General features: G+C 38.5%; 3 protein-coding genes across 7 annotated transcripts; 2 read left to right on the top strand and 1 right to left on the bottom strand.

Moving 5' to 3' along the window:
• The first annotated feature begins 854 nt into the window (after positions 1–854).
• Positions 855–64,486, top strand: efna3a (ephrin-A3a). Of its 3 annotated transcripts, none has more exons than XM_079485540.1 (5): positions 855–1,586; positions 57,039–57,340; positions 58,910–58,975; positions 60,220–60,279; positions 62,730–64,486. In XM_079485540.1, exons 1-5 carry the CDS (start codon positions 1,477–1,479, stop codon positions 62,846–62,848), a joined length of 657 nt encoding a protein of 218 aa, XP_079341666.1. In that variant the 5' UTR covers positions 855–1,476; the 3' UTR covers positions 62,849–64,486. The 3 variants fall into 3 exon arrangements, with proteins under 3 accessions (XP_079341666.1, XP_079341667.1, XP_079341665.1); XM_079485539.1 differs by having other exon boundaries at positions 880–1,586; positions 60,208–60,279; positions 62,730–64,478; XM_079485541.1 differs by lacking the exon at positions 58,910–58,975 and having other exon boundaries at positions 875–1,586; positions 62,730–64,477.
• A 39,511-nt stretch (positions 64,487–103,997) lies between these two features.
• efna1a (ephrin-A1a) lies at positions 103,998–118,361 on the top strand. 2 transcript variants are annotated; one of them, XM_079484880.1, is made up of 5 exons: positions 103,998–104,293; positions 115,149–115,444; positions 116,050–116,115; positions 116,209–116,319; positions 116,408–118,361. In XM_079484880.1, the coding sequence occupies exons 1-5, from the start codon at positions 104,196–104,198 to the stop codon at positions 116,530–116,532; spliced, it is 696 nt and encodes a 231-aa protein (XP_079341006.1). In that variant the 5' UTR covers positions 103,998–104,195; the 3' UTR covers positions 116,533–118,361. The 2 variants fall into 2 exon arrangements, with proteins under 2 accessions (XP_079341006.1, XP_079341007.1); XM_079484881.1 differs by having other exon boundaries at positions 116,209–116,298.
• A 7,184-nt stretch (positions 118,362–125,545) lies between these two features.
• dpm3 (dolichyl-phosphate mannosyltransferase subunit 3, regulatory) lies at positions 125,546–128,050 on the bottom strand. Of its 2 annotated transcripts, none has more exons than XM_079484463.1 (2): positions 127,959–128,050; positions 125,546–127,404 (listed from the first exon to the last, which is right to left on the bottom strand). In XM_079484463.1, exons 1-2 carry the CDS (start codon positions 128,039–128,041, stop codon positions 127,080–127,082), a joined length of 408 nt encoding a protein of 135 aa, XP_079340589.1. In that variant the 5' UTR covers positions 128,042–128,050; the 3' UTR covers positions 125,546–127,079. The 2 variants fall into 2 exon arrangements, with proteins under 2 accessions (XP_079340589.1, XP_079340590.1); XM_079484464.1 differs by lacking the exon at positions 127,959–128,050 and adding an exon at positions 127,822–127,954 and having other exon boundaries at positions 126,097–127,404.
• Positions 128,051–137,085: the final 9,035 nt, after the last annotated feature.

Consider the following 137,085-nt stretch of genomic DNA (forward strand, 5'->3'; position numbering starts at 1 on the left):
AGTTCGATACTACTGTAGATGAGAAATGGAGGCTAGAGAGAGAAAGAGAGGAAAAAAGGAGTGTGATTGACAACAGAGGCAATTGACGTGACATTCTATGCACAGGGATGGCAGATGCAGGGAGTTAAAGAAGTAATAGTTCTCTATCTCTCTCATACCCTTTACCGCTGTCACCACAGCAACATGCCTGGAGGGGACACGAGAGAGGCAGCATCCCTGACAAAAACAACAGAGAGGAGCAAGAACTGAAAGAGGCAAAAGAAAAAAGCCAGTGATGAAGGGAATGACAATAGGCCACTATATAAGCAAGAGACAGAGGATAGATCAATTAGTCATACATCACTGGTTTGTTTTCAAATGTATAAACTTAGAAGTCTAGAGACCCCATAGAGTGCAGTGAAATTACATTTGCGTGCATTACTAATATAATGATAACTTTCTGTCCAAGTCCAAATTGAAGTATGCTCAGCCTATATGCAAAATATGCACCTAAACATTTATGCTAAACCAAAAGCAGCTAAAACACAACCAAATCAAGATGTTTGGCTACTGCTTAAGTAAACTGGTTTCAGACCAGCTTCCATTGCTTTTGTAAACTTGGACGTGCTTTTTATGTCTCCTGGCCCTTGTTCTGTCGTTTTAAATGTTTCACGCCGCTATCTATCAATGTTAAAGGCCCCTTGATGCATATCGAATTCAAATTCGGACTAAAAACGCACTGAGAGACAACCAAAATCGATCAACACACCAACATTTCCGTAAAACATTTTCCTCAATAAAGAGGGAATAAAGCGCAATTAATCGAGTTTACCAAACAGTTAAGGTGAGAGGCGGGGGCGTGGCCGTTAACACAACAACCTGTCAATCACACAGCGCGGCGGCAGACTGAGGAGAAAGCGTGTGAGGACGCCAGAGTCGCTTTATTTCAATATTACTGATTTGCATTGTGACAGCGTGTAGTCAAGATTAAATGCGGGATTTTATAGAATCTCAAAGAAGTTCCGTTACCGGTTTTGTGAGATGTCCGACTTAAAGAGTCATTTAGTTTTTACCTCAGTCAGTCAGTCGATGGTAACGCTAGTCATCTAGGCAAACAGACACCTGCCACTGCTGTCGGGACTTCTTTGTTTCTCGATATATCACAGGGTCACTTTTATTTCATTTAGACGTTTTTGATCAAGGAGGAATTGATTTGTAACTTGTTTCAGTGAATTCCGACGGAGCTGCTCAGGATGCCTTGGACGAGCGTTTCTCTTCCTCGGAGTTGTATTGGGGGAAACGCAAAGCTCTGATTTGCGAACAGCCACACTGCGGCAAGGCTTTGAGATAGAAACGCTTTGAGACTGACCGCGCGCTTGCCGAGTCGCAAGAATGTTATAAAAACGTTAGCTTTGCGCGGGACTTGGTGGACTGAGAGTCGAAGAAGGCGAAGATAGACAGCGGGTGACGGGCGCAGGGTAACGGAGGGATATAATAATGGCTCTCGCGGCGATTTGCCTTTACCTCCTCGCGCTCGCGTGGATGATCTCGTGTCAGGTCCACGGGAACGATCGCCACGCCGTATACTGGAACAGCTCAAACATACAGTAAGTGTGTCCGTAAGTTTTGTTTGTAGGCAGCTGATGTATAGTGACTGATTCCCGTACGTCGGATGATACGGATTGAGAAAACAGGCACAGGTGTATCTCACGGCACCTGTCAAAAATACGTCCAGGTGATGTTGATGTTTTTTTTGTTACCATTTAACAGTAAACAAATCGTAGTTTAGTGACGATTGGATTCTTTACAGTGTTACGTTGTATTGACATTCACTTGATGATGTTCACCCCAAAATATCACTTCTTGGTTTCGTTCACACACGCTTCGTATTCTCCTCGTAAGTTTTGATTTAAGAGACGTTTTATCTCCTCACGTGCCACGCATTTTGGCTGGTGCGCTGAACAAGTTGATGAAGTGTCCACGATTGAGTCACGTTTGGTTCTACCTCCAGACCGATTTATTTCTCTCGCTGTCATACAACTGGATTCTTTGGTTTGTGTGCTGACAGGTGATAATTCACATTATCTGACAGCCGACATTAGATGATATATGCATGTTGCTTATGGCTACATTTCTCATCTTTTTATATTGAAACGTAGATGTTTTGTCTCTGTACCAATGCTGCCCATGTTGTCCCTTCCCCTTGTCTATATTTCTTCTGTACCGTAGCCTTTCATCCTTTTCTTACCCCCCCCCCCATAATTACAAGAAGTGTTAGGGTGATACGTGAGAAGTCTTGTGCTTTTAGTGTTATTATTTTAAGATTAATCACATTTTTCTCTCCTCTTATAAAAGGGAGGGCGAGCCCCATCCTTCGCTCTCTACCATGTCTATTTGTATTCATCTCATCCACTTTTCTCCTGACGATATTCTGATCTACTTTCATTGTTTGTTTGTTTTTGCTATATTATTCCCACTGTTGTCTTGAAATTCTGATACGCATCACGTTGTCTTTGATATAAGTAATATATAGAAATCGTCATATTTAAATAGAGCACCAAAATACATTGCGTGGATGCAAGGGAGCATTGCTCTCCCAACCTGGGTTTGGCATTACGCAAAAACCCCTGGCACAAACAACCAGCCCAACAAGCACCAGCTGCAGTGGCAATTAAGTGTGTCAGAGTTAGTGTATGAGTGTTTGTGTGTAGAGATGAGATGAGAAGAGAGGCTTATTAATACCCAAGGTCTCATTATCTTAACCGTAGCATCTTCAAAGTGCACAGCAGTCACACATTTTCCTGTGTGTCACATTCTGTTTATGCTGTTATCTTTTACCTTTAATTGTCCTTTGTCTTTGAACACAAGTTTTGGTTAGATGTCTACAGATGTCTATTTATCTGTATTCATACAGCGAGATACAAATGGGCTACAAGCATATTTGTATCCATCGTGTTTCATTGGTTGAATAAACACCAGGTGGTTGGTTTACTTTATTCAGTAGACAAAATAAAAGGCGTGTGTGTCTATGCGAGATTACAAACCACACAGTACTAAAGTGTGTGTGGCTAGTATTTGCCTTGGCAGGTGTAAGACTGGTGAGACTGAATGTGGTAGTGAGGAAAAACACCATTTGTGAGGACTGGTGATGTGTTTTTGTTTTCCTGTAGTGTCTCTAGAGTTGATGAATACTTCTATTAGTTGTGTGCATGTTCAGAGCTCTGCAAGAACATCGCTACCTGCATATTTCTGTTAGTATTGAGCCTATTTCTACTCCCACACTGGGAAAAGATCTGTAAAATAATGCGTAAACTGACCCAGATTGCAGGTAGCTGAGGAACCCGCCGAGGCCTTACGGCATGAATACTGATCCCGGATCAGTCCTGAGAGGCTTAAAGCTCCGGGCCACGCGCTGCTCAGAAGCGCATGCAGGCATGGTACAAACTGGAGCAACAATCTCCTTACCAACCGGTTCCCATGAGCCCCTCAAGGGTATGTGAGTGTTTGTGGCCAGGGAAGTGGCCCAGTGGGTCGTCGCAGCTCTAGCTGAGACCCTACTTTTGCTACATCTGTAAGCTTAACACACTGTCCAGATGGAAACATCAGGACATCCAGTGAGAAGTTACGTGGGTAACGCCCGCAGAAAGTGTAAAAAAAAGCCCACGGCTCCGGTCTCCCAGCTCTCGCAATGCTGAGGCAGATAAAAGTGTTGACTGATAAAAGCGATTTCATGGATGCAGCGAGAAACCACGCTCACAAAATCTGTTTGAAATTTCTCTGGAAAGTCAAGCGAATGGAAGATAATCAATCACGTGAGATGATGTGTCTGGGGAAAATGCCAAATCGGGATAAAGTCAGAAAGAACACGGATTCTGGTGTAATGGAACAGGAATTTGCAGGGAGTCGTCTGAGTAGCTCAGATAGGTGTAAACAAACAAATAGAATAAGCGTGGAGTGCAGGGATGCGGATGGTGGAGATGACTCAGTAACACACGGCTGGGCTTTGATTGCATCTGCACGGCCCCATTAGCAGTCAACGCTCTCAGCTTTTGCAGCGGCAGTGCCAGCAACCCAAGCTCATTACAGCTGTCCCGGCTAATGGAACACACACTCGCACACAAAGTCATTTAGATACGTAATATCCACACGCACATGCATGCAAAGTCTGTAGCACACAAGTGTGCATGCTAATGTACAAAATGCGTATCAAACTGACAAGCCAGCAGATGAGAAGTACACATGTACACGTGAAGTGACATGAAAAAAACGCACAGTTACACATACACATAGAGTAAATCAATGCTGCTCCCAGGTTCTCTGCTAATTAGAGAAGTTTGATGCGCTACATGTGCAGCGGCGCATGGTAGCCGTAGGGTACGTTTCCTCTGGCGATGTGGCCTCTTGCACCCAGAACCAGGTTGGTGTCACTGGCAGGTATCAGAGCAGGGCCCTTTAATTGGTCAACCTCTGTCAACATGATGATAACAAACGAGAGTCCTGCTCTTAGATCACACATCTAAAAACACTTGGCACTCTAGGCAGCGGTGAAAGGCACGGGTACTGCTTACATCATGGGTCTCAAACTCGGTTCCTGGAGGGCCACAGCTCTGCACAGTTTAGCTCTAAACCACACCTGCTTGGAAGTTTCTTGTAATCCCGAAGATGTTGATTAGCTGAATCAGGTGTGTTTGATTAGGGTTGGAGCTAAACTGTGCAGAGCTGTGGCCCTCCAGGAACTGAGTTTGAGACCCATGGCTTACATGTATGTTATGTTAGGAAAGAGTCTAAAAGAAACATACAAGCTGCTACACACCTTCAAGAACTGGGTCAGATGATTTTATAACTCGTGAAGTAGTTCATTTGTTCAGTCATCTGCATTTTAATTAATTGAAGCATTTAAAATTTTCATGATTTAGCATCTGTTTGGAAAAAAATCAATTGATATGCTATCTCGCCTCAATGAGCAGGTTCAAATAATTGGATAAATTGTGACCCTGAATGCGGTGGTAAAAAAAAAATAAGTCCTTCCTTTTAGTTAAGAATAAATCACCTCATTGGTAAAAGCCATTTCCTTCTGTTTACATGCTGCTCCAGCACCAACCTAAAACTGAATGACAGCATTGTTTTTAGATTGCATTAGTGATATGTTATTGAAATGTAAGCTTGGACAGCAGCTAACAATTGTTTATTCCCAATTAGGGTCGGGTATCGTTTGAATAGGGCTGTAGCTAATGAGTATTCTACCAATTATTCCATCGATTAATCGAGTGTTCGGATAAGTACTTTTTCTTTATTTAAGAGCAATATTAAATATACAAGAGAAAATAAGACATGTGTCTTAAAATGAACAACTAATTTGTTTCCTTTTTAGAAAAATGTACATATAGATTGCTGAAATTGCATAAAAAAATAAACCCATTTAGTACATTCCATTGCCATGTTATATTCAAAATGCAATATAATACAAATATATAAATAAGAAACATTATAAAAAAAAGAATTTTATGCATGCTTATGCATGTTATGTTTACCATAATTAGATTTAGTTTTTAATTTTTTACAATAAAATTGTAATATATTTGTTCACATAAAACTACTGTAGCTAACCAGACTTTTATTTTCTCAGGTCATCGGAAGATGCTTATTTTTTTGTGTAATACAATTTGTATTACCATAGCTTAACTACATCGTGGTTTAACTGTAGTTAATATAATGAAACTAATTTTCATCACAAGTTAACACATGCACATTTCTGAAAATATGCACACAGGAATTGATCAGAGGAATTTAATTTTTTGTTTCAAGTATCCGATTCCTATTCCTATCGATTATGATCCGATTCACAATTCAAGTAAATAGGATCTCTAATAGCATGTCGGTTGTGTTTGTAGATGGCTCTCTGGGGATGGTGCCAAGATAACTGCAATGTACACCAAGTGGCATTAAAGTGATTTTTAGCAGACCTAACTTTTAGTCTAGAATTGGTCCAGTTTTAAGGTCTTAGTAGTCTTGGAGCATTTTGTTGTAGCAGTGCTGCTGTATGTTCTTTGATGTAAAGCTTTGATTTAAAGCAGAACATTTAATTACAGAGGTGGCAGGGCAATGTTGTTACCTTTATGGATCGTTTCTTTATTATAAGACCATTCAGATTGCATTTTGCTCTACTATTAGATGAAACGAGACAAACAGGAAAAACAGGGGCAAGGAGTAGGAAACTTTCTTATATTTAGTGCACAATCTCCTTTGCTACAGAGCATATTATCATCTTGACAAATGGCTTCCCTGGGAAATGGAGGCATTGGGTGGAGTGATCAATGACCAGCCGAGCGGGGGGGCTTCCTTCTGCAGCTCATTACAGTCACATATATCCTATTAATGAAAAAAATCAGACAAAACTCACACAGAAAAACAAGGTCGCACACTGAGCACAGTTGCTGACAAAAAAAATGTCTGCTTCGGTAAGCAATGCATAGGGACACTTGTTCTTACTTCTGCTTTGCTTTGGAAGGGTTATGAGTAGTTTAAGCGTGCTATTTTTTTTTAAATCGTTGATCTATATATGTTTGTGTTAGATAGTGGTTGCATTTGGTCGATGCCATAGTAGTCAAACCTTTAAAATCAACTTAAGACCTATGTGTTTTGTTTTATTCTGTCATTTGCCATCCAGTTTCTTCTCCAGATGTATTGGAAAGCAAGAAAACATCTTATGTCGAGGTATCACCCAGGCTTAGGCCCAATTAAAATATCCGTTTTAATAGTGAAATAATGTGTTTCATAATTGAGCCTTACTCCTTAATCTTTAATAAAAAAACATTAAGCTCCTCTCCCCCTCTCAACATTAACTCTCCACCACATGACGTAAGCAACAAAAAAAATTGGCCAATGGCCAGACATTTTTAGCCCTCCCCTCCTAGTCCAAATTACAGCAAACCTATCTAAAAGGGAAGGCCAAAAGAAAGACCCGCCCTTTTTTTCTAAGTTCAGAAGCCGTTTCACTCGGCTATCCGCCACGATACGGAAAAGAAGTCAATCGCAACTTTCGTTTCATGGTGACTTTGTATATGAGCTCACCACGACTTGGGTAGAGTAACAAAACCCGGTGCTATATCTATATATCCAGTATGTAACTGGACTGAATAAAAACGCAGAATTTGCTGCCTCATTTCAGTGGCAATTGAAGGCTGACTGAGCCGTCGATTGAGACATTTGCTCTAATTCACGCGAACAAGTCTAAAAGCTCATTTTATAAAACAGATGATCTGTGATCCACATGGATAGAGCCAAAACCTTATAGCACCTGTCAATCTCTAGAAATCAGTCTGTCAAGCTTTTACTCTGACTGCATGTTTATGCATATTATTAATATTATAAATTATACATACCGTCTGTTTTTAAAATAATGCACATATAATGTAACCTGTGTGGGCATTTTCTGCCCATATTTAATACAAACATGGTGAGCATTTAGTTATAGCCGGAGGGTAAACAAGGTAAACAGTTAACACTATAACATCTTTCAATGTTAGTGTCCATGCTCATTTCACATTCACTTAACATCAATTGTGATTTTAGTTTTTTGTGAAATGTTTTTTAATTATTTAATAAAGTTGTTTTAATTCTTTAATGTCATCCACCAGTGTTTTGTATCAATTAAGGCACCGTTTAAGCCACAGATTTGGCAGCGGAACCAAACGATACCCAACCCTAACCACGACCAAAACTATTATTATTTTTGTGGTTACCACAGATTTGCTTTAGCATTAATTGAATGTTAAAAAAGCATTTGTCTGAATCTAGGCCCTGCATTCTTACTTGGATATAAAATTGTAATGAATTCAGGTTCTCCAAGTTAGTCCTCATGCCAAGGGACTTAATTTGCGCAGGTAGATAAAATCTATTTCAGTCTTTGAGCATGTTTTTTAGGCAGCGAACAAGAGGAAAGTCAGGTATTGATGAAATGGAACACAGAATAAAATTATTAGCAGCGCAAGGAATTACTCAAGTTGTTAAAAGAATTGGGAACTGGCAAATTAATTAAAGTAGAGAAATGAGGAGCAACAATGTAGATTAGAAAGTTAATTGGAAATGGAGGATATAGAATGAAGGGGAATTAGATAGGTTTAGAAATGATTTTTGCCTGGGAAAGGTTAATGTAGGAAAATAATATAGCTATGTGCGACGGTAATCATTGTGCTGCGAGACAAAAAAAAGTGCAATGCTGATCTGTACTCCAGTATGCCATAGCTACGCTCTCAAGGAACGAAAAAAGACAAGTGGATTTGACAGCTGATTACATGCGAGGCAGTCCATCTGGCTTGGCCTGATGGAAAAGCCTTGGTGATTCTGCATACCAAATGTACCTTATTTACCAACATGCTGTATTAAGCAATTCGTCGCCAATTGTCTGCTTCTGAGTAAATAGGAAACGGCTACTTTTGAAATGATTTGCACAGGCTTTGCCACACAAATAGTGTTCTCTCTTTCGCTATCAGATCTTCCAAAAACCTAATCAATCAGAACCCTAATAGACGTGTGATCTACTTGAGTTCATCTTTAATGAGGTGAATGCACAACAACCTTTTTTTCTGTTGCTCACAACAAGTCTGGATCACTCCTGTAGAACTGACACATCTGTACTTAGCATCCCTCTAGTCTTCTGCCTTCTGCATGCAAAAAGGAAAAGCCTGTCTCTGCCGTATGGAAGAACGTACATAGAGCGGCTGCATAGAGGTATGTGTCCGTCTTGTTCCTCTTTATTTTCGGCATGGAGGATGACAGTCCGTAAGGACCTTGTGAATTCCCTGCCACTCGGTGACTCATGCCTCCATCCTCTGCAAGGTAAAACCAATGGCTCATCGTGTAATTCTTTTCGTTCCCACGGGAAAATCAGATTGACGAAAGAGAGGGTGATCGATTCAAGCTGAATGCAGGAAGGGCTTCAAGCCTCCAAATAAATATATAACCATTCAAAACGAGGCCTTTGGTGCCCGAAGTGCGGTCGATTTCAGGCCTCTCGATAATCAATGAGCAAATTCATTTTGGGTTGAAAGTGTCGGTGTGTGAGAAATAATAATTAGAATTGAGGGCAGAGTGGGCAAAGAGAGGAGAAATTGATTTGAATTTTAGAGAAGTGAGGGTAAAGATGAGCTTTCTCTAGCCTCTGGTCACAGTCTTTAGACACCCAAGGAACATGTAGAGAGAAGGAAAGCGATGTGAAATGGAAGAGGTAGATATGGATCGTTTAATGTAAAAGGCTTTATAAAGGTAAAGCATTTCCATTATTTTGCGATGCTATCCAAGGCAAGCAACCATGTAACCTAAGGCTAGAGATTTGCCTTAACATGCATTGAAGAGGGATCTGGATCATGGAACCTGCGTATTATATAGGTCTGCTTATGACAGTGAACAGTAACCATTATAGACACCCCCCCTAACAACCCTGAGCGGCACAGCAACCGCATAGAGACACGCTAACAACCCCTCTGGACATTTTAGAAACACGCTGGCAGCCACCCAGAAAAGCATCATGGTTTCACACAGGCAAGAACCACTCAGCTTTTCCCCCCGTAATGTTAAATCTAGTTTAAAATAGTGTTTTGTAAATGCTGATCTCACTGCTGTTCTCACCTTGGTTTCAGCTGCTGTACCAAAATAAATAAATCATAAACTGTGGATGTTAAAGTTGAATTATACTTGTGCACCATAAGTGCAAAAGAAAAGTCTTTACTGTCATTTGTAGATCTTCTGATAGTGCCTGTGGATTTATGTAATACTTAAATGCACTGTTTGTGGCCTTTTCTCACTTCACAAAACTGCTTCTGTCAGACCTGCAGAGGTACAAGTGCTTTTAAAATAATCTCTAAAGCTATCCATGTTGCTATAAACACAAAGAAAGGCAAGTGGAGTTCAGTTTGTTGTATTAGCTTTAAAACCTGCATTTATCCGGTTTAGTCTTCCTCACTGTTTGTCTACTGTAATTCTTTGTAGCTAAAGCTTGCGGCCCAGGTCTGTATACCTCCTTTAAACTGTGCTCTAGTCCAGGGGTTCCCAAACCTTTCAGCCCGTGACACCCAAAATAACAGTGCCAGGGATTCGAGACCCCCACTGTCCTCGGAGGTGGGTAAAGTTAATAATCACTGCGCACATGCAATCGTTAGGTCTATCCAAACACGTGCATAATGACAACACAAAACACAGTCTAATATGCTATTATTTTATAGTTAGGTTATTTACTCATTATTTTATGTTATTTAAAATCATGAACTATTACTACAAATGGTCAACTTTTATCAAACTGATTTGAGTACGCCGGCCTCTTTTCAAACCTGAGGACGATAGCCTTTCTGACTGCAGCGCTTCTCTTCCCTTCTCCTCTGGCCTCCCTGCATTGTCTTTGTTTGATATTAAGAAATGTTTCATTTCGACAAATAAAAACATACTAAACTTAAAGCCTGAAAAATAATCTGCGTACACATATGGGGGTAATGTTTAACTTGGTGCTGTAAATTGACTTACCTAATGCAGTTGTTTATGTGACGTAATCACAGGGGAGGACATTCCAAAGGCTTTTTGCATCGTTTTTTTTTAACTGAACTATTAAACATATTTGCTACACTTGATTTAATACGCTATTCCTAATAATAGAAAATAATAAAGAAATGATTTCTGGAAATCATCTTGCGATCCCCTGGGGGCTCCCAACCCATGCTCTAGTCAGACAAGACATGAAAAAAGGCTCTGAGGGATATAAGTTTGTTCAATATGTTGTACTGTTACATACCAGGTAGGGTTGGGCGATGTGTTTAAAAAAATTAACAATAAACGACTTAATATCGGGTGTGTTTGGCTTCATGCATCGTTGCGCAGACGATCAATCTGCAAGTGCCAAACAAACAGGCACGTGTGCACACACAGGAGCACAAACCAGTAGTTTAGCCACAATTAATCCGGCTATCAATCTCGACCTAGGCCCCTTAATTTACATGTACTGCCTCCTCAGATTTTTCATTGCTTAATATAAAAAAAGAGAAATTATTGATTTGTTGCTTTGTTTGAATGACCAATCAGTGCTCCCCGCTGTTTTTCCATTATTATCAATTATCGTCTGGTATCTGCCTTTTGTAATCAACATCGGGATATTTGCTAGACATCGGCGATATACGATAAAATCGTCACATCGCCCAGCCCTAGCACCTGATTGGATGCTAATATGTGAAAAGCCCAAGGTATAATGTGATTTGCCCAAGGTATAATGCGACCCAGTCAGTCAATATTAAAGATATCAAGATTAAATTTTCAGAGTAAGGTGATGTAAAAACATTGAATCAATGTTAAATGAATGGTGGACATCAAACAGCAAGGATCCTTTCTTTGCTTGTAGTATAAATCCACAGCGAACCCTTGTCTTTACAGTGATTTAGCAGTGCTATTTCTTTACATTTATTTTTCAGTTAAATTCAGAGTTTAAAAGCAAAGTTGTTTTATTTTCCATGTTGTTTTAAAGGTTAATGAGTAATCATGTTTAATAATCAGGATCTCAATGTTGGCCAAAGAAATCGCCAAATTATTACAAATAAATATTTTTTGTCATAATCAAGCAGCCCTAGTTTACATGAAAGGTAAATAAAGTGATCTGACTGAAATTTCAATTGTTATGGGCATTTTTAATCTGATTGACATGTTTATATGGAGCATTTTAATTCGGATGGACTTTTAATCAAATCACATTGGTCCATGTAATGGTACCTACTGCAAAATTTTGGTAACGTTCAAATAATATATTGTCCACCCCTTACAACCCGGATGCTTTATGTTCACTGTTTCATGTGACAGATAAAACCGTGTTCCAGTGAGCTGTTTGTTTTAGGAAAGGTAGTCGTGTGTGACATCACTTTCTCCAGTCCCCCTGATAGCCTCCCTGAAGAAGAACTGTCATCACCGTAACCTAAGGTTTTGTACTTCTCAAAAGGTCAGATGGTCAGTTGTTCTGTATGTGGTTGCCATGACAATCGAAAGAACCATAACACACGTTGTACACTTGTCAGCTCCTGATATCCAGTTGCAACTGTACTGTACATGCAGTAGGCATCATGGGAGGATAGTGGTGGAAGAAGACAAGAGGAAAATTCAGATTTACTTCACTTGCATTCACACAGGTAAACCCAATTCCAGACTCAATGAATGCAAATGGTGAAGTGCCACCCTGAATTCAAATCCCTTCTCATTGCAATGATGTACAGTATGTTTGACACGTTAAAGACACGCTATTATTTTCACTAGCTTGAAAAATTGCTTTTGTTGTTAAGATGCAAATTTTAACACATTGGTAAGCAATGAAAATCACCGATCCATGAAGCCTAATGAGTTGGGTTGACATGAGGAAAACATGATGATGTTTTCCATACAGTGCTGTGTTTATTGTGCGAGCATAAAAATAGCAGGTGTGATGTTAAGACTTGGCCATATACTGGAGCTTGAAAAAACTCAGACCTCATTTATAATTTACAACCTGTCTGTAATATTTAGAGATGTTTAGAAATTTGCTGTGAAAGGTTATTTTTGACTAAATAACTTTTGTTGCAAATTAGATAAAAAGGTTTATTGTTAAAAGTAAACCGCCGAAAACCGATTGCGAATATTCAGTTTATGGCCTAGTCCTACGTGAGGCATCAACTTTAATGGCATGTCCATATAAGCACTGACAGCACATTTAGATTTGGAGTTTTCATTTCCTCAAATCTCTCTGTGCATTGTCTGCGCTTGACTTTTATGACTGTACCGCCGGGTATTATATCTGAGATTTCTTTTCTGCTAAAGTTTTAAGCCTTTGATTTTAATATAGAGACAACCACCTCTGACTCTCCCTTGAGCACTGTTAAAACGGGACACTTCAGACAACTTATCAAGAAAGGCTATTTTGAATCTGGACATAATAATTAGTTATTCTGTTATAATTGAGAATTTGCCTATTGATGCAGTAATTATACGATCTCAGACCCTTTGGCTGCCATCAGCACAGTAATGAGAACATCAGAGAGAAATTGAAATCTCGCTCCACTTTTGTGCACATTCACAAAAATGTAATTTAACCTCGCCTCAGTAGCAGTCAGGGGCGACCAGAAGATAAATCCGACTACTTCAAAACGTCCAGGAAAGTTTAAATCTGTGGGAAAACTTCCAAGCGAAGCAAATCCATTTAATTATGGCATCATCGCCGATGGAGTTCGATTCAGATTAAATGGTAAAGACAGGGCGTCATTGCGGAGGAAATTGCATGCAGCGTTTCTGCTGAAGGGTGACAGAGTATGAAGCCTTAAACACCAACTCCTCCAAATACAAGTTAGTGGAACTAATGCCTACTACATTGCTTAGGTGAAAGCGCTTGCTCCATAGTTCTCATCATCCAGCATTTGTTCGCTGATTGAAAAACAAGACGGCAATTATCCTCAATGTGTCATCCTTGAGCGAGTGAAAATGGGAAACAAAACCTTCATCTCCATTGATTAAGCTCATGTTGCCTTGAGTCTGTCAGCGCCGCCCCATTTCACGGCTAAACTTGGACCAGAAAGCACAAACAGAGATCGATACAACCCCCCCCTCCCAACATTGACACAAGCGGCTCGAGATTGTTGCGCCCGGCGCTCCTGCACGTTTCGGCCTCATCATTTACTCACGTCTCGTGTAGGCCTGCTTCAGAAATCCATTCGGCTGCCTTGATGTGTAAATTTCTTTATGGTTAATACATGAGGTTAGGCATCATCTGCCAACCCTTTACAAACATTCACAAGGTTTAATCTGTGCTGGTTTTATTGACTCTTTTTCTCGTCACTCATTTCATGAGCACACGTAATTAGGTCACGATTATGAAATTTGGCTGACGATTAATTTTTTGTTTTAGGGCTTTGGCATTTAATTATTGTACATGTTTTATTCCATTTTAAGCTTTGAAATGACCAGATTGTTCTGAATGTAAGACAGTTTTTTCTAAGAAATACATCGGAAAGAATGGGGTCATCATATATTTGAGGGTGTAGGCTTTTAAGTGTCAATAAAACAACAGCCAAATACCTAAGTAAATTCACCAGGGGTGAATTGAAGTCACCAGTAAAATGCTGTCAGTCATAGAAAAGCAATTTTCTCTCACTTGCAAGACTACAATAAAATGTTACTTCTATGTTAATGAAATGTTGGTATCCTGGTTTTCATGGTGAGAATAATTTAAATTACATTACTTTTCTGTTATTTAGGTTATTTTTATGGTGTATATGCCTTTTATTTAAGTGGTGGTGGTGTTGTGGTGGTACATTTTACCAGTATTGCCATACTTTAGTTACAATATATACACTATAAAGCACAAGGGGGAGCTGTAGTGCCGGCATATTGCATATTTTAGAGATGTGCAAAATTGCGATGAACTGAAACCGTGATGATGAGGTCAAACAATCGCGACAAGGTCAAAAAACCACGACAAGGTCAAACAACCGTGACAAGACGGTTATTTAATTATCGTGACACCCCTAGATGTAATCATGCTGCATGTATTGTAAGTCATGCACTTTGTCCGTCTGGCACAAAGCAAAGAAAATCCGAGTTCGTTTATGCGTATTGAGTAACGTTTTTTGCTGTATTTTTATTGGGCAGCACAAAACTGTTGTGTTTACAATACATAGAGCCATTTGGTCTGGAATAATACCGCGTGAATGCGAGTAAATTTGTGTACATTGCAAGCGAGCCTGCCTAATGATGATACTGCGGAGGACTGCGGTGTGCGTTAACTAGGAAACTCTCGGAGAGTCCAGATCTCAGATCCTAACCACACTGTGTGTGGGTGTGCTGAATATCAATGTCCTGCTGTGCTCTCTTCTCGTCCGCCCCTGAGAGAATGTGTGCAAAGCTGTTAGTGTTTGTGTGTTCTCACACAAAGGTAGCATATGCAATTTTATTGTTTATTAAAACGTAGAAGCTTTTATTGTTTATTTAATCGCTCATTGTGGGCATTACAAGTGTGTAGATCCACAGGGCCTGCAGGAGCCCAGGGCAGGATGTGTGTTGGTGTGCGAGTAGGTGGATGCGTCGAGTGTGTAGCCTGCGTGGGTGAGTTTGTACGCAATGTCAGGGAGTCATTTAGCTCTTGGTCTTTGTAGTCCTCCTCTTCCCACACACAAATATGTGTTTCCCGTTAAAATACACACTTGATATTGAATGTGGGGGCACCAAATAAGGAAGTCTACTCTGTGCGAGTACGAGAGCGACAGGAAGCAGTTCATACAGCCCGATAGAAGGGTACTGCTCAACCTATGCATCAATGGAAAGTCCCAGAGGAAGGGCATGGATGTTGAAGGTTGGGGTTTTATTAGGATGTGTGTATTGGGAAAAAAGCTTCTGCAACGTTTAAGTTCAGAATGGAAAATGAACAAGTATAGTATTTAAACGACATCTCGTTCACACTCGCGCTAACAGTTATAGGTGCCTTATGACACATAATGTAAATAAAGGTAAAATGTGTGATGTGTAAAAAGCGCAAGTTACTGTGAAAGCTAAATGAAAATAGCCTTTGCCAACAAAGTTAGCTATTTGGACATAATGTGAATAGACATTGGTATTCTAAACATGATGTTAGATTTCTAATATGAGTACACCACATTACCTTACTGCATGTTATATTTGGCAAAAAACATCAGTAATGAATTGATTTAATATCCTTTTTGTAAAAAGTCACAGGGATTGTAGTTGATATCGCTTGTCATTCACAAATAAAGTCAGGTGGAGCCCATTGCATTGTGGGATACAGTATCCCAGACAGTTTAGTATGCAATGCAGTGTGCTCATGTTGCACACTGAAAATTCTAGCAAATGTTGTAATTCATCCGGGTTTTCCATGCATGCAGAAAATTTACATATCGAGCTCACCATACATATTGCATAGTGCCTGCTGACAAAAATGAAATGCCATTGTAAATATCTAGAAACTGTAGAAACCGGGCAGCAATGTAATGATACATATGTTTGCTTTTACAGCAACTTAAATATTCAAAACAACTTAAAAGAGAGAGAGAGAGAGAGTTCTGATGAATAAAAGAAGAGAAGACAAGAGAAAGAATACAGAAGGAATATATAAACCGTTTTGTTTTAAAACAAAGGTGTGTGGAGGTAGTAGTGTTCTGATAAGACCGATAGAGGGGAGTTACAAAGATTGATGGAGAGACAGATACAGGGAGGGAGAGAGAGAGAGGAGGAAAAGAGAAAACGCAGGCAGTGAGAATATTAATGTTGTGTCAGACAGTTGAGATTCTTCATAGACCACAAGCTTTTCTCCCTCAAGACTTGCACAACACACACACAGAGCAGTGCTTAGAAAACAAGGGCCACCTATTCGCATGTGTAGAGAGAGAGACCTGCCAGATTCACATTTGGAAAAAATGTACACACGTTGGACAAAATAAAGTATTGGGTTCAGATGAATTCATGACTTGGAATGTGAATTTGATTTGGCCACACACACAGAATGTTGAATTAGAATGACAAGGTCAATCATCATGGTTTTATTTTTGCCATACCTCTCTACAACATGTCCACCACACAACATTATACGATATATTTATACAGCCATTTCTATTTATTCATTGGATTTTTTTTAATTTCCATAATTCGTATATCCTGTTTGCTATCTCAATTCAAATTAAATTCTAATCCGGTGACAGCCTAGGCACACGCACACATTAAACCCTACGTTATAGTTTGGGTAATGAAGAATTACAGCATATTTTAGTAGCATCTCTTCTGCACTAGTCTTCAATCTGAACTCATCAGCATCTGAAGCCGCGCTGCCCTCCACTGATTGTGGATCATTGTAATCAAGCCGTGATGGCTGTCTGTAGCCTGTTACACTTCCATAACACAAAACTTGCTCGAACACAATTTTGTTATGACATCCATTTTTACAGGTGCTTTGCGAGTTAACGCTATGTCAGGATTGTGAAATCTCTGACAAGACCTGTCACAGGGCAGATTTGGTTTACAGACAGAATAAAGGATACAAGCTGCAGAAATCGGAGGAGAGAGGGGGTAAGAAAAAGGAGGTTTTTAGATGTTCGCGATTGTAGGTAGAGAGAATGTGTCCCATGGTCCGCACATACCTGTGTGATGTCTTTTAGTGAATTGACAATGACAGGTAAGGTTATATCCATAGAGGAGAGTGGGAATAAAGTAAATATAGAATAATTGAAAAGGATGGCGAACGTGGATATCGCATCATGGGGAGAACTGAACTAAAAAAAGATGTTCGTAGAAAAGAATACTGAATAGAACAATGAAACGTCAATATTATCACACGCTATGAATCATCGGTGGGTCTGCTAGGAAACTGCACATCATCAGAATACAAATGCTCATCATTCACAACGTGCACACCAGTTATTTTATTAATACATCGGCTACATTTTTTATGCTTTCATCCAAGGATAGGAAATTTAGAAGATGTCTGTAAAATGTTTATGATTTAGAATTAGGGTTGTGACGTTGGCAGTTTTTTACCATTGTGGTGGTAATGGACAAAATTGGTGTGGTGGTTGGGAAATATATCTTATTTATATAAATAATATAATATGATTATATTTGCGCGTAGCAACCACATGAAGAGTGGAAGAAAAATATAGACCTTATTCAAATAATCTGAAATAAATGAGGTTGAAACATCCGTCCATCAGTGATCTGGCACACTACAGCATATAAAACATTTAAATTAACATCAGTAAATAATGAAAACTTAAATTATATAAGAAAGTTAAATATTAAAAAAAAAAGCTCATGTTGCAGTGACAACTTCAGTCAGTCGCGTATTAACCCTTACAGTCCTTAACAATTCCATTTGAAACAAACTGTTTAAACCAACCTTGGCTTTCCTACTAAGATTGCCAAAAAAAAGTTTACTTTTTCCAACCCGTTGATGAAAAAACCAACATGTTGAAATTGTCCAGATTAAGATGTGTACAGCTGCACTAAATGGGGGTTCAGAAGAGCGCAAATTAATAGATGTCTCTCCGCAACCATGGCAAAACATGCACGGGTTCCAAGACCAAGCAAGCGGGTCATAGCCGGTTTTGATTTTATATTGCTGTTCATTTCACAACAAGATGCATTGCACAACCCACTGAATAACCTTGGTTTTGCCGTGCAGGCCTGCGCGGGCTCGAACGTACCAAAGGAAACGCATGCCAACATTATGAAGTGGCCAGCCCAATCTCCAGACCTTAATCCAATAGAAAACCTGAAGAAATCCAGGGGAATTTTGGTCTGTAGGGCAATCGTTCTGGGCTGGAATACCTGTTCACAGGTGTAAGAAGTTGGTCTACTCCATGCAACACAGATGTGAAGCAGTTCTTAGAAACCTTGGCTATGCAACTAAATATTAGTTCAGTGACTCACAAGAATGCTAAATCATCAAACATTTTTCATTGTATATAGTAAATGATTGACTTTGTAAAGAAAAATGCAGAAACATTATTTAACAGCCTAACATTCCTTTTTCTTCACTTTCTGAAGGGTAATATCAAATTTGATACTTTTTTAAAACATTTACGTTTTGATTTAGAATAGAATGTGCAGTGTTCCCAACGCATTTGTGTGTGTGGAAATAAAAGTTATTCTAAGGATTTTGACCTTTACACACTTTTTTAAACACAATGCTTAAATGCTATGAACTGTATGTAAAACTGCTCTTTCTAAGATGTTTTCCAGATCTTAAGCAGACGTACCTGTGTTATCTTTATTTTTTATGCATGTGGCAGACGCTTTCATCCAAAGTGACTTATATTGCATTGCACTATACATTTGCTTCTGACTATGCGCAATCCCCTGGGATCGAACTCATGACCTTTGCGTTGGTAGCGCCATGCTCTAACCACTGAGCCACAGTTTTTAGTGTTTTGATTGGCAGAAAGGTGTAGCCATTATCCAATTTAAAACTTGCTTACCTCAGGCATAATAGGTTGGTTTTATTAACTAACAGCCTCCCGTTGGCTTTAGTTTGTGTAGGTAAATTTGAAATACTACTGCATGACTGGAGTTTGCCAAATCCCAGTTAAGGATGTCAGACACTCACTCTTTTTGACTGATGTTTTGCATGTGGGTAATGACAGTGCAGTATGAGCAATGGAGAGATATTAGCATTCCCATTGCGCAGATTGCCTGCGTAGTCTCACTTTTAAAACCCAACACGAAAGGAACTTGTCAGCAGCCCCACCCTCTCCTCTCATTAGACATCTCATCAGCAGTCAGTCACCTCATGAATAATTCACAAATATGCCGTTTTGGTTAATTTTGCAGGCAGAGCAGGTTTGCTCTTTAGCTTTCGCACCACACGGGGGAGGTTAGCAATAGCTCATTGTCTTCTATGATTCTGCAGCCCAAAGCAACAGTGCCATTTACAAAATAAAGTCAATCCCATCAGATATCGGCAGGGATCGGTCTCAGGTGCTTGATGACTCACAGATGCCAGGTTTCTAAATAACCTTTAGCTGGATGTGGTAGGGTTGCTAAATGATTTATCTAGCTTTTCACTAACCCACAGGGTAACTGTGTTAACAATCCCATCTTTAATCACGGCCATCCTGTTGAGAGAATGTGGATGGACTGATGAGTGGATCAGTGTCTGGAGAGAGGGCGCTAACAAACCACAAGACACTGCTCACCTGCACCGTATCATTACCAGTGATGGTCCTTCGGGACAACTTTGTAAACTATGTCAGAATAGCTTCCGGATTTACCAAATTAACTGACTAGATTTTCATTTGAAGTGATAGGTCGCATGAAAGTACTCGTTCTGTTTTATAACGTGCAAGGTAAAATTTACTTTTGAGTTTTAAGATAGCTAATTCAATTTAATTTAATTAGGTAAAAATAAATGAAATTACAGCTTTTTGCAAAGAGGGCAAGAAAGGAGGATTGTGAAGAGTGACAGGTTATATTCGTGTCAGATCATTTCATAGCCAATATATAACTTGAAAGAAGTTCATTTTGGTAAGGTCAGGGTCATTGTGAGTACAAAAAAAACGGTTGCGATGCCAAATTATAAGTTGGTGCGACCAGTGTGACCAGTGGGAAAAATTAGTCAAAATTTAAGCCCTGCACTTGTGCAACACAAAAGACAGAATGTTTATTCTGCTCTTTCTAAAAAGTGAATATAGACAGAAGCTGTGAGCTCTAGACTAAGTATTAAATCCATGTAATAGATTTGTAAAATATTTTATCCTGATTGTGGAACTCTTGCATTTGCCGTCTTGTTGTTCAGTCGTTGTATATAAGGACATTCAGCCAAACATCTTTAAAGGGATAGGTCACCCAAAAAACTGAAAATTCTTTCATTTTTATTCAAGCTTATGTCTTTCCGGACATGTATGACGTTCTTCTGCAGAAAACGAAAGAAGATATTTTCATGAACATTGGAATCCAAACAACTTTGGCCCTCATTGACTTGCATTTTAAAAACTCCATATTATGTTCCATATAAGAATAAATCTTAATTGAAATGTATTTTAACAACATAACAGCGAAAAAACGATGACATATTCTTCTCTGACATGACATGAAAACGACAATAGAAAACAATGCATCAACCATTTGTGCACCACAGCACATGGACCGCATCATTGAAATCTACACCCACATTTTGTGGTTTACACAATTCTTCTGCACCTGGAGTACAGCACAGGGGTTGAAGAATTACAACCCATAGTTCAAGCATTTTATCAACCTGCAAGTGCATTCATCTCCCTGAGTGTAAGGGGTATGTGCACCTACTAATATACTAATTCATGAGTAGGTCTATGTGGTTCGTGTTCCTTGCAACTCTGCTCATACCTGTATCTACCACGTGTGGTCCTGACCTCTTGAGTGAGATGATTAGCATTACTTATCATTGGTATTCATTACCAGCTCTTAATTCCCTAGTCTTTCTCAACCTCCCACTCCCAACTTGACAGAGGGCCGCAGGTTAAACGTGAGGAGGAACGCTCCATCACGACTTCATTTGATCCAATTAAGCACAGATTTAATCAGGCCTTGTGTTTCGGGATGTAAATGTGCAATGCGATCTGCACAGTACCCATAGATTCCTCGGCCTGGGTTTCCTGGCCCAGTTTCCGTCCTGGCAGAGATTAAAGGTTGGGCTATGATTCAATCCAACATGTCAGTTAGTGAACTTTTCTTTTAATGGTCTGATTTTCAGCTCACTAGAATTGAAGATTTGCAAATGCTGTAACACAAAACGATCATATTGCTTCAGACTTTGACTATTAAACAAGCCATATGGACGACGTGTTTTGTTCTTTTAAAGCTTAAAAGGCATGGTCATTGTGTGGCAAAGACTGAAATTTCTGCCGATGTATTTGGAGCACCATGAAGGTGTGTAAATATGAGTGAACTGTTCCTTTAATTTTGTAGAGCAGAGGAGCATGGGAATGATAAACTGTGTTTTTGCCCGACTCTCTCCGCCTGAGTTAGCACATCTAAACACAGCGGGTGATTATGCAAAAAGAGAGAGCCGAGCATGATTTCTGTGTTGACACAAACACTCGATTATTTAAATAATGAAACGATTGAATTATCGGCCCAACTGGCAGTGAGAAGACTAAGGAGCGGCTCATCTTTCATTACAGGCGGCAATGCAAGCCTGTGTAATTGAGTAGAGAAAGAGGAGACATTTCTGCGTGTGAGGTATTGCTAACGGTTGTGGCAAGTTTCAGAGGATGTGTGAGGTTCTTTTAAAAAAAAACTGCAGCGCCATATGAAATATGGCTCCCCTGTGCCACATCTTCCCCTGGCTGTCTGAATCTAATAAAAGTGCGGCGTCACAATCTCAGTTTCTGAAAGGGTCTCATTAACGTTGCTTGAGTGATTTCAATGTGCAGTGGTTGAGATCAGCGACAAACGGTGTGACCAAACTCTTATATCGTGGTGTGATTAAGCAGTATCACATGAGCAAGAGTGCCGTTTCAATGAATCAGACTGTATTTCATGAATTATTGCTGGGCGAAATACCGCTTCATACCGAATACCGGGGTGTATTTTTTTATGATATGAATTTTTAACATACCGCATTACCGGTGTATGTCGCTTAAACAACGTGCGGAACACGGGCAGCGTGACACTTTTTCAGTGGTGTCCCTTTTCACTGTTGCACTGTGACCGGTAATTCACACAGAATGCGTCTTTCACATAGAATGAGTCTTTCTACTGTATCATCATATTTCTGTATAAACATGCCCTAAACGGAGGTGTTTAGAAGTTTGCGTCTCGCGCATGAGCGGTAACATCACATATTTCTTTCACGTCGCAATGGTAGTGTGCACCTCGTGGCTGAACAGCAGAACAAGTGCAGCAATTGCAAGTTCGCATTACGTTATATTAAATATACTCACCAACAAACATTTTCAAAAAACGATTGTGTTCCCCGCATATCTGCTCAATATAAGCATATATGATATGTTTTTAGTTTGAACTGTTTCTCTATATGCCATTATGAGAAATAAGGTTCAGGAAGGAGGATTGACAGTGTGATGCGATCGCTTTCCTCTCACAATTTAAGTCTTTGTTTTATGATTAAAAAATATGATTTCAGTCAATCCACCCCACTATTTCCTCTTTCAATCATTAGAATATGTGGTTAAAAATACCGCCATGTACCGGGAAACCGGTATAAATCTGGAAAACACAGTTATATAAATTTTTGGTCATACCACCCTCCCTATCATGAATGTTTAATTGTGTTTATGGAACAGGTTTACTAAGTAGAAAGTGTTGAGTGAATGAAACACAGTTTGGCCACATTTTTCTAAAATTAGAGAAAATCTGTAATTGTGTAAAGAAAGTGTTTAAAAAGTTATATATGTCGGAGCTTGTGGCTGTGTGGACAGCACTCCAGACATATGGCACAACTGTTCCCTGTGAGACCTGAGTTGGAGGCCCAGCTCTGCGTCCTTTCCCGATCCTACTCCCCTCTTTCCTCCCAATAACATCCTGTCTTTCTCCACTATACTGTAATTAATACAAATTAAAGAGGCAAAAAAATCTAAATATATCAAAAAAAGTAATGTATAGTAATTGCTCATTTTTGCCTTCTTGAGCAAATTAAGTATTTTAGAAATGAATGGTGCTTTAACATAAAATTTTCTTTATTAATTTGCCACATTGATGGCCACAGATCAAATGAAATGATTCATATTCATAACAAATATATAAGTCTAGCATCAATGTAAAACCATCTTCCTGTCTTGTAATGTTATGAAATGAAAAGAGTTCTAACTCTGAAATCTCTTCTGATTTCTACCGTTCGACTCGTTTCTTCCACCGTGCGTTGTGTTGCATCATACAGTATCGCCCAGTCCTATTTCACATCATCCTTAATTCTTTGTGAGGCCATCAATCATGACAGGGCAATGTAACCACACTGGACTTAATTAAAGTATCTAAGATACGGGTGTAAGCAGTTTAGAGTTCTTCTAGTGCCATCTGTATTTATGGATGTCGTATATAGTCTTGCTATTGTTTTCAGTATGTGTTTAATCATAGCAGGTGGACATGATTTGTGGCTAGATATGCAGTGATTTTGTAGACTACATTGGGTTTCTACTGTATCCTTAATGGGGTGTATGTCCTAGCAAAACATTTTTTGTTTAAAATTCCAAACCTTTAGTTTCTTCTTAAGTTAAGGGTTCAATCTTTTGAAAGTGCTCGGTCATAATGGTCCCTCAGGTCCGTTCTCTTGAAGAAAATGATACGAAACACAGTCTGTTCAAAAGTGCTTAGTTTTTGCCATCGAGTGAAACAATTATTGAAGAAAATGTATTAAACATCATTGAACTGAACGTCAGTGAGCAGTGTCTGATCGGTCCAGAAGAGGAAGACTTTATTTAATGTTGTGAAATTATTAATCGACCCAAGCTATAAAAAGCAAGTTTCTTATGACCAGTCCAACTGCTAAAGCATGTGTCATATTGTGTTATGACGGAAGGATGTACTGTATAGCAGAACTTCTAGTAAACAAATGCTTGAAGTATTTGCAGGGAAATGTCAAATATGTCATTATATATATTTCTCAGTATGCTCTATAACTTGGACCCAACCCTGTCTTTCTTAGTTATGAGGTTTGTATATTGGCGAATTTAATGAATTGGCAAACCACTGCAGTTTAGAACGATCTGCATCGGCTGGTAACTCTTTCTGCTTGACTTATAAAGTTAATTTTGTGCAGGTCTCATTTGTTATGATTTATAGTCCAATTAAATACATGTATTATGTTCGGTATTGCAACTACGAGTACCATAAGCCTTTGGTAGGTTGACTAGTAAAATGTTCAATTTTGCAGTTAGCTCCATTATGAATAATTGTTCTTGTACACCGCCTGCTGAAGGAAGTGCAAGTTTATTGATTTCAGTCCAGTTTCCTACTGTTGTTGGAAGGAGAACTGACCCACAAACTCTGTTGAAGGGCAAACTTCAACACAAAACTGCTAACGATACGAGAATATTAATGGCGCAGCTAAATATTTTGCCTTTTTATGCAACGATCTGTCACGGTGTCCTCTATCCTTGGGTTAGCACCATCGACTTTTCTTCCACCATGCCGCCTCAGAGTCGCAGTCTGTAATGGTATTCAAGAAGGGATGGAGACACAAACAGCCTTCCCGCTTGTTGTGTTCAGGTGTGAGTGGCAGAGAAAAAGGTCACTGGTAAAAAGTTCTCCCCCAGGATCTGCCTCTCTTCAGGGACAAGCTCTGCTCACCTCCTGCCCTGGCCCGATAGCACAGACGCCTTTCTTTTTGTTTTTTGATGTGCTCAGTTGGGCGTCTGATGCGGCGTTCGCCCAGCGCTCAGCTTGAGCTGCCAAGCTCCGCCCCCCCTGCATACATAAACACAACACCGCGCTCGTTAGGCATGCTCCTTTCCAGCATTTGCATACGAAACAAACAGGAAATTGTGTTCATTTGTATGCAAATGCTTCTGTCCCTAAGGCAGCGCTTTTAAATGAAAAGTTTTACCATCCCATTAATTCCAAATTACAGACACGGACACCCTTCTCTTCCATGACAGGGGGGCGATGGATACCGAGGGGGGTCAGCGTTCCCAAACCGCCGTGTCTGGCTGGGATGGTTAAGCGCGCCATCTGCACATGATGTCATAACTTGGCCCGATCCAGTGGTCTGCAGATTGATTGGCTGTGCTCTGACCCAATCTTCTCCCGAAACTATCTGGAGAGGAATATGCACTGATCCGGCGTGATTGATATTCCTGAATATTCGCGAGGACGGTGAGCGGAGACCTTGGCGGAGATTTGATGGACAGGTTGTTAAGCGGACAAAGAGCGACGAAGGCCTTCGAGCAGTATGTTGGCAGAGGGCGTGTAGTCATTTTCTGATTTACTAACATATGTGTAGATCACAGGGAAAATGTTTTGATTTGTTTCACCAGTAACTACACATGGGAAGTTGTTAATGATTTGTTCTTCGCCAAGTTTTATAAGTTCAAGGAGTGTAAATAAACTAAACTATCCACCCACCAGTGACCTTCCCTGATAAACAGATGAACAGGTAAATGAAATCCCTCTTGAATTGAGCTGCATGTATTTATCTGCCGGGAGTCAATGGACTGTGAGAGCATAAATAAGAATAATACGATTAAGAGGATTAGTTAATTAATTGAATGGATAAGACATTACTGTTTGCCTAAACACAGAGGTCATATACAGAATGCTACTCTTTCTTTACTTCTGTTCTTTACTTTCTCTCTCTGGTCTTTGGAGCCCGTGGTGTAATATTCAGTGCCTGTCTCCGGTAGGATATGAGCGGTAAAAAAAACATCCTCACAGCATTATTGCATAATTCATTTACTGTGAATAAGCTGCTTTGAATAAAAGCTTCTTAACTGCAGGAACATAAATAAGCTACTACTACCTTTGTAGACTTGAACAAGCTTAAAATGAGCTAAACTGCTAAAAAAAACAATCCTGACCATAATCCACAGTCATTACACATAAATGTCAAAAAGCAGATTTAGCAATGTGACCAAAGAGAATGTATAAAAAGATATGAACAGATCTGAAGGGTATGGAAAAGATGACATTTGGAATACAATTTGGCAACCTTCTGTAAACATGACGTGTCCTAGAAATGCTGGAAAACAGCGATGAAAGTTACGCAGCAGGACACCACCACAGTTGACTACCACACAGGGGCACAAATCACAAAATACCCTTCCGATGAGACGAGACCGAGAACAGGGGGAAGAATTGCACCCACTGAGCGTCATTTATTTGCACGGTGTCTGTTGTTTTATCAACTAGTTCCTCGAGGATTTTGTGCAAAGCATACTCTGTTGCATACTCGTGTAAACGTAAACTTGTGTACACTGTGTATCTTATTGTATATGAATATAGTGTGTCTCATTCTGTGGAACAGAAATCATTAGCTAATGATTTATGTAAGTTAAATCTATATTGTGCATTTTGGAATTACGAGGAAAGCAGAAATGTTGGCCTTGTAAGTAATGATAATGACTAAGCACTATACTGTACAGAACAAAATCTGGTATTATTGTGGCAAAATTGTTCACGTAATGACAGAAGGAAAAAGACAGTGAGGACAGAGCATGTCAGAGAGGAAGTGAATGAGAGCGAGAATGTTTTGATCATACTGTAACATTTCTCCGTCTGATTCAAAGAGGGGTTGTGAGCGAGAGGAAGAGCTAAGTGAAACAGACCAGCAGAGATGTATTTGCAAAGCTGAAATATTGAACATCATCTTTTAATACGACTTCTAATCTTTCTTTATACTAGCTTCAATCAAATGCATCAATGCCCATAAGGATGCTATTAAAAAGGGATAGTTTGAAATAAAATATGGCATCATTTACTCACTTTCTTGTCTTTTTTAAACATGTATGACTTTCTTTCTTTTTTGCTGAACACAAATTAAGACATTTTGAAGAACTTTGGTGATTGAACCCAATCGACCCATCGATTGGTTTAGTTTGGTTCTTTAAAAATAAAAAAATATCTTCTTTTGTGTTCTGCAAAAAGAGAAGGTCATACAAAGACAGGAGTGTGAATAAATTATGCCAGAATTGCATTTTTTTGGGTGAACTATGCCTTTAAGGGCTCTTTTGTAACAAAAGACGGATAACATCCAGTAATGCTAAATTCACCTTTTGCTAAATTAATTTGGCCAAACCATTTTCTCCAGTTTAATCCCTAAAATATCTTTACTAAAAGCATTAGAATCAGCAACACCTGCTGTGAATGTCTCACCTTTTTCCCCTCAAATGCACCCCTGAACATGGCATTTCATCCCATTGGCTCACAGAGCTGGATCTCTACCTCCAGATAAGACTCTCTGCATTTGAAACTGCATAATGACTAGTTTAATTTTTTTAAAGTCGTACAACATTTATCTTTACCTTTAAAGGAAACATACTTGAGAAGCATCAAAAAGCAATACACTTTAATAGGTGGGTTGCAAAACTAAGTCAGGAAAACCATTTTCTTTGTGCTCTTATATAACTTCTTCACTTGCTGCTGCAAGTTTCTTTGTCTTCCAGCTTGTTTTTCACCTCATTATACAGTTCAATAGTCTGTTTTTATGTGCATTAGGTCTTATATGGACAGAAGTGTGGCGAGTTTGTGTGATGAAGGACAATTGGGACTTTGGGAGTGAGGTTTGAAAGATGTAAGAGTGACGCAGTCAAGCAGAGAGAACAAAAGGTGAGATCGTGGCCGTGAAAGTACAAGGTACATTATCTGGCACGTTATAATCACTTCTCTCTCCCTCCCCGTATTTCTCTTTCTCTTCACTTCCTTCCGAACAGTGGCAGCTATTAGTGCTGAATGGAGCGGAATCGAATTAGCGCTGCCCACCGTTTCTCTAAAAGCGCCAGGGCCCAGGGGCACCATCGCCATGCTAATAGAGCCCGGGCTCTTACTGTGTGAGAAAAAGCGGCCAGAATTGCTGATGGGGTGGGGCGGTAGATATTTTTTCACCACTCAAAAGCGGACAAGAGCAGAGAGCAGGCAGAGCTAGCCGAGTGTGAGCACTCGCCACGCGATCCCGTCGGCTTTCAGAGAACTGAGTGACATGGCAACAATAACTCACGCTGCAGCGTCCACGAGGCTTTGGGCCGCCTAGAATAATTTTAGCTGCTCGTGGCGCTTTTGGAATAGTGGGGTGCCGCAGTTTAACTGTAATTACATTCATTTTCCCCATCCCGGCTCCAACAAAATGCCAAGGCCGTACTCAAAAAAGAAAGGAAATGTGCACCGGGGGGATCCGGGGCTATTTTCTGTTGAGCACATCTTCATCCATATTCACATTTGCAACTTTGTAACAAGTTAATCTAGAAGTGTACAGAAGTAGGAATACATTTATAGGCACAGCAACTGACCTTGTATCTTATTGAATGCTTAGATCTGACAAATAAGTTTTAGAGCTGGCAAGGTTACAAGTTCGATCCCTAGCAAGTTAGCAACTAGGGCTGTAACAACTAATCGATAATAATCGAGAATGAAAATCGTTGTCAATGAATTTCATTATCGATTAGTTGGTCTGTGACGTCACTTGCGAGCTGCGAAGTTTTAAAATGACCGACGTGTCCCTCCGTGCAGCACGAGCTGCACTGTTTTAAAGTCAGACATGTCTCCGAGCATGCGTCTCCGTGCGGCACAAGATGCGCAGAGAATAGTAAAACGTGTCTCTCCATGCATGCGGCTCTCAGTGTATCCGTACGGCACATGTTGCGTAGTTTTAAAATAAAACATGTCTCTCTGTGCAGCGCGAGGTGCGAAGTTTTAAAGTCAAACGTGTCTCTGTGCAGCACAAGTTGCCCAGTTTTTAAGTCAGATGTTTTTTGCATGCAAGCCGCGCAAGTTTTAAAGTTTTAAGGGAAGAGGCATTTTAAATGACAAAATTAAAGATTATATTTGTAAAACCCAATTTCTGGCGTTTGCACTTTGACATAATAGGCTAATACCCTGATTTGGGTTTATTTAGTTCAGAGGTTGAAGTAACGAAGTACATTTACTTGAGTAGTGTACTGAAGTACACTTTTTGAGTATCTGAACTATACTTTATCATTTTTTCTGGATACTTTTTACTGTACTTAACTACATTTGAATGACAAATATCTCACTTTTCATGCCACAAAAATGATTTCCTTGTCCTATTGTCGGCTGCTTCTAATATGACACACCTGAATCAATTCAGCCCCGGTGTGTTAATTCGGGGGACATCAACAACATTTTGGAAGAAGACAAATTAGTTCAGGTGTGTATACTTTTCCCATCTCTGATTTAGTTATTATAAGCAAAAGATCTAATTAAACTTTGTATCCGATTAATCAATTAATCGAAATAATAATCGTCCAACTAATTGATTATCAAAATCCATATCAGCAACCCATATGAGTTGTACCTCACCTTAGGGCTCAAAAAAATGACCTTTATTTTCCAATATTTTTTTATTATAAATTATATTATTAACTCACCTCTGTTGAAGATAAAGTATGTTTTTTTTCCGTGTAGATTATGCTGTTCTCTCATTTTTTCCACAATGAATGGGGCTTCATAAGAGACAAAATGACCATAATGGTACCATAAAAGCTTTGGCCCAAATCTACTACACCATATGATGGCTTTTTGAATGAAACAGGTCAGATGGGTTTGTAACATCGTGTTGTGTAAATGATGACAACATTTTCATTTTGCTTATACTGTTTGTTTGAGCAAGCTCCTTTTTACCCCATTTGAGATTATGCGAATTGCTAAACTGTGCCCAGAATACTGACTGGTTATTAGAGAAACTCCAGAGACTGTTAATCAACCAAAACAACAGCATTAGCGAAACATTAACGCCAGAATTAAGCCAACTGTGAAATGTAACCCATCACAGTTCTGATCAAAGAATAGCTGCCATAGCAGTTGGATAAGGGGCAAGCGTAAGACGGGAATCTTGATGCACCTTCACGCAGAGAAAGCAAAGCGAGGGCTTGTATAAAAGACAGCTTGCAAAATTGTCGCACGGATAAACTGACGGCACGCTGAGCGCATCTAGGACGGAAAAATCGGAGGACCGAAGCACTTTCTCTAATTACACAGTCTGATAGAGCTTAGCATGTTTAAGACGCATGGGTTAGTAATGCCATTCTTACACTGCAGGACTAAAGCTCATTGCCTTGCACAAATTAAAATGCCATGTCCTTTTCTAACTGCAATTTTTCCTCCCAACGCGGTGCAACAATGTCACAGTTTCAGTGTGTAAATGTTGACTGTACAGTTTAGTTTATTGATATTGTATGTACTATTGATACAGAATATTGATCAAGGTTTCCAGAAAATATTGCCCATGTTGATTCACTTGGGTGTACTGGCACTATTAGTAGCACGTATCCATCTTATTATACTGATCAAAATGATGTTGCTTGTTTCATAATTTGCAAACTCTTAAGTAGAACCTTCTAAAGAGATCTTGAAGACAGTATTAATCTAGTGCCAGCTGGCTATCCTTCCTTATTTTCGACATTGATCTGACAACAGGGGGATCAGGGTTTTTCCTGTTGGTGCCATCATTGTCTGAACACAATTGGCAGCCTCTGGCTTTGGCAAAGTTCTTGTCACCTATAGCATTTTGTATCACACCCTCATTGGCTGACACAACACAAAGGTCTGCCAAGGTACTGGAGCGTTGCCTTTTGTCTTTTTAGAGGCAATAAATGAAGCTTGGATTCATTTGTAGTCATATTTGCAGAGGGGCCTACAACATTTTATGTATCTTTACATTAGCTTCTATTTTATGGACACAAGACCAATGCAAGTCAACGGGGACCCGCGGTTTTTGTTCAACAACAATCTTTTTCTGCAGGAGAAAAAAAGCCGTACCGTTTTGAAATGAAATGAGGGTTAGTAAATGATGACATAACTATCCCTTTAACAGGAGGGAAAATGTTGCATTACGTATTGATAGACGATTATGAAGATGAAAATAGTTGTTGATATAATGTTGATGTGCTACATCAATGAATATTTTTTAGGGCTGTCAAACGATAAATTGCGATGAATCGCATCCAGAATAAAAGGTTTTGTTTACATAATATGTGTCTGTGTACCTTGAATATAAATTTTGTATTTATAAACACATACATATACATTTAAACATATTTAGGAAATATGAATATGTATTTATTTATATTTACCAAATATATTCATGTTTGTGTAAACACAAAAACAATATGCACAGTACACAGACATATATTATGTAAACACAAACTTTTATTCTGTATGCATTTTATCACGATTAATTGTTTGACAATCCTATTTAAGATTAATTTAGAGTTTGCATGGTTTATGATGGTTCAGCTTCTTTAAGGTAGCAAGACACTTCAAGTTTTTTGGCTTGTTCAGGATTAGAGCAGTTGTTGGGGACATAATTATCTCCTCCCTAACTGTAGTTTAATGCTGTGCTGTGAAACAGCTTGATGTATTACATTGTACTCAAACTGCCCATCTGCTCTTGTCCATTGTTTTGAGATGTTTTGCTTGCTTTAGCAGTCTGCTTAAGTTGACTGTCTTTTCCCATGGCAAGCTTTGTTTTCATTTCATTTGTCTTTGGCAGCGTGCAATAAAATCGCTCATTTGTTTACAGGACACAGTGGGCGTTCGACAAGATTTTGCCTTTCGTGGCATAGTTATGTTGTTATTTTTCTGATAGTATGTGTTTTGTGGGTCGTTGATGTAGCTTGCAAAACAAACAGGCGCTGATAGTTTACTCAGTTAAATGAATTGAGCTACTGTAAGTTGTCAATAGTGATTTTCAGTAATAAAATCATGATGTTGATATAGGTGGAAGCATATGGATTGTGTTATTGATGTGCATATTTACCCTCGTATATCGTTTTCAGTAACGTGCACAAAATCAGAGGAAGCCAGACGCCCAAGACCTGAAGCCCAGAGACAAACTAACCCACTCACCGCTAACTGTTTTCACACTGCGAACAAATGTCGTGTGATTTAACGGTAATCTGCCCCCTCCCGAGAGAGTTACGAAGGTGCGCTCTAATGACAAGTGCGTTCAAGCAGCCACCTGTCATGACCCGCGTCGCAGCGGGAATCCTCCAACACTTACTCAACGCAGCCATTCATCTCAGCACGTTTATTGTCGTACGCTTATTCATTGGATTAGCTGCGTAATTATTCCTCATAATTATCGCTTATTGTTCACGCTCGTTGTTTCCTTGCTCAATTTCTTAGTTTGCATTCAGCGCTTGCCAACAAAAAAGATCATTTATTGTCATGTCAATGACACATTTTGGATTCAAATGAAATACATTTGGAGTGGAGCGGGTGATCTTAAAATAAAGACACAGAATATTTCAAGGTGGAATGAATGAGGAAGGACAGAGAACAAAGGAGTAACAAACAACCCATCGCTGTAAATGAAGATAATTCTTATTTTTTTATTCAGATGAATGATCAGTTAGACATCGTAGGTCCATGTGTGTTTGCTTTTTAGCCACTGCTAGTGTATTCAGCTTAAACGGTAACAAACAGGTTTCAAATGTCTCTATAGAATGACAATGTTCGCCCTTTCTTTGCGATTGTTAGAAGGACAGTTCACCAAAAAAATGTTTATTATTATTTCATTATTTAATTATAAAATATTCACCCTCGTGTCATTCGTGGCTGTATGACTGACTTTTGTAGAACACAAAATACGTTTTTTTGAAGAACTTTGTTAAACAACACTGACATTCGCTTTCATTGAAAGGCCTCAAAACCACGGAGACATTTCACAAAATATCTTCTTTTGTGTTCCACTGAAGAAAGAGTCATGTTCTGATTTTGAAACACAGAAGGGTGTATTAATGATGGCAGAATTCATATTTTTGGGTGAACCACCCTTAAAATTTTGAATAGGGTCTTTTAAATAGATATTTGATCTGTGTAAAGTATGTGAACATGAATATTGTGACTTTGAAAGTGCAACATTCTCAGACCACTGTAACAGTCCAAGTGTCTGTCATGTAGGGCAGTGCAAAAAAAGTGATGCTGAGTTTGTGAAAAACTCACAGCAGAAGCATTGGTTTGAACTATATTCTGTAAAAGAATTCCCACAGAGCCCCTCTCAGAAGGATTATATTTGGTGCTCTTTGGGTTTGCAACGTCTCTTTACATCAAGATATAACCAAGAGTGCATCAGGACGCTCTTTGTATTGGGGAATATACCTTTTCTACCCACGCCGCTCCATATTAGCAAGACTCGAGGCTTACTTCTTTGGTTTATCTCAAAGCACATTGAAAAGTTTATTATGTGAATATGCTTTTATATGAAAACAGATGTGGTACATTAGCTGGGAACGTTAGAAAAGAGGGATAGAAGAAGCAAAGCCTCCAGATACAGTACATTACAATGACCCATTTCTGTCTGCTTGCTAACTCGGTGAGTGCGGCGAGTTGAAATTCTAGTTTGTTCTTTTATTTAGCGGTTGTTTGTCACAGGTCGTTGTAGTTATATGCTCTGACATTTCTGTAAGACATATAAGGCAGTGCTTTTCCAAAGACTGTTAGAATTAACAAGATGCTGCAGTGCTGTTACTGAGAATGAGGGAAAGTGTGATGCTCAACACAGCTGCTGTAGTGAAGGACGTCCTGGAAAAGTTTGGAACAATGGTTTTCAGGGCAATTTGAGTTCAAGAAACAAAATATTTCACAATTGTTGATTCTTGATTGAAAATGTGTTGTTTTATTGCAACCATTGTGAGCATATGTAAAGATGTGATGTTTTTTTCCCCCATAGAAGTTTACAGGATTTGGTCTTGACGGAAATAGCTGCCCACAATGCAAATATGGTTGTGCCTTTCCTTAAGTCAAATTGGCTTGTTTATTTTGTCAGATTGTGAATTTAGATTTTAAGTAGTGCATCCTTGTGTATACCCCATGTAATGAAATAGTTGCCTCTACAAACCTATTTGTAATTACATTTAGACCAAAATTAAAGGGGGAGCATGAACCGTCCCAGTAGCCCCCGCTGATGGTGAACGAACAGGGTCTCATCCTCCCCATGTCGGCAGTCAAAGATCCCGCGGGCCTTGTGGAACACACACACTTTAGTTGGCCACTGATGCTAGATGCTTTCCTGAGCCTGGATTACTGTGCAGGGTGTCTGAGGGTTTTCTAACTCCCCCTGAAAATCAATACTTAACTCAACTGTGTCCAGCCGGCTGGAACTGGCTCCCATTTCCTATCCGGATTCAATACTCAGCTCGGGCTCTCTGAGCGTAACACTGTGGAAATGAATAAACTCCATTAAAGTCTTATTAGTATGCAGCAATGTCTAAATAATTTAGCGCTGTTTAAAACCTTAACCTGAAGATTGTATTTGTAGTCATTTGAAGAGCGCAAGGTTTTTTGTGATCACAACTGTGCCCTTTGATGGAATTAAGTTAAAATAATGTCTTAAAACTACAAAACGCTGTGGTGTGTGGTAATACTATACTGTATTACTTTGTAGTGTACTAGACCGTGCTATAGTATATTGTACTATTTTCCAGCACAGTTTTTCCAGCACTTCCTCTCTCCTTTGCCTGTCTCTATAGTTCTGGTTGGCCAGTCTCTATTTCTCACGCTTCATATTGACTGGGAGAGTGTCGGGCTGTACTAAAACAGCGCTGATGTATTAGCAGGCTTTAGCCTCCTGAACCGCCGTTAATCTTAAAGTAATAAACTTACACAGCAGCATTGACAAGCTGGATTTCACCTGCATGTCTCACACAATTGCTCCATTCGGTCATTTTAGTTCACACACGTGTGTGTGTGTATATATGGTGTTTTCATATTATGTTTGTATTTATGTGTATATATAAAATGTAAAATAGGTAGTTTAGGTAATATATTGTGCACTATAGGAAACATTTACATTATATTTTTCAACTGTATATGTATATATATATATATGTGTGTGTGTGTGTGTGTATTAGTGTGTGTGTGTGTATGTATATATATTTTAATGTGTATAAGACATTCAACAAAGAACAAAAAAATATTCAGTTAACATCACCACTGGTTTGTAGCCTATATATGTGCTTATATAAGTGTGTGTGTGTGTGTTAATGTATGTGTCTATGTTTCCCTCCCCTGGATCGGTGTCTGTAGTGGCGTTTATAATGTGATCTGATATCTCCGTGACAATAAGAGGGGTGTGTGTGTGTGTGTGTGTGTGTGTGTGTGCACATTTCTAATCCTCTGCCGTTTTTGTATGGCATTATTCACTTGGACAGCTTTAAGTAACACCAGCACAGGAGATGGAACTCTAATTGGACGGTAATCTGAGAAACGCCATCGATCATATATTACACTCTTTCCCCTCTCTCGCTCTCTCTGTGGCGTTTAATATCCCAGGCTTAACTTGTTCTGTATCTCTCGCTCGTCTCCTTCCTACAGTCTTTGTGGTTTGTGTCAGTCATGTTCAGTGGAGCGGCTCTGAGGAACAAGCCCCTTCTACCAGCCCCTGAGCAGCAGGGTCAATGTGCACCTGGAGAAAGAGCGTCCGCGGGGAAACCTGCGTGTGCACGAGAGACAATATTCGTTTTACACCGGAAAACGAGACGACCATGGGGGCATCAAATTTGTTAGTGGAAAATGGGAAAAGATTGGGGTGCCGATTTAGGATTTGCAGGGCATCATAAAGAAAGACGGCTGGACAAGTTGAGGTGGAGAAGCCCAATCAAGTGAAATTACCCACGTTTTGTCTATGCTGTGATGAACAAAAGCAACACCTGCATGCTGTATTCTTCTCGGTTTTACCCCAGCTGGAGCCATCTTTTCATGCGTTTTTATGGTACGGCGGGGTAGTGCGAAGTGCGAACAATGCACCACAAAATCAATTTGGGGCCCGCTCTGAGGCAGAATGTTTGCGACCTGAAAGCATGAGAGTGGAGGTCGAGAAAAAGCATCTTTATTGGGCACTAAGGAGGGCAGGAGACTGTGGAGAAGGTCAGGCCGGCGAGTAGGGGGTCTATCACACCTGCAAGCTGTAGAAACAGCCAGCCCAGAGCAAGCAGGACGCTGATTGAGTTTGATCAGAGGCAAATCAGACACACCAAAAAAACAGGAGAGGAAAAAAAGGGCTACTAGGAGCTGAAAAACAAAAGACTATAAATCAATAACTTACAAGTTGTCCTTACAATTTACAACAAACATCCTTGCATATTAAATATGTTAATTATTTAATACATTACTAGTCTAACAATCATTTCATACTGGAAAATATTTGGTACATTCTTTGTAATATGTGCATCACAAGAGGTCCTAGTTAATCCATATATATCAGTCTTGTCTGTATCGTCCCCATCTTCTCACCCTCATGATGGACGAAGAATCTCTCAGTTGTTTAATTTGTGCACCTGTTTAAAAAAGCTTCAAAGCCACAGGGTTGCTCAAATGAATTTTCTCACAGCGTTTCCTTCGGCTCAATCTCTTTATCTTTTGATTGCTTTTTGTAGTATATGGGGTCATTCTTGTTATGCGTTACAATTAAATCTCTCCATTCTGTATGTCTTAATATATTGAATTATTCAACTCGTAGTTCTGAAAGATGGAAATCATATCAGTTATTATTTTATGGCATTCATTTTTTGTCCCCAGGTGCTTTGGCCCATCATTCTTCATGCAAAAAATGTAATTTTCCTTTTTTTTATCAAAAAATGTTTGTTGGAATTATGTGAAAATAAATGAAATAATAATTCACCTCCTGGTGAAAACCAAAAAGTCTCAAACAGGTATTAGTATTTCGCATTTCGGTCATTAATTTGACTATAATGAAGATGCTTTTTCTCGCCCTCCTCTCATGCTTTCAGGTCGCAAACATTCTGCCTCAGATGGCCTTACTCGCTCAATATTAAAGATATCAAGGTTATGTTTTCACTAAAAGTAATACATCATTTAATAGAGGTTCTGACAAAAAGAAAATATTCAGGACTTTGCTTCAAAATGATTATATTTTTCATGGTTAACCTACAGTAAGTGAGAGCATAGGTAAACTTAAGTGGTCATTTTTTACTTCAGATGCAAAAGTTTAACTTCCTAAAAAGTATTAATGCATTTAAGTAACTTGTATATGAAATATTTCTACACTAAAACAAATTTCTAAGGTGACACTTCCAATGAATTCTCTTTAAAAAGATTTATCAATTTTATATAGATATAAGCGCACACTCCTCAGTCTTAGTTTTGTTTCAAACATGTCCAGGTAAGATGTGAAGCATAGTCAGAACAATATAACACAATCCTGAAAGACAATCATAAGAGCAGTTTTGTTTGCTATAGGCTGTATTTATGTTGGTTTGTTATTTGGTGTGAGATTAATTTGTGCAGACTGAGAGCTTGTATACGCGCGAGTCTGCAACTCTTTGCTTTAATCCCAGTACTTCTGTGATCATTTGACACAGAAATAATGAAGTGTGTGGTTGAAAAGACGGTTTGTGACGTCGTTTCATACCTAATGATGATAATTCGCTGTAGTACAAACACAGATTGAAGCGTTCAGATTTTAGTGTGAGGTCTAAATTAACAGACACATGAGAATCGTTGATTTTCATTAAGGTGATCGTGTGGGTGATTGAATCAAGATTACAATCTTTCAACGATTAACTTTACTGTAATTTTATAGGTTTTTCCTGCCCCCATTTTTTTCATCCTTCTTGTCTTGTAGAATTCCTTAAACTAACGTAACGTAAGCCATATTCCTTAATAGTTTTAGTAAACATTCGCTTAGATGTTTTGAATTTCTAGACTGTCAGTTAGTAAGCTTTTCTGGTTATTTCTGGCTATGAACTTCAAAGCAGTTGAAAGTCTCACTTTCAGTATTACTGTAGTACTTCGGAAGCTAAAAATATGCACGTTTTTGAACATGTCCCACATGTATTGTTTCCGACAGATAGAGTCTAAATTTATGGTAGGAAGAACTTTTCAATAATATGCAGGGTCTCTTGGTGTTCTTCTGACTTTCAAGCAAGCCTAAAGTTTCATTTGAACACGTATACCTCCTACCATCCAGTATTGATTGAACATTTTGGGCTCAAAATAACACTCTCTAAAGTCTGTGTTTATGTCAGTTAGATCTTCTTTATTTACTAATACAGTAAATAAGCAATAAAGCAAAGTAAGGCATTTCAACAGTATTTTCCCAGTGAGTTCTGCCTTAAATCTCGCACCTTGAAAAAAAAAGCTTAATTCTTTTTTTGTAGAATATTTTGTAAAACAAAAAAAGTTATATTTTTTTTGACGGGCCATTTCAGTGAAGCAATAGTACAGCTTTTTTTCAATGAGGTACTGTTTGCTTAGAGTATCTAAGGATGAATCTCAACAACATGGTCAATTTTTACCTCAAACCCAAATGATTTATAATATTATTCATATGGTTATATTGGAATATTTAGCATGAATATAATAAAGCCTTTTTATACTCTTAAAGACAGACACATGACACATTTTCCACTGAAATTCTCATTAGATTAACATGTCAGCATGTTGATTTCATTTCTCTCTACGAAGGCTCTCATTACAGTAAAATATTCATTTTAGAAATTCATTACATTGAAACGGTAATTTTCAGTTATACTATGAACTCTAAAAATCAGCACGAAGGGCTTTAAAAAGGCCCTTCATTTAGCTAAATTAAAATTCATTCAAAGCTGTATCATTTTTCTTCTGGTTTTAAGCTGAAATATGACCTGAATTGTATGAATAGAATAAATGAAGCGCAATAACAGGATTTTTGCAAAAAGTAAAGGTAACAGGTGAAAGGACAGAAAAGCAGAGCAGAACGAGCTGTAAGAGTAAGGAAATGACAGGAAGACGCGTCAGCACGATGAAAAGAGGGAACGAACCGACGAGCGGAATAGAGGTGAAAGATGTGGCCGATCCACAGGCTGGTGAGAGGAAAAGGGAATGCTTGGAGGGCGAGCCAATCATGTAAGAGAGAGAGGGTACGTTGTCAAGGGAAAGAAGAAGAGAGTGAGGGGTAAAATGGAGAGAGAGAGGAGAAGTGGGCTGTTGTTTTAAGATCAGTACGGATGAATGCGTTCCCGCTCTCTGGGGAAGAGGCCCTGCCGTCTCTGGCTGTCACTCCACTCGTCTGTGCAGGGCTGCGGAGCGGCTGGGGGGTGTAGAAGAAAGACGGCACAAGACTCTGATTTTCAGAATTATTTGGCCATGCAGTTTTCTGGATTCTGGGCGGAGTGAATTTGGCAACAATCACGATTTCTTTGTGCCTGGAATGTGCAGTTTGCTGCTTTGCGGTGTAATTCGTGCCTTACTGTAAGAGTTCCATCAATTAGAAGCGAAGTTAAATGTGTGAAATTGTGATTAAAGTTTACTTCGCTGCAGAGAGCTCACGCATAAAGGTTTCAAAGAGAAGTAAAGCTGGAAAATACAACAGCATTTAATAAGCGCCCTTGGTTGGTGCAAGAGATTAGTGAGGGGTAAAGAAAAAAAGCTTTGCCTTAAAGGGATAATTCAGCCCAAAATTAAAATTCTGTCATGAATTTCTCATCCTCAACTTGTTCCAAACCTGTATACATTTCTTTGTCCTGTTGAACACAAAGAAAGATATTTAAGAATGTTAACAATTGAGATTTCTGAGGCACCGTTGACTTCCATGGTAGAAATAATTGGTTCCAATATGAGAACTCAATTTTTCTGTATTATGTTTTCATGTTTTTATTGTGTTGGTTGGCTGTATTTTTTGACTTATTATGGCTTTAATCAAAACAAACCAACTGCAGTTTGACTGATAGTAATTGGAATGCACAACCAAAAAACATGATTTTTTTGAAACATTTTAAAAACAGACTTATCTCATTTTGGAACCACAGTCTTCAATTATTGTATAACTGTTTCGTTCAGCTGAACATAAAAAAAAACATTTTGAAGAATTTAGTAAACAATCAGTTCCGGGGCACCATTGACAACCATTTTAATGGTAGTCAATGGGGACCCAGAAATCTCAGTTGCTTACATTCTTCGAAATATCTTGTTTTCAGAAGAACAAAGTAATTTATACAGGGTCGAAAGAACTGAGGTTGTTTTTCGTTTTTGGGTGAAATATCCCTTTAAATATGAATATTGCTGTTTTGAAATACAAGTTTTATATGAGACACACAGGACGTCACTGACGTCCAACCTGGCCTGACTATCTGAATGTAACCTGAAATTTCTCACACAAAGCTGTCATATAGCTTCAGTAAACTACACAGACTACTTTTATGATGCTTTTTGTGTCTTTCTTAAAGCGCTAGAAAGCATCCATCCCATTTGCTTTCACTGTAACGTCTCCTTTTGTGTTCCGCAGAATTTCCATTGTCTGGCGAACTATAACTTTAAAACTAAAATTGTACTCTCGACGTGAGGACACCAGACAAACAGAGGGCATGCTGTGTGTGTGAGCTGTTATTATCTTGCGGCGGTCATCATCACCCATCAACCAGCACCGTGGAGGTTCACCCTTCACCGTCTATGTCACCTTCACTCTCTCTCTATGTACCTTCCCTTTCACCCTCAATCTTTCGATTCTGGCCTCTCACCCTCATCTTTTCATATCATTACACCTTGCACTCTCTCCTCTCCTTTCGAGTTTCATCTGCTCCCTTTCTAGCTCTCGCCTGTTGTTCAAGTTTACCTGCTCTGTCTCTCTCGCTGTTTTCCTCTTCTGAGTTTGTCATTTTTCATCTGCCTCTCCCGCCCTCATCTTTGTCCTCTCTCCCGGCTCTGATTCCATTCATCATGTCCGCTGTGGCCTCCTGGTGAAGGTTACAGGCACAGAGAGGAAGGATGAAGAAAACAAGAGGGTGTGAAGATGACCTCACAGAGGCCTGAAATCTCTCTGCCCGTATCTGCCTTCCTCCAGATGCTTGTGGACAGTTCTCTTCATCTTTCTTCGTGCCATATTCCTGTCATTCTTTCACACTCATGCGCTATGAGGAACCTGAAGGGAAGATGACAGGTGTCTGTCAGTGTGACTGTGCAAGCGTTGACCCGTGTCTGTGGTGGCAGGTATTTTTAACCTCGAGAAAGTCACACAAAAGCTCTGCTCTTAAACTAAGCGAGTTGCATCTTGGTCAAAGGTAATCACTAACTGTAATACTCTAGTCAGCACAAACATACTTGTCACATACACAGATTGTGTAAAATAATCAACTTTTAAAGGTATAGTGAATGAAATTCAGTGGCATCTAGTGGTGAAGTTGCGAATTGCAACCAACGGCTCACTCCCACCCCTGTTTTTGAAGCACTATGTTGGCTGACACAGAACTTCTGCCAATCTCATATTAATCTTGAGTACCTATACAGTAGTATTGCACACGTCACATCTTGAAAAAGTATTTAGCTTGATCAAATTTATAAATGAGAGTTACAGCTGTTTGATTATTTCCGGAAAAACACAAGCTGCTGGCGGTGTGACTAGTGGGGAGGGTGGGATGGAACTACGTGGGCGGGCTCTTTCTTTCGCCTTACCATTCTTTTCCGATAAATGGAATAGGATCCCTTTGATGCCACATGGATCCAGCATTTAAAAAAAAAATCCGAAATAAGTCGGGGTGCTGGGGGAGTGTATCAAGTACAAAAATACTAGGTCATACATGCAACTTGTTTTTTAACTTGACCATGAGAAGCCAGCAAGTTTAACAGAGTAATGAAGTCAGAATGCATGACATAGCATGATACCATTTCTTTAATAGATTAAGTCTTTTAATTAGTTTTCTTCTGCGTGCAGTGTAATTTTTTTACCATTTTTATAAAATCTGCCTTCTTTTAACATGTGTACCTGTGCTGCCTCCATGGACAGCCCTGTGTGTTTTCAAACAGCGCAAAAGAGTCTCTTAAGTGTAAATATAATAATAATATAGAAATGTAATTTTCTCGCAGTCGATGGAGCTCAAATACAGATGCCGCAGCCCAGCACAAAGCAATTAAATAAAGCACTGCTTTACATTACTCTCAATTTGTTTCAGAAAAGGGGCGCTCACCTTAATACATTTCGTGACGGCTGTTTTTCTGGAGAGGTAATAAACCGTAATAAGGCAAACGGGAAGAAAAAAAGCATTGTATTAAAAAGCCATTCACCATCGATGAAGGACAATATCAAAAATCATATTTTTGTGTTTCCAATATTTTCAGCTCACATGCGAATTGTGCTATTCATTTATATTTGTCTAGCATGACAAAAAGTTATGCGAGTGATATCTTGCACATTTGCGCTTTTTGTCAGTGTGTTGTCCTCGTAGTCGCAAACTGCACAAAGTTGTTTAAAAATGCCCCGTCCTCTGGCACAAACTCTGTGTTCTTGCCCGGGCAGGTGCGTCTATTCATACAGCTTGTTGTAACCATCTAAATTAGCGAACCATTCCAGTTGTTTCTGAGCGCCTGGAACATCCAAGCCATGGATTAAGTCCTTGTTTTAGTCTTTTTAGTTTTTGTTTGTCTTGTGGAAGTGTAAATCTAGGCCAAGAATAAGATCCGTATAGCAAGTTCTTGAGCAACTGATGACCATCTAAATATTGCCATATGTGATGATATGAAAATATGACATCCCTTGACAGTCGCAGAAATTATCGTAGTGATTGCTGTTATTAACACTTAGTATGAATCATGGCAGATGCTATTTGCACTGCATTGTAAAAAAAACTAACATACACTATTTACGGTTTGTTTGGTAACAGTATATGAATATAATAAATATTGTGCATAGAAACAAAATAATATGAATATATAGTTGTTTTGGTTTCATTTGAGTTTGTGGAGATGGGGGAGAAATGGGTCTCTACATCCACATCACATTTTTATAGCTTTGTTTGTTCCACCATTGGTCTGTAACTCACTGTGATCCATTGCAATTGACACCCTATGTAACTTGAATTTATTTGGCCATTTATGTCTTTTAATGAGATTTGCTCCCATTGATTGCATTTAAGAAAAGATTTAAACCATTGTTACCTCATTCAAACTAGCCTGTCACCTTTAATGGTAACATTTTATTTAAACGCCAATGCCAATTTCTATTACATTTGGGGTGAATTTCCGACCGTGGTGCCGGGTGCAGAAGTATAAACACAGCAGATAAATGTCCAAACAAATGAAAGGGATAGTTCACCCCAAAATGAATATTCTCTCATCATTTACTCACCCTCGGGTCATTCCAGACCTGTATGACTTTCTGCTGCAGAACACAAAAGAAGATATTTTAAACATTGACCCCCATTGACTTCTATTGTATGGACATAAAAACCTTATGTCAATTATATCAATACAGTATATTATTTTGAAGAAAGAGGTTTTGAATGACATAGGGGTGAATTAATGACAATCATCTTTTTATTTCTCTAAGTCTGTAAGTCAGAAGCTAGCGTAGCACTGGAGAGAAATTACATGCTGTCCAGCACACAGCATTTAGTGTATTACATTTCAACACGGTTCAGCTTTAATGTTTCAATTTACTCTGAGTTCTCTCTCTCTCGCGCGCGCGCACGCACACGTGCATTCAAATGGATGGGTGTTATCTAACGTAAGACACGTGACCTCAAACAGGGGGTGACTCTGCATGCATCAGTGCTCAGACAGGCTCCTTTAGACTCTCTTCACACTCCTGCATACAGGAGCAGGTCCAGTTACTCCCTCTCGCTTCTTCTCCCACTCCGTCTGCTTTCTTCCTCGCTCTCTCCTCGCAATACTAATCACTCTCTACACCAGCAGTAAAGATCTCTCCATGCTGGTAAAATCTCTCAGACTCTTATCTCTCCGAAGGTCATGACCATTAAACAGCGAGCACGTTCATTATTAACATTCTCCTTCTCGCTCGCACTCTCATTCTTTTGTGTGTTTTCTGTTCTCACCTAGATGTCTTTTGTGTCTTTTGTTGGCACTGCTAAACCAATATCAGTGTCCTTATTTGCTGTGATTTTACTGAGTAATGTGTTTCTTCCGTACATTTCCCAATAAAGCAAGTACTTATAAACGCAATGGCAAGTAAATATTTTCTTTGGCATGTTTAATTCCCACGGCACCATTTGTGTTATTTCTTAGTTAACATGTATTTACAATTCTTGACCATCTCTTGCTTCTCAGTTTTTCTCTCTTCTTTCTTTTCCATATCTGGAGACACGCTGTTTTTTTTAACTGAATTTCCCTCTGTCCGTGCGCTTATCTCCTCCGCCTGTATCTCTGCCCGGTTCCTGTGGACCACAGGCTTCCCTGTATCTCTTTCTCGTCCTCTAGCTGTCTGTCTCTCTCTCACCCTGTCGCTCCGCTCGGTCCCGTATTCCCCAGTGTAATGAGGGATGGTTGTGTTGGGCCAGGTCGGTGCCTCTTCCTTTCTCCCTCTTCCCATCTCTCTCTTTGAGAAACAGTATAGCAGAGTTAGAAAAGGGAGATTAGACACATCAAACCGCAGTAGCCTCCGTGCATGCTGGGCAGTCTGGGTATTTTTAGATGACTATTTCACATTCTGTGGCTCACGCAGATTGCGCGCACACACAAACCGAGAGAAAGGTTAACCAGCATGCCAGTACGCTGAAATATACAAACACACAGAAAAAAACTTCCCGGGGCGGACACAAACAACTATGTGTATATCAGTGTGGCCAGAGCCAAGTGCACACACACCTCACAGCATCATTATTTTTTTTGGCTTGGTCTCATTAGCTCTTTTCCAAACCTTGTAAGCTTGTTTACAGCCTACAGGCATCAACCTTGTAAGACCGCATACTGTACTAACTGAAATGAAACCTCTTAAGTGATCCAGCGGTCTGTGGAACTATTATTGAAGCTGCAATCTGTAGACAAACATCAGGATACATGAGACACTTTTATTTGATTCCTTTAGAGCGGTTTTCTTACCCCGATTTGCAATGGTAAGCCTAATAACTATTTATATGTTGAGCTGGCATGTTGGTTTTAGCAGGATTGTCTAACATCTTTTTTACACACGTAAACCCAGATAAAATATTGTGCACTAAAATACACTTTATTTAATTACACCTAGTACACTTCCTTAACTTATTTAAAGTGCTCGGTTTTCACACATTACGTTTGTACTGAATATATAATAAAAGTCTTCAGTACTTCTATTCATGGTGTTTTAAAATAGCACAGTTGAGTACACTTAGATCTTAAGTTTACTTCCTGCATATTAAGAAAACCGAACGCTTAAGTGCAGTTTTATGTTTCTAACAGAGAGACAAGGAGGAATTGCTGCTTTAATAATATAATAGAATTATTATAATAACTTAATACATTAATACTATATATTACTAAATATAATTTAGAAATGTTCTATAATTACTATAATAGCTTACTATATTCATATACTATATATATGATTAAATCTGAGTTAATAATATAATATAATTATTATGAATACAATTTCAAATTTTAGTATTTCACAATATTTATAGTAAACATTACACCATGTTAGAATTTTATTTGGTGCCATGCATTTCGGGGATTTCTTTCTCTACTTTCATTGTTTCCTTTGGATGAAAGTCTCAGCTATATTCATAAACGTAAATGTGCCTTGCTGGTCTTTCAGCCTGGTCAAGCTGGTATTTCGTTGGTCAAAGGCCTAACCAGCTTGGCGTTGGCCAAAACTCCTCTAAAATGTGACCCAACCTGCCAAAGCTGAAGACCGTTTTAAAGACCATATTAAAGCAGGCCCAAGCTGTTTGTTCAACAGGGTCCTATTAGAAGGACACATGATGCTGTCTAGATAGGCAGCTCATTAGGTTTTGGATCACAGCTATTGTTTGACAGGTGGGATTGTCAGTACGTAGAGTAATTAACACTGATTAGAAGAGCTAACCATGCTTTCACACATCGTGTGTGTGTGTGTGTGTAGCACACCAGCTTTGAGGATTGTTGTCTGGTTTGTGGTGCGAAAGTGAAAATGGGCTAAGAAACAGCTGTGGCTCAGGAAGCAAGTTTGTGGTTCGCCCGTGTGTTATTTGTGAAATACATTCTTCGTTTTCATTACTTTGCATATTGTCATTTCCTCCTGTGCCACTCAAGTCATTCACACCTCCATAAAACACACCTGCATTGCTTGAAGCAATATTTCACACAGAAATGAAAATTCTGTCACCGTTATGTCATTCCAAACCTGCATTACTTTCTTTTTGGAAGACAAAATTGGAAGCATCTAGTCACACGGGTTTGGATAGACATAAGGCTGAAATGATGACATATATACCAAACTCATCACAACTCTGAACATATACTCCCATTCTGATTTATGTCTTTCAACTTGTTACGGTTCTTCAGATTCCTGGGAGCTATTTAGATTTGTGATTATAACCCAATGGCTCACGGTTCTTTACTTAAGCGGGCCGAAACCTCTCGTATGCTCCTGTAGGGTCTTTTACCGGACGAACAGCCCTTGAGCAAGACCCGAACTCCGAAGTGATGTGGGGTCTCTGTTGGCTTCTGAGCTAATAACCCATTTTCCAGGTTCTAGGCTGTGTATATAAATGTCTGTACACACATGCTGTCTCAAACTGTAATTGTCACCGAAATGTATCCCAAACGCCCAGTGCACACCGAGGCTGCTGTTTGATGTGAACATATACGCTCAGGGGGCGGCAGTCATTTGCCGCGAGCAAACAAACATATTGCGCATTGCAGCAGCTGCTGGTGTAGAACGGCCCACGCAAGCTGCGCGCTTTACTTTCGGCAGTCTGTGAATTTATGGTCCGTTTATGGTTTAGTAGCTTGATTCATTGCAAAATCCGAATGCTAATGCTCTTGGCGCGTAACGCTTCAGCCCCTGAGGTTCCCCCTCGGGTGTGGGCGGATGACAGGGCGCCAGACAAGGATTCACTGTCGACTCCCACTCACACCCGCTGACACGGGAAAGCGAAATGTTACATTAATCATCGAAAGTGTGATTTGGAGGCATCCCGCGTGTCTTTTATTCCTTTATATTCCATTTTTTCTATTGCGTGCTTACAGAAAGGATGTCAGATGCATTTTTGCCACTTTGTTTTGACAGCAACAGTAGTAGAAAGACAAATATGTGTTGGGGTAACGGCATCAATTTGATCCTGGCTTTCCGATTGAGCACCAAGGATTTGCACACCTGAAGTCATGACCACTAAGCCACAGCACTGCACGCGAGGAATCTTTTTTAATGCGTTTGTGGATTTTTCTTCCCATGATGTTTGCTTGCGCACAGGTATATTTAGGCATGAAACCTATTTATGCCAGTGCTTTGTTAGCATGCAGAGAGAACAAATTAATCCTCTGGGATATGTAAAGCAAAGTATCTTTGGATAGCTTCCCAAGATGTCCAAAGAAGCCTGTGGTAATAGGACAGGGTTCACTTTTAACAATGAAGACACTCCCTACACTTGGCTGTGTTGTGGGATTTGTTTGGACTCAAAATCTCTAAGCATGGAGCATTTAAGCATTCCAGAATGTTACATGAATATTCAAAGGTTGTGATACTACGTTTCCGAGGTTCTCATTTGTCAGAACTAGAATAAAAGAACCCTCAGGCAGTGTGTTTATGACCAGTGAATGTAACAAAGGGTATTCTTGATTTAAAACTTTTGTTATGGAAGTCAAAAGAAAAGCATCTATTAAAAGTACAAAAATAATTAAGGAGAGGCTATGTAAGAAATGCACTTGTAATCAAAATGTGCAAAGCATAAGATATTTGCTGAAGATGTAAAATCTTGTTGAAAATGTACTTCTAGGGAAGTACATTTTCTGCATTTAATCCAAATACTCTCTTGAGTGGGTTTACTGTAGATTATTGAAGCAGACAGTTGTCAATGTTTAAATATGAGCGCCGCTCAAGAAGTTTAAAGACCCTGTGAAGTGAAGGAAGTGACCATACAAATGCATTGGTGAAGCACTTGTCCATTGCTAAAAGTCTTTCGGTTCCCATTAAAATACCACTATGAACCGTTACAAAAAGAAGCCGAGTAAATGAAAAACAAATACATTTAAGACTGTCATTTTGAAATGTGTGCATATGCTTAGTTGATTTTTTAACCTTGCAAGTACAATTTTCGAAGTACACTAGCACAACTTGGATGAAAATCCTCAAAACTCTTCTATCTAAAGTTTTCCAAGTTGTAAGGTGGACAGATTCACCCTTTAATCTAGAAAATTTGGTGAGACCGGCTTGCAAACCTTGGCTAATTTACAGCTCCATTGCCCGTTTAGCAGGAGACTAAGAGGAACCGTTTTACCCCTGACATTTCTTACCACAGGAGCTATTAAGATAAATGGCCTCTCCCCTCTCTCCTCGCTTTCCAACTGATGAAAGACATTGACCTTCTGATGGGTCCTCTATTTGATGTGAACCTGATAGCACAGCAACCTCTCTTCGGCAGACAGACCCTACATTTATTCCCAGAATGCCTTTGGGAGGCAGTTTGATGTAATGGGAGTTATATAAGTTAGATGTACATTCTCGGTAGCGCTGGGAGAAAGAGGGAGGTGATGAGAGACCGAGCGAGAGAGTTGGAAATGGTTGTAAATTTTTAATTTATATGGTACAGCACAGGAGCAGACGGTTTGTTCTACCCCCATCTCACCCTCTGTATCCAACCGACTCACACTGGAGCATCATCACAGCACACCCTGTGTGTGTCCGTGTGTGTGTGTGTCTATGCTATTGTGTGTAAAGTGTAAATAATTACTCAAGCTTTCTCGTTGGCTGCTCTACCTCGGGGGTGTTTGAACGGTTATTTTAAAAGGCTGGTTATTTTTACGATATGATCAAATATTCATGGAGGACAGAGGCCTTCTGTGACGCACCAGTGCGTGTGCATGTGTGTGTGTGTGTATGGATGATCAAACATAATTATGAAGAATAGGCACATGAGATACGATTTACTGTGCATTAGTTTAAATCATATTAACATGCAGTTTGTTAAAAATCCTCTCAAGGGTGTGAATGTTTATTTGTTTGTTTATTGTTTGCCATTTATTAGACAAGAAAATAAAAACAGAATCAAGAAATAATTTATTGAATGCAATAAGGTCACAATGAAGGATGGGTTTGAACCTGTGTCTCCCACATGACGTCTAAAGCTGCAGGTATAGTCTATCCGTACGGGTTTGGGTGCCATCCGGATGATGACATTTTTGTCATCAGAAGGGTCCGTGGACTTCCGCACACAACTCAAATTTTGATACCGCGTGGACGTTTTGCGTACAACAGAGCATACAGGATGAAATGTTAAGAGCCCACTAGGTGGTAATACACAAATGGAAGGTTTGAGGTGTGCAGTTGTTGAAGAAAAAAGACACAAAAGCAACACGCCGAAGCGGACAGTACAACAAAGAGTTTGAGTACAATGGAGCGTCTATGCGAGGAAATTCAAAAATATCAGCATTTATATAATTCAAGTTTAAGAGAGTATCAAGATGTGTTCAGGGCGGCTGTCGTCTGCAATGGTGGAGCCACACTTCTTCTATCATGAATTTGCAGTGGCCTGTGAATAACACATCTGGTTGAGTATGCATACTAATTTGTACTACGCATTTGTCTAACGCGTTTGTGTGAAAGACGGACGCGGAAAGTCAAGTATACCCTAGCCTTAAGGATTCAAAAAAGGAGTATAGAAGAAATAACTTTCATAATAAGGGATTCTCATGTAAACATGTCCAGGTCCATAGTTCACCTCAAAATCGAACAGAATGCATCAAGATGTTGTACTTTATAATTTGTCATTTTTATATTTAGATTCCATTAGTAAGGCTGTTGGAACCTGCTATTTTGTGCTGTGTTGAAAAATGTTAAACTTATTTAGAAACCACGATCTGCCCGCTGATACAATATCAGCAGATTCTGTAGCCATCTTTAAGAATTGGCTGAATTGGCCGATCAGTTCTTCTCTACTCTTTCTAAAAAAAAGACGTAGCTTTGTATACTGTGCTAGGCTATATTGACCAGTTTTGTTGCACTTATGATTTTAGTTGTACTTATGTTGTTCCAATTGCTTCCATTGTTTGCCTCATTTGTAAGTCGCTTTGGATAAAAACATCTGCTAAATTATTAAATGTAAATAAGTAAATGCGACTCTTTACTTTTTAAACACTGCTATACCATAAACGCTTAAAGCCGTAGTTCACATAAATATAAAAATTCTGTCATGATTTACTCACCCTCTTGTTATATCAAACCTGTATGACTTTCTCTCTTCCGCTGTTGTCCGGTTAGCAACATTTTTCAAAAAAACTATGTGTTCTGCAGAAGGAAGTCATACAGGTTTGATATGACAAGAGAGGGAGTCAATTGTGACGGAATATTCACTTTTGGGTGAACTATCCCTTTAACAATTCTCTCAATGTAGAGAAAATCTTCATTGACTTTCCACAATGGAAATTCAAAATACAATGGGGGCTTATTTTGAAGTGAAATACTCCTTGATGCCCTAAAAGTAGGCTTCTTCTTTAAAACATAATTTCTAATTTTGTTTCATTTTGGATTTGGGTAGTGAAATATAACTCCACCCTCGCAAGATTCGGGGTCAGAATTTTGCTTTTATATAAAAATCTTTCTTTTCTACCATTGAACCATGAGGCGTTTCACAGCGGAGGAGAGCAAGAGTTAACATTAGAGCGTGAAGAGAGTGACGCTTCCCCATCGCACTGTTGACTTCAAAGCGAGCGCTGCTCACTCTCGGCTCTTTGAACAGACACAAGTGGGTTTACTGTAATTTGTCTGCCAAATAAAGCTCTCCGTGATGTGTGTCTAAACGCGTACTGTAAGAGCTCTGCTGGGAGAGAGAGAGATCTTTATGAGCCTAAATAATTGATATACTCATAAATGTTTGATAATATTGATTAGCATGTAATTGTTCACATACAGACATCTCTAGTCTACAAGAATTGGTGTTATGTTGATTTGAGAGTCGCTTAGATGTTGAATAGTGGGTTTGGTGTTTCACTTGTATAGCACAGTGGGTGTCATACTGTAAGTGTTCATATTAAACGAATAACATTTTTATTACATCTTGGAAAACACGTTGTGGGATCGGAAATACAAGAAACAAGCTTTAGTTTAGCTAGTAACATAATATATTGATAAGATAATATATGTGTTTAAATCTGTTTCTTCACCGTTCAAGTGACCCCCGCTTGTACATGAATCCCTTAAGATGCTTTACATCCCCTTTCAAGATGAATCCGATATGCAAAATGAACTGGATTTCGAGTTAAATGCATGCTATTCAAAGGCTTAGTCGAGCACACAGACGCCTCACCTTTTCAATCTCACCGAGAAGAATAAAGATGAGCGAGAGTGAGGTGTTTTTCTGTCTGTGCCCTCGATGAAACGCTGTGCAGCTATTTCTTCAGAATGAAACGTGTCAAGAGATAAGACACCAGTGTTGTCGTACGCGCAGACATGAAAAGCTTGTCTTTTGACTCTCACACACTTGCGGACTGTGGAGTGGGCGGGTTTATTGTGAAACTTCATTCATTACTTAAGAGTCTAATGAGAGCACTTGCGGGTGTCTATTCCAGTATTGTAAAGGGCTACATGTTGTATTATATGTGAATGAGGTGTGGATAGAGATGCCCCAGACCTACTTCAACACTATAGTATCAGTTGATAATGGGAAAGGAAGGAAAGTTTAGATGCGGCAAATACAATTAAATCATATTTATGATTCATTAAGCAGATTCATTCCATTTTGACAATGAATCATTTTTCTTGTCTTAAAGAAAAAGGACGAACATGCTGGATGGGAACGTGTTTCTACATAAATTGTAGCAGTGGATAATACATCATATCATGAACGAGATGAACGGGTATCAGTGTATGAATCAAGCTCGCTTATAATGCAGACAGTTTCTGACATGCATCAGTTTTTATGTCCCTGTATGTGGGCAGAGACGAATCACAGTATTATTACCTTCATCTAGCCTTCACTATAATGCCTCACGGGAGTCTTTACTCTTAAAGTTGCTGCATTGCATCACTGCTCATTTTCATAAAGTTAACTTTGCTTAAGTTTGTTGCCTCCACTGAGACCGTAAGGAGCCGGGTTTGGCTAGTTAGCAAGGCCTCTCGATCTCCTGCTGGTTTTCGCCATAACTACACCATCTGGTTCCACATTTTTCTTCATGGACAAAGTGTATATTCTGACCAAATGTTTTTGCAAGCAACACAAGCATCCCTACCACGTTATAATATTATAGTCAAGTGTAAACTTGAATTGTTTTTCAGTTGTCATTGCTGTCATAACTTAGGATAGTCAATGGTGTAGGAGTTGGTACAGGGCGTATTCCTATGCGTCTATCAACCAATCAGATGATGTTATTTTCTTACAGTTCCTAATTGATTAGTCACATGGTGTTTATTGCTCAATGTTAGCTCTATAGAGTACCTCAGAGATGCCGTATTTTTGTAGGCCAAACTGGAAGTTAACGCTGTACTGGTTCCCTCAACCGAGACCCTATGCATCTTTCCCATAGACTTTTGAAAAAATAAGATCTGTGAACAACAACATAACAAATGTACACAATATTTGCTATTTTTAAAGCCTAAATACAATCGCCAGAAGTAAAACACTAACATGAGACTATAAACTGACTACACCACGGTCGCTCGATATCAACGTCAACATCACCAAGCCTCCGACAACTATTTCAAACTTTATTAAAAACGTGTTTCCTGGTAAGTAATTACTCTGGAATTGAATCCCTATTTATGTTTTTAGAGATGTTGTATTATGTCGCATTATTAGTGATATTTCTATGCGTTTATATAACTGATGTGTTTTATGTCATAGATTAATACTTGAAAATATTTAGAGGTTTTGTTAACCACAGATTATATATTTTTTTTAAAAACCCAAAAAAATTTTAAGACTCTTGCGCGACGGAACCGTATGCGCTAAAATGCTATGTCGCTTCTGGGGGTTCGCATACAAAAATATGTCATCTTTGTGGTAATCTATGGAGAAAAGAAGGCATGATTCATATCTTCTGCACCAACCGAACAATTACCTTTGACATAAATAGGAGAGCTTCCTATTTTGGGGGAAATCTGACAGCTTTCTCCAGTTATTATATAGACCTTCCTAAGATTCACCCACATTGCATTGCCAACACTTGCTGCCATGGGTCTCATTGAAAATTAATTAATTCTGTCTGCCGCTGTGAATTGTGGTCATTGTGAACACTAATGCCTTAAAATGCTTAAATGGTTTTTAGGGTTACATGAAGGTTTAGCTAAAAGCAGACAGTGTGTTTGGCGTTATCCCTAAAATATTTTCATCCGAGATACACTTTAAGCCATTTCTGTTACATGAGGGTCTTTGGATTGTTTATATCATGCACAGCTGATACTCTAGAATCTTCTTCTATTTCTGTATCTCACTTTCTCTCAGATGCTCTTTCGCTCTCTCTCTCTGTCTCTCTCTCTCTCTCTCTCTCTCTCTCTCTCTCTCTCTCTCTTCGGTCATGCGCGTCATGTATGGATTGCCCCTGGAGTGAATTTTCTGTGTTTTAGCTTTAACCTTTACAAGGAAACCATCACGGTAATAGCTGACCAAGACGGCATTATATACCATTTTTGCAATGTTTAAATCCCCAAAACAAAGTGTACACAAAGCTGCAGTTTATTCCGTAGGCATCGACTAAACAAACTAGTTTGAGATTGATATTGGAACATTCGTAACTTTGTCAAAGTTTCTCTACTGTAACTGAACGCTTGTTAGCTGTTGTGATGTATCTCTTTAACAGTAATTTATAGCAGTTTTAGCCTTTAATACTGAGAGTTTAAATTATACATCAGATGGCGTACTAAAGTGTTCGATTTTACAAGGGTAAACAAAAACTGTAAATGATAAAATCAAACAAAGAAATAGCCAAGAAAAAGCAAACCGTTCAAGCTGATATCATTATGTACAGATAGTACAACAGAAGCGTTGTTAACACTGAAGATTTACTGTCCGTCTGTTCGACCGCCAACCAAACAGTCTGACTAATGATGTTGTCATTTCCAGTCCTGTGAGAGAACTATGAGTCAATCATCACCGACAGACCTTCATCTGAGCAACAAAACTACAAGTTGAAAGTTCTAACACTGGAAGATTTCTGTAATGTGTCTTGATGGATGAATTTTGTACGACTTTGGCGCTGATGCATTTATGCTGGTGGCTGTTTATTGTATCCTCGTGCGATTATTAGCAGGATACATCACCTCTATCTGAATTGCCTCATCTCTCTCTCTCTCTCTCTCTCTCTCTCTCTCTCTCTCTCTCTCTCTCTCTCTCTCTCTCTTCTGCCTTCTAACTAACAAGGTTTTCCTTCCCACCGAAAAGAGAATGATGATGAGACAGCAGAATGGAGGAGTGAGAAACAGTAAAAACCATTACTCCATTTTCACACTTCAATACATATGCACATCCCTGGGGAGTGATCCATCTCTCTCTCTCTCTTTCTCTCTCTCTCTCTCTCTCTCTACTGTATCTCTCCCTCTCTCTTCCTCCCTCACTCTCAACATATAGATAGTTGCATAACAGTGCACCTATACAACTGCTGAAGTAGGCCTACAGTACACACGTTTATGCAACGAGTCTCTAACATTCTGTGCTTGTTCAGTTGCTCGGATTAAAAAGTGTGTTTTCAGCTATTTTCTGGATACCAAAATGGGGACATGCCATAGATGCCCGTTGTTTTATATAAGCTCATTAAGTATTCAGACTAAGTGCAGCCAGACAAAATACATTTGTCTTTATTTGCAGGATTTAAGAATGAAAGGTGCTGTTTAGTTTGTTTGTGTTGGTTGTTTTTGGAAAACAGTCAAGGGAGTGCTTTTATTTTGCATGGTATGTGTTTGGACTTTGTCTTTGGTGGGTTTGGTTTTGGAGAGGGATGATGGTCTAGTATAGTCTACTGAAGGAGAAAACATAAAATACAGCTTCTTTATTTCCGGAAACATCCCTGGATGTCAGATTTAGTCAAGTTTGTTTGTTGTCATCAAAATATTCCTAGACTACCATTTAAAAGTTTAGGGACATATTCTTTATGAGAGACATTTTTTGCACTTTTGTAGCATTTTAAAATAATTGTAAAGAAATCTGAACTACGAAACAGAATTCTAAGATTTATGCAGCAACCAGAATAGTTTTTTTTAAAGCAAGGAAATTCATTTCTTGCACTCTCTGGGCATTCTCTCAACCAACTTTACCCACAGTCAACCGGGCCGTCTGTAAAGTGTCTTGAAGGAGTTTGACTGCATGCTGGACACTTGTTGGCTGCTTGTCCGTCGTCTAATCCATTATTTACAATAAGATTGAAAGATTTCATTTCATTACCAATTTATTTCAGTCTACAGAACAAATTTAAAATATGTATGCATAAGCTGTCCAAAAAAATCACAATCGGTGGGACGTCAAAACTACTGACAGCTAGTCTATGTAAGCCCTCACGCGCAAACATCATCTTCAAAAGTGTGTCATCTACGCCCCCGTACCAGTTCTGTGCCTTTTCTTTCCTTCTCATCCTTTTTGTTTCCAGCACGCTCATTTCATCTTTCCAAACTCTTTCATCTTCTCACTTTATCTTTCTCTCCTTCTCTCAGGTTTGCTCCCTCTCCATCTTCCTAAATATAGCAGCTTTGAAGCATCCCTCCCAAAAACACGCATGACAGAAAATCTTCATTCTGTGTGTGTGTGTGCGCGAGAGTGAGCGAGCGAGAGAGAGAGAGAGTGTGAGTGAGCCTTAATCAAGGATGTGATTGCCATCTGTCGTGTATTGATAAAAGGCTAAAAAAAAGACTCCGATTAAAAAAAGAAACGCAGCTTAGGCTTTGGCTCTGCAAATATTCAGGCCCTCTCGAACCATAACCAAGTGGCCACGTAAAGCATTATAAGTAAAGCATTTACTAAGCATTCTTTATCCTGTCTTCTATTACTTCATATTTGGTGAAATATGTTTTTTGTGTTCACAAAGCCACTTCAGTACGTCAAACAGTGCTCGCCATCAGTCAACGTAAAAGCATAAGGCATTTTTTTACGTACAATGTCTGCTTTGAGGTTTCTGTCAAATTTCTAAAAAGAGGTTGCAGTCATGCATGGTGAAGCAAAGACAGCGAGACAAGACACGTGAAGTGAGCTAAAGAGGACAAAACTGAGTAATGTGCATTAGAAAGCAAAAAGTAGTAAAGAACAAATGCAAGAAGAAAATGGGTTAGCGGTAGATGTGTGGAGAGAAATACAGAAGTAGTGGGTGACATTTATGATCCTCATTTTGTAATTGAATAATAATCTCCTGCGGGACCTGACCCAGAAGCGTGCCAGCGTGTGTGTTTGCACGCTTTTATGTGTTAGCAAGACAAAGAGATCCAAATGAGAGAAATGACACACTGCCCCCTATCGTTTGATCTGTGACTTGCACATCATAAGGATGAATAATGGTCCGTTTTAACACTTTGACAAAGCATTGAAATAAAACTGCTTTTCCGCTCAAGCAGGACTTGTACATTTTGGAAAGGTCAGTGAGATAAATCAACCCCCTCACTCTCTCTTCCCGCTCTCTGTCACTCTTTTCACTTTTCTGTGTCATTTATACAGACCGACTGTCGACAAGAAATGCCATTTGCTGCCGATATAGCATACCGTACACTGTTCTTACTGGTTCTGTAGTATGCATAATGTTGGCATACTTTCTGTAGGTTAAGAAAACTTAGATGACCAGACACATTTAACAAAATGTGCTTGAACATTTTGTATCCCACAATGCAACGCACTTCACTTGACCTTACATTTTCAGATTGATGGATGAACCGGAAGTTCGACCCACTGTTACATGAAACACTTTTATTTCTGAGATGAAGTCTGAATTTGACATCAGGTCAGATGAGTCAATGTAACACAAATCCTTTTAAATCATTTATCAACAGGCTTCAAACAAGTTTTCAATAGTGTTTCATTGAAGTATTTTTGATGTCATAACAAAAAACATTTAATCTAACCCCTTTATGTATCCTGTCTCTTTATCTCTCTCTCTAGTTTGCGGCGGGAAGGCTACACCGTACAGGTTAGCGTAAACGACTACCTTGATATCTACTGTCCGCACTATAACCAGAGCCAGCGGGGGTCACTGGAGCGCGGCGTGGCCGAGCAATACGTTCTTTACATGGTCAGTTACCGAGGCTACCGCACCTGTGACCCGCAGATGGGCTTCAAACGCTGGGAGTGCAACCGGCCGCACGCCCCCCACGCGCCCATTAAATTCTCCGAGAAGTTTCAGCGTTACAGCGCTTTCTCGCTAGGGTACGAGTTCAACGTGGGTCACGAGTACTACTATATATGTGAGTATATCGTGCGGGTACAGTATCACTTGATAAACTAATACAGACATGTTTACATTCACATGTTTTACTTGAAAATCTAAACGAAATAATTTTTCGGTCTCACACAAAGCTGTTTAATGGTTACAGGTGATTTCAACTGTTGCGTGAATCATATTGCTTTTACAGCTGAAAAGAATGTGAACTTTAAAAGAGCTGTGTGTTATTCAAAATGTCTTTTCGGTTTCACTAAAAATGAAGAGTATTTATGCTGCTCTGTACTTTGTAAAATGCCTGAAATGTCCCTTAACTGTTTTGCCGTTAGTTCCCAGAATGCAGTAGACATTCTTCACCTAAACTTTAGTGACAGAGAAGGTTATTACACAAGCAACGGCATACTGGTGAGCAGATGGAGGTTTAGTGCTTTGTTCAAGGGGACATTGATAGCATAAGTGCTTTGGCAGGAGCGTTTCTTTCATGGTATGGAGATTGTACCAATGAGTCGAGTTCAGTCGTTTTTCCGGGAGTTTTTTTTTGTCTGAGTTGAGGTCGAGTGCTGTGATGTTTCCCCATGGGCACTGCTACATTTCCACCATACAAATGTAGTTAACAAAAGAAAAACTTGTGCAGAAAACAATTCGGGCATGGAAATTGTTTTTAAAAGGTTTTATTATTATGAAACGGTAGTTTAAGGGTAGGCGGGCGAGTTATTTCAAGCACAGCCATGTTTCTTTCATGTTCCCATGAATATAAAAGACGACACTAAAAGGAGGCAAATCATTTTACCGAGCATTCTGTTTACTCTCAAAACTGCTTTGTTGGAAAAACGAAGACAGTTTTGCCATCCATTTTTAAGAAATAAATAGTTTTGCTACGGACTCAAATGTAAATAGCCTACTTTTCCATGACAAAAACAGTACATACTTTTATTATATGTAGACAAATTGGGACACAGAATTCTATTCTATTCTATCGTGTATATTTCTGTGTGTTTGTGTATGAGGGACACTCATCATCAATCTTCCTGGCATTTGGGTCAATCGCTACCAATTAGTGTGCACCCGTCTTGATTGAAAACTTCTTTTTTAATGCCGGCTATAAAGCCATTGTTAATAGAGCATTGCTAATGATACTTTTCTGACGAACATCTCACCTAATCTGTCTTCTTCATTAGCACAGACTCTAATTGCTGCGACCGGCAGGTTATTTGTGATACGATGACAGCGAGCGTATTTGAGAAATGATATCGCGCTCACTCATTCCTGCGATAACGCTGCCCGTATGTTTGTCAACTTCAAACGCAAGAAACGTTATCTTTGCTTTGGCTCGGGGGAGTTCAGGGGGAGCCAGTTTATAAATTAAAGTCGGTATCTTTAGTTTGTGGAAGTGAATAATTTAATAATCCTACGCCGTATCTTGTTTGGACCAATGTGATCCAGAAGGAGCAATGCTTTAGATCATTTAAAGGAACGGAATATATACTGCAGATTTAGTCAAATGCAAGTATGTCATTTTGAAAATACAAATATCAGTACACATCATTGTCCAGTAGGTGGCAGTAGGTTAATGTGTATGTTTCATGTGTTACAGCAACACCGATCCACCACCATGGACACAGCTGTTTAAGACTGAGGGTGTTTGTCTGCTGTTCTACAGGTGAACATCTTCAAATACAGCAGTCATACACAAACACACAGAAATATACACGATAGAATAGAATAGAATTCTGTGTCCCAATTTGTCTACATATAATAAAAGTATGTACTGTTTTTGTCATGGAAAAGTAGGCTATTTACATTTGAGTCCGTAGCAAAACTATTTATTTCTTAAAAATATTATGTTCACTGTATACTTACATTTATTAATTTAGCAAAGCATCTTTTATGAGATGCGGGAAATATCAGCCGTTAAAGCCACAATATGGAATCATTTTGTTATAAAATATCCCCCCAAAAAATACTTGGAATGTGGGATATATTTCATGCAGTTGTGTACTTACATCGTCCCGAATGTGCGAATCCAGAGAAATTCCTATTTAAAATAATGGCCCGTCCCTTGTCTCCCTTGTATTTGTTGCATATCAGTGACTTAATCTCCGCTGCTCTGCACGACCCTCAGTTTCCGGTTGTAGAAACAACGGCAACATGCAAATGCGGAAGTAGTTATACAGCATCTGGGACGCAGCATCTGTTGTTCTGTTATTATGGATCACTGTGGCTCTTTGGCAAATAAAGGAAACACAAAAAAACCTAAACGTAGTTTACTTTTTAAACCGTATGACACGTAAAACTGTGTAGCATCATGCTTCCAAATCAATTGACAAAGTCCGATATCATTCGCGGGTAAACGTAGCATTACATTCCACGTTTCTTGCACGCTAATTCATTCCGATGACATAAAATACAATTCATTTATTACCTCGTCCGTGAACAGGATGGGTGATAGTGGAAACGACGTGTCCCATAATTCCACTCTCCCACATAACGTCATTTAGCTTCGCCTTTTGCTGTTGTTTTGAAAGTTTACCATCTAGCCGTCCAAATGTACATATTGTGGCTTTTAGTGACCATGGATTCACACTTCTTATTATTTACCAGTAACAGTAGACCATCCGGGTACTTTGAGAATACTCATTTCAGCATACAATGATTTAGGATATACTAATTCTATTCTATTTTCGAATACTATTTAGGACAGATAGTATGCGAATTGGGATGCACCACAAGAACAGAACAAAACAAAACACAAATAGAATAGAATGGAATGGAATTGTCCTTTAAATAAAGAAAACTTGTGTAGGTTAAATTGGGGAAAATGTTTGTTTACCGCATCGCCCACCTTTTTACTCACCCTATGTATGTATTGAGATTGTATCTCTAATTTGCTAGTCTCTACTGCAGATGACGATTCAGACCAGAGTCCTCCGGACTACACCGTCAGACCCAAACTCCATGACATCGGTAAGTAAACACATCTCACGTTGACACGTTTGGACATGACACACACTGTCTTTATTTATTGATATTTTCCATTTTGTTCTACTTTCATAAAAGAATAATCATTAAACCAGATATTGTCTCAGAGTGACCAGGGGTTGGCCATCAACATACAAATGAATGCATTTATTCATTTTCATTATTTCTCTGTTTATCATTACTTGCCCTTTAACCTCACACAAATACTAAATATTATTTTCTTAGAAACGCTTTCAACCGAGCTGCAAATTAGCATTTAGACACGTTTTTATTTTATTTTACATTGCAAATGTGAATTTTCTTGGATTATTGGCATCTGAAATGAACAACCAAGAAGTCCAAGTTCACATGAGGCTCATCCGAACACACCTCAGGGTCTTGCATTGCATTCTGGGAAGTGGATGTACGGCTCGGTTCGAGTCCCACGTGCTTCTGCTAAAATGCACAACAGCACATAGCTGGTGCTTCACACTGCTCTAGGCATCCAGACGTTCTCTAGCAGCAGCGCGTTTGTGTGTGTTAATGCACTTTGCATTAAAATGGAATATGTGTTCATGACACACATACACTGTATGAACTCGGCTGACTTTGAAGCTTTATCAGCATCACGACATCATTGAGTTTAAAGTGTTTGTATTTGTTTCTCAACGTATAAGTGAAACATATCAATCAATATGTATTTTTTGTTTTTTATTAAACATCCACAAGGCAAAATTGTACCGTAATAAGAAAGCTGTATTTAATACCACATTGCTGACAGGTCAGCCGAGTCTAATGATGACAAATGTCTGCAGATGCAGAATGCAGCGTTTTTAGAGAGTCAGTGGAACTTTCTGTTTCCTGTTAAAAACTCCATCATTTACGCTGACGCTGTGTTTAAACATTTATTCTGCTTAGTGAGTTAGTTCCCCTCAAAACTGAAAATCCTGTCATTATTTACTCACCCTCATGTCGTTCCAAACCCATACGACTGACTTTCTTCTGTATGAGAAGAATGTTGACGCTGCTCTTTATTTAACCATACAATGAAAGTTAATGGGGCTGCAGCTGTTAGTCACTAACATTTAGTTTATCATAGCAACCCCAAGTCTTTATTCACTTTCATTTCATAGAAGGTTTCATCTTTAAAATTAAGAAACGCTAGTGCGCATGCGCACTTTTGTGACCCCACCTTAACTTCCAGAACACATTCACAAACAAAAGAGCGCCTGAAGATTATTTCTGATAACAATCAAAAGAAACCGAGAAGAAGCATTACTTGGCTAAACTTGTCTCTCAGGTATTTTCAATTTAGACTGCGATACCAAGCTCAACTGCTAGATGTCAATGTACCATACGGTTTGTTTAAATGCGACCAAACTATTCAACAAATCGTTTATTTGATACAATTATTATACAAATTAATGATATTATAAATAAATGTTAACATAGATTAAATAAAATATAAAGAAAGTTTTTGCCAGAGGGGAACTGGAATCTCCTGGTTTGGCCTGGTTTCCCTCTGAGGTTTTTTCTCCTCCAATGGAGTTTTTGGTTCCTCGCCACAGTTTGCATACTGTTAACTTTTTGCCTGGCCGGGAGAGCAGCTATAATTTTATAGTTTTATTTGATGAACAGTGCATATAGGAATTTATAGTCTGTCTGATATTTGACCTGTGTTTTGACTTCCATAACCTTACATGTTTTCCTTATAGTCAGTATGTTTCCTTGTACAGCTGCTTTGTAACAATGAAAATAGTAAAAAGCGCTATTTAAAAACAACCATGTTGACTTATATTATTAGAAACTAGCCAAACACAACGGTAAGTTAATTGGGGGTCGGTTGTGCACGCGTCCGAAGAAACGGTCTATATGAGAGAGCATCTTGCAATCTACAAACGTTGATGTTTCACATAAGATGCAAAGATTTACAGGTTTGTAAAGATGAAAGAAGTAAATGATGAAGGTGAACTATTGCTTTAAATGTCATTTTCTCTTTTATGTAACAAGCAGATTTTTTTGCCGAAATACAATATGATAGTTTTCACAAGTTTCACTCACAGCTCCGCTGCCCGAGCGTTCTTTATCAACATAAAATGTTGCCAACACAGATAAGAAATATCACACATTCTCTCTGTAGTTTTGTTTATTTCCTCTCAAAGTTTTATAAATATTTTTCTCTCACTATCTCTCTTTCACACTGCTTTATCTTTCTATGCGATTAAAATGTTATACGTTGAGTTTTTGGGCCAGTATTAATGGCGAGAATGAATGGATGTGATTTATCTTCCTAGAAAAAATTGTAGATACTATGGTTGCCGTAGGTGATGATCTTAGTCAAAGAGAAAAGAGGAAATCATTATTTTTCCTGCCGTCTTTGGCTGTTGTTTAGTAAGTTGGTGCATTTATTCCTTTCTTTTCTTTCTTTCTTCTTTTTGTCTGTCTTTCTCTCTCAGATGAATTTAACCCTGAGATCCCCAAGCTGGAAAAGAGCGTCAGCGGCAGCAGTCCGTCTGGAGACCGGCTGTTGATCACCGTAGCAACGCTCCTACTCGCTGCTCTCCTCGTGTCCTAGCAACCGTCTCTCTAACATGTCTGCGGCAACAGGACCGAGCCCCAAAATATCGCCTTTCGTTCAACTTGTGCGGGAGGTTATCCAATCAGAACAGAATATCCACTAGCTGAGCCCTAATACGGGAGCCAATCGTAGACTTACCGCACCTAAACAGTGGCCTTTGTCTCCACAACTTTGATACTCACCAAACCGAAACCTTAGGACTGAGAATGACACGCTCATCCAGGCATCCATTTCAGAATTTGCCTTCCGATGAAACATCCACTTTCTGTCCTTAAAGATACTCGGGGAGGAAAATGAAAGAAAGACACTGAGGTCTCCGTTCCTCCAGACGCCGGGTTAATGACTCTATCTAGACGAGGGCAGCGTTGATTGATAAACTGGATTACACAGTGGTCGGTCCTCTGGGTTGGGCTGGAACATAACTGAGGAACTCAAGGGGATGTGGAGACCTTTGAGGGTGTCTCAAAAATCGGTTGCAACCCCCATATCTTTAGAGTCCAGCGTGTGTTGTGGACAGACATGACACATGCGTTACAGATCAATACATCTCATTTGACAGTCTGTAAGTTGAGGTGTAAGTTCACGTAATGGATCGCGGCTGCTATATCTGCCGGTTGCTGGCCTGACGCTGTGATGGAAAGTTCTGTTCCTAAATTTAGTGACTAGAGGTGCATTATCGGTCGGCCCATCACTTTTGTACGACGTACATTGTGTGACCAACAGGCTTTGGTCATCGTAGCCGAGTCTTACGTTGTAGGACACTGTAATGAACGGGAGACGGAACAGCGATAGTTAGACGGTCTTGTTTCATTTGATGTAGTATGTATGTGTTATCATGAGAAGGTGCCGTTCAGTGGTTCTGTAAGAGCGGTGGAGTCATACACTGCAATTCACTGTTTTATATCAAGGAATTGCAATGCAGAATTCGTTTTTACCGCACAATACATATTTAAACAATTGCTCTTTGAGTATAGAACTTTATCAACTTAATTTATTGAGTTATTTATTGATCATTTGATCTTCTTTGGAACTTTGTGAGTTTTCTTCTGCATTCTCGAGGGATCTTCCCTCCTTATCTTTGCTGATGCCAAATGATTTCGTTTTTTGTTTGTTTCACGGCTTTTTTTTTAGGTCCATGCGCCAGCAAATTCATGCTTTTCATATATTGCTCTCAATTGAAATAGTTACATTCTCCATAAGGAGAGTCGTTATTATAGGACAGTGTGAGATTGTCGTAGTTTATATTGGTGGGCGGGGTTAGGGGGGTTCTCGTGGGCGTGGCTTACCGGATATAAGAATGACTCGCACGGCTGCATAGTCCCGCCATGCAGAGTAAATGTCTTTGTAAATGTGTCTGTATGTGTGTTTTATGAGTGTGCACTTTACAGGGGACGGTATGGAAGAGCGTGTATGCATTTTGGCCTTTTCATATTCATTTAGATACACATTTGTAGGATTTGAATATTCAAGCTTGCGAGAGAGGCGAGAATGTGGCGGATGATGACGAAAGCATTTATCGTTGTTGCAAACAACAGTATCAACCGTGTTTACCTTAGAATGATTAAACATGTAAACGAACCATGAATGACAATTACCAGAATGAAACTTAATAAACCATTCTTATTTTAACAGTCTTGTTGTCTGTAGTTTGTTTTTAATCCGAGGTATGACATTGCTGTTTGGAAACGTCTTCCACCCTACGGAGACTCACTCATGCTTAGTGAATAACAATCGTTCTTTTTGTTTTGCCTGAAAAGATTTTTAGCCGCTCCTTAATCTCACGATGTGCTGATTGTCAATCACTTTTTGTAAAGGGACACATTGTTACCAGGTTGGATCTGAACGGGCATAATATGTCGTACAACGCATTTGGGCTAAACTTAGTTATCTGCATGAAAGTTGAATCACAGCATATCTGTGATTCTCAAATAAAAGCACATTTAATACAAAAGCATGCATTGACCAGAATTAATCAGTCATTCATATTCATAATAATAATCATATATTCATATATTTATCTTTATTCGTAAAGCTGAGCTTTGATATGTGTAAACAAATGGCAAACTTTTGGTCATGACTGTATACGAAAATGCAAAGCTTTACATATTACGTTAAGAACCACATCTTTGTACTTGTTCTCGTGAAAAGTAACAATATAATGTAAATCATATCTTTTCATGGAAAGTTATGCAATGATGTAACGTTTAATTCTCTTTTTTCTGTGAACAGCTCTCACATTTGAGTCTATGTTTGCTTTTATCTGTCCGTTCTGCTCTGCGCCGTGTCCCAGCTCTGTTTCACCAGACAGACTCGTTCAGACTAAAGCACACCAAACGCACGTCTGTCTCCTCAGGTAAAAGGTTTGTGGAGGGATGAGAATCTGACCCTAGAAACTCACGCGGTACACCTGCATACACTCCTCTTACAGCGCACAAATCAAAAACTGGATTCAGGAACACGCACACATCGTCGTAAAACACTGACAGTCCTGGGAAGATGCCGTTTTTTATTTTGCCACTTCCATCTGCAGGCAAAACACCCTGAAGCATAACGTGTTTGTGCACATCTTTCTTGTTCTGTTTTTCAATTCAAGGACACTCGACGCACAAGCGCAGACAAATGAGACACTCGAGATACAAGGGTGACCGGGATTAAATGTCTCATTAGACACACCAGTGAATGTTCTCGTGCAGCTTTTGCCTATGAGCATCCGAATAACTTCTCTAGAAACATTATTGGCTGTGTTTTCGCATGGATCAGCTGATGTGTCAATCAAACCGTTCTAGTAAATGTGAGTTACTGCCAGAATATATTGAGTTGAGCTACTTATCTGATGCCTTAAAGCAACTTTTGTAAGACAAGCTCATAGCTTCCAACTTCTAGATTGTAGCAGCGGTTTGATTGTTGTGAGGAATTAGTAACCGAAATGAAAACGCTGTTCGTAAAAACATATGAAAACATCAAATGTTAAAGGTTATGTCTTATGTAGCATGAGAACATGTGTAGTAATAGCCAAAAATATGTACATTGCGTGGGGAAACATTTTAGATTTTTCTTTTATGCCAAAGATCATTAGGATAGTAAGGAAAGATCATGTTACATGGTGATATTTTGTACATTTCCTACCGTAAATAAATGAAAACTTTATTTTTGTGAGTATAATCGCAAACAAAAATGGCTGGAAACACACCAACAAACTTCACTCTCAGCTACCCGCTCTTTGGGAATTACCGACTGAAGTTTGGTATCCATGTAAAGCTTTTTTCAGCTTTTGGGTTCATCTACTCTCAACAACATAACCTTAAAACAAACCTGTTTCTTCTTAGCATTTGCCCTCTACTTCAAAGGTGATTTATTTCAGTATTTTAATGTTTTTGCACTGTCAGAGTTCAGGGTTTTAAATAGTGCTATCTCCTTTAATATGCACTCTCATAAATGTGTATGCATTTCTGCTTTTGCCACAGTGATGTAGGATTGGGGTGGGGCTTCACTTTTGCTATTTCAAACAATCATACTTCCTGTTCGATTCGCATTGTACAAATTAATGCAAAGTCTTATGATTTTGTAAAATCGTAACATTTCAAGGCAATACAAGTTATGCACATTTAGACTTCGACTTCTAGACTTTGGGACATTGCACCGTCGGTAGACCTTTGTCTAGGAAAAAGGCTATAGAAGGGTTCTTCGAAACTCTTTCTTTTCTTTAAAAAGATCAAATCAGACAAGTTGGAAACGGCACGAGGGTAAGTAAACGATGACATCATTTTCACATTTTGGTGAACTCGTCCTTTATGTTCAGCAGTGCGTTTTAGCGCTCTTTCAAACGGCTGTCTAACGCTCTGGTTGTGTAATCTGTGGCCGTGAGCGAGTCCCTGATCTCAACATTTGGCCTGGCAGCTTTCCCAGGTACAGAGGGGTCCATTAGGCCGTGGCGTACCACCAGAGGGTGTCGGGTTCAACTGCGGACTTCAACTCCTCATTATCCTGCACCATTAACAACAGCAATGCTAATTACACATGACGTTAAATGGAAGGATGGCGCTATTGCTAATGCTGATGCAATCATCTGACAGATGGGACAACCAGCACTGGGTACAAATCAAGCTCTTATATAGTTCATTGAGAAACCAGTTGTGTCGTAGCTGTAATTACACCCAGATTTTTGCCTCATTTTACTCTTTTGGATTTTTGCTTTGTCTGCCATGTTGTATGCCAATGATGAGTTTGTTAACCATGGCAACTTGACAGTGTTTGCTTCTATTTATGCATAGCCTACATCTGTGCAGTGAGCTGACAAAAACTGTATTGCTCGTCATTGTCAGACATAGAGATGGGATGGCATGATTTTTTTAAAGGGCATCGTATTGTTGTATTGTTATCTTCACATGAGTTGTTTTCAAAGGCAACCTGCTAGTTGTTTTTGCGCAGCTAGATGCTAATTTGCCAACTCCCTCTGCTCATCCCATTGTTGTACACGGAAGCAAATCCCGACTCAATTCAAAGCTTAAAGTCTAAGCTGATGACACACGACCTGATTTCTAGAGTAAACTGTATTTCTGTTGTTAACCAATGAGGTGTTTACTCTTGGTGACTTAATGCAATTGTTTTTTTCAGAAATCACAAATATATTTGCTGTGATATTTGCATATTGCACGGGAATACACTGCAACAAATTAATTTCTTAAGCCCGGTCACACTTGCCTTTTTGCTCCATTGACTTCCATTCATGGGCATGTGAAAGCAGCAGATCTCCAAGCCCATCCGTAGATATTTCGCTGCGTAGCAAAGTTAAACTTTGGTGAACTCTGATGTGCGAGTTGACCAATAGAAGATCGAAATGTCACATTGTGACCTCTCGCTACAGAAATGTAAAAGATGGAGGTATCGCTCCAGCCCATTTTGCAACTAATGTTTTGCATGCTTAGTCTAGTCTGACAGCGGCTTTTCAGGACAAGTGTCTTAAAATTTCCTTGAGGAGCAAAATTACTTTTTTGAGATTTTTTGTGTTTCTTGTTCTTCTGGAAAAAACTTTTCTCCCCCTATTGGCAGATTTTTTTCAAGCGTGAACTTTGTTTTAGTTTTTTCTCAAAAAATCTAGAAACATAGTCATTTTGCTATTCAATAAAATTTGAAAATGCATGAAAATGCTTTACCATTCTTAAATCAAGATACATTTACTTGACAAGGAAAGAGAGCAAATATATTTGGTCTTGTTTAATGAAAGTAAATATAAGAATTGGGTAAGTTTATGTTTAAACAAGCTAAAAACTGCAGTTAAAATAAACTTGAATTAAGTTTGACCTTTTTCTTAAGTAGCCTCCCTAATTTAAGTATATTTTTCTTAACGCAATGGGAGATTTTATTTTTTTATTTCAAAAATGTATTTCTTGTTTAACGCATAAACTTGCTTATTTTATAAGCATAATTCAGGTTTATTATCTTGCTTTGCTCTGCAAATTTCCCTTGTCAAGTCAACGTATCTCGATACACATATAAAGACCTTACATTAAGAAGCGTTATGTTTTTATTACCTTAGAATGAAATATTTCTATCTACATACACCGCGGGTCCCCTTATATGGAATTCACCATGTTGTTTCTACAGTAGCCCTAAACGGACAATCTGCTCTACAGATCTCTTTTGGCAAAGAAGTATAACGTCATGACATTTTAGTTTTGGTCAGCCTCCATAGTGCTTCGAAAGGGAAGGGGGAGCGGTGGAGTGGGCCATGGTTATAATTCACAACCTCACCACTAGATGCCACTAAAATCTACACATTGCTGCTTTAAGTCAAAATGCTTAGTAAGAAATTTTCATTGCAGTGAATATACATGTAAATATAAATCTAATGTAAGTACCAAAAGTTTCTTTTGCCTGTCAGGTGACCTTAAAAACCCGTCTATTCTTAAAGTCTTGTTGAATATGGCCTACCACAAGACTTCATAGCAACTCACACATAATAGATTCAAACAAAACACATTTCCCGCATATATCTCAAAATTCATGTGACCTCTCGAGGTTCTCGGCGGGGAAATAAATCACTTATTGAAGCTGTGAGGTGTAAATCAGAACGTGGCTGCTGGCGTCTGGAGCTGAAGATAAACCCCAGTGTTCCTCATACGCTCAATGTGAGAAGCAGTCAATATGAAGTTCCCTCTGGCTGACACTTGGCTTCAATCTGCAGATCAGGATCAGATGCACTCCTCCTTTCTCCAATCATTATGAGCTTAAAGGCGCCGCTCCTCCCAGATCAATGCAGAAAGAACACAGGTATCATTTCTGAGGTCTGACACACCCACCAACACACACGCTATAACTTCACCCCAATAAATCTGTTGTTGTCAGATACAAAACTTGTATGTCACGGCAAACCAGATGACTCCTGCGTAACACAAAATAAGAAACGATGTGTAAATATTGGTCCTTTTCAAATTTATCCAACTTACTCTGATAAACCAAAGTTTCATCCTAGACTGGAAATCTGTGCCATAACTTTAAAGTGCTGTTATTTATGAGAGAATGTGATGCTGACGTACATTTATGTAATTTTAAATGTTTGTTTGCTTTAGTAGCTTTATGTCATCGCACAACTGTCATCTGATTGATAGAGAAGACAAAGTCATCAATTGGAGTTGAGACAAGTCGCTTTGGGTTTATTCTACATTTTCACCATCATTAGTGCAGAGATAAACCATCTGTGTGTGTGTGTGTGTGTGCGCATGCGTGTGTGTGTGGTCCTCGGCCTATCTACCGTCTGGAGTCGTCGCAGATACAGATGCAACCACAAAGCTTGCCAGATTTGATGATCTCTCTCTCTCTCCATCCTGATTTGTTTCTCTTCTTTTTCTCATTACCTCTAAATCTTTTTTATCGCTCTCCTGCTGTTGCGTCTTTCTCATTTTTTCTTTCTCGTTTCCTCTGAACGCTGCGGCACAGTTTAATTCATCAAATTGCACTCAGATGTTTCTTGTGAAACAATCCCTTTTTTTATTGTGCTGCAAGTGCAATGATGAGTGAAATGAGTCTACAGTTGCAACAATGATGTAGAATGAATCTTGTAAATAGTTTTTGGCTCTGAAGCAAAATGTCTATGATAGGGATTAGGGTGTAAATTGTGTCAAAGAGACAACGTTGAGCGCTCGCCTTGTGAATAGCTAACAAATGTGCATTCTTTGCGGTCAGATGTGGTTGATTTAGTCATGTGACTCTGTATAAAATCATACGGCTTGTATTAGGCTGCTGATATGACTGGAATCTTTATTTCATGTAAGCGTGCATCATTTTTTATTCATTCATTGGTTGGAGACTGAGTGTTTTTTTAACAACAAATGTACTTGGAAATTCCAACAATAAATCCATCATACAGCACATCAGTATATGTGTAAAATAGATCTATATTATACAGGACATAGATTGATGTTTAAAGCTTTCGAGAGATGAAGTTCCACTCACATATTCCTGTGGAATAATCAATGGTGGGGATCTCTTATTAGGTCTATAATATTGAAAACAGATACTTTTCTCCAACTATTGAATTATCTCAAATTAAAACTTTCCATTTCATCACTTAAATTTGTTTGTCAATGCAACAAAAAGTAAAACACTTCTGTAATATTTTGCCAGAGCTGCTTTATATTTTTAATATAACATTTTATATTGGCATTATATTTTATAGCGGTTGCTTTATGTATATTTTTATATTGGCAATATACACTGCCAGTCCAAACAAAACAAAAAGTCACCACCTGGATATAACTAAGCAAATAGAGCCTCCCATGTGCCCAAAGAATGAGGTCAGCTGACTGCCTGAATATACTGATTGACCAGGTTATTCCATCATTGGGTTATTTCTTCCCTGATGGCACAGGCATATTCCAAGATGACAATGCCAGGATTCATCAGCATTTGGGATGTGCTACAAATGGTGCGTGACCCAACTCTTTTTATGGAAGTCAGACATTTCATATTCTGTAAGCTTGCTTAGACATGTATTAATACCAAATATTGTAACTGCACTGACAGTCTGGGGTTTAAATTCTGATTTTATCCCACAAGACAATGTTGGATTTTTTGGTACATTATGTAGAACATTGTGATGTAAACAGAATTGAAGATTTTAGATTCAGCACTATTTCTAGGTCACTATTTATAAGCACAGCCGGGACATCGACCACGTTTATTATTTTGTGCAAAAAAGCAGATTTTCCTCTTTGTGAAATTCCCCAACCATGCTGGAATAACATGGGTTATTATGCTTAAAAATCCTTCACTTTATACTTAAAAATATGACTTTAAATATTAAATCGATAAATGCAAAATAGAAATATCTGCTTTCAGTGATAAATTATTTTAAACAGATATTGCTTGCAAAAAGTTTAGCATTGAATATTGTATACAGTTCTTGTGGACGTGGATAGAATATATATTTATAGAGATGGAGAATGTTACATACATACACAAATACACCTGGAACTCTGTCATTGTGCTCATCTATTTTTATAATCTTCAGCATTTCACCTTCTCCCACAGCTCAGAGGTGAGATATGCAGATCTATGAATATTTTATGTAAAGACGAACCTTAGTTTTCATTTATTGTCGAGTTGACATACATCAGATGGCTCGAGGGAAGTGAGCTTTCAATCATGATTATCAGAACAGAGCAAAATTGAGATGGAGATTAAAATGTTTTCTGTAGTGGATGGTGAAATGTGCTACATTACAAAGTTAGGTGTAGGTAAACAAAAGATAACATGCCAGAGATAAGTGGTAAGATGAAAACATAAAGGCTTAAGGTAAGGTAAAACTGAAATGAGCTCACACGCTCATATGACATATTAGCGGGTTTGGGCCTGTGTTGAACAGACGGCTGGATCATAAAGAGACACATCATAAAACATCTGAACAGACTGATAACATAGAGCTTATAAGTCTGTCAGTATGAGATCATTTATCTGAAACTCTTGTTTCTTATTTCAATTAAGTGTTTCAGTTTGGCATTATATTACAGTGGGGTCCAAATACAGCCACGGAAAAAATAAGAGGCCATTCAAAAATAACTTTCATTTATTATTTATAGGTTTGTGTTTAGGTAAAATTATCATTTGTGTTTCATTCTGTGAACTACGTGCAATATTTCTACCAAATTTCAAGTAAAAATATTGTTTCTATTTGCATTTATTACTTTTTAGAGAACTATCGTAGGCATACCTCTGCATTTAACCCATCGTGAGTCGTGAACACACGATTCTGGTTTGACACTGGACCGAAAAGACCACAAAAAATGTAGAATAAACTCTTTCCACTGCTGTATCTATGATTGCAATTCATAATCTGGTAAATATAATCAATTTATATGATATATTATAATATCGTTTGTCATCAGTTTTTAGACAATAGTTTGAAGATTTTGAGTGACTATTTTAAAAGACATTTGTTTGACATTTCATCGTATAAAAAGTGATTCTACTGAGGGAAAACATGACACTATTTGGAAGATACTCAGAAATCATCAGGTTTTGCATTAAGAGAGTAAAATGGGGACTTAACAAATCCGATGAAATTCTAAGATTCAAGAAATAAAACTTAAAATGATGCTCACACTATAATTTGTCATAAAAACATTGCAAACTTTCTGGCTCCACTGTATGTGCCTGTATGTGCCAAATATCCATTTATTTCCTATAGACTGTTCATGCAAATAATGCAATGCCTTTATGTTTAGTTTACGGGTGAAACAGACCAAACCATGTATTTACCAAACAATCTGAGTAAAAACGCAGACCTCACTTCAGTTTAACTTTCTCCTTAACTCTCTGTCTACACGACAAACTCTGTCAATTCAAAACACAGAGTCCAAAACTGCTGCTGGCCAGCTCGAGGTTCAGTCGCCTCTGGCACACAGACGAGTCGAAACACATCCCGCAATTACAGTTTTTGTTTTTGAAAAGCAGCTCGGTTGGAGATGGGGAAAGTGTCTGCGTGCATCTGAGCACATGCAGCGTGAAGCTCCTGGTTCCACGAGGGGTTTTCAGCAAACGCTAATTTGGGGCCTCTGTGATGGTCCCGCAATGACAACCATGATATAAAGAAAAACTTTAGTTCAGATTGTGAATCAGAATGTCATGCTTTTCGATTTACCTTAGTAACCAACCAGAATACCCTAGCAACCACCCTGGAGCAGCATTCCGATAGAGATACAAGCTGTAGTTTTTCTTCTGAAAACGTAAATTTTTGTAATTGCCCTGCTGTTCTTCTCATAAAAACTTTAAATTGGATATGGCAACTCGAAGTCAAAAAACCACATATGTAGAAAAGCTCAGAAATGGCAGTGAGTCTTGTGCTATATGTTAATTATAGTGGTCGTGATGTTTTTTGTCCTATACGTTTCCATTTGAGCAGAAATTAGAGAGGAGCTCGGCTTCACTTTACTCTCATAAACGCCTCCGTGTCCTCCACAAAGATTATATTTGTGAAGAATGAGACATTAAAACATTATGTCTGGCCTTGCTCAACTTATGTTTGAAGGCAAATCTTTATATAATAACATCCATCAAAGGCACGACACTAAAGTTATTCATGTCAACTTTTAATGTCGTTTCTCTCTTGATCTCTGACAGTTCGGATAATATCCATATTGTTTGTTTAGTATTTCAGAACTTTTTTTTCCCTTCGTCTCATTTCATCTTGTCATTCTCTTTCATTTTGTCTCCATCCTTCAAACGCTTTCACAAGCCGTACTAATCTTCTTTCTCTCCTTCTCTTTATTTGCTTTTTAATCCTTTCATTCCTCCGCTTTCCTGATGTTTGCCACGCTTGAATGTCTCGTTCTTTCCAGTCGTCTTTTTGCTCCCTCCATCTTTTAGCCTATATTTAGCTCTAATCCTCTATTTTTGTTTCTGCATGGCGCTCAACAGCTGGGAGTGAATTTTAAGATCCACACCCACACAGACAGCCGCACACCCCCGTGAACACACACAAACTACTGTAAGATGATGTGTCTACATACTTCACGCACACACAAAGAGTTCCAGGCAGTGTAATACTCTTCCTCGAGGGCTGGAAAGGTTCAGCAGATTTTCTGGCTAACTACAATCGCGACGGAACCCCTGGAGCTTTAAGGCGAAGCGACGGTTTCATTGATGGCAATAAGACAGTCATTAGTTTGCGTCCTGGAGAGACGCCCTGCAGTGTGTGTACTGGACAACGACATCACAGCTTATTCCGCACAAGAAACAAACTCATTTATTCTGCTGTAGCGCACTCATTACTGCACCAAAATGAGGATGTTGTAACTTTGAAGCAGGAAACATGTTTCTTGTGTGTTTGAGTGTAAAAGAAAAATCGACTTCAGAAGAACAGTTTGTGTGAATAAAGGACATCCCTTAAAAGCCGGACAGTTGTAATGAGGTTTTCCTGAAGCATTAGGCTCGCGTTCCAAGACCTTCATACTGAAGAATTAAGCGTTTAGTCGATAGTGATGAATTCTTATAGCAACCGTTGTAAACACAACAGACGGCTTTGTGTTGCTTCCAGGCAGACGGGTTTTTTTTCCTTAAAGAACGCGAAGCGCACATCTACCGGAAATCCTGTGAAATGTAACCAATCAGATGATGACTACGAACGTGCTGAAGTGTTTCCAAAAAGTGTGCCATATGTTAACAACGCAAGGTTGTGGGTTTGATCCCAGGGATTGCAGACACCCATGTATAACTGTATAGGGTAATGCAATGTAAGTCGCTTTGGATAAAAGTGTCTGCCAAATGCCTACATGTAAATGAATGTTGGTAACCGAACAACACTACCCCATTGACTTGCATTGGTTTTGTGCCCGTTCAATAGGATTGAAAGGGTACCGACATTGTTTGGTTACCAACATTATTGAAAATATAGAAAGAAAGACAAGAAGAGGGAATGTAAATACAGAATTCGTTTTTTTTGGGTGTGAACTGTCGCTTGTGAAATGTGACTTGATGCGGTTACCCCTCCAGCTCATAATTTCTATAGGGTTGGTGTGATGTGGCGGTCAAGGTTTAGGGTTTGCAAATGCATATACGGTTGCAGGTTTGACCCTGTAAGTAAGCCACGGTGCCTTTGGGCATGTCTCTCAATCCCTGTTTTCCCAGAGAGACTGACCTGTCGAGTTTTAATGTGGCCATTCTGTGGCGATGTTGCGTGAAAAAGACGCAATATAATAACAAATTCCACCGCTCCGGTCGTGCGACGATAAATAAAGATTCCTTTCTGGAACAATAGCACTGCTTTTATACTCACCTGCTGTCACGGTTGAATATAGATGTCATCATGCCATTGTGTCCTGAGTTTGATTGTTTACCGTGGTATGTGTACTAATCCCCCCGTTCAGTATAGAGTATGAGTCACTACAATAAAAACCATCCAGTGTAGCAGTGAATACATATGTGTTGTGTTAAAGGAGATGAAACTGAAAGCCACTGCAGATGTTTTGTTTTGCTTATCTGAGTAACATCAAAATGCCTCCGGCCGTCGTTCCAGACATGCACTTAACGGACGTCAAATGTCAATTTAGGTGAACGGGAAAATCCTCGATAATATGGTGAACATCCAGTACAAATCAAAGGTGAAATCGTGTGCTTAAGGGTAATCTAGTGGTTGCGGCAGAAGGAATGCTAGAAATGTATCTGTGTGCTTTCAGGATTATTAACTATGCTATCCCAGGAAAACTGGCAAATGTACAATGCGGGATAATATTGTCGCCGTGTCGTGTAAGGTCATTTATGTGTCGAACTAGGGTAAGGACACAAATGTTTCAGGATAAACACAATATAATCTTACTTTTAATAAATTACAGTAAAGGTCAGGAAAGGTGGAGGCTGGGCTTTACCCTATATGAACTGTACCCTGACCACTAACAGTAAACATCTGCTCTTCAAAGACCCATCGTGAACTTTACAGCACAAACCCTGGTGTAATCCACATATGCAGATACCTTAAAATAATCCACATTAGAAATATGAATAATGTTTTTTTTAAAACGCTAAAGGCTTCGTTTAATCCATAAACTCACATTTACAGATTAGACCAGACGGACACAAAATGGTTTTGATGCACAACAGAATAATATGTTTTTTAGACGCATTGAAATGTCATTGGTTCTAAAACACACGTGCTACATCAAATATGTAATGTAGAGAATAACCGGCTATTACAGATTATTTTGTATTTATACATTTTTAATGAAATCATATTGCATTGTCAGTGTAAAAATATTGAGATATAAATATTTTTTTAAGAGAATTGGGGCCTCCTGTCAGCATGCGTAATGACACAGACCTAAGGGTGACAAAAGCCAGAAATATATACAGGAATGTGTATGAAAGAAAATTACACCTTTCGGGCAACGTCAAATTAAAGTGTTTAAAAACAGTGTTATTATTATCTGTTATGAATTCCACAGATGGGAAAGCTCACACTCTTTGAAACATTTTTAAAAGCACATAAGATATAGTATCAAGGTGCAAATATATATTATATTTGCATTGTCTGAATTTCTCACTTAAAGAGAGCGCTCAGCCACAATGAAATTCTGTCACTTAAGTGTCTCGCACATTTTTCTAAAAGAAGAATTATAATTTTTGGATGAGATATGTATAGACAAAGACTGATCTTTGTATCAATTTAAAGTGATACAAAGAGCATCATCACAGTTGATAGATTAAGGATAACAAATACTGTCTTATTTTATGGCTGTCCTTTTTTGTCCTGTCATATGTGTTAGAAACACACTGATAATGTAAGCAAGTCCATTATGTGTAGCCCTTGCTGTATTTTGGCTAAATTATACAATCTGTACAGTACAGACATTTTAGTTGCATAATAAGAGTCGCAAAAAAATGTGCCAACGTGTTTTTGGATTGTGCATTCCAAGTAATATCAAACAAACTGCAGTTGGATTGTTTTGATTAAATGATAATAACAAATTAAATAAAAAAATACAGCTAAATAACACTCAATAAAACATCTCAACACAATAAAAATCATACTTTTTGAAGATGTTTAAAAATAGAGTTATCTGTTTTTGCAAATAAATGTTTTGTTCGGTGATCGTTCATGTAATATGTCTGTTGCCAGGTTGGCTTTGGTTTGAGTAACTGTTGTATTTGTCATAACCGACCTCATGTCGACCATCGCCTCTCCCCATGAAGGGTCTATTAAGGTAAATGTGTCTCAGGCTGCTTTATCTCCATCAGAAACTCTTACATTGTAACAGTAGATGTATATTTACAGTTTAAATGTTCACAAACAGGTGACAAAACATGTTGCAAAATGTTAAACGCATCTATACACTCGATCTGAAAGAAACATGTTATGTGCGTCTAATGCTTTAGAAGAGTGATTGCACAAATAATGAAATTAGCACAAGAAATAGTGAGACTTTCTTTAACTGTGCTTTAGCGTCCCTTCTTATAATACAGTTAACTTTTATAAGGCTTTATGCTTTTTTTAAAACTTGAAAAAAAACTGAAGGACTGAATTTCCAGCATCCATTTACAGAACTAACAATTCCACTCCAGTATCTCAGCGGGAAGAAATTCCTCTGCGCTTTTTCGTTTTCACATTCTGTCCTTCAAATTCAGGGTCATTACCGGTGATCTCAAGGAGACCCACAGATGTCTCGACTTAACCTGCCTAATTCAGCACAATGTGTGATCACTTGAGTTTCTCAAACGCGGTCTGAATTTCTCAGTCTACCTGAGGCAGTGATAACTGATAATGGCATTCGTCTTTGGCTGCATTTTTAGTACCAACTGTAAGGATGGAAATATGGGCTTTAAAATTATGACATTAGTTTGGAACACTGTGATGTGCAGACCTGGTTTGGCCCTGTCTGCCCTCAGTGACTGCCCTTCACCCGGGTCATTAACTCCTCCTCTGTTTCACAGTGTAATGAGCAACTGAAGCAGAATCATAATGCAAACTGGTTATGAAACACTCACATTGTGAGAGAAATACGACGGCATCAATTCTCAGGGACCCACTCACATGCAGCTATTATGAAACACTAAGCGCTGAGAATCAGCAAAAGGGAACAGTGTATTCATTTCCATGAAACTGTGCCATAAACATGCGCTAAAGTAGATATGAAAATGATAAAAATAGAGCAATGCTGTTATGAAAGCAGGATTAGAAGATTTGCACTGAAATGTGAACAGTCGGTATTACATGTGTTTCTGGAAATATAAAAAAAAAAACTTTCGTATTCTCACTGGAGGATTTGTTCACAAATAATCACAGATCATTTCATATATACCTCTATTCTATATATTGTGTTAAATAGCCTTTTACGTTGCGAAATATGATTCCTTTCAGGTATAAAAGTGCACTTTTAAGTACATATCCATAATGTACACAAATTGCTCTATCGTCACACGTTAGTTTCTACCTAATATACACAAAAAACAGTTAGCACAGTTGAGTACACGTAAGATGTTTTTCTTAAGGTTATCTTACACAAATTGTTGTATATTAAGTAAAAAATGGGTAGCTAAGTGCACTTTTTACACATACAAATACATACATACAGAATATTTACATTTGAAAATAAACCGTTTGTTTGAAACTCTGTACATGTATAGTTTTAGAGAATTATACTGTTCTTGAGATAGCTTCTGAGTTTTTGCATTCTGTTTGTACGAACAACCATTTTGTTTTCTAAAAGTACAACATTCTAAGTTGTTTTCACACTGTTGTTACTTTTGTACTATCAAACTTCATTCGTCGTTGTTTTAGGGAAAACCGCTAAGGGACCAATTCCCGTGCTAGCGCTCATGAAATGTACCGTTGGCATGTTGACCCCCTCTTGATAAATCTGAGGTATTTTTATCTGATTCTTAAGACAAATCGAAACCCAAGGAGCGAGAAAAGCATGTGTTGATCTTTCCTTCATTAACACACAGCTCCGTGTTCCTCAAGTCAACAAGAAACAGTTTGCACTTTGCTCTGTTATCCTGTGTGACTATTTAAGTGTTTTATAGCTCCATTAGCATCTGGTTTCTCTTGATCTGAATTACCTCAGAGTTGTGACCGTCGCCTGGACCAACTCAAGGAATTGAAAGTCAAGGCTAGCATCCAGCTCTTAAACCTTTTGCACGGCCCTCGTGAGATACATGGAGCTGTTAGCTCATCACACCAGATGTTAAACCCACACTGCATGAGGATTAGCATTCAGACCAACCCTTGAATTAATGACTTTACGAGGACGGATTAGACTTTGATTGTTTATATCCGGATTCTATGTAAGATCTCAGGAGAAACAGGAAGAGCGGGGAATAATAACTGTGTTTAGTCATTATGCAGTTCCGGTGATGTGGTGAATGCAAATGCATTTTGGGAACGACTTTGGTAAACGTCGATGATGTCAAGGGAGTCCTGTACTGGAGGGCTGCTGTAATCCAGAATTTTTTCCAATGTCAATCAACAGATCTTCAAGTTCTCCTGAAGACCTTGAGTTGCTCAGGCTCAGGTGTGTTTCATTAGGGCCGGAGTTAAACTCTGCAGGACACCGGTCCTCCAGGAGCACGACACGTCAAACAGTGCTTATTTTGTCTTAAACTCATACAGTGCTGGACCAAGAAGGGGAGAAATGTTCAACCCTATTTCAACACCTCTGAAGCAACAGAGATTGCCATATTTTGCCAAGGACACGTGGTGTTTCTCAATGACCCAGGAGGTGTTTGTTTCCACACTGTGAACCGTGGCTTTCTGGGATGCGGCGCATTAGAGGGAGCCCCTTTAACATATCATATGCTAGAAATGAAAAAAGTTGTCTCATATGAAAACAATTTCAAATTCATACATCAGTTAAACAGATGCAAAAGTTTACTCAAAATGACGCTTCTGTTGCTATTTTCCATACACGTGTGAATTAGCTCTGGGGCTGTCAAGCAGCATCAGTAAATCCGAATGCTATTGGTTGTCACATGTCGTAACCAATTACATCGTACTATTTGTACTCTCCTTATGAATTGTATAAAAACTTTGGAGACTGACACATGAATAACACCCTGCATCTACTGAGTTATGCAAGTGTTAGGAATCTGAGTTGGCGTTAGCAGAAATATTCGAATGGTTTCGGCATGAAATAATTTTTTGTTTCAGTGGTGCAAAGGAACTGAATATCCTAACACACAAACGCACATGTGAGAAGAGAGAGAGACGTGGGGATGAGAGGGATTCTGTAGTCTTTTGTTCTTTTGGGCCAGTTACTGGGCCTCACACCACTTGAAGATGCTGAGGCTCCCGTGGCTGTATTGTTCTCTTTCAATAGGCTTTATTCTGTATTATTCGTAAGGACCTCATTCATAGACTGAGAAATACATTTAAATACTTCAATATATTTAGGCTATCTTAAAAATCTATAAATATAATGAAATTAAGTTAGTGAATTAGTGAAAACAAAGTAGCCAGCATACTGTAGATAAAATCTTGATCTTTCTCTTTTAATCTATCTCCCGCTGCAGCTGTTTGGTCCGATGATGTGACCCACCCACCACTTTCACTGAAAGAGCCAAACTCACACAACCCCGTCCACTGTGACCACTAACCAATAATCTGATGAAATGTCTCACACACACACACACACACACACACACACACACTGGGCTAAGTGTCAGCTTTTCTGTCAATTCTTCTTATTTGTCAATATAGTAATGTGAAGGGAACTACATTTATATCCCAAGTAGCTTACATTGCATGATACTATATAGAAATATACAGTAAAAATGGCATGTAAGCATTTGACCCTTTTTTCGTTTCTTGATGGGTAATGATTAACGTCTAGAAGTGTTTTGGCTGGACCGGGGTTATGATACATGACTGCCTTCTCAAATACTTCAACCCAAAAATGAAAATTCGGTCATCATTTACTCACCCTCAGATTGTTCCAAACAAGTGTACGTTTCTTTGTTCTGATAGACACAAAGGAAGATATTTGGAAGAATGTCAGTAACCAAACAGATCTCAAACCCCATTGACTCCCATAGTATGTAGTTTCTCTACTATGGCAGTAAATGGGGGATGACATCTGTTGGTTGCTGACATTCTTCCAAATATCTTCCTTTGTGTTTAGCAGAACAAAGAAATGTACAGGTTTTGAACAACCTGAGTTTGAGTAAATAATAATAACAGAATTTTTATTTTTAGGTTAACTTCGCTTTCAATACTTAAATGCTGCCGCCTAACTACTGAGAAATACTGTTAAAATGGCCTTTAAAACCAATAGTTTTGTTATTGTTGCAGTGTTGCGGCCCAACTCAATTTGTTTGCTTGTTTTGTGGTATGCAAGTCTATTGCTTTGCATAGCAACAAGAGCATTTATACTAAAATACCATAAACAGAGAACGTGAAATGACAGTACACATGACCGCATCATCATAGTTTAGCAATTAGTCATTTTACATCCAGATTTATATTACCCTTTCATTTTGAAGTTCTTTTCAAATCCACATCCAACATTTTTGTCCTTAACCATCAGAGATGACCATCAAAAGTCAAAAGCCAATGTCGAAGTCATTATAAAAACTTCTTTTGATGAGTATTTTGGCACTGTCAATATCCACATCAACCGCCCAAATGACACTTGCACTGCATACAGATTTTATTTATTTGTGTCAGAAACCATGACACCGGAGCAAACATCTATGAGTGGTGCTGGAGAGCACTGGCAGGACATCCTGACCCCAGAGAGGCCGAATGAATAAGAGACAGTACGCGTGTGTGTGTGTGTGTGTGTGCGTGCGTGCGTGCGTGTGTGTGTGCGCGTGTGTGTATAGTTTTGCTTCGCCACTTCCTCTAGGTTTGGCCCTGACGCTTGATTCTCTCAACTGGGTCACTCATGCATGCAGCACAACTCAAGAGTGTGTTAATGCGCAAAGACGAGATTTCAGTCCGTGCACGGCCACAGATTTACAGATGTTCAAAATGTCAGCATGATTTACTATTTTTAAAGTCATCTGCTGCAGCAAACATTGCCAACAGGCGCTTTCCACAGATAGAGCACAAAATACAGGAGCTGAAAGTGAATGAAGTAATTTTCTTTTCTAGTTCAACAAATGGTCAGTGGATGAAACTGCCAAACCCTCAGGAAACTTTTATTTTCTATTCATTTCATAAATAGTTTTTTGTGATTTTGTAACTTTTAGGCAATACACATTGAAATAACATAAAGGCCCAGTTTCACATACAAGTCTTGATGCATGTCCTAGACTGAAATTATGTTTAAGCTTTCGTAACTGAAAATGACTTGAAAATAAGCCTTCGTAACTGAAAAGTGCCACTGTTTTGTCCCAACATGGACACCCGTAGCAGCATTTAAAAAAAAGCGACTTTAATCACTGAAGGAATTGGCAGCCTGGTTATATGTAATATATGCAAAATAATATTTAATATATATATATGTCGTTTTTATGATTTTAAAATGTACTATCAAGTTATGTGTTTAGACTAATTTAGACTCATTTTTGTTTAATTCTGTTGACTACTCATAATATTTCTCACTAATTTCAACAAAAATGAACTGGAGAAACAGAAAAGACTTCAAATAAATTCAAAGAGAAATTAACATTGCAAAGAAAATATTCACTTTTAAGCAATACAATAATTTTTTTACATAATATTTGTATTAATGAAACGTTAAAAAATTACATTTGTATGTGATCAATCATTTGGGACACGGTAAAACGTGAATTTATATTACAGTGAATCAAACATTCAACATATTATGTAAAAAGAACTTTGATTTAGTCATAAAGGTCATGACTATCACCGTGTCTACACCAGACGCAACAGGCACGATGCGAGATGACAACCTGCTTTTTCATAAAGGGTTCGTCCCGTCTTGCCACGCCACATTCAGTGTGGAGAACATGTTTTAATTATAATGGGTTCTAATGCGTTTCTAATGTCTTTGGTCGTGTCTCATCGCGCCGGTCGCGTCCGGTGTAGACACGGTGTATGAATGAGATGAATTTGGACAGGTTAGTGAGGGGAAAGCAGCCAACAAGCGGCCTTCATGAATGCCAACTCTTTAAACACTGTTTAAAATCCATCCAGGTGGATACATCATTAAGTTGGTTGAGAGAATGCCCGGAGTGTGCAGAGCTATAATCTAGGTGAATGGTGGATACTTTGAAGAAGCTAAAATATAAGATAGTTTTGATTTGTTTAACATTTTGTGGTCGCTGTGTAATTTCAATACTTCAGTCGGTCTTGATGGCTTTACTGTAAAAGATGATAGCTTTAAACATGATGAAACACTGCAATGTGCTACGTCTCAAAACATGATTTCACAAGTATAGTAATACTGATATTACAAAGGAATTGTCATGATAGAACTTGCTTATTCAGCCTTTTTGTGCATGTGTGTGTTTATTAAGGATAGATTTAAACTGCAGTCAGTATGCTACACACAGTATCTGAATTAATCCAAATGTAAATTATTATAGTGGTAACAGTAAACAGTATTATTGCTCTGTACTGTATATTTTCAGGGTTTTTTTCAATGATGTCAACAGGAAATAGGTTTGGCTCTCTTTCCGTGACTTTAAGTCGTACCTCAGTCCTTCCAGCTTGCAATGCACACACTATAGTTATGGATCAACCTCCAAAATGTGGGAATATAGAGGGAAAACCAGGTTTTTTGTGTGTCTGAGAGCACTTCCTTTTTCCAAGGCTGGCATTTATTATAGTTAAAAAGTGCAGATGAACAAGACAAACAAAAGTAATGTTAGTACTAACTTGCCAGGAAAAACATACTGTACTTGCTACATTATGTTGCACAAGACATAGTTCGCCCCAAAAACTCGATTGTATTTCACAATTTTTCTATGAAACACATAAGAAGATATTTTGAGAAATGTATCGGTGGTTTTGTGTCCAAATAATGGAAGTCAACGTAGTTTGATTCGCATCATTCCTCAGATGCGAAATCAGATATATTGTGTTCTGCAGAAATTTGGTTGAACTATCCCTTTAAGTCCTTGCACGCCTATTTACAGCATATACGGTATACATGATTTGTGGCTGTGTTTGTATTTTCAAACGGATTGCGGAGCTATAAGAGAGATCCATATGTTGCGATAGTAATTATGGAACATTTAATGGCCCGAAAGTGTGTGATGGAAAAAGAAAAGGGGTTTTGATGTGTGGATGGGGTACAGATTGGAGGAAACTCCTGTGAGGCTTGAGGGCAGGATGGCTATGGTGTAAAGGGGAAAACTGGATGGAGGAGAAAAACAGTGTTTGGGAACCGCACATCCCAACCACACACTGACAGACTGTAATTTGGAACTCCCCAGAATAGCCGGTAAACTAGAGGGGAGGAGACAGGCTACAATATACACTCCTCATCAGCACGCAAGTCACACACACACATGCACGAGCACATGCAGCAGTGAAAATCATAGAAATGATCCTGATAATAGAAACGGGTCATAGATGGGTCACTATCTGATGTAAATGGCATTTTGTTGGGTACAGGACAATTAATGGATGTCCCAATGTGTAGACAATAGGACCTTAGTGGGCCCTTGAAAATGGACCTGGTGCACGATTAAAAAATGTGTTACTGCCACAACAATGGGTTTCGTACAAATGATGACTTTCAGTTTATAAGCATATGATACTGAATCAGCATTTTATCAACAAATGAGACTTCAGGAATGTGGTCAGGGGTAAGTGTGTTTGATAGAAATGGTTCACTAGGAATGTTTTGGCCTCTGTCTCTCTGTCTGGACCGAACACAGAACGAGGCTACACAATACACCGTTTACGTCATTAGATCTTTTCAGTCAAACGAGATAACAATGAACGTCTTTGTTGTTCACCGCGCCTGGATCGTCTTGATGTAGACGTGACTCGATTCCTGGAAATCTCAAGAACAGCAGAAAGATTCTAAAGTTCTACCTGGAGTGTGGCTGTCAAGAGTATCAAGAACTTTTTAGACGTGGATGTGATCTCAGATGACTGCAGGAATGCGACACACACACACACACACACACACTGTTCCATGTCGCCTGTCACTCATCTCAGACACACCCTCTGTAGAGCCTACAGTTAATCACAACACCAAGTATTGACGAAAACATAAAGAGTTCATTGAAGAGTTCAGAAATCATGCTTTTTATTGTGTATTCCAAATAATATCAATAAAACTGCACTAGGGTTGTTTTGACTAACACGATAAAAACGTGATACAAAAGTATCTTAGTTTCTAGACTTAATGTAAAAAGGTAATATTGACAAAGTTTTCCCTTTTTGTTTGTCTTTTATGACTTTTATATACTTAGTTTTTATGAATTTTACTATAGCATCTTAATGTCAAGATCGATTATTCTTCATTCTGGAAGAATGAGCCTGATGGAGTTAAACATTAATGGATCAGCCCATATCATTTTTTTGTTTGATGTGATAATCTCTGCTCCCCACTTCACTAAAGTGCAATTCAATTTTGTTCAATACTCGCTCTCAGCCTTTTGTGTCTGTTTCAATGATTTATGATATTTGACCTGAGCTAAAATAGTCTTTGATGTGACATGTCACATTACTCCCTGCGTTTGATGAACACAATGAATGCACTGTAAAAAGAACCTTCTCAACAGCTCGGCTGTGAATTTATACTTTGCACCAGTCTGGCAATAATTTCTCACCTAAATTCACTCCCGTCCGACTGAAACTTGTTCCATCTGGTTGCGTTTCAGTTTCTAAGCTTTCTTAATCTTTCGCTGCTTTTCAGTGTCACTGCTCATATCCAGAGTTCTAGATGATGATGGAGATTAAAGGTAACATGGATGAAAGTGATGCGTAATGTCACAGACACGGTAACACACATCAAGGATGCTAAACTCCCACAGGTTATTATTAGCTGTCAAAAAGATTGTTTCTTTAAATCACATCTTACACCCATGTGTTGTGATTATATTTGGAACAAATCCTCACAAAAAGGCTGCCTATGTGCTTTAATCCTCCTGGTCAAATTTCCAGGTATAAGAGCATCGAAACTCAGTTTCCCATGAGATCCGATCTCAATCTCCAATGTTCAGATTTGCAAAGACTGCAGTAAGAATCATCTCCATGTGCCAGCCAAAAAAACCCTGCATTTTTGCAGAAATGGGGTCCATACCAAAACAGTCCGTATGTATTATGTTACTGCATTATGCGCACAAAAAAGGCATTCCCAGCTCCAGACGGAATTCAGGTTGAACCAACTAAAATCTACTGACACGTTGAAATGACTAAAGATTGCAGTCAGGATTCGCATGAGAAAGGAAAACAGATGCTTCATCTGAGTCTAGATCTTGTTCAGGCCAGTACGTGCATTTGAAACCGCCCGATGAGATCTCTGGTTCCTCTGTAATGTTTGAATCATATTCAAGAAAACCACTGACACCCGCCGTGATCTCTGCTGTTTCCACGACTAAGTAGGAACAAACAAACATAATGCTCATTTTTAATAGAGATGTACTTCTCCAAAATCTTGATCGCTGTAGGGTAACAGGATGTAAAAGAAAAAGATTTGTGTTTTTATTTGGTGGGGATGAGATAATTCCTGACGAAAATAAGTATACTTTAAAATTCTTTGAGTATACTTTTTTAAGTATACTTTATGCAGTAAGTTTACAGGTGTGTCCCAAATCCCGCCATGTTGTAGTGCGTAGTGCTATCGCATTGTAAAATCTCAAAAAAGAAGTGCACTTTAAGTACCCGGATGATGCACTTTTTCAACCAAAAATATGAAGTGTGGAACTTTGGACACTTCACACACTCAACGATCGCAGTTTCGCTAATGTAGCTGAAGGGAGGCGGGGCTAACAGACGCCGCTTGAGCCAAACTCTCCTGCAGAGTGATAACGCTTCAATCCGATGATGGCTAAAGTAATGCTGCATCGCAAAACAGATGAAAACTACATTAAATGTACAATGCACAGATTTATTCACACAGGTCACTTGCGCTCGTCTAGCAAACCGATATACTTCTGGTCAGTATAAAACCGTGAAGTATCCATTGTGTAAAATTCATACACAACATGGTTGAGTGCATAGTGCATAGTTTAAGTGCATAGTACGCAGCTTACTTTTTTCAATGTAAGTATTAGTAGTATATTTGTAAGTTGACTCATGCGACTTATCGGCTCACTTATAAGTAGTACACAACAGTTTTTTATTTGTACTGCAACTGCACTACTAGTGAACTTAAAGGTATACTGATAGTTTACTAGTTAAATACATGATAAACAACAGTTTTTTAAGTACATTTTGAAGTATACTCTCAGTAAACTTTGTTTTCTTTAAGTAAACTTAACATCTTAATTTATGTGAAAAAGTATTAGGCTACTCAAATGTAAAGAGTAAAGACAACTATAAGCCAAGTATCCTTAGAATATGTCAATATAAAGGTTGAGGACAGGTATTGGACAAATATACTTTTTTGAAAAGAATTAAAGAAAAAAGTCAAGATAACTTTTGAATAAGTTTAAGGAGATATTTCTTACGGAGAAGTATACTGTAGAAACCAGACGGAAAGTATACTTTTTTTGTTTGTTTAAAATATGTATACAGCACACTTGAACATATATTTTTAGGTTAAAAAGTACACGTTATTTAAGCATGCTTCCATAATGTTTACAGTGCACTGTCCCACATTCATTTTGTATTTAATATACCAAAAATATAGTTTTTTAACTTCTGCCCATGGTGTCACTGTCTCAGACAGTAGAGTACACTAAAATCTTCTTAAGATTATCATTAAAAGTACAAAAAGATAAAAATTTGTATATTAAGTACAAAGTTAGTACATTAAAAGTGAGCACTTTGCATTATAGTGCACTTTTTTACCCGGGCACCACCGCAACCATTCTGGGATTGTAATTGGTCATTTTGAGAAAATGAAACTCAACTCTGTCTCACAACTGTCAACTGTTGTATTTAGTAATAAATTGGAAACAATCCCATTCCAACTGTTTGTTCCTAATTGAATAAGTTTATGTGTTATACTATTGTATATAAATTCTGTGGTAGACTTGCTTTAAAAGGTTGGGATGTCTGTCTATGATAGAAAGTCTCAAACAAAGACCGGACATCACCGAGGGCGGAACATGAGAAAAGGGTAAAACATTATTTACATTCTCTAATCATCGTGATGGGCTAGATTACATCAACTCCTGTATTTCATTAGGAAAGAAATGTATAGATTACACAGATTTACTCATCTTTGGTTTCACTAATGTCTGAGCCCTCAGGACTTCCTCTTTGAATATCTATAGTTCTGTTTTCAAGCCTCAAGAGTTCACCACTTGTTCTTCTCCGATCCTCTTAAGATGTTTATTTTTATTTAGATTTCACCAAGCACGCAAAAAAGCCCATTAAACAAATTATACACAACACTGTTTACTTTAATGCTATTTTGAATATAGGGTTTCAGGGTGAAATGAAGCTTTGACGAAATCCATGGGGAGAATGGCTTCGGTGTGGATAATAGTCGGGCCTGAAGAAAACAGGTCAAGCAGAAAGAGGGTCAGCTGTTTGGAATATGAACCGGTGAATGATAAAACAGCCCATGGGCTGACCTCCTAAACTGCTTCAGTATGAACATAAATGAAGATTTCATACACACGCCTGCTGTGCAGATTACATAAAGCGCTCAGAAGTGATGCTGCAGGGGCAACATTTGACAATTTATACAACTGAAGGTAAATTCAATATTTGTTGAATTTCTTGTTGTTGATTAAATACTATATTCTGAATAACTTTTCTATTGCTTTTCAATGGTTGAATGTGAGTTATTAATCAAATTTTCATTTAAGAAAGTAAGTATAATTGAAATTAAATACATGTTAAATAGTTTCGGTAGTTTTAGTACATTAACCTTATACATTAAAGGGATATTTCAAATTATGTCATCATTTACTCTCCAGCTTGTCGTTTCTGTATGGCTTTCTTTCTTCTGCAGAACACAGAAACAACCAAACAACCGAGATACCCATTGACTTGCTTTGGTTTTGTGTTCATACAATAGAAGTGAATGGGTACCACCATTGTTCGGCTAACAACATTCTTCAAAACATTTTCTTTTGTGTTCTGCAGAAGAAAGAAAGTTATACAGGTTTGAAAAGACAACAGGGTTCACAGAATTTTCCTCTCTTTTATATTCTTTACTTTTTTATTATAACATACCAACGTTTTTATATTGAATATTTGTATTTATATTTTACAGTATTCATTTTGATACACTGTCTTTGATGCATGCTGTTGTTGAATCTTTTGCTTTCAAACTTCTCTCGACTTGTTGAACAGCCCCAACAAGAACTCACAGTGACAGCCGCGGGTCGGGAGGTGCACAGGGCCGGGTTTGATATGATTCATATTGAAGTGTTTCCTAGCCTGTGTTGGAGGCCTAAAGGCCTGTGATTCTCTGAACACAGGCCCGACCTGTCAAGACCAGCTACACACTTTTCATCTGATTCCACTGTGTTCTGCCTCCACAAACGCTTAGAATAAAGACAGACAGAAGTACAATGCGCTCTTTTACATCACAAGATCTTTTTTCTTGCGTGACTGACAGTGAGATTACGATGTTTGATCGCTGTACCATTTTCTGTTTTGTCAATATTTTGAAAGCTTAGAAAAAAATGTCAACTCCCCATCGCAGAGAAACCACATTATCTCCTAATTCTCCTTCAGACGTAAAGTAGAGGTTACCAGCAGGACATAATCTGCTATAAATATGCTCTAAAGTAGTGTTTAGTACAGTATGCAGTATGTCTTTACATATCCCTGGCCAACAAAATATTGTTTTGCTAGAACATAAGACGACGTAAACATTCTAAATGTATAATGGCATCCTTAATCGAGCTTTAAACAGAACACATAGTGCAGTGTTTTGCTTGAAAAGACTACTGGTGTTGTCTTCAGAATAAATATAATTTGGCTTGGTATTTCTTCTAATGCAATATTCATACATTTGCATGTGTAATCTAAATGTCCAAATACTTTTTTGAGGCCACTGTACATACCAGACTATCATGCTGTGGCCTCAAAAGACATTTAATTTGGATAAAATGATTGAATGTTCCAATTGCACATTAATACATTTTGCACCATGTAGCTTTTTGCAAAACATACTTTCTTTTTCTCACCCATTTGCGTAATGATTTTCATTGTTTGAACTGAATACTTATTCTTAATTCTTAAAGCTACAGTGACCTGCATTGGGATATCAAGACAGATGGAATATTCTCAGTATCGTAGACTTTGAGGATTTAAGCTGTTGACACATAGATACCTGTTGGAACCGTATTCAAAACAACCTCTGAATGTGTTTTGAATATGGATTACAGTGTTTTTAATGCAGAACTGTCAAGCATTTGCTACATTTGGTCCTCATCTGAAACCAAACCCACTTTGCATTTGCATCTGTTAATATTAAGTTAGTATTTCCCCATTTTTATTTTCTCCAAACAATAAAGATCCTCCTTTCTCTGGACTTACGCACATAGACTGCAGAAAGTATAATCTTAATATGGCATCTGTTGAAGAATATTATACAGCAATATTAGAAAGCAAATGAATATGAAAACCATGCAATACATAACTTTGTACAAAAGTACCTCCCAGAAGTTATTTCACACAAAAAAAAATATTTTGAACAGAACACTTGCTAATAAGAAAGGGTGGCAGAAAGCGAAGACATGTTCGTGTGTATTAACTGTAAAATGCCCAAGAGATGTGTCAAGAGATGATTATAGACATTTTAATAACCACTCATGTTTCAATAACTTCATGTTTACTTTCATTTCTGTGGAAGTCAAGTGTCATGCTTTCATGGTGGATTGTGCTCGAGAAACAAGTCAAGTTGAGCATATGATCTTCACTAACATCTGACCTCAAAGATATATTGTCTATTGCGATTGGACGATAATGTGACCACTATGCTCAGATTATGTGGACAAAAATCTGGAATAGTGAGTGTTTATGGTTTTTTGGGTTGTTGTTATTTGTTGCTAGAGGAATATGATTGTCAAAGCAAATCCCCAGAGTGCAGATATTAGTGCATAGCTAAGGGGTTTGGTTCATTGCCTCTTTTGACCCTCTGTCCCTTCTGTGTTCCCCGCTTTAAGGTCAGACTTCTGGTAATGCCCCCACAACAGTACTGGACCGAGTCGTAGTCATCCGGAAAAAACATCAACCGCTGCCTCTAAACAAAGTGTTGGCAATCAATTGGCTCCCTGCGTTACCACTCAACCCTCAAAGTGCATTAAGCCAGGTCATCTATTTCGAAGAATTTTCTGCAATATCAATAAAGTTTGATGCGGTTTGAAAATGGTCCGCGGTTAATGGTTTGTGGAAATGGAGAGTGCATCATCTCAGTTCACTGAATAATAGCTGGAAAAACTCTCTGCAATGTTATTTTTGCCCAAACCGGCAGCGTTATCTGAGAGTCAATGATCTAATAGTTCATTCAGGACAACTGGGTAAACTTACATATGAGGTGAACACAACTAGAACGATCCTGTGTGCCTTTCTGACTGTCAACTTGTGAAAGGGGAGACTGGGGCTAGTTGTCACACCTCCACTTTAAGGCCCACGTATACTTGACTTTCCGTGTCCGTCCGCATAGTTTCTTGCGCATACTCATCACGGATTAATGTTGGTTGTCTGAGTTCGACACATGCGCAGTACAAATTAGTCAGAGGGCAGACCATCAGAGGACAGCGCTTAGTCATGTTGTGCACAGATCCACTGCAAATTAATGATAAAGGAAGTAATTCGCCATCGCAAACAGTTCGAGCAAACACCAAGACAACAAGAACAACAACCTGAGACAAATGCTTCTTAGTTTACTTTTCTTTTGTTTCAGCGTGTTGGTTCTTCAACAACGGCACACTGCACACTGCTCTCTCTGTGTGTATTGACCCCTAGCGGACTACTACACTTTTCTCACGCATGTGATGTCCCACCCCAATTTTTGTATAGGCACAAGGTTTAAAGTGCTGTTAGTGTAGTGATGTTAGGTTTAGGGCTGGGACTTTAGTCCTGCTTTTTTGTAACAATCGTACATGTTGTACGATTCACGTCGTACTAGTTCATACGAATTAGCCACCTCGTAAAGTAGTTACTGTTTGGGGTAAGTTGTGACAGCGGAACAGGAGTTGTTCACTTCAAAATTTGCCCCCATTCACTTTCCATATATTTCTGTTACTACTATGGGAAATCAATCGGGGCCCTTTTCAAATATACTACTCATTTAAATGGCCTATTGTACACTTTTCAGCTGAGTTTAAGCACAGAAAAAAACATTTGTAAGCACAAAACTATCAATGATGACACAAGAATACACCAAAACAGTTCATCAGTCATTGTTTTGGCTAACAAATATAAAAACAGGAACTTACCCCAACCTGAAATGAAGGAAAAATATCTTTCTTTGTGCAGTTGAGCTTTTTCTGAATCTGTGGTTTTATTGCGTTCACTTGCTCACCCAACAGCTATTGGAAATCGTATAACATATTCAAGTTTTACATTATGCGTATTAGTGGAAAATGTGCTGGATTTTATACCAGGTGCTTACAGCTGACATAAAGAAATATATTATGTCTGAAAATACAATGAAATACATCTGTTTACCACAATCTGACCTGCAGGGCACAGGCAAAATAACCTCTAATAGTTTGCCTGAATGAGGACCAATTATCTTCCATTTCTGATTTAATACAGTCTTCAGCTAATCGTTCGAAAGAGTCGAGCTGGAATAAATTATAAAAAGGGTTAAGACGGAGCGAAAATAGAAAGAGCCAAAAAATTATAGGCTGAGAAATGAAACAGACGTGCAGTGAGAGAAAATGGATATTGGGGAGAGAGATTTGACTGTGCTGACATGCTGGAGACATTTGTTTGGCAACTGTACAACACTGTGGTCTCATCTGAAATGTGTGCGTTTGTGTACCCACTAGTGCATTCATCCGCTTTCGCCTACATACACAAAGTTAATCTATTTTTCACCTTTTTGTTCGCACATCCCAAACAAATCTTCAGTTTCCATTCAGAATATGTGTGTTTGCCACTTTTAAACAAGTCCAAATGTTGTTTAACCTTTGCTTTACTTCTGTGACTGTCAAACATTTGGTGTTTATAAGATATGATTCCCGTGTTATTTTAATGTCAAATTGCTTAGTGTTTATAATAGCATGAGCGTGTGACAGGTTTTCAGGAATATGTCCATATGTGTGTGTGACAGCTGATAGTGTTTAGCAGCAGTAATTAAAATTAAGTGTTCTAAGGTGTAAGAGTGAGACCTTAAACCCCCACCGAGACCCCCGAGTCTTTTCAGCTTGACTACAACTGACCCTAAGGCGGTCCCAAAGGCCTGATCTGGAATCAGATGTCTCACCTTCATTCCTGACTGCAGTTATCATGTCACAAGGCCAAACTTGCTCGGGTTCTGCTATGAGGTGGAATTTCTCCCTGTAGGTGGGCGTTACTTGGAACTCGCAGTGAGTGGTCTGACACTTTGTCAGAGTCAATGTTTTATTAATGATGCACAAAGTTTAAAAACTTCCTAAGCATTATAAGGAGGGTTAGGGGATAGAATATACAGTTTGAACAGTATAAAAGTCCCCATAAAACAAGGAAACCCAACATGTGTGTTTATAATTTGACTTAGAGCAAAAAGAGACTTGCTTATTTCTTCTACTTGACAGATTTCAGTTTCAGATGAGTTTAATTTTAATTTGGTGAACATTTAGGAATAGTTTATATTTTTATTTAGTTTTTCATAATTTTTTATGTACTTTATTTTTTTTTAATTTATTTCTCATTTTGCCATATAAGTTTAATTTACTTGTATTTCAGTTTTAGTTTTCTAGTTAATAGTCTAGTGCCTTAAAGGAGAGGTGTCCGAATTCCGCTTGTTTAGGCAAAGTCGGGCCGAGTACCAAAATAACTTTGTAGCCAATCAGCAGTAAGGTGCACAGTGCACAGAACGGACATTAGTGGAGCCGAGCCCTGACAAAAAAGCTAAAGATGGGGCAGGGGTGTGTTTGTCCGATTGGCCATTTGAACATCAACAACGGCTAAGTGAAATCGGAACCTTTTACTTATTTCAGTCGATCGCTATAGCAACATTTTTTAAGTTTAAGTTTTTCAATGAATATTCATTTGTTTAATTTGATTAAAATGTACAGAAATGTTTTAATATAGCTTCAGTAAACTATAAAAACCGTGGAGATGAGATTTATAAAAATAACAACCTGTGATCACATTTACCGCGAGGAGTCAAATATTTTTAATATGTACGTAAAAAAGACCAAATTATCGACACCCCAAACAATTATCAACCTGCTAGCCACCCCCAAGGCTTTGCATGGGCAAATACAATTCATATTATATTCACAAAATGTACAAATCTAGTTTATTTTTTAGAAAAATCTGACACTGCTCTCCTAAACTATAAAAGCATCTATTGGTACTAAAACAAACCTATGGGTTATGTTGTTGATGCTATGTGATTTATAGGGTTAAAGAGTTCAGATACAGTAGATTATTGTTCTGCAATGCACTTGGAATAGTATTGGAATACACGCTGGTGTTGGATTTCCCTGTTCTGTTCCCTGAGGATGTGACAGAAGTGCAGAACTCTTATGAAGTATGAGGATACAGTACAGGTAAAGCAGAGTAGCAAACAGTGTCATGAGGGTAAAACACAAGGTCTCAGAGTTTGTTGTGCGGTTGCTCGCCTGCTGACCGACTCCGTGGGTTCTATTTTAAATGCACACGTCCGCTGAGATGTCTACGAGAACATAGGGCAGGAAAGCCAAAATAGTGAGCGGGAAAGTTCCCTCAGACGCAGCAGTATTTATGTGTGTGTATGCTTACATATGTATGTTGTAGGCGTACGTTATTTTTGAGGAACTTGCTTTGTGTCTAGCAGGTTAGTATTGTTTAGGCCTAACAAACTCAATGCCTTAGCTTATGAAAGAATATATTTAATGCCATTACATTTCGTTTTATGTAAAGTTCAGTCAGCCTCATATATAGCTCATCTCACACCCTCTCTTATTCTTCCTTCTTTGCTAAACTCTGAAACATTCTCAGTTCCCCGGTCGAAAGAAAATTGTATTGCACTGTATTGCGTGTGGGTGGTATAGGCCCATAAATTCACTTATATGCACACACACACAATACATTTGGGCGAGGGCTGCGTTGAGAATTTTCCTTCCAAACCAATGACATCTTAACTCAGAACAGGGTTGAGGACACACAGCACAACACTAATGAGATAGTGACCGTATGGTTTCCTCACGCAGCGCTCAAACCGCACACTTAATCATATATTCTGACCAACATTACAATAAAGCAAAGCTGTACGCTTGGGGGAGAAATATCAATCATTCAAACAGATGTACAGCTACACCGTCGTCCACGGAGCTTCACAGATTTGTGTGCATATATACAGATTTTTGGAGTATTATTATGTCAATGAGAGAGATGGAGAGAAAGAGAGAGAGAGAGAGAGAGAGAGAGAGATTGAGTGGTTAGCATCTGGGCTGCAGATATGTTTAGGGTTTGTGGTCTTTGAGAATCTGCCTCCATCTCTAAAACTTTGCCACACACAAACACACAATCTCTTTCCTCATCGTTCCGAAAAACAATTCAGTCTACCATGTTCATGCACTAAACCTAAAGACAGAAGAAAATCTTCCACACAGTCTTTGTATGAACGCTCTGTCAATGACAACCACATCTGACCTACTTGAAATCTTGAAAGATGAAACTTCTCATTTTGACAATATGTGTGAAGATATAAGGTTCATTTTCTGGACATATTTCAAAACCTGCCTATACTGTATTCCACTTAAATTTCCATATTTGAAGGTGAAACCTAAACTGCATGTAGACGCATCTAGACTTGAGTTCCTCCAGGCCAGATATAAAGATGAAGGGATGGGATCTGTACATTGGTTCTCACCGTGATAATTAAAGTGTAACTTTGTATGTCTCATAAGATTTTGCACAGCCGACATCGCTTTAAGGCATTTGAGATAAAAAAAGATGCTTTGGAATATTAACATACCTATAATGTGGAAATATTGAATCCAGCCCTTGCAAAAGTTGCCTTGGTTATATTTTACATAGAAAAATGAAAACTAGGTGCTTAGTGTTGCTAAGATGTTAGGATGATTTAGGTGGTTGCCTGGGTGTTGCTAAGCAGTTATATGGTTGCTAAGGGAGAGCATACTTGACATGGAAAAAGGATTTAAGCTGAACAGCAGACCTGCCATCACAATGGTGTAACAGGTGCTGCAGAAATACCAAAACCAAAGGGTGTTCAATTGTCTCCAAAACCTCATCTTTCTAAAACAATGACCCCAGTTGTCCTCTACACACACAATTGTAAACAGATCAGAAGAGAAGTGTGTCTTACAGAGGATAGGAGCACCTGTATGGTAATGCTGCATGTGGTTTAGTGCCTGTATTGTATGAGCAGAGCAGATTGCTGTGGTTGGTGGGCGTGTGTGCCTGTGAATGACCATTGAGAGAATTTTATGGATCTCTTGAAGTAAAGAGGTAAAACAATAGTAATAGATGATGGCTTGTGTCTATTGTTTCTCATCTGAGAAGGCTTCGCGGAGTTTAAGTCAAAAAACCACACCGGAGAAGTTTGACGTGTGTCGCGCCCCGAGGAGAGGTGGGCTTTTTAAATCGATTCTCTACCTTCTGTGAAAGGGGCGTCATTTCGGGGAAGACCTTTAGAATGGATTTTCTGCCTCTTTAAAAAGAGTGGATGAGTCAAAAGGACAGATGGAAGAAGGAAGCTGTAAAATTGATCTCCAACTTTTAAGTGATGTGTTGAAGGTGGAAAATAGAATGTGCCTTTCTTTATAAGGTCATTTCAATGGGTGTCACAGTGACAAACGCGACTCGGGGAATGTAATGATTGTGATGGGATTCATTCCCCAGTATAGATGGACTTCACGTACCAGCCTTTGAAATGTAAGGATGAGCTGGATACGGCAGGTTTCCGAAAGGATATATCTGGCCAAATTGTATTATTTTTTATATCGGTATCATTAATGACAGCAGGAGAGCGAGTTAAAGACCAATAGAAGGATGATGAGAGATGGAAAGATAAACGCTAGGGTGAAACATTATCGTAAGCGCAGTTTTAAAGTGTAAAGAGGGAAGTGAAGCAATAAATCTCTCTTTCCTTTTTGCTTTCTAAAAAAAGATTATACTGAAAAAGCAGACAAAGAAGGTAATTGTGAAAGTGTGCCACTTTGGATTGAAGGGGGGGGGCTCTAAAGAGCAGTAAAATGCAAGACCTCCTCTTAAGTAATAAGACAGAAGGATGAGTAAAGAAATGTGAGTAAACAAGAGAGGTTTGGTTATCTGTCCCTTATGCTTCCTCTTGATTTGTTCAGTCGAGGAAGGTCATAAAGTGAAAGTGTGGCTGTAAAATAGATTGTAACATTTTGTGGTAGGTGGCAGGTTCACCTGATTCTAGTTTTAAGCTAATTAATTATACAGATTTCCTTTTTAACCTTCAAACTTGCAGATTTGACAAATCCAGAGTTTGTCTTGACCAACTTTCCATTTCATAACTGAAAGACATTACATCAGCGAATGACATTAGAATGACATCCTGCATTATTTATTTTAAAGGTATTAGGAAATATTAGAGTATCGAGTGTTCTGTCATCCTTCGCCGAGATGTTCATTAAAATTTAATCGAATCGACGCGTTTTCAACAGATCTTCATGAAGTGCCCAAAGGCCCCCGCTCTTCTTTCTTTCTTGTTCTAAATTTTAATCAGAGGTTAATGCGGTGTGATATTACGGCAGGAGAGGATGGATGGAGGGGAGGACGGTACAGTTCATTTTCTAATCAAGTGTGCCAGATGGAGGGGTTGACCGGAAGAGTGATGGATGAAGGCAGTAAAATGCATTTCTTCTCTTGAGCAGTGAAGCACGCTGAATGCAGAAGTGTGCCAGTATGGACGGGGAAAGGATGGACGCTGAGGTGAAAGGGAGGGGTGATGGCCATTAAAGTGCTTTTTATTAGTACACACTAGAACCCAACAGAGCAACAGCCATCAGTTGATCACACCATAATGGATGCAGACCACACACACGGTAAACCAACAACCGGAGTGACCTCTCATGTGTATATTTACAAGTTTTATTTGACCCAGCAAGACCTGACAAGCCAAGCATTTTAGCAACACCGTAGGTCCATTAAAGAACCTCTTTTTATAAGGAATGTTGGGGTTTGGGGTTTTTCTATTTGATTATTTAGATTGATGTGTGTGATGCAATATTGGCAATTTTCATAGGCTTCAGCAATGACGGATTTAATGATAACAACCTCCCTTGTTCCTTCAATATCTTTCCTACATAGAAAAGATCCAATTCACATTTCCCTACAGATCTTAAAGTACACGTGCATGCAAACTTCAAAGACTTTTTAACCTCTCAAACAAGATTTCCAACATCAAAGTTTGCCTTTTTCAGTTCAGAATTAGATCAGTGCAACTTTAAACGCATTAGGCTCATTACCATATAAAATTCAGTATGTATTGGGTTCGTGCATAAGCAAAAGAAACACATTGGAACCATGTTGCCAACAGCAGGAGAACGGATGAAAATGCCTCTTGATTCCATTATGACATCATTCTTACGTTTTTGGAGGGAAGCGCTGTTGGATTTGATTTGTCTTTCGTCTAATTGCAGTATAGATCCTGTGTTAGTGGTGGATGTTTGTGGTTCTGTCCCCAAACTACCTCTAACTGCTCTAAATGACTCACGCTCTTGCATTTGAATGCTGCCTGTTTGTACTTCCATGAAATTGTAATTTTCTAGCTTGGGGCTCATACTAGTGCTAATGTTCATTTAGCATAAATGTGACACAAATACTAAATAGAGCTATGAATATAACAATGTAGATGAAATCCCACTAACAACATATATAGATATTATTGATAATTGAAAATGCGTGCAATTTCAACATGCATGGTGGAGCTATTAATATAACAGTTTACAACTTAAAAAACACAGATGATTCAAACAGAGTTGATAAGGTATGTTAGTGTATTTTTTGCGTATCTTTTGAAAGACTTGCATTAATACCATGCATTGTGTATAATATAATAATATAATGTAGTTATATGACTATACGCTAAAGTTTTCTGTTTAATTTAATTGCATTGTTGTTTTTCTGAGCAAAAAATATCATACATTTTCCCTGATTCACAAAGACATTGACATTTTATTCCCCACAAAACTTAATTGAAACCATAAAGTAGACGTTTTACATTAAATGTGCTTTCTATGGATGGACATAAAATCGCTTTTGTAAATTTATTTTGATGGGGAGATCTTAACGTCTTTGGCCCATATATAATCCAACAGATATTCATAAAGACCACTTCAGAAAACGTAAGCAACACCGATCCAATGCTGGTTCAGAAGAACATCCTGTTTCAGTTTTAACACTGTGCAACTAAGAGAACATTTAGTACCAAATCCAAATGTTAAACAAATATCTTTAGTATTTATTTTATCTGTAATTTTATGTAGGAGGTGCCTCTCGTGTTTACATTATGTGAAGGGGTATATACAGTATAATTCCAATATTTAATATTATATTAAATAATATAATGTTTTATTAAATTAGATATGAAGAGTTTTGTTCCAAAATGAGATTTTTATAGTGCATTCCAATTAATATCAATCAAACTGCAGTTGGTTTGTTTTGAGCCATAATAACTCAAAACATACAGCGAACTAACACAATAAAACAAAATGAAAACATGTTAACATAATAAAAACATGAGTTATCTCATTTTGGAACCAAACTCTTCATATTTTATCTTTTTATTCCATACATCTGAATCAAAATCACCCAAATCTGTATCTGAACAGTTATTCTGTCATGTAACAATAAGGTTGTGAGGGAAATTATATAAAACAACTGTAAAAAGGGACTTTTATCAGTGATTCTTTTTATACATCGCTAACCGTGTAATTCCTTTGTTCAAAAGGGTTTTTCTATTGTTAAATATTATTTAAAAAATCTTTTTTATTTCTCCTCCAAAAACTTAATTTGGGTCTGCTGAGGTAGAGCAACATTTTGCTTTAGATTTTGCAACTCACTGTATTACGTATAAAATACTTTTTGGACAAGAAATTGCCACTGTCAGTAAATAGTTTTTGGGCGCCAGGAGCAACAGATCAAATGTGTGTCTGTAAAGGTCTGAGCTTCACATTGATGGACCTGATTCTGTACTATTCCCAAACCAGTGACAGTTTCTCTGCATTGGAGGACGAGGTGTTGGCATCTTTGGACAGCCCTGTGTGGATGAACAGACAGTATATGGATGATGTGTGAGTGTGTGTACACGCGTGTGTGTTTGGGTTAATGAGAACACCTAGTTGTTGAGCGATGCAGTGTGGAACATACCCACTTATCTCTGACATCTGGCCTCAGGTTCTGCGAGATATGTGTGTGTATAACCCAGCAGAACTGCTATAATTTAAGACGGGATGTTGGCATAGTGCTGTTTTTTCTGGGAAAGATGACATTGTGTGTATCCGTCCGGGTGGTCTGGCCTCTGTTTAATTTGTCTGATGCAACAATTGTGGTTCTTTGTGTCCACAACGACCACTCTGTAATGTTCTGCTTTCCTGGCCACTTCCTCTGAGTTTTACACCAATGCTTTTATCAGCAAGATATCTGAAATATTGACTTACTTTCCAGAGACGGAAAATTTTCGTGGGATTGGGATTTTTTCCTCTTCATAATTACATTTGACCAAAATGACAATCCCAATGTAACGCAACGTCAAAACCATTTTGGAAACAAAAAACAGACTGAGATCTTCTTTAGAAGGCCATCCATAATTTTTTTGCACGTCAGAAGAAGAGATTGTGTATATTGTGTAGTGGCATGAGGAAGACTAAAAATGCCTCTGAATAGTTTTACTGACCGGATTACGGTCACATGATGTTCATCCCTGGACAAGAATTAAATTAGCCTCACCAACAACCATTCTTGGATTTAATACTCTCCAGTGTCCGCCAAATAAACACTTTCAGATAACCGACAAGAGTATCTGCACATGTAACACTCTTATGAAAGACAAAACTGAGAAGAGCCACTCAAAGTAGGAGTTGCAGACCAACTAAAGTTTTGTCATTGTTTGTTTGGCTTCACGTGGGAGGAACTATTCCTTTTGCATTGTTGTCTGTTTGCTATTATATTCTGCAAATACCTGCTCTGAAGGCAAAAAGGCCAAAAGTCAATGGAAGAGATGTGTGGAGGAGTGATGCTTTGATTTTGTAGCCAAATTTTGCATCAGATTTTGTCAAATAAATTACAAAAAGGTCGCAACTGGCTTCTTATAAAGACAGTTTCACATTCAGGGAATAAACTTTGCTCTCGGGTAAAGGTCACCGTTGACGTTGATTCCCTGCTGAATACCTTTTATAGTTCAAGAATCTGTTTCTAGGAAATCTAGCCCTCAGTGTCAAGAATAAGGTTTCATAACATTCAGTTTAGTTTTTCTCTCCAGTGAATAGTTCCTTTCTTTATTTGTAACAAAAATGTGTTTGTCTCTCCGTCTATATATCACCAAGGAGAACACCTACATACTACGCAATAGCATATATGGAAGCAATACACACCGTGAGAAAATGATGTGATCTGTGCTAAAAGTTTGTGCCATTTGTGTCAGTCTCGGAACATGTAATTTTGTGGTATGGCCGCCACAGCGTTTGTTTCAGAGCTGTGTCCCTTCTATCTAAGATAAATGTAAGCAGGGCTTGGCAGAAAAGGGAAAACAAGGGAAACAAAAACTCTGTTCCTTGTAGCATTTTGAGAAATGTTCAACTTTATGCTGCCAAGACCAGGACAAGACCCAAGAAATAAACACGTCGCAAACGAGCTTACAATGGATTTGTTCCAAAACCTAGTACTTGGTTTGCTGTCTACTGCACCTACATAAGAAGCATACTCACTCAACGGGATAAGTTACCTATTTGGACTGCTCTACATAGGCTTCACATGAAACGGCTTTACTTTAGCTATTCAATATAGAATGCATTATAATCAATATACATTTTTGTTTCTTCGTCAGCTTTCATCAAAATAAGTGCAGTGCGTTCTGGGACTGCCTGTTCGACAAAGCATAAATATGATGAACAAGGCATTTCGGAGAGCATCATTATGTTCATTTTGGAACAGCCCACATGTCAGGAGCGCACCTGCGATGCTTAGATTTGCTGTCAATACTGCATTCTAAGTTTTCAACTAGAGCTTTAAGGAAAGCACAGGCTCTCACATATGTTTAAATACAGAAAAACGGACTAATTATGAGCTTGACTTATGCAACCGTTGTTGTGTAATGAAGAACAGTCATCTGTGAATGGGAAATGGTTGTCTGTTGTGAAGTCTGTTCCTGTTCTGACTGGTCTGCCGTACCTGTTATGACTTACAGCTGTTGCAGATGCTGCATACAGTACCTGCCTTCAGGACCAAACTGGATCGAACCGGTACAGTAGTAGTACTACAATCACAACATCCTGATGGAGTATGTGTCATACATGTTAAGGTAAATTTGAGTATGCGTCATACCTGTACACATGAAATATCAATAAGCAGAGGTATCTGTTGTGCAATACACCAATTGGAGGGAATCCAACATATTTAAGCAATGTTATTATATTGGTTATTTCTTACAGGTAATGAAATAAAAACTGTTGGTTTTCTGTGTTTTATATATATATATACTTCTGGAGTGGATGTTGGGTGCACATCATTATTACGGGGAGACATGAGTGCTGTGGTTTTCTCCATTGGAGGTGCTTGAATTATGTATTAGCATTCAGCAGAAGTAACTACTGTTATGACAAGTGTGCTAAAACGCCTGCTGGCACTACTTAAATCTGCCAAAAGACAGTGTGTATTGTACAATAGTGTCAGTGTGTGTGTGTGTGTGTGCGTGCGTGCGTGCGTGCGTGCGTGCGTGCGTGCTTGCGTGCGAGCGAGCGAGCGAGCGAGCGAGCGAGAGAGAGAGAGAGAGAGAGAGAGGAGAGGAGAGGGAGAGAGAGAGAGAGAGAGAGAGAGAGAGAGAGAGAGAGAGAGAGAGAGAGAGAGAGAGAGAGAGAGAGAGAGAGAGAGAGAGAGAGAGAGAGAGACATTCACTAAGAACTTTTGTCAATACTTCTCCCTTTTATGTCTGTATTGATATATAGGATACTTTTATTTATTTTGTACAGAATTTTTATATTTAAACTTCCTGCTTTGGCGATGTAAAAAAATTGATCATGCCAATAAAGCTTTTTTGAATCTTGAATCTTGAGAGAGAGAGAGAGAGAGAGAGAGAGAGAGAGAGAGAGAGAGAGAGAGAGAGAGAGACTCCTCAAATTGACTAGAATAAAAACGTATTTCCTCAATAATAAGCATGGACATTTATTTTTGTTTTTAACTAAGGGATTTATTTAATGCATTGTATTTGCCTTCTCTGGAACAAAGGCAGTGATCACCTGGGGGTGTTGACCAATTGACTGTTGTTGATTTACCCCATCAACACTAAACAGTTCTATACCAAGATAGGACAAATGAAAACAATAATGTGATTAGGATTTCAAGTCTGCGTGAAAGTGTTAATGCCTCGTTCTTTCATACAAACATTTGTTGATTTGGGAAAGATGAAAGCATTTACCCCAACGTGTTAAAGACGTCTGCACGAGCTCTATCGCACTCGTTTAATCCAATCAGATCGCGATGCTGTTCGTGTGGCGCGGTCCACGAACCAAAATCAGCCACAACGTGAACGAATCGATAAAACGTTCATTTTAAAAACTCATAGTGTGTTCCTGGAATTCCATCGTGATAATTGAATACAGGGAATTCCATCATATGTATTGACGTTGTTCATGGCTGCGTTATGTTTGGATAAACAACAGTCGATATTTCACCTCAGTCTCCGTCTGTCTGCAGAGGGCGACCGACAGTTTCCGTATCGTAGGGAATAATTCGCGAGCACCGATTGGCTGTGCGGTGTGGGGGGCGTGGTATAGCCGGACGACTTTTCACAAAACCAAAGCGCGAGGAGAAAGTTTCATTCAGAACTGGCTGGATTGATCTCAGACGCCGAGCTGTTGATTTATTGCCATTCTTTACAGCGCTGAGTGCGAACTAAACATTACACACATAAAGAACGGTGTAGTTTACTTACACAGCTGTACGGACGCAAGGCTCAGAAGACACACTTTACTTTTTACTGGGTGTTTTTTGGGGATTGACTCACAGAGGGTCTAAATGGATCTTTTGTGGATCTTTTGCATCGGGGCGAGTATCTGCGCTCGGCTCGCCTCGGCTGAAAGACACACCGTTTTCTGGAATAGTACCAACTCTAAGTAAGTAAATAACCACGTTTTGCTTTTTCCCCTTGTGAGTGTTATCTTCTGGTTAACAATAAACAGTTATAACAATTCTGCCATTTCAATAAGCGTGTTGAGGTTGAAGTAATCGTTGCCTTTTTTCCAACTGGTAATGCTTATTTGCTTCTGCTCAGGTTTATGAGTTGATGATAGTGCGTGTTTACATTATGAGTTATTGGATACAGTACGACGCAGCATTTGTGGCGCGGTTACGTCTAACGTTACCTGTAACAGATTGCGTAATCCACTACGCATCACGTAGATGTTTGTTTACCTGTGCTCGAGCTTCTGATGTAATACAAAAGTACAGATCTAACTCTATAGACTTCGTACCCACTGCTACAGTTTCCCTACACCATATGCATTGAACATAAACTCACGTAATACACTTTAATCCGTTGATTTCATATCATGAATTAAACGGGATACTTCGTTTTTTTTAAACAGATGTGTGTCGGATTTTACGTTACAGGAAATCACGAACGTACGTGTAAATGTGTGTTGGATGTTGAGGCAAAACTGAGATTGCTGAAACGATGTTCATTTGAAACGATTCATTTGAATGATTCGGTCGAAGCGATTGGCAAGTCTTTGCGATTCTTTGGACTGTATGTGAAATATCAACTAATGCTTAATACATGTTAATGAAATAATCGTCATTGTTGTTCAAATGTAAACAATATATATAGTTTATTATAACAAATAACGCCCCAAACGAATCGGTGAACCGATTCTGAAACCAGTTCCTTAACGTACGTACAAATACGTTCAGACTGATGGCTCAGCACTGCAATCTGGACTGCCAGCTCAGTTCATATATTTCAATATCAATCCTGTTTTTAAGAAATGTTTGAGTAGAGATTGGCCTTACTTTCTTTCTATCTTTCTGTCTATCTTTCTTTATTTCTTTCTGTCTATCTATCTATCTATCTATCTATCTATCTATCTATCTATCTATCTATCTATCTATCTATCTATCTATCTATCTATCTATCTATCTATCTATCTATCTATCTATCTTTCCGTCTATCTATCTTTCTTTCTGTCTGTCTATCTATCTATCTATCTATCTATCTATCTATCTATCTATCTATCTATCTATCTATCTATCTATCTATCTATCTATCTATCTATCTATCTATCTATCTATCTATCTATCTATCGATCTTTCAGTCTATCTATCTTTACTTTCCGTCTATCTATCCATCTATCTATCCGTCTATCCGTCTATCTATCTATCTATCTATCTATCTATCTATCTATCTATCTATCTATCTATCTATCTATCTATCTATCTATCTATCTATCTATCTATCTATCTATCTATCTATCTATCTATCTATCTATCTATCTATCTATCTATCTTTCTTTCTTTCTTTATTTCTTTATTTTTTCTTTCTTTCTATTCTTTTTCTATTCTTTCTTTCTATTCTTTTTCTATTCTTTCTTTCTTTCTTTCTTTCCTTTTTCTATTCTTTCTTTCTTTCTTGACGTAAAATAAAAAGACCAAGTTCATGAATAATTCACAATAAATCGTTTCAGACTATTTAATTGTTTGTTGGTTATGCATTCTTGCCTCCTATGCACATGGTCGACAGAGTGTAAAGGTGTGTGTAAGGCTGACGGTCCGGTGCAGCTCGGCATGTTTTTTTTCATGCGGGGTGATTTAGAGAGTTAGGTGGTGTAAAAAGTGCATGTTTGAATTTGTTGCTGTGTGCTACGGTTGCACTTGTTGCTGCTTGTTGGGTGCACATGTGTTTGTTGTTGCACATTCGATAGTTGATCAACTTGTGGTTAAGGTGTGCCCAGGTGAATAGTTTATAGAGTAATCCATCCCTTGGGTATGATTTACTGACTCACTCATATATTTATTAACCAAGCTTCCTCAATAAGTCCTCTGGAGTGGACGCTCTTGCAAGCAGTGATAAAGTGTTTTGCGTGTTTACTTTTTTATTAAAGTCCAGTCAGTATAGTTGTGATCTATTAATATTAAAGTACTTTTGTTGCTTTTGGTCTTGTTTACCTATAAATCACATATAATCTTTTATCTAGCTTTTCTTACAGACGGATTAATATGAGTCTTTAGTATCTCATGCATCTCCTGTCAAGCTTTAGAAGAGATTTCAACATGTGTATTCAGATGAACCGTAGTTGTATTGTTCCGGTTTTAACTTAAAGTTATTATGGAATAAAAAACATTAAAGACAAACATGATAAAAGCAATGAAGCACAAGTGAGACCTCGATTAAGAGCCATGAATGAGCAGGTTTTAAGCAAGAACATTTTCTTCTGGGATTTATTTGGCTCTCAAAGGCTTAAAACGAGATTGTCTCTCTCTCATTTTCTTCTTCCTCTCGGCCTCTCTCTCTGTTTCTCTCTTCTACCTGATTTCCCCATATCTTTCCTCTGGCTGTGTGCCCCGTACCGCACGGTTAACTGGTACAAAGTTCAGCCTCTCCTCTGTTCTCTTTAACTCTATCCTTCTATTATTTGACGCTGTCCCATTCCATCTGTATCCCAAAATTCTCCGACCTCCTCACATTTTTTTTCTTCTCTGCTTGTCCGCGGTCACCCCATTGTGTTACGGTTTCACCCTGCGAAAGAGCCCTTTTACATGGTTTAATTCTCTTTCTTGGTTCTCTACCCAAAATGCCCCATTCAGTGGTGGGCCTATTTCTTTTTTCAAAGCTTTGCTTGTGAGGTTTTGCCAGCTAAGTGCTTTTTTGTTATAAGTCCCAACCAAATTAGTGCGCTCCCACCGCAGATATGCCAGCGAACAAAACCGAGCCTAGTGTGACCAATCTCGGGGCAGAGTTCACCGCCGCGATGGAGGGCCATTCATGGGGCGCGCCTGTCACCGCATGCGTATGAGAGAAGCGGAGCTAGAAACCGGTGATGAAGTACCGTTTCGTCATGTCTATATGCCACTTAGCATTAAACTCATCAGATCCGTGTGTGTACGCATTGCATGAAAGACAGTGTATTAAGTGATGAAGTGCCATTCATGTGATGTAGTCTGTCACTCTCTCTGGTGGTCTTCAGATAGGGAGCCTGCCACTCAAGCCCACCTCATTCTTTTGGCCTGGTTGGTTTCTCTCTTTTTATCTCACTCATACATGCCAATGCCTTTATTCGGTTCCTGTCCTTATTTCCCTTTTCCTCTGTGAAAGGAGTTAGAATAAAGAAATGTAGGTGTGAATTTCCCCCCTCTGCCCCATTTTGGGGGGGGGGTTGGCAGGCAAGACCACCAGAGCCCACACATCCTCTTCTCTTTCCTTTTCACCTTCCCACGGTGCATTAAAAATACATCCAATCTATTTGACCCCAATTTATTTTGAGCTGTTCATGTATGATATTATTATGTATTATTGATTGTTTACGTGGCATTACAGTTGTTGTTCACTGGTTTCATAAACCAATATGTTATTCACAATAGAACAAACATAGTAAAGATAGTGGTTAGACCATTTTAGGAACAAAATAAGAATTCTATGTAGATGTGTACAGATGGCCCACCTCAGCCCTTCCTTGAAATGATGATGATTTTTCCAGCTATTCCGTTCTTGCTTCATTTCTAGTGATTTCTCCATATCCTCCCACCGTCCGTCCGCTGAATCACAATCTGCTCTCTTAATCTGCTGTCTCGTGAATTGAATCTGACCAAGATTGTTGACCCGTGATAATCTCCTACAGTAGAGTTTGTGCTTTGCATGTTCCTACATAAACCAAAAGTGTTTGTGTTTATGCAAAAATTATGTGACATTTGTCAAATCAATTTGGATTTTTACACGGCCAGAATTGATTTGTTCTTACACCATATTAAGATTACAAACCCAATTGAGCAATTTAGCGAAATGTTGATTTTGTATGAGAGAGGCGTGTTTATCCGTGTCATGAGAAGGCCCCCTTTTCCTTACTAAGCGCAAGTTTCCTGGCCAAGTGTTTTCCCGGGAAAACTGCACATCCTGCACGCACAATAAACAATACCTTTCTCACACACTCGTGCATGCAAGCGTCTCGTTTCTTGCACAAGTCTCAGACACGCTCTTCCTCCTTTACGTTTACGCACACATGATATATTATTCACAAGTTAAAGGGCTTGAGAAAAGTGTGTTATCTACAGCTCAAGACTTCGAAATGCTGTTATCTTTCTCTTCACACATCTGTACTCAATTCTTTCACCCCTTCAGAAACCCCACAACTGTTGTTCGCTCCGATTGTAATGTGTGTCTCACTTTCATCTCATTCTTGTGACGTCTTTGATTAACGTTCACGTTTAATGGGTTTCTACTGCATGCATGCATCTGGATCAGTTCAATGTGTTTTTGTAAAGTAACTCATAACCTTTTCAAAACAAGGTTGTGTCAGAGATAAGAGTGAGTTGTGATGGTGAGTGAATTATCAGCAAAGGTTAAGTCTGCATGTGTGTATTTGTATGCGTGTGTCGGGATCTTGTTGTCATAATCGCAATTCCAGCATGAGCTTTTGTCGCTTCGCTCTTGTTGTTTATCCTGCGCTTCAATGGAATGGTTTTTGACGTGAAGGTCCATTCCCACGACACGTTGCACGCATGTTATTGCTGCATGCTGTGACTAGACGGTGTGAGGCAACTCCCCCTGCAGGCTGGCCAAGCCTGTTCCCGAACAATACAAGGAGTTACCGAAGCCAATTTCATACCTTTTGACTTTATTTCAAGCTGTTATTTTTAATCCCTGCTTGCAACCTGTATGATTGACTATTTGCTTAACTTATTTATCTATGAGGGATGTGAAGCAGGTATAAGACAGTTGATCGGTTGGCCGAACACTTGGACAAACAATTTCTGAAGTATCTTTAACAACATCCGGGTCTGATTTTTAATTGTTGAATTTAGTAGATTTTAATTGTTTAGCTTTTTTTGTTAACGAAAACTGTTAAAATGGCAATTCCTTGTTTTTCTTTTAAAGGGATAGTTCACCTAAAAAAGGAAATTATTTCATAATTTCCACGCTCTCATGGCATTCCAAACCTCGGAATCTATGAACAAGACTTTCTTTCTTCTACATAACACAAAAGAAGATCTTTTGAGAAATGTCTCGGTGGTTTTGTGTCCATAATGTTGTCCAATGTTGTTTGGTCACCGACATTCTTCAAAATATCGTACTTTTGTGTTCTGCAAGATAGTCACACAGGTTTGGAATGGCATGAGAGTACGTAAATGATCAAATCATTTTCATTTTCGGTATACTAACTATCCCTTTAAGCGCGTTCACAGGAAAGGAAGGAGTCCAGTTATTTGAGAAAAAGCGATCTGACAACGTGATCGATGAAGCGAGTCAAAAGGTTGGGGGATTCGAAGGAAAGGAAAAAGATTGATGAGCATAAGATGTATGTAAACATGACAGATTGAAAAACCCTGGTGTGGAATATATCCCGTAAAGGGGGAACTGGTTGGATTTCGGTTGCCATGGTAATCGCAAAGGCCAGAGTTACTTTCCACACACATAGGTCACTATGGTGGTTCACTAACATACCACAAATTCCAATTCCAATTGGTTGAAAACATCTTGGGGCGGGGTCACCGGTAGAAAGAATGGGGGATCAAACAGGCTTATTGAGCGCTGAGAGACGGACTGAAGGAGGAAAAAGAGAGTGGACAGAGACGGATGGATAGAAGAAAAGATGAAAGAGTGAAACGGGCCCTGCTCTGATGAATCAAAGGATGCTTTTCATTTTTCCCCTCTTTCTTTTTATGTTTATTTTTCTTACACCTGCACAGTACAAAGCTGTTTTGTTTAACAAAATCCAGACTAAAACCTTTCTCTTTTCTTTCCTGTTCTGTCTCTTCTTTTCTATCGCTTTCGGCAGCCTTTGTTGCGTTTCCAACCGAGTCACTCCACTGTAACGCTTCAACTGTTTTTAGAACAATAAAGGCTCTTGCGATGGGCCCCTCTGCTCCCTCTCTGTCTCTCCCTACGTTAAGCTGAATGAGACCCCCGGCCCCTGGGCAACTCAGGAAGGGTAATCCCAGAGCACGGAGCACACGATGATCCAGCCGCACTGCGTTCCCAACCAGTCACCCAGAACAGCATCGCCCGCATTAGCGCTGAATTAAAACAGCACGGGAAGGAGATCCGCGTGAGGTTTCAACCCTAATGACACAGGCGTTTTGGCCCGTCGATGCAGGTGTGCGGGGGGGGGTTTACTTTGACTAGTATGGGTGGTCGAACAGATCCCGGGTCTGAGTCTTGTTCATTTCCCCTTAACTGTAGTATCAGGTGGTGAACGTCGCAAACATTCACAGATCAGATGACAGGGATGTTGGTGACCTATTGTTGGAATGTGTGTGGGTGGGTGTGTTCAAATACCCTAAGCTTTCCCCGTGAAACAGGTGGATCGAGAAGAAAAGTTAACTGATGCATGCATAAGGATTGTTCTTTCATAGCTCAGGAGATTTTATAGAGCTGGCAGTTGTGTTTCTTTCAAGTTTCAGATGATTCTCATGAAATTGCTTTGAAGGAAAATATAAAAACAAATGAGATCATTGAAAAAATACACGAAGAGTATGAAGTTGGTAAAGGAATGTAGATTGTAGAGGTAAAATAATCTGGATTTGGGTGGAAATGTTTTGAGTTCATATTACAATCTTTAATAAGAAGTAAATATGAGCTCAGTTTGTCACAAAGTTGACATTGACAAAGACTTTGCGTAAGATTTTATTCCTGAGGAGACGCAAGAGACATACGCAAAAGTTTACATTTGCTCTCCATTTAATCTCATTGATGTCTCTGAAAAATCATTCAGATATTACCGAAACCTAGAAGAAAGGTTTGTCGGGCTGAATCGAGCATTTCCTCAACCACCCCCAGCCGCCCCAACCCCCCAGCTTCAGCATTCCAGTGACTGATAGAGTGTTGAAACCACAGAGGGAGAGGCTGGACACCAATTGATAGACAGACCAGAGGGAGTGAAAAAGAACAACAACAACAAAAAAACTTTGAACTAAAGATTAAGAGACCATAGATTAACCCTCTGGTTGCCCATTTGGCACTGATTTAGGTCTCCTGATAGGGTGACCTGCTGAGCTCGGTCAGAACAGACGGTGAGTTCAGGATTAATGAACGTTAGCTATTCACACATTCTTGTAAATGGGGACGTGACTCAGAAGAACCCGCATGTTCGTCGGCCAGCTTTCAGTCATAGCTAATCGCAAATCAAACAGAGTTTACTCAATCTCATTTTTACTCAAGAGACAGATTCAAGTGAGCTGAGCATATTTTTTATATCACAATACTTTCTCTGCACCTTTATGGGGGAATAGGACAAAATCTATCTGGGTGACATTACATATTCACATTAATTACCAAGTGTTGTGTGTTTTTTTACATGAACAAGGACTGTTTCTTGGTGTACTGGTGCTTAACAATGACTCTATAATTAATATAAAATTTATTTTTTATATCCATCTTACTATGGATATTAATAAAATGTATTAGACACTCCAAAATTGAAAGCAAAAGTAACAAAATAATGTAGCTTTCAGAAATGTGTTATGGTCAATTTCAATTACGCACATTTGCAACTCGAATTATGTTGTACTTGTTGAATATTCATACATCATATTATTTATTATTATTTTTGCTACTTTAATTTTATTTTAAATGATTTATTACATTGTTATGAATGTCATGTATATAATTGTCATGAAAATGTAACAATGCTAAAAATCTTTCTATAATTTCTTCGACGGTTGTTTTTGCTCAAGATAAAATGTTGCCCTGCATTTCTGTGAGAATCTAATAAAATGTTCGAAAATGGCATTACTGTATGAATAAAGCCATTGATAAAGTAACTGTAGCTTTAGAAAGGACACTGGTCTGGTGAGCACCCGCTGACCCCTGTATTGAGAGACATTCCATCCCCCACTGCTTTCTCCCACCCCCTCCTCTGACTCCCAGCCCCCGGGGAAAGAGGGGGGACGGCATAATTGCCCCCCTCTGGGGCCACTTTAATTCCACTCTTTGTGTTTTAATTGCCCCCCCTCCCGACCCCCTTTTGATGAACACATTGGGGCCATGCCACAAACAGATTTTAATCAGGGCTTAAGCGGGGTGTGCGTGAGCGTGTGTGCGGACGACTGCACCAAAGCATCTGGTGACAGCCGTTAAAGAATGTGAAACATGTAAAGTATTATTGGGGCCGAAGTATATGTGCTTCATTCATCAAGTTAAGTCATCACCTCTGGGATCAGTGTAGGACTGCCGTGCTCGGCCTCGTGAGGGTTGAATTGGTAGCGATAAGTGTAATGGCTTTATGTGTACGTGTGTGTCTTTGGATATGCTGTGAGTGAAAGCAGCAGGCTAATTAAAAAGGCTGGTGTGTGTAAGACTAGAAGAGGTCTGGAGCCATATCGTCTGTCCTAAAACCAGGGGGTCCTCCATCAACAAACAAGAGAAAGAGAGAGAGAGAAGGAATGAGAGAGAGAGGGTGGCTCGCAGACTTTGATCATTGAGCAGACGTGTGGATATTGGCACACAGAAACACCCACAGAAGTAAAGCTACTGTTGTCTCCAGGAGGCCTGGCTCTCTCAAATCTCCAGATATTGGGAAGATATGTGTCAAGCTCTTAGATTGCCTCTTGAGAGGTTTGACGATCTGATATTTTAACAGCTAATCCATTACAATGTTAATGAAGACTGACAAAAGTTTTTGAGGTGTTTTAACTTTTAAGAAGATTTACTTTCATTTGTAATGTAGGAATATTGTTAAAAAAAAACTTGCGTCAAAGAAACTTGAAGGGTTGTTAAAGGCCAATCTAGAGACCAAATATTGCAGAGATGTGGGGATTGGCTCTTTTGACTTGGACCCACCCCACGTAAGAACACAATAAAACGCCTTGGCAAACAAAAAAATTGACTTGACAACAACCCACAAACCCTAGCATTAGGTCAGCGAGCTTGCGCCAGTCACATTTTCTTCCAAAAATGAAAGAATCTCTCAAACTTTTAAGACAGGACAATCTATTTAAGCTTAGCCTGTGAACTTGGGCTGTCCTAATATCAGATTTATTATGGCGGTAATATTATGGCTGTAATATTATGGCTGTAATATTATGCCGATATTTATTTGAAAATCAATAAATTATATGAAATGTATAAAGGAAAAAGTATTGTACAATTGTTTTGTTCTGTGAAACCCAAAATAAGATATTTTGAAGGATTTAGGAAAAGGCACTTTTGACTATCAGTTAAAAAATATTCTACTATGGTTGTCAATGATGTCATTGAATGGTCAATTGCTAACATTCTTCCAAATATCTTTCTTTGTGTTCAACAGAGACATTTATACAGGTTTGGAGAAACTTCAGGGTGATTCATGACATTTTGGGCTAAATTGATGCATAATCTTACAACCAGATATCGGCACTGAATTGTTTACAATATTTTCATGTTTTTAATGCTATTGTGATATCTGCACTAACGGTTATTGATGTCACGATTTTTGCCGGTGGTTGTATATTGTGCCACCCCTGAACCTTATTACCATCCATAAAGTTGTGCCATGGGAGCCAAGATACTTTTTGTAGCTGATCTTAGACCTGTTGAATGTTTGGAGAATACGAGCATAAATATGGAGGTGATTTTACAAACCGACACATGGACTTCTGATTATGGATGACAGAACGCACGAATAAGTAAACATCAGTGGGCAACACATAAACAGATAATACAGCGAGAAGGAGCAGACAGGGAGACTGTGTCCGTCGCCTCCTTCGATATCTGTCGACTGAAAGGGAGGAGTGTGGTAGAGACAGGGCGTGCCCGATTCTGTCAGTCAGACTGCATGTGTTTATCTCTAATGAGTAAGGGAGTGTGTCAGACGAAACAGATTTATATGGTTGTTTGTTTCTTTGCAAGTGCATGTGTGCGTATGTGAGCTTAGTCAATAAGTCATTACCCAGTGATGCAACTCAACAGATTGCTGAGGTCTTTGCATAATTGAGACTCTGCTCTCACGAGGCGAAATATCAATACACGTACACATTCACACCAACGTTTCTGTCATTCTTGCTGGTTCTGACCTATTCTCTGAATACGGACAGCGTGTGGTTTAATCAATGGACCGGTGTTTAGAATAATCCATATTAATGCATCTGTCTCTTTCTGCGTATTGAAATCAGCGCTCTAATCTGGCTCTCTATTGTTCCCTTTCATACTGCTTGTTTTTGGTCTTTTCTTCCCTGTCTCTGTCCCTTTGTGAATTGTCTATGAGATAGTTGATCAATGCGAGGGCAATTGAAGATGTGATTGCATGGCTTGGCATTCACGTCAGATGCTCTAAAAGTTCTTCAAATGAACAAGTCTGTCTGATCACTGCAGTTATTCTGCTTTTCAGGCTTTTTGTCGACTGGCTGTTTTTCGATGGTAGATGATCTTGTGAACTAAAATGTATTTTTATCTCTATTTTATATGCATTTAACAGTTACTAAAATCAGTGTTCATAACCATTGTACGTTACCCCAATTTACAACGATAAACTTATGATTTAAACCGTACAATATTGCAGGATTTTGCAAGTTTAACATCATATGACTTCAACCTCTACTAAGATGAAATTACATAACATTCTGCAATTTCACGTTTCAAACAGAGGTGGCGATGTAGAGGCAAACGTTAGTATTTTCTAACCAGGCATGATGCAAATACAATTAATAAAAAACTGATCTATATTGTATTATAACTTTTTTGTTTAATGCAAGTTATAGGAAGCATTATTTTGGACATTTCAAGGTTGGCAGGGCAAAGAAATAAAAACATTTTCTTTACAAAAAACGTTTCTTTTGTTTTATCAGGTTCCGATGGGACGACTATGCGGTTGAGGTGCGGCTGAACGACTACCTTGACATCGTATGCCCACACTACCCACTGGGTGAGATACCGTCGCAAGACGCCGAGCGTTACGTCCTCTACATGGTGGAACGCGAAGACTACGACTCCTGCCGTCCCCAGTCCTATGACCAGATGCGTTGGGAATGCGGCCATCCGTTTGCCCCGCACGCACCTGAGAAGTTTTCTGAAAAGTTCCAGCGATTCACTCCATTCACTCTGGGAAAAGAATTCAGACAGGGCGAGAGCTACTACTATATCTGTGAGTACTGTTTTCGATAAGTCATCTTTGCACCTGAGCTATAAATTTAGATGCGAATAAAGTTTACGGTGGATTTCTTCGAAGAATGAATTTTTTAAGGGCGAAACAAGATCTGAAAAATGCAACCAGCCCTCTTATAACCCCAGTTTTAGATTTATTGCCCCACAAACCATGCAGTGAACACTACGCCTGTGAGTCATGTTTGAGCTGTCCGTTAGCACTGCGGTAATGAATACATGCATTGCATTTGAAGCCAGGCTTTGTCTATGGACCGCTGAACTGGCAACAGAAACCGCTGCGTGTCTTTTTGGCGTCCGCATCGGCTCCTCGGGGAGGATGTGCATTGGAATATGAACGTTTCAAATTAACATTGGCGAAAGAAAAGAAAAAAACTTTCTACGTGAGCTTGTTTAAATGGAACGTCTATGTATGATTTCGATTACTGACCGGGTCACAGATGGCCACAACTTAAACCTCAAGTGAGCCTCGGAAAAATATATCAGCCACTACACGTTTTACACTACTAACCTAGTTTATAATGATCTGTTTAACTCCAATCATCGCTTAATCATCATAATGACCTTCCTCTTACTTTTACCTCGCAGCCAAACCTCTGCACCACCATGGACAGGACTGTATGAGGCTCAGAGTGGATGTAGTTGCCAATGATGGTGAGTATCGCCTCCCTGGTGGTCTGTAGGTTTTGGGCGGGTCTACATGCATGTTGCATTGTGGTTGACCTGTGAATAAATTTGTATATTCAGGCTCGCAAGAAGCCAGGGTTGGATCAGGGGGAGGAGCCAAGAAGGGCACAGGGGGTGGAGCTCACACTCCGTCCAATCGGTTACCAGCAGGTACGATAACGTCACACCTAGGTACCATTCAAAAACCTTTTCATACAAATCATTATTTTATATTAAGCACTGCAAAAATCTGAAATAGCTTTTTTTTTGTCCGTTACAGATGATCCAATCGTAGCTTTGCCAGAAGTACAAAAAAGCATAAGGACAAACTCTGCCATGTCAATAGCATCCTGGACCGTCCTCACAACATTACTCCCTCTCGTATTATTGTTAATCTTACACTGAAACAGACAACTGGACTTTAAGTAACACAATGACAGACAGTCCTGTGTTGACGAAAACACAGTGGTAGCTCTTTAAAGCCCAGTGCTGGCCATTGGGAGAAACTAATAGGAAGTGAATCTTTTCTACAATGAGGAAACTGGGAAGGACTTACTGGAAAGAAGAGGGCTTTCTTTTGGATACTTCTAAAGAAAAGATCAAGACGTCAGTATTTTTCTGAAAAGATTGTTTATGCAAAAGGAGTTTTCTTCGCCCCTTTTGCTTTAATTCGGACTAAATAACAAACTGAAACATTTTAATTGTGACGGTCTTCGAATACAGACGAACCTTGTATCTGTAACCCTTGTGTCATAATAAGGGGACGCAAGCCAAGAATGAGCCAAAGACCACAAAGCGATCTTTTTTTCATGTTTCATTTGTCCAGATGTGTATTAATTTATGTAGCACAAGTGCAGTGGGGTTTATTCTCTACATCTCCAAGACTGTGTTTTGTATGTACCGAACTGATCGGAAATACAGTGCAGAACACACAGACACACACTCCAATAGTGTTTACCAAACCCGCTGGCACAATGCTGTTGTTTTTGTACATTCTTTGTTTAAAGTTAGTAAATTATTAGGTTTGCTGTAGAACAAATGACTGTATATAGCTGACAGAAATGTTTACTGTTGGATTGAGAGAGAGAGAGAGAGAGAGAGAGCGAAAATGGGACGAGAGAGAGTTTAATTGATTGGTTGAATGTGTATTTTGATGTGTAAGTGAAACATAAGAGGAAATAATATTGATTGGCTAAATACACACAAGGCCGTTCACACCAAGAATGACAACTATAAATATTAAGAAGAAGCTTTTAAAATCACCGTAAATGTAAGTAAATAGCGAAGTCCATAACACGACTTCTTGGGACCGGATCAAAGTCGATTGAAATTGAAAGCATTTAAAATGTAAAACTACGCCACGCAAGCTTAAAATAAACGTAATATTATCTTCCGTTGGATAATACAGTTATCGTACTATTGTTTTGTCTGTACAGTTGTCGTTGTTGGTGTGAACAGGCTTTTAAGTGTGTGTTTAAGCAGAAGAACTGTGATTGGTCTGTCCTGTATTGGTTCAGAATAGCATCCTCAGCATTTAAACTGCCAAGCACAATCGATGAAAAGCACACAATCGCTCTGAAAGCACAGATCACAAACCTCAATTATGCTGTGTTTCTTGGACAGAAACAGCTTACCAGAAATAACCTATTGTTTCAGTGCAGAAGACAGATTCATATGCGGACTGAATTGTATTTCAGTTGGATGCCAGTTGGACCAAAAGCTATTAATTGTTACTGCGGTAAACTGATATAGGTATGTAAATGGCTAACGTCAACAAGAGTGATACTTGTCTAAACCTATGAAATTGCCAAATTTTGTCCGATTATTCATCCTTGCAGATATATACCAGTCTATTTTATATGTAAATCTATATTTTACCGTGAAAAGCATCATGTGGGGAACTGGACAGGTTCATGATTTGGGAAAGGCACATTTTTAACACTAATCAGCAGAAGCACTATGAATAAAACACTAGATTCTCTAACTGAAGACAGAGCATTCAATGTAGCAGTTGTTTGTTTGACTGACACAGCTTTATACCACTAACCTTAGGTCACGCCGATTTGTTTTTCATTTTCCATTATTTCGTTATCATATTGTATTTTGTACATGTGTTGTGTAAAATGTATATTATGTATATAAAGAGGATTATATAAAAATATTTGCTAAAGAAAAAAAACAGTTAATGTGAAGATTCTTATGTGAAAATGAAAATAAATGGTATTTTTGGAAAATCCGCTTGTTGCCGACCTTGTTTTTTATTATCAATTGTAAGGGCGCAAACACCTTTTTTGTGGACCATAACCACTGTACTTGTACAGTTCACACAAAAATAGTCCCAATTGACTTTCTATAGTAGCCATAAAAATGACCATGGTTAAGTCTATGGGGATAATTTGTGAACTATTCCTTTAAAGGGCCATTGTGTCATTTTTAGCGGCTCACTCCCTTTCGAAGCACCACGGAGGCTGAGAGAAGACTAAAATGTTGTCACGTTATCGCTTCTTTCCCAAAGCAGATAATGTTTATATGAAATGCACTGTGTAGAGCAGTTTGTCCGTTTAGGGCTACTGTAGAAACAAAATGGTGAATTCCATGCAAGGGGACCCGCTGTGTATAGAAATAGCTCATTCTAAGGTAATAAAAACATAGCGCTTTATCGTGTAAGGTCTTTACACACCTCTGAAGACACAGTCATGTATTATATTGCATTTCTGTCAATAGACCCTCCCAAAGCTTACACACTGGTCTTTTGATGTAGAGACTCCATTCACATTTTTGTAGATAATTCAGCCTGAAAGGGATCGTTCACCCAAGAGTAAAACGTATGCCATCATTTGTTCGACCCCAAGTCATTCAAACTCTGCATGATTTTTATTGTTTGTGGAACACAACATAAGACATTTGAGAAATGTCTCAGTGGTTTAGTGGCTCAGGGGTCTCAGTTTCTTCCTAGCGCGGTCCGGTCAACCACATCTCTCGCAACCTTCAAAAAACTACTTAAAACCCGTCTCTTCTGTGAATACTTGACGGACAAATGAGGGGGGAAAAAACCCTCTCTCTTTCTCTAAACAAGAAGTGGCCTAGCTTTTGTTGAAACTAGTAACTTTGTATTAATACCTATCATACTATCGCTTTGGATAAAAGCGTCTGATAAATGACTAAATGTAAATGTTTACACGATAAAAGTCAATGGAGGCCGATTTTGTTCAATTACCAATGTTCTTCAAAGTATCTTCTTTTGTGTTCTGCAGAAGAAAGAAAGTCATACATTTAAATTTGGATATTTATGATTACAATTTATCTTTGGGTGACAGTAATATTGACCAATCAGCATCAAGAACCATAATTGTGTAATTTATCCTCTATATCAAATGTTTTTTTTAACATTGAGCTGAGTGATTTGAGTCTCCTGAAGTTTATGTTGCACTTCAGACAGGAAGAAAATAACAATGGTCGGAGGTCAGAGCATCAGTTTGACCGTGTGTGTGCGTGTTTATAGAGGAAAACACAGGTGTGACTCTTCCCTTTGTACTCAATCTACACTTGGAGCTTCGCCAGTCGTCTCAGTAAACAAACACACACTTCTTCTATCATTGTTTTCCATTTTCAAACTTCTCACTTAACCTCGCTCTCTCTCACCAGCCTCCTTTTCTTTCCCCATCGCTTCCAAAACCTTTCTTTCAGACGCTCACACATCCTTTGTATTTACCTCTCAGTTTCTTCATCTCAGTTTCTCTCTTTTAATGTCATTCAGCCTCAGTTTACCAGCTCTTTTTTCCCTCCCTTCGTCTCGTACGGACCATTGTTGCTCCCTTCCTCCTGCTCATCTCCAGAGGCCTTAATTCTTCTTTTTATGGCTGTGACCATAAAAAGCAACTGTCAGGCGGCTGGCCGGCTCTGCAGCTCACACCCTGGCCGTGTGTTTTCAGAACTTTGACCCCCTGACTGTAAATCAGCCTCGCTCTTAACCATCTGACCTCATGTGAAGAGTTTAAAGAGTTTGAAGGGAATAAGTGGCTCTTCACTGAAGGACTTTTGCTGGAAATGCTCATTATTGTTGCGGAGAAAGCACAAAGAAGGAGTGACAACACAAAACAACAGGAGCTGGTATGAAAAACTGTGTCTGGGGACAAAGAAGTCAGCATGATGTGGTTAAAGAACATCTGTTGAGGCAGCAATACCAAATAAGTGTGAAAAAGCGCATAAACTGAATCAAATGATTTTAAAGGAACAGATGGGAATGAAAACTGGTGGTTAATATGAGAAGTCACAATAGATTTACAGTCTTCGGGCCTTAGCTGGAACGTTAATGTTATGCATTTACAAACTTTTGATTTATTCGTCTATATAGATTATAGAACACGAAATTAGAAGTTTTTAAGGAAAATAAAAGCTAATATCCATAAACAAAAAAGGTCTATAAGCAGATATGACAAAACAATCTGGCGGGAATTCGTAATTTTTTTACGAGGTGGCTAATTCATAAAAATTTTATCAAATTTTTAATCGTATCGGTGCATTTTAGTACGATTTGCTTTGCCGCGAGTGATGTTAGGTTTAGGGGTGTGGTTAGGGGAGGGGCTTCAGTATTGCTCTTTTCTAATAATCACACATTTTTGTACGATTCACACCGTAAAAATTCCTATATGAATTAGCCACCTTACACAATTACTGAGATCAGGTTGGATGCGACGTATTATATGTTGGATCAAATTAACCTGAATTTCATATAGGTCAACGGTTTCAATGACATATCGGACAGCACAAAATCAGCCCCAAAAATTACGTTTAAGAATTATGGAAGTAATTGTTCCCAGAATTTTGTGAGCACTTTCATCTACGCCAAAAATATTTGTAATATAATTTGATTGTCTTTTGGGCAAGGTATTGCAATGGAATAAATGGTACAAGACTGTTTTGAAAGTATAACATGACACTGGTGTGATAAAATCTCTTCCTAACCCTGTGTCTGTGGTAAAGTAAACAACATTTAGAAAAGTAAGTTTTAAGTCAGTAGCTGAACTAACCTCCGAGAGAAATGTTGGCCCACACTTATCTGCTTCATATTTCTACTGAAAATGTCACTTTGGCATTTTTGTGTTTGCAAGATGTATGAGGTTGGTGCTGAACATCTGTTTCAATGATGATAAATATGTAAAGCTTTCGTCCTTGAGATAGAAATAAACTTTGAGAGTGTTTGCTTATAAACATTGCACACGCAAAGAAAAATCTTTCATCACATCTTTCATTCTTGTGCAGTTTTTGTGGCTTTGTGTATTTCGTTTTTTCTGCATTCGGAAAGACAAAGGCCATTCAGCCATTCATGATTTAACAATTCATTTATTTTTCGCTTATATAACATTATCAAGGACTTTTACAAAAAAGCCTGAAAGGTTTTAAACATGTTGTACCTGCTGTGTGACCTCTTAGACTGAACAGGCCAAAATCACCATTTTAAGATGGGAAACAGACATTTAAAACAATGTAAGGCTAATTTGAGATTCTAGTATCTTTGACATTTAATACTTCTCACAACAACAAGAACATTCGTGCGTCTAAATACTCTTGTTTAAAAATGTGCTTAGGAGTGAAAAGTGCCACAACACAATCACAACAGGAAATGGAGGAACTTAACAGGAAGTGCAAGATAAATCGACACAGACTGTCCATGTTGTTCAGATGTTGATGAAGGATCATATATTAGAGTTTAGATGTTCAGTCCGTGGTGGAGGAAGCAGGTTGGAGAACAGCATCTACTTGTCTGGACGCAGCATGGAGATCATGTGGAGAGAAATATGACACAAGCCTTCCTCAGACGGCATACGTCTCAGGCAGTTATCCAACATGGATGGGGGTTGGACAGATTCCTCACAGAGAACAGAATGATGACATCCGTGTGGAACAGTGAAACACTTCATCAAGTAAGTAAACTACATATCAATGTTAATATTTATAAATGAGATGCTTGTAAGTCTGATAGAAATGCTAAACAGTGGGTTAGTCGACGTTTACTCTCAACTCTGGTTCGATTATGAACATGTCTATGTCTCACGTTTTGCAATAGGAGGTTTGGTGGTATTTGTTTATGCAGTTGGACTTACGATTTGCGCAAAAACTAGGATCAGTTTACCAGTGTCCACACAAATCTTGTCCAAAACAAATAAATATGCATTTAAATGTGCAATCTGCCATCTGAGAGAAGGTTTAAATGATTATTGGTTCAAACTAACCCAATAACTTATGCAAATGGAATTCTGTTATTTTAGTTTCTCGGTGACCCACAACTGAATGTCGAGCTAGATTTCACAATCTAAAAATGCTTCTTTTGGACAACTTTTGGCCTTAAGAGGAGTTCATTGAAACTTGGAGAGAACATGAACATGCCATTCCAGGAAACATCATTTTAAAACAAAGGGAGTAAAGTTACGATTACTATTCTCTTCTTGGATGAACATCCAAAAAATGATTTCTGCCTTTATAAAAAATGAACGCAATCAGTGGTTGGGTGTTTTCATTTCTTGGGTCATTATTCTGATTCATTGGGGATGGACAGCAAGCATATATATTGATACAGTAACATTTTCCATTTTTGACTTTTTCCTTTTTTAATAGGTTCTCCTATTTCATGAACACAGAGCCAAACCCAGAGAAATAAAACACTAGTCCAATAATATCAGAAGTATGCATACATCAACACCATAATTATTATCACGCTGTATTAAAAAAACTGTCAGTAGATTATTACATTACAGTATGATTTGAGCTCGGCTTGATGGATTGGGCAAAAACTCTTGTCCAGAAAATCAAAATGTGACTGAATTTCAAGTTCCACTCATTGCAAAGCATGCAGCAAACTGTTGTGTTCAGATTGGTCTCAGACATCTGTTTAACACAAAGAAAGTTATTTAGAAAAATTTACATTTGACTGCATAGAAAAATATATTGTATCATTTTTTCTTTTATATAGTATCATTTTTATTATTTCTAGTTTGGAAGGTGACCCAGGAATCAAATATCTTTCTTTGCGTTAACCAGATCAAACACATTTATACAAGTTGGAACGACTTGAGGTTGAGTAATTGATGACAGAATTATCCCTTTAAATGAAGTATGCTAATAGCACACTTAAATAAACTTTTTTTCAGTACGGTAGATAAATGGGTGGCCTTTTTTTCTTTCTCTAAAGGCATATTTGGGTGGATAGTAACATCTGGGTTGGGATTAATAGAATTCTTTTCCCATGGTCTCAGGTTCTTTGACACACAAAACCGTAAGGTACTCTCCATTGAACATCTACACACCTTGCCACCACATGTTACCAAACAGAGCGGGTAAATTAGCTTAAAGAATACACTTTACATGGGTAAAGTTTTCAGGCATTACTTCTGCTCTGTTTTTAACATTTGTATTTATTTGAACAAGGCTCTATGCGGGCAAAGAGAATGATTGGCAGCTGGTACTTTTGACAGGATTTCTTTTTGTTCACGTCTTGGCAGTACATCGCATTTACACTTTTAGACATTTATGGAATATATTGTTTAACTTACTGTCATTTTAACCCATGTGAACGGTTGTCTGGTTGCATTACAATGAAATATGAACTACACAATGGACAAAATGGTCATTTTTGGGAAAAAAGGTTGCCCTGAAAATGTCTGAATTTCATTCTGGTCCTGATGTCATTTTTAATGGCTGTATGAGGTCAGTTCACATCAGGTTGATGCAGGTGCCATGGAAGAGTAACGGCAGGTGTCATTTATCACAGTAACTAAAGACATCTTGCAAGTTTGAAAAAGCAAAGATCGCCACAAATATTTTCCTTTTAATTTAATAGATTGAATCCATTTATCATTTCAAACCAAACAATCCTGAAATATTTGTCTTAAAAATAAATGCCACATGGTTTCTAACTTTATAATCTGATGTAATGACATCCATACAATTGTGTGACTTCAGTGTCCAACGCTTTTTGAGGCCACTGTAGGTTTGATTTATAGTCATATATTGCATCGAAATGAAGCACATGCAGTTCATTCATCCAACAATAATAGAGCAGGCGACGTATTACATTGCACAACAGACAAATGTGACGTTTGGAGCATAAAGATCTATTGACATGCAATAGGTGCATGACCTGTCTTATATTTCATAAATGTGATGGCTCTGCCCTAAAGGCAGCAGTGAAGCAGGTCAACTAAGACAAATGTGCCTATTAATCTATGTCGTCCTGTTTAAAACAAACTGGTTAAATAGTGGAGACTTCCAGATGTAATTAAAATAGGATAAACAATCTACCAACTTTTTGTCATTTTAAAACTGATAGAGGCATCCATGTTAGGATGACCAAACATCTAACCCACCATTAAAACAAACTCTGCTAGTCCCTAAAGACAGACAGACTACATACACTTGCTACTGTTTAAAGGATCCGGTTGAACGAGCAGTTTCTACCAATCTCATATTAATCTTGAATACCTAAAGAGTTGTATTGCATACTTCATATCTTCAAAATGTTTTAGTTTGATCACATTTATAAAAGATAGATAGAGCTATTTCCTGTATGATTAAACACACCAAATCCTGGGGTGAGCGGGGGAGGAACTAAATCACGAGCACACAATACATCATCGCATTGTCCCTGCATAACTGTTTTGATTCACTATAAATTTGAGTTGCTTCCATTATGCACATATAGCCGATTGCCAACAAAACACAGATATATGACTTAGTTTGACTTAACACGTGCAGTTCATGTCCGGCATCTTTTAAGCACAGGGACCACTTCATCTATCAGTTTCAAATGATCTGTAAATCCAGCGTTATATAACATCCATCACTGAAATGTCCTGAACAATCAAACACACCTTAACTTCTCTCACTATCGCAAGATTAAAAAGCTGTAGCGGCAGAAACGCAGGGCAGCCAATCTTAACGTAGCACAGCCAATCTTGATGGTAGATGGATCTTCCTATCGCTCGTCAGTTGATGTGTGGGCGGGCAATTTCTTTTGTCTCGCTGTTGGCGTACCTTTCCGGGAGAATTGCCCAATAAAGGACTAAGAAAAGTTAAGTAAAGTTTTTTCATATTTGAAAAAAACTTTCCGAAACATGTTATATGGGGGAGTGCATTGAGCACAGAAATACTATGTAATACGTAAAGTTGACCACGTTAAGCTTGAGAAGCCAGCACTTTAAACATTGTAAAGAAGTCAGAATGCATGAAACAGCGTTAAATCCCCCCTTTAATGATAATGGATGATTCACCCAAAAATGAAAATGCTGTCATCATACACTCACCCTCTTGTCAATTTAAACCTGTATGACTTTCTTCTCACAATAGAAGATGTTTTGAAGAATGTTGGTAACCAAACGGTGGTACCCATTTACACTTGGTTTTGTGTCCAAACAATTTAAGTGCAAATAACGTGTTTAATCAACAACTTGTGTTTTAGCAAACTAACATAAACTATCATGTAGTTTCAATGGAGTAAAATGCTGAGTCTGCTTTCTCATGTGTTAACAGCTTGCGGGAGGCTATAGGGGGAGACATCACAGCACTTTGAGCAGTAGCCAATCAGCATTGGGGTGGAGCTTCTTTATATGAGAAAAGTGCAGAACGTTCCTTTTTTTAAAAGATCTTTATAGGCCTGTCAACAGGGGGTAAAGGGGACCTGAAAAACTCCAAGACTCCAGAAGCCTACTTAAAGCCTGGAAAGAATGAATAAGCTTTGCTGTCCAAAAACATCAGATTAATTCTGAACTATATTGAGCGCCCATGTGCACTTAGTGGGTTTAGGATTAGTGTTTTAAGAGCCAACATATGGGTGTGGATCATATTTCAGAATTATAACTCAATTTCCGTGGCAAAAAAGTTCAGCTAAACCAACAGTAGTTTCCATTCACACGCTGTTGGGACAAACCCCAATGCTTGATCTAATGTAAAACAGGGGGAGCATCAAGTAAACACACGACTTATGGTTTGTATTTTGTATCAAAGACAAGCCTGTACACAAAGTCTGAAATGTATCGTGTGGAATGCTAAATAGAATTGTCCATCAAACTACTTTATAAACAGAACTTAGTGATAGTTCAGCCAAAAATGAAAATTATGTCATAATTTCTTGTCATTTCAAACCTGTACGACTTTCTTTCTTCCGCAGAACACAAGACAATATATTTTGAAGAATGCTGTTAACCGGCACTCATTCACTTGCAGTGGTTTTGTGTCCATAGAATAGAATTGAATAGGTGCCAGTGCTGTTTAGTTATTAACTTTCTCCAGAATATATTTTTCTGCAGAAATGTAATGACAACATTTTCAATTTTGGGTGATCTATCCCTTTAAAGATTTACATCAACAACTATGTTCAGATAATATATGCAATCAGACACAATTTTAATATTAATCCTCAAGTCAAAATTCTGTCGGTAAATATATTTAGTCAAACATGCTGCAATTCTAAATAGTGGATTCTTTCCGAAGATTGAAAAAACTGGGTCAAAAATAAGTTCATTCCCCCAGCCAAAGCAAATACACAGATTCTGGTGGTTGTATAGAAATAGCATTGTCCTCCGTTGACAATAAGTACATGTCTCTGTAACATTGTAAATGACCTTAAACGGTGGAAATAGATCAGTCACAGGTGTGGAGCAGATTTCACAGCTTTGGGAATTTACATTGCAAACATTCAACCATCTTTTACATCGTGTGGGAAAACATGAACTCAGCTGGACAGTTTTAAGGATTATTTTACACATGCAACTGGACAATTGCCGCTTCAAAGGGTGTTTTACAGACCGGGTTTCAAAAGAATTATTGGGCGCGACCCAATCAGGAAAAAATGGTTACGTCAGACTACATTGGCATTTGTATAGGTAGATGATAAGATAAACACGTCTAAATGTCCATGTAGCTTCATATAAGAAACACAGTACGTGTATACAAACACTTCACATTTTCAGTCCCTTCTTTTTTAAGTCGTCTTTGGCTTCTTTTATCTGTGCCTTCAGCTCCTTGGCTGCTTCGTCACAGTCATTAAACGTGGCTACGCGGTAACCCACAGTCGCCAGTGAATAACACCCGAACGCCACCAGCAGATAGACGGGCATCGGCCAGGCCACTTCTTTATACTGTGGAGGTAGCTGTAAATCCAGGAGGTCAAAGGTAACAAGTCCCCATGGGATGCCAATCAGCAACACACCAAAGACCCACTCCAGAAGCTTGGTCATGGTGCAGAGGATTATGGGACAGAGGAGACAGAATGACACAATCCACCTGCGAGAAAAAAAGTAAAATAAAGGGTCCAGTCATTTTGTTTTTGACTGGGTGCTGGATGATACTGACAAATGACCAATGAATGGTTTGCATTGCAATTTTAAATATACAATAATAGATGAACAAATTACTTAGTTTATTATATGCACTATACACACATCATCAATAATTTTCTCATGACCTCATATGTTAGGAGCTTTTAAAATAACTCTTTTAAATTGTTGTCCAGCTTAAAGTAAACTGAAATGCTATCACATTTAAGGGCAACGATATTCAAGTGATCTGCAGCTGTATTTGAAATGTCTTCAAACAAAAGTATACTGTACATATCGAAGTAGAAATATACTTTAACACAACTACTTCCAAACATTTCATAAAATAAAATAAATGCAGTTTAATATTCGAATCAATCCCTACTTGTATATCCGTTAGCAATGAGGTTCAAGGCTTAAAACAAAGAAATCCTTCATCATAAAACATCAAATTCTGTAACTTAATAACACCGAACACCCGATAAAATGTCCTTTTTACTAGCTAAACTGCTTCAATCCTACCTGCTGCACAGAGCCAGCTCACCGCTTTTTAACAGACTGCGCACTTTGATGACGCCACGAAGTCGAAAGGTATGATGGGACATGTAGTGCTGTACTGTGAACCCGTTTCTACCCTTCGTTATTTTGAACCGTGTCATTTAATTTGCTACTTTTTATTAGCACAGTTGCCTGTAATAATTTTTAATTGTTATATATAACTTGTAAATATACATATTAACCTGTATTAAATAGCATATCATTACCGTCATGTACATTGGATGCAGGCCAACCTATTGTAGCCTATGTTACTTTTAATATAAAAATGTTGCACAGCTAAACAATATAACTCTTAAATAAAGTGCAAATTTCATACAGTGTTGTATGTAAAAAAATCATGTAAATAACGATTTAATTTATTGCTGTTATAATAATGAAAACTTATCAAAGGCTACTTCTTGCAAATGACTATTTGCCATACAGTTATTGTGGTCTTTTCAACCCGCGTTTTCTGCTCTTTTGTATCAATCTGAAAGCTGTTTCTGTCTAACTTTCACTCGTGTTGGCACAGCTCAGTGTCTTAGATGCCGCAGGCGGTATCTGCCCATTCAGAAGCGCCCTGATGGGCATCCGAGACCATGACCCGTCACACCATCTCACCAGCCAAGACGCACAAACATCACAGGCCCGCAGTGCACAGAGAAACAAATCATCACCCTCTCAGCAAATGCGAAGTTATTTTTAGTGATGTTTACTCTTGTCGGTGGATGTAAAAATAAATAATGTTATGTAGTATTTGAGTGGGGGTTTGAGCTGGTCATAGATACGGCGGTTGTATTTACTGTCTATACTGGCAGTAAAGTCTATACCGTACATCATATATGACCCGGCAAAGAAAGGACTTGTTTTTATACCTTATAAAATGCAGTTATTGTTATAAAAATATAGGCTATTTCTTCATAGAAGCACCGATAGAAAATATTTAAAGATTATTATTAAGAAATAGCTTATTTTATTAAAACACATATAGGTGTGCATGCAGTAAAATAATAAAAACATGCATTATCTATCTAAGCGTGTACGCATGCAGATCTCATAGATTCAGCTACTATGCTGATTGCTTTCATAATGTTATTCTATATGTTGCTTGGGCGTTTGTGTAGGCGTATGTGTGCAGTGAGCAGAATGTACATGGAGCGCAGTGGGAAAAACGCAAGTTGGCCGTTCTCAGTGTTGCAGACTGCCAGTCCCCTATTCTTCAGTTCAGGAAACCTGTGATCCAGCAGAGAGCAGTTGGCAGACACAACAGAACAGCCTGCACTGAGACACAGGGAGTGAGGGAGGGAGAGCGGGGAGAACAAGGCTGGAGGATCCCATAAACTGAAAGAATTAAAGGAGAAGATGAAAGCAATGAGCGATTGGAGCAAATAAAAATGTACATTGTTAAAAATTAACTTTAATGACTTCTGGTAACAAAAGGGTCTTATCAAGAGCCGTTTTTCACTCTATAATGTTGAGGTGGACTGTAGATCATTGTTTTCATGATTTATGAATGTTAGTTATTAAAACAGCATATTGGTTTATGTGTTTTAAATTAAATTTGCATTGACTGGTGCACAGGCCTACCTGAGGTTTGCCTGAGCTCCAGACCAGCAGGGGGCCCTGGTGGGTTACAGCAACAGTGAGTATTTACTAAACATGGGATCTTTCAAATACAATGTACAAAAAATTTAATTCATGCATCATTAAAGTCTTAAGCGATAAAGTTTTGCGCCGCTGACGATAAACTGCTTGCTAAGCTATAAATCATTAGCCTATAAATCAATACTAGCATGCAACACTGCCATAAATAATTAAGTGCCCTCATAATCTGAAGAATGTAAAATAATTATAAAAAGTAGAATAATTGGTACATGTTGTTCTGCATGAGATAATTTCCCCATGACTCTTAATATAAATAGTGTATGTCCAGGTAATCAAAGCTCAAAAAGTGTTCTTTTCCTGCCTTTGTTTTCAGTGTGGATTGCACTTTAATAGATACAGTATAAACAACCATATAATGGTGTATATATGTATTATTTTCATTGTTTTAAATGCCATTCACATATATTGTGTTTGGAGACAGTGCTGCTATTATAAATTAAAATCCCATGTGCGTCATACTCCACGGAACATTTGAAAGATATTTGACATATAAAGTATAAAAACCTTTTTCTGTTTGCGAGTCCCAGATGACAAATTGAAAGAGTTGATTAACAGCGCTGTCTTCCACAATGCGGATGTCGTCGTCTTCAAACTTCTGTTTGAAATTAAATCATAACTTCTGTCTCCCACTTTGATAAACAGGACTTTTCAGGGAAAGCACCGCAAAAAATGAAATCTACACATTTTCTAAGAAATCATTTTTGCCTTGTTTTCGAGTACAAATGTTTACAAATTCATAAATCGAGATACTTGAGAAGAAAAAGATAAGAATTTCAGTCTTGTCTTTTTAAATGAATAAAATAGGGTAAATGAAATAAACTTAAAGGAGTTCAAACTTTGCCCTTATTCACTTTCTATAGTCATTTTTATCCATCCTTGTATGGAAGTCAATGTTAAGTGCACTCCTTTCATTTAAGCTTTAACTTAATTCGGTAAACTTGAACGTTTGATAGTTTTATCCATCATATATTTTGGTGATTTTAGATTTGTTTTGACATTTGTATTGTAAAACAAGACAACAACAATTTCTTAGATTATAGTTTTTGCTTTGAGGGCTGCCATCTAGTTTTAAAGGTTCCCCAGTTGCATCAGACTCTAAAGTCCCTTTATGTTTTTATCTGGAAACTTTATTTTTGGAGTGTGGAGACTAGAGAATAGTGCATGCTGGCCGCAGTAAGAGGGAAGGGGGTGTTGGGTTTGGCGGGGAGCATTACAGGTGCAAGCCGGTCAGCAGCTGACCTTAATGCTGCATTAAATCCAGATGCTTAAAAGGCTTACACACTTAAATGGTGGTCCGCTGCCACCACCCAGCAAGATCTGTTCTGTACTGTGTGGACGCGTGTGTGTTCTAAGGGTAGAAATGTCCTTGAAATAATCAGCGTTACAATAACAGTAACAATAGACAGGAAAATAGGTCACTGGAGACTTCAGTGAAAAAAAACTATATTCAATACAAAGCAAAGACAAAGAAGAAAATTATAAATTTGAAGATAGACCTTTATTTTATGTTTAAAATGAAACAATCACTTTGAAACTCTGTGGCACCAGAGCATGTCTTGGATGGTTCAGACACAGTATGATTTAAAGGGAACAATTGCAGATAACTGTGTTTATGAGAGAGAGAGAGAGAGAGAGAGAGAGAGAGACAATAGCTCTTGGCTCACAAACAGGAAACCTCTGTTTCCTCTGCTTGAGGTCTCAAACTCTCACACACCCAAACACGATGTGTGAAAAACTCTGATCATCTGAGTTTCATGAGGTTAGCAGGCTTTATTGTAAAAATTCCATATATTAATGCATTAAAAAAAGATAAAATTCTTATTTAATTATTACCTTGTAATTGAAGAATTATTGTGATTTATTAGTGTCAAATATCAGTTTGGTTGATGTTATGGGTGTAAGCATTTCAATAAACCTAATGAAAAATCACGTTTAATAAGTAGAGCCGTGCTGTTGCTTTTCTAAGTGATATTTTCACTTGGCAGAGGATGAAATGGGTTAAACAGACATGCTTTTAGATGGAGCGTATTCACACCGCTCTTAGACGACCTGACTGGATATGTCATCTATTCCATATCTGTGTATTTTGGCATAACGGTACCATCATTCTTTTCTATGAGAACCATTGCTATGAGGGCTCCATCCCGGCCAAATCCTGACACGGACAGTCAAGACTTTCCAACTCTTTGGTGTCCTGGCAGAGGGGTTTTAAGCATTTCATTGAACCCGAGCGGATCAGATACTTCTCCGCACGAGTCAAACGCTCCATTTATGAAGACAACCGTGCAGGGGACAGCTGGACTCATAAATATTCACTGTACGGACGAAATATAAACAACATAAACTTCGACCTGACGTCCCGTGCCTAAACACAAAGTCAGAAGGTGTGTGTGAGTGTAAGCGATGGATCTGTGCCCTTCCTGTCAAGGTCCACCTGTTTCTGCTTTACCATGGAAAAAGAACAGAGAGAAACAAAGGATGGAAAGGAGGACATGTGGAAACAGGAATGCGCTTCTCTCAATCCGCTTGTCAGCAATTCTTTGGTTTATTTCAAAATCCCATAATACATCTGTTTCTGTGCCATCATAATATCAACATCATAAGCAAAAATGAAGGCCTTATTATTGCAGGGTAAATTGAAATCATAGGTGGTGGATGGATCTGAGAAGTATTAAGTTATACACAGTGAGACCGTAATTTAGAATTTTGTTTCTATTGGGCATTTTTATTTAGTTTATGCAAATTGCTAGCGACACGCACCAAAACGCTCCTGGTATATTTTTGGAGTTCTTATCCTGCTTTAGTTTCTGTTGTTGGTTGCCCTTGAGTAGATACATTATAAACAAACCTAAATATTGTGAATGAGGTTTGCATTGTTTTAAACACCAAACTGTGTTTGGAGACGACGCTTCTACTATTTATTATTAGTGAAATTAAGTTCCATCGCATTTACGGCACGTATTTGAAAGACATTTGATATAAAGTACACAAATCGTGTATCATCTGTTTGCAACTACCAGATGACGGATTGACAGGGCTAATTTATAGAGATGTTGTTTCACAACGCAGATGTCGTCGTCTCCAAACCTCTGTTTGAAATTAAATCAAAAGTTCTGTCGCAGACTTGGTTTAGAGCAGCGATTTAGTACACTACAAATCATTTATCCTGCACACTGTATCGCAAATTCCTGACACTTTTAAGTTGTTTCTATATGTCAATTGTTGGGATTGTTGAGTTTCTTTATGTCAAGCTGTCAGGATTTTAAAATATACAGTAAATTTGATGATTTAGGGTTGGGAGGAACATTCTTTTGTGTATTACATACAGGAAACCCCACGTAAACACATCACAGTTTTTGCGAGCACAGAATGACGGTGGTTTTCAAACACGTTGGCATGAAACCCTGGCTTGAGAAATGTCTGTCGAGTCCCAAAGTGTCACTCATACGCACAGCATGTAAAAATGCCGCAGAGATGAGTTTTATTTTAGAATTGAATATAACTCACTACAACAGCATGTCCATTGAGAGCTCTTTTCTTTGGTAATTTCACGCTGAACGGACAAAAAAACATCTTTAATAAATGACATACAGTGAGGCAGGAAACGCGAAGGGCTTTATAGAGAGAAGCTCATTCTTGCTGCTAGGCTATTCATCTATTTCCATTTCTTAAACTGCTTCGGATTGGGACTAAAGTGATGCCAGCTCTCTCCAATCCTTCACAAGCTCATGCCATGTCTGTGTGGTCCTGTGTTATTAGACCAGCCTTTATAAAACAATAAACTTAACGCTGAGATATTTATTTAAAACAGTTTTGTCTCATCCATTCGTTTTGATTGGCATCAACTTTTGCCATTTTAGAATGTGATGTGTTCCTACGGAAAAGGCCATGAAAATATGTCAAAGTGAGAAAATGTGCTTTAGGGCTGATAAATCGCATCTAAAATAACATTTTGTGTACTTTGTGCAATATTTGGTATTCATTAACACATAAACACATTCATGCATATATATTTGGGAACATTTATTAAATATTTATAAAATGTATTTATTTATATTTACCAAGCATCTAAATGATATATTATAGTTTATACATTTTTCTTAATTGTTTTCTTAAATATATGCATGTATGTGTATGTTTTTATAAATACAAAATGAATGTGCAACAGTACACAGACATATATTATGTGAGCATATATTTTGTGCACAAATGTTTATTCCGGACGCAATTAATCGTTCGACGGCCCCAAAATGTTTTGAAAAAACTGTTAATCTGAAATAAAAATAAAAAATAACAATACATTTATGTTTATCCATGTGCTCATTTTACAGATTTTTCGTATGCAAAAATCAATGTGAGCACATTTTCATAACATTACAGACAGCAGTTTAACACATGAACACATAGACTGACTGTCATTTCATAGCATTTTGATTGTAGCTATTGACATCATATTAAATTGGCACCTGCTGGGAAAGGGCGCTAGTCGGGACACTTATTTCATCTGTTTGCTCAACAGACATCAATTTTAATGAGCTAGTGTATGAGAGACCGTTGTGACCTCCATGAGAGTTCATTCATACCTGTCATCTAGACTGAAACCTACAAACCTGTCACTATTCATACGAGGGGAGGGTTTTTGAAACATGTCACTGGACTGTTTAACTAAAAATGTTGTTTTGCTTCAGTTTCATAACAACATTTATTGTGTTCTTTGTATTGAGTAACACTCACATCATTGTAAAACATATATATATTAAAATTAAATGATGTATGGTTTGTTGTACAAGCCTTTTGGATAAATTAATTGAAATATCACTACGGTATCTTTTTTGTTTTATGAGTTTGGACCTCAGTTCACCTTGTAGGTATCTGACGCGAGACTTTCTTTTGATGTCCATGCTTTCTTTAACACCTTCCTTCTTGCATCTGTCCAACTATGACCTTTGACCCATCAGGAGTGCCAGCGAAGAAGCATGTGTTGACCGTGAAACAGATACCTGCAGCCTCTTTTCTTTTCTCTCCTTTATAAAGGTCAAATGTTCTGACCTCTCCAGCTTCATTTTATCACTGTGTACATCTGCGTTCTATCTCTCCCGATCTTTATCCGGCTCGCTCTTGGGTCGTCTCTGTCCCCCAGAACGCAAGTACATATCACAGTGTTTACTATTAATCCCTTTCACAGTTTTGAAGTCACAGCCCTTTTTGTCTCTCCATCTTCATGTCTTGGTGACCATTCAGTATAGTGATGTGTGCACAGCTGGTCCTGACAGGGCAGAACAGAAAAACATGTGTTTTCTTTACAAACCCCCTGTTGACTGTGTGTCTCGCTCTGACTTTTCGTTTTTTTACCGGACCTGGAATTTTTACAGCCGCGGTGTGTTTGACAAGTGTTCGGAATAACGTCAAACTTCACGGAAAGAGGAGTGGAGACGACAAAAAGACTATAAATTGTGCAAATTTCACTTGCACGTACTGTATATCGCTTTAGTTCAAACAGTATTATTTGTCTAGCTTATCGATTTATTTGAATCCATATTTAAAAATTTTAATGCCATTGGAAGCCATATTTTATATTTTTTATGCCAATATGATTAAAGTTGTTTTTGTTCAAATCCAACATATTGGCAATTCCTGATATTATTGTATTAAATAATTCAAATAATGTCAGTAACCTAGCAACAGTGGTACCTGACTGCATTGGTTTTGTGTCCATATAATGGAAGTGAAAGGGCACCGCCGTTGTTCGGTTACCAACATTTCTTCTGCAAAAGAAATAGTCATTCAGGTTTGAAATGACAAGAGGGTGAGTAAATGATTTGACAGACATATTTTCTGCTCATCTTCCCATTCATTTTTGCTGTTAAAGAATAAAAAGAGTTTTATTCCACTATTCAAATACAAAAATCAAATAATTTATAATTGTAAATATATAGTAGATATTAATGCAAAATATTAATTCACATTATTGAATTAAACAAATACAAATGTATAAAACACAAGAAAATTCTAACAATTGTGCATATTATTGCAAATTGTAAAACAATTACGGTAACTATTATGGACGTTTTCATATAAAACAGTTATGTGCAGTTAGAAGCAGGTGATCACCTCTGAAGGATTTGTGTTATTTTACACCATGGGAACAATGTTCAGTGAGTTCAGTGAGTAATGGGTCCACGTCACACCTGTCTGGAGTAACAGCTTTACTCCATCAGTGTCTGAAATCATGAAATACAGGTAAATAAAAATAGAAATATTTATAATTTATTACATTCAAATCTGTACACTCAACACTTGCCATGGTAAAACGGTTAATATACTGAGTTTCAACTCAGTGTTGTGCAGCAGATGAAGGTTCTTTTAGGGAGCCAAGCTAAAAATACGACATGTGCGCAGCTGAAACATAACTTCGTAGCTCGATGTCTCCAGATGTGATCTAGGACATATGAACTTTTGATAAAGTAAACTTAAATACTGAGCAGATGCTGGTCATGGTCCACAGGGATGCATTATACTGGGTTTCGTAGATGATATATAACTTGCCTATGCCAAAGTTTACCAGAAGCAAGCCAATCTGTAATGCATTGTGCTTAAAATCATTTTGTTTGGTCATTTTTGATCAATTTACAATCCCAAAGCATTCACTGGTATAATAACAGGTTGTCGTAACTACAATGCAATCTAAAGCTATTTTAATGCCATAAAGGTTTGACTGGCTTAATATATCTCTAGTGTAGTCTATTGCTTTTACACCTGGGTTGGGCGACGGTGAAGCGTCTGGTCATTATTTCCAATGTTGATGATTAAACCACATGTCACACAATGCAAAACCAAACAGGTGCCTTTAGAAAATTGGTTGCATGGGATCTGTTGTCTGGCTAAATTACCACCATTACCACATTACTCAGCTGTTCTCTAATATTAGCCTGCGATGAAATAATTGCGCCCAAATGTCAACACGGTGCCACGTGCACACAATTGGGCAAAACAAGAGAAATGTGGAATAAGTCTGGCAAAGGGAATGTTTTTATCGAGGTCAACCACACTTGGTCTCACTCAGACTGCTGAAAACCAGCCTGGGCAATGATCCTCAAAAGCTTCTATTTATCTGTGGGGATTTAGTAATGGTAGGACAGATGGGACGGGCTCTTCGGGGAGGGGCGAAGAGTTGAAGCAGTTAAATGTGGCTTCTTTGCAGCGCGCTGTCCAGCGCACGAGAGGATCCAAAAGAGACACGAGAGATTTAATGTAGCTTTCATTTACAGTATGGGGGAAGGGAGATGTCTGCCAGCTTTAGCTTTATAATCATCTTATAGTGATATGAAACGGAGTTGATTTAAATTTTGATTCACGTTTCGTATGGGACAGGCGTCTCTCCGTGGTTTAAATGAATGCACTACATTCCTAATCCATTCAATTCAGAAGAGTGCTAGATATTCTTTTG

Source organism: Barbatula barbatula, assembly GCF_947034865.1.
Source record: "Barbatula barbatula genome assembly, chromosome: 21".
NCBI lineage: Eukaryota > Metazoa > Chordata > Actinopteri > Cypriniformes > Nemacheilidae > Barbatula > Barbatula barbatula.

Coding starts and splice junctions, on each gene's coding strand:
- efna1a (XM_079484880.1), top strand. CDS start 104,196: ATGGATCTTTTGTGGATCTTTTGCATCGGGGCGAGTATCTGCGCTCGG. Junction 104,294..115,148: donor TGGAATAGTACCAACTCTAA/GTAAGTAAATAA, acceptor TTGTTTTATCAG/GTTCCGATGGGACGACTATG. Junction 116,116..116,208: donor GGATGTAGTTGCCAATGATG/GTGAGTATCGCC, acceptor TTGTATATTCAG/GCTCGCAAGAAGCCAGGGTT.
- efna3a (XM_079485539.1), top strand. CDS start 1,477: ATGGCTCTCGCGGCGATTTGCCTTTACCTCCTCGCGCTCGCGTGGATG. Junction 1,587..57,038: donor TGGAACAGCTCAAACATACA/GTAAGTGTGTCC, acceptor CTCTCTCTCTAG/TTTGCGGCGGGAAGGCTACA. Junction 58,976..60,207: donor GTTTGTCTGCTGTTCTACAG/GTGAACATCTTC, acceptor CTAATTTGCTAG/TCTCTACTGCAGATGACGAT.
- dpm3 (XM_079484463.1), bottom strand. CDS start 128,041: ATGTCCCATCATACCTTTCGACTTCGTGGCGTCATCAAAGTGCGCAGT. Junction 127,405..127,958: donor GAGCTGGCTCTGTGCAGCAG/GTAGGATTGAAG, acceptor TTTTTCTCGCAG/GTGGATTGTGTCATTCTGTC.